Source organism: Mytilus galloprovincialis, chromosome 6 (genome assembly GCF_965363235.1).
Source record: "Mytilus galloprovincialis chromosome 6, xbMytGall1.hap1.1, whole genome shotgun sequence".
NCBI lineage: Eukaryota > Metazoa > Mollusca > Bivalvia > Mytilida > Mytilidae > Mytilus > Mytilus galloprovincialis.
The window spans coordinates 26,686,372-26,830,513 of NC_134843.1; the positions used below are offsets into that span (position 1 = coordinate 26,686,372).

The window sequence follows — 144,142 nt, forward strand, 5'->3', positions numbered from 1 at the left end:
GACAATGTTTTTGAAAAGGGGCACCAACTTTTAAGTTATATGAAAATGACCGAAATTAGGTGAAAAAATTTCCGGATCCTTGCTATTGAACCAAGAGTTCCAAATGGTGAAGTTGAAATCATCCTGTGGTAAATTTTACTGATGCTATCACAAGTTGGTTGACAGTTATATTCACAGATGATATTGGATATGTTCCTTACATCATAACTACAATCCCCTCCCCTTTTCATGAATTTGACCACCGAATTAGATATTACCATGTTTGTAATAATATGAGCAACACGATGGGTGCCACATGTGGAGCATGATCCACTCACCCTTCTGGAGCACTTGAGATCATCCCCAGATTTCGGTGAAGTTCGTGTTGCTTAGTCTTTAGTTTTCTATGTTGTGCCATGTGTACTATTATTTGTCTGTTTATCTTTTTCATTTTTAGCCATTTAGTTTTATTTTCGATCTAGGAGTTTGAGTATCCCTCTGTTATCTTTGGCCCCTCTTGAATTTGAGCACCTGCTATTATGGAATTGTCTGAGGAATTCTTTACAAATCCAGATTCTTTCAAATACTAGTATATAACAAGGACACTATCTATATATTTTTTCAGGTGGTACAATTCTAGTGTAGGATCAAAACATATCAAAAGGAAAACAATCTGTTTCCCTTACACCGTTTCAACTTCTGTAATCAATACAGAACCCTTTATCTATTCCTGTACAAAATTAAATTGAAAATCACACATTTATTTATCGAATTTTTAATTATTAATTGTCAACTACAAAATTGAAGAAAAAAATTCCTGCTTTCCCTTAAAAATGTTTTAGCTGACAAAATCAGAAAACATTTAAATGAAGGTCAAGGTACATTTTTGAGCTAATTGGCCCTGTAAATTTACCTAAAATAAACCATTACTTTGAATATTTCTTTCCTATTGAATAGATAAACATAAAATACACTTACTGTTTGAGTGACAGTATTATTTCAAAGCATGTGCAAGTCAAATATATTTGCATTATTCATTAATTTGACTCATAAATCATGAAAAGAGTATACTGTTCCTAAGACAATAGTCTACTTGCAGTCGACCCGAAACAAGACACAGCACAAAGGCAACAGAGAACTGAGGTCCAAATAGGGGTAATGAGAATAAAAATGTAATAATAGACTTCCAATAACTGGTCAATCTAAGAAATGGAAGATTAATCTAAAATGTTTCAAAAGAAAGTTATTGCTCTTACTTCATGAGTTATGAACTTTAAACTTGCCTCTTTGATAACATTGAATCTGCAGAGCTAGCAATAATAAGGACTGTTTAAGAGAGGTTAGTAGACTACTCTTTCAAAGGAACAAAACTATTCGACCATGGTTTCTTGAAAACTGAGAATTTGGATAAAAAAAGTCAAATTATCTTACAAAACTAATAAAGTTTTAGTTAGCTAAACTATTCTTGGCAAGGAGAGATGGATCATTCATAAGTGAAACTGAAAACTTGTCTGTCGAAAAGCACATGCAGGATATAGAAAATAGAGAGTGACTTATTTCCATCTTTCTTTGTCCTGTAGTCAAAACCAAATTGATTTCGATGATTCCATGCAAAAGGAGCACTGTAGAGTTTGAAGATTTGCACAAGCCTTGAAGGTGTCTTTGATCAACAAAGACAAAAATTGTTTTTCACAAAATATGAACACCCGAAACTAAACGAAATCTAGCTAATCTGTAATATTTGATGGACGACCAATAACCTTAAAGTTATATTGAAAAGAATGCAGGGAAATTTTTAGTCAAAAGAATGATGCAGGAGGAATAGATATTTTCTCTGACAAACGTCAATTGCAAGAACAGAGGATTTACGACTTTTTTTGTTAGTTCAACAGCACATGTTGAATGTTGGACTGCTCTCTCATACGCGTTAATGTCCGTTAAGCTTGTAGGAAGGCATCTGTGTTCAGAGTTTTGGATTTTTTTCGAATGAGAAGGCACATCTTTCAATAGATTCTTCCCCAGGAGCCACCTATGCAGATGAGGCAGCAGTCTGGGACAACAGATGAATGGCATCCTACATCTGAATTCTGGAACACTGGATTTCCGAACTGTGATGTACCACTGATATGAAAACGGTCAAGAGGAATAACATCCATAACAAAATCAGGCATCAGTTGTAAAACTAAGGTGCTGCTGATACCTTGAAAACACCTGCTTCAATATAGTGAATAGGGTTGAAATTTTCTCATCTGTTCAATAATGCTTCTTTAAAAATAACAATCTTTGCTTGGAACCAACTGACTTTTCTATTAAATGTGGAAATCCGGGTTACAAACCAAAACCGAGGGAAACACATCAACTATAAAAGGAAAACCAAGGAACAACAGGAACATCGAAGTGCAACAATAACAAACGTCAATACACATAGAAACCAACTACATGTATATGATAACAACTGCCATATTCCTGAATCTGTACAGGTCATTTTAAGAAAAAAAAATGTGGGTTGAACCTGGTTTAAGGGCATGCCAAACCTTCCACTTTATTTAGTCAGCACTTCGGTGCTGACATGAATATCAGTTATATATAAAAGCGAGATGTGGTATGATTGCCAATAAGACAACTATCCACAGGAGACGAGAGACCAAATGACACAGAAATTAACAACTTTAGGTCACCGCACGGCCTAAAAATTACTGTTTGCAAAAGTATGAATTATTCGAAAAACTAAGGATTGTTTTATCCCAGCCATAGATTCCCTTAGACGTATTTGGCCGAGGTTTTTTTTATTGGTATTTTGGGTCCTCAAAGCTTTTCAACTTTGTACTTGTTTGGCTTTCTAACCTTTTTGATCTGAGCGTCACCGGTGAGTCTTATGTAGATGAAACGCGCGTCTGGCGAATTAAATTATAAGCATGGTACCTTTGATAACTATTTACACCATTGGGTCGATGTCAATGTGGTGGGCATTCCATCCCCGCGGGTATCATCAGTCCAGAAGTCAGCACTTTGGTGTTGACATGAATATCAATTATATGGTCATTTTTATAAATTTACTGTTTGCAAAAGTATGAATTATTCGAAATACTAAGAATTTTCGTATCCCAGTTATACTTTCCCTTAATTAACCGTATTCGGCACAACCTCTTGGTATTTTGGGTCTGCAATGCTCTTCAACTTTGTACTTGTTAGGCTTTCTAACTTTTTGTTATCTGACTCAGTCTGGTGAGTCTTATATGTAGACGAAACGAGCGTCTGGCGTATTAAATTATAAGCCTTGGCTGGTACCTTTGATAACTATTATGATAATGTTAAATTGTGGTCATTTGAAAATAGATAACCTTACTTACAACTGTACAATGTATTCAGTGGTGTTGAAAATAAATAACTCGGCAGGTCTTTTGAGCCATTTTATAAATGATATTCGAAAGTATGAGATGGCATCAGATTCTTCATAAAATTCATCTTTTAAAAACATTTAGTCAGGAACCACTTCCCAAATCTCTTAATAATAAAAGTATTATAAATCTATACGATCCGTTCTTATGATTATTCAGATTGAGTTATTTGGGGAGAAAAACGACAAAATAGGTGTCCGGATATTGTTTCCGTTATCAGACTGACTTTTAGTCATAGATAAGACTTCCGGTTTTAAACATGCACAAGAACAACCAATCGTATGATAGATTACAAAAATGAAAAATAAATAAGCCAATCAGAGCGTTCTCAATATCATGGTTTTTAGATCGCAAGAACCACAACTATCATACCTCCTTAGAGACAATTATGTTTTCGCGTTTATCCACCTGTAAACTACGATTATACTACTATTATAATATACAGAGACTCTCTGTATTCTCTACTTTTTTTCTGAAATATTTACTATTTAAGGGGTCATACCAGTTGCATATATATATTGAAATAAGTAAAACATGTGGAAACAAGAAAGTGTCCATAGTATACGGATGCCACATCTGTACTATCATTTACTATGTTTAGTGGACCGTGAAATGGAGTAAAATCTCTAATTTGGCATTAAAATTAGAAAGATCATATCATAGGGAACATATTTACCAAGTTTCGAGTTGGTTGGACTTCAACTTCATCAAAAACTACCTCGACAAAAACTTTAACCCGAAGCGGGACAGACGGACGGACGAACGAACGAACGGACGAACAGACCAGAAAACATAATTCCCATAAATGGGGCATAAAAATTTATTGTTGAAAGTGAAAACTTTAACCTGAAGCCGGACAGAAGGACGGACGAATGAACGAACGGACGGACGAACAGACTAGAAAATTACATAATTCCCATAAACGGGGCATAAAAATTTGTTGTTGAAAGTGAAAGTATGTGGTTGGCCAAAATGAAAGTAGGGTAGAGATTAGAGGGAGGCAGGACTTATTCGGGACGTCGGGATCGGGTGTTTTTAAGCTCGGGATTTCGGGATTGATCGTTACGGGATACGGGAATATTTTTTTTTAATTTCGGGATGTCGGGATATGAATTTCGTTAAAGGGGCACTAGCTACGAGATATATAAAAAACTAAAGTAGGATTTTTTTTGTTCAATCAATAATGAAAGTGAAATAATGAAATAATAATTCGCTTTTAGCATCCAAAATGGTTCAATTTTGTCAAATTAAGCGAAGAAACATTGATAATTACTCATTCACTTGCAAGTGAATTAGTCGACCTCATTAAATCCGTATTCATGTGAACTTCAATTTAACCCCTTGCTAGAGATTGACAACGCATGCATTGTACGTGTACTGGTTATTTAAAGAAAAAGAATGTCAACAATGAAAGTGAAACTACGGTAAATCATTTGATTACTGATTCGATCCATATAAAATCATTCTTATACGGTTAAAAACAATGAGAAACATATATTTTTAATCTATAAAATAAACTCAAACAGACCTAAAAAAAAATCCAATTGCACGTGTTGGTTTAATCTATTTATATCTTTATTCATGTTTACATCGCTTATATGGTCATCTGAGGTCAAATCGATAGTTAATTAGATGGCGTCTGGACTAAAATACACACGAAACGAACCTTCATATTATCTACCCCATGCTCTGTAAACTGTTTATTTTAGACTTTTGGTAGTTAGGATAAATGTTTTAGATTATTATAAATCAAATATGAGAATTTGAGTCAAATCGGTGACCACGAATTTGACAGCTAGTGCCCCTTTAAAATACGCACCTCGGGATTTCATGTTTTTAAGCCCGGGATTTTGGGATCAGGGCCCCTCAGACCACCCTTCAAATGAGCCTTAGTCATTTATACGAGATTCAAATCCTACCATTGGCATGTTAATAGGGCTCTCAAAAGGAAAAGCACTGATGGATTGTCCTAGAAGCACATTTTATTAGAATAATAATGGTCTATAAGCAGTTTCATTTATTTCATGTTTGAAGCGGTGCACATTTTTAATTTAATTTGACTTTTACCAAAAAAATGCACTGTAGCAAACGGGAAGAATAATTGTGGTACTAGTATAAGGCCAGAAACACGAAAAATAATTGAATTTAACAGAAAGGAAACACATAACGGACTTCGGAAAAAGGGAGAAGGCTTTTGATACCTTATATGAAATTCTCCAGTCATAACATCTTTTACAAAAATTCATCCTACAACAGTTTACAAGTTGTATATGCCCGCGATTTCGTGGGTGTGTTCTAGTACATGTATTATTTAAATATACTTGAAATGGCTGAAATTAACTTTAGGTATATTGTCTCAGGAACACTTGCCTCACTTTTATTACAGGGCCATGAATGGTGGATGTACAAAAGTTAAATATCGAGACTAGCCGCACAGCAATGCAAATTCACATTCAGTATAACAGTAATATTATTAGACTTGCTACATGTCCCTTCCTAATTATGTTTCTTCTTTTTTTTTTCAATTTTGCCCCTTTAATAATTTTACTGCTATAACTAGGAGATTACAATTATACTGACATCTGCAGGAGGAAGGGTAATCAGTAGGCTGGCACTTATAGTAAACATATAAATTAGTAAGAGAGAAATAATAGAAAGGGAATTGTAGCAAGTCTATAATATTATATATGACTGTACTTTTATATTTCGCGCCAAATATTATTAGAGTTACCTCCCATAGACAATGGCAATGGCAGCAACTGGAACTGACGATCTAGAAAATGAACTCGTAAGATCGTATTTGACGTTGGAAGCTATTGACACTAATATATTCAGGTAGAAAATAGTTTCTTAATGTTGTTTATATAACATTTTTGTTTAAAGATCAAGATCAAGAGCCATATTATTTTAACATGAAATCATGCAACAACAAGAGTGACACAAGTCCCCCCTTTTTAGTATTCAAATCGGAATATATACAGATGTTTATCTATCTGTATGTGTCCCAGGTTGCAGAAATTTTCTTTTAAAAACTGTTTTACGGTAGAAAATTCTCTATATATATTTGTAAAAGCATTGAGTTATGAAATTTCTCAAAAGTAAAAGTTGCAATGTAATGCTAAGAGGGTGGTAAAAGGGGGTTGCTTGCATGGAAAAAACGTGAAATAAGACATCATTTCACGTTGAACGTGAAATAATTTTTGTCATGAACATTGCACGAAAAATAAAGACTTTGATTTGAATCTTTTGTGACTGAGTCGCTGTCCTCTTGTAGAGTGGGGTGCTCATTTTCGCCGTTTAAGGATTTTGAGGTGTAAAAACTTCAAAGGATGGCTGAAATGGAAGAAATGTACCTGTAAATTATATTTTTATAACAAATATAATATTTTTTTAAACTGAGACAAAATTGCGGCTCCTACCGAAAACGGACAACGATTTTCGGACAATTTCCTGAATAAAAAACACACGATTTCAAAGAAGTATTTCTAAGTAAGTATTTGACTGAATGCCCTAATTTTGAATTCTTCATACCTTTGAAATGTCTGCTATTCATCTATAATGCAATTGATTTGATAAAAATTGTTAAAAGCTGCGGTTACATGTATTTGGTTTTAAATAGATGTGTAAAAACGGCGAATATGTGTCCCCCATTGACAAAACATCCGGAAATTTCAAACACCCTTTAATCTAACTTTTCAGATGATTTTCTTAAAACAAACCGGTTTTCAAGCTTAAGTATATTTTGCATTTGAAGTTATCTTCATATAGAAATATCACTATACTTCAAAAACATTTAGACCTGAACATAAACTGTAGAAAACATGGAAAGATGTGGCGAAAATGAGCACCCCACTCTATATATAAACTCTCTGTTTTACATAATATTCCCTATTTAGTATACACATTTATGATATAAATGATTTACGGCTTTTAAAAAAAGTATTTAACAATCTTATGAACTTTTAAAATGCAAATAAAGGAACAACATCATAGGCCTTTCAGCCTTATCACAAAAACAAAATTCAATCAATTTTTTTTTCTTGACGATCCCTGCCTTGTGTTTGAACTTTATTTGAAAAATACCGAGCTCGTAAAATAAGCATTTGAAATCACGATGCACGTGAAATTAAATAAGCAGAACACGTTGAACGAGGCACCTGTCTTGCACGACTGAACGTCAAATAAAAAAGTAAAAACATGTTGAACGTGAAATAAAAAAACGGCGATCACGTTGCACTAAAATAACCCTTTACCACCCTCTGCTAATGCCAATGGTGGCCGGCCTTGCAACCACAAAGTCTCTTCCAGTCCTCATGAGTACAGTTTCTATCTCGAACTAAATGAACAATAGTTGAGTAGAAAGAGTATCTTAATAAAATTACTAAACAATAAGTTGCAAATTTAACAAAATCTGTCAACATATATAATCAGTGAATTATTGTAAAATAAATTTGCTGTACATTTTGACATTTTTTAAAAAAACAATAATTTAATCATTAATTTAAAACAATTTTTTAATTTTACAAGCCCACAAGGGAAATAATTCAGTTGAAGTATTATTGTAATCACAAATAGGCAGTCGGATATCCAGTGAATGAAACCGAAAGAAAATTCACCCTTTTATGATAGAATTAAGAAGGTCAATTTAGAAACAATACCTGTGTCGATACTGATCAAAAGTTATTTCTAAAAAATAATTGTAAATTTTAAATAATTTGAAAAATTCAAAATATTGAGGCCAATATTGGCCATTAGACTTGAGCACCTTCTCTTTTTCTATTTTGCAATAATTATCTATATATCAAATGTATGTTATTTATTTATACTTTCTGCAGATTTATTTTCCAGTTTTTGTATACTTAAGTTTCGTGGATGACTTTTACCCATTGAAATTAAGGTATACATGTTATAAACCCCATCGATTAATTATGAATCCATGTTCGTTTTTTTCCCCTTATAGTCATAAAACTGTAATTTATTATCATTATCAGGGCTTCACCAGTGAATCTTTGGCGCCCCCTTGCTGGAAGATTTGTTTATGGAGGACAGGTAATTGGTCAGGCACTGATAGCAGCCTGTCGTACTGTCAAAGAAGAACAGCATGTTCACAGCTTACATTGTTATTTTTTAATTGGAGGTAAGTTAGTTCTTAGACAAAAGAAATTCCAATATTTTCGTTTCGATTTGGTGCTGTTGGCAATGAAATTCTAACTCTAATTTCAATCAATTTTACCTTTGAGTAACTTGTTAATGGTAGTTTTTGCAGCGTCTTTAAGTGTAATTGTCATTTTGTATACAATTAGATTTCTTTTGGTTTTTAGCTCACCTGGCCCGAAGGGCCAAGTGAGCTTTTCCCATCACTTTGCGTCCGGTGTCCGGCGTCCGGCGTCGTCCGTCGTCGTTAACTTTTACAAAAATCTTCTCCTCTGAAACTACTGGGCCAAATTAAACCAAACTTGGCCACAATCATCATTGGGGTATCTAGTTTAAAAAATATGTGGCGTGACCCGGCCAACCAACCAAGATGGCCGCCATGGCTAAAAATAGAACATAGGGGTAAAATGCAGTTTTTGGGTTATAACGCAAAAACCAAAGCATTTAGAGCAAATCTGACAGGGGTAAAATTGTTTATCAGGTCAAGATCTATCTGCCCTGAAATTTTCAGATGAATCAGACAACCCTTTGTTGGGTTGCTGCCCCTGAATTCATAATTTTAAGGAAATTTTGGTGTTTTTGGTTATTATCTTGAATATTATTATAGATAGAGATAAACTGTTTACAGCAATATTGTTCAGCAAAGTGAGATTTACAAATACGTCAATGTGACCGAAATGGTCAGTTGACCACTTTAGGAGTTATTGCCCTTTTTAGTCCATTTTTAACCATTTTTCGTAAATCTTAGTTATCTTTTACAAAAATCTTCTCCTCTGAAACTACTGGGACAAATTAATCCAAACTTGGCCACAATCATCATTGGGGTATCTAGTTTAAAAAATGTGTGGCGTGACCCGGCCAACCAACCAAGATGGCCGCCATGGCTAAAAATAGAACATAGGGGTAAAATGCAGTTTTTGGCTTATAACTCAAAAACCAAAGTATTTAGAGCAAATCTGACAGGAGTAAAATTGTTCATCAGGTCAACATCTATCTGCCCTGAAATTTTCAGATGAATCGAACAACCCGTTGTTGGGCTACTGCCCCTGAAATGGTAATTTTATGGAAATTTTGCTGTTTTTGGTTATTATCTTGAATATTATTATAGATAGAGATAAACTGTAAACAGCAATAATGTTCAGCAAAGTAAGATCTACAAATAAGTCAACATGACCAAAATGGTCAGTTGGCCACTTTAGGAGTTATTGCCCTTTATAGTCAATTTTTAACCATTTTTCGTAAATCTTAGTAATCTTTTAGAAAAATCTTCTTCTCTGAAACTACTGGGCCAAATTTAACCAAACTTGGCCATAATCATCATTGGGGTATCTAGTTTAAAAAATGTGTCCGGTGACCCTGCCAACCAACCAAGATGGCCGCCATGGCTAAAAATAGAACATAGGGGTAAAATGCAGTTTTTGGCTTATAACTCAAAAACCAAAGCATTTAGAGCAAATCTGACATGGGTAAAATTGTTCATCAGGTCAAGATCTATCTGCCCTGAAATTTTCAGATGAATCAGACATTCTGTTGTTGGGTTACTGTCCCTGAAATGGTAATTTTAAGGAAATTTTGCTGTTTTTGGTTATTATCTTGAATATTATTATAGATAGAGATAAACTGTAAACAGCAATAATGTTCAGCAAAGTAAGATCTACAAATAAGTCAAACATGACCAAAATGGTCAGTTGACCACTTTAGGAGTTATTGCCCTTTATAGTCAATTTTTAACCATTTTTCGTAAATCTTAGTAATCTTTTAGAAAAATCTTCTCCTCTGAAACTACTGGGCCAAATTTAACCAAACTTAGCCATAATTGGGGTATCTAGTTAAAAAAATGTGTCCGGTAACTCGGCCAACAAACCAAGATGGCCGCCATGGCTAAAAATAGAACATGGGGGGTAAAATGCAGTTTTTGGCTTATAACTCAAAAACCAAAGCATTAAGAGCAAATCTGACAGGAAGTAAAATTGTTGATCAGGTCACGATCTATCTGCCCTGGAATTTTCAGATGAATGGGATAATCGGTTGTTAGGTTGCTGCCCCTGAATTGGTAATTTTGAGGAAATTTTGCTGTTTTTTTTGTTATCTTGAATATTATTAAAGATAGAGATAAACTGTAAACAGCAATAATGTACAGCAAAGTAAGAACTAAAAATAAGTCACTATGACCAAAATAGTCAATTGACCCCCTAAGGAGTTATTGCCCTTCATAGTCAATTTTTAACAATTTTCTTAAAATTTGAAGATTTTCAATAACATTTTCCACAGAAAGTACTGTTATAGATAGAGATAATTGTAAGCAGCAAGAATGTTGAGTAAAGTAAGATCTACAAACACATCACCTTCACCAAAACACAATTTTGTCATGAATCCATCCGTGTCCATTGTTTAATATTCACATAGACCAAGGTGAGCGACACAGGCTCTTTAGAGCCTCTAGTTTTCAGTGTTGTTGGGTAGCTGTCTAATTGGAGTATACCCTTTATCACCTTTTATGAATTTATATATATATATTTTTCGTTTTAAAAAACAATTTGAAAACCTCAAACAAAAAATTAACAAATCTAATAAATTGATAAGAAACTGATCATTGCCAAATTAGAAAATATAAATATATGTAGGATTATTTTTTGGTATTTATTTATGTAAACCTGGTACCCATTACATCATGCACATGTTGTTTGAAGAAACTTTTGATTCGTTTACCAGGAAATGCCAAGAAACATATCCTATACCATGTAGATAGAACTAGAGATGGATCTACATATAGTTCTAGAGCAATCAAAGCTACACAGGATAGTGTACCAATATTTACCATGCAGGCTTCATTTAAGATGGAAGAGTCTGATCCATTAAAACATCAGTATGTCATGCCTGTAGTCCCGGGACCAGAAGAATTAGTGGAAAGCTATGATTTCTTACAATCACAGTTAGAGTAAGTAATATAAGTACATGTACACGTAAGCACAGTTGCCTGAAGATTTCATATTTATTGCGAAAAAATTGGGGAATTAAAAAAAAAAATAGTAGGATTATATAGTTTATATTTTATTTCCCCCATTTTTTTCGCTATAATTATGAACTCTTCAGGTGACAGTGCTTATATGCTTACATGCTTTGTATAAGCTTGTCCCCTCCTGACAAAACTATATGTGGATAAAAGGAGATATGGGGTATGTCAATTAGACAGCAACCCAACTACAAAAAAACTTTAAAACATCTTTGATGTCAAAAATTATATCTTTAACAATATCGTCCAAAAAGATTGAATTTACACAGTTTTCATTATATTTTGAATATGAAATGTAGTTATTTCAGTGACATCCCAAGTTTTGAACTCATATACCGTGGATTCATTATTAGTTGATGGATACCAATTTTTGTTGATTTCATGGGTACAGAGGACCCACAAATTTAAATGTTCACTGACAACAAATTTTCAACAGGAAAATAAGGAGACTTAAGCAAAACTATGAAATCAAATATTAAAGAAAATGCAAGATTTCATCATTCCATGAAAATCAGTTCCAATGAAAATGACAGAACCAACAGTATTTGATTTATTGTGGAAAGTTTTAGTTAAATATAAACTTGATATTTTTCATAGAAATGAGGAAACAACTGAAGAAAGTAGAGACTTTATAAAGAGGATATTAGAAAGGAAAATGCACATAGAGAGACGACCTGTTGACCCTCATCTTTATCATGGTTTGACCCAGGGAGAACCAAGAAGATACATCTGGGTGAAAGCTAGTGGTCATATTGGTAAGTAGACAACTTGAACCTCATCTTTACCATGGTTAGACCCAGGGAGAGCCTAGACAGTACATATGGGTTAAAGCTAGTGGTCATATTGGTAAGTAAATAACTTGACCCTCATCTTTACCATGGTTTGACCCAGGGAGAACTTTGATGGTACATCTGGGTTAAAGCTAGTGGTCATATTGGTAAGTAGACGACTTGACCCTCATCACTTCGGCATTTTGAACCAGAAGATATTGAGCTAATTTTTTAGTTGTCTCACTAAGGAGGGACATGTATATTTTCAGTGGCAAAGGAGAGCTAGCAGAAGGAGGAAATTTATTTGTATGAAATGTGTGAAACCATTTAGTTTTTCAAATCTTTTAATCTTATTATTTTTTTGTTTAGCCATTACGAGGGTACCCATTTTGTATCCTCAAATCCTAAAAAAAAGCCCTCTTATTAAAATTTTTGGCAACTTACTTTACCATATAATGCTATTGTGCACTTCCTACTTAATTTTTGTATTCATTTAATTCTGGAGATTTCCCTTTGCAAATTGTGGACATTTGTTCTCCAACTTTGATTATAATCTGTTGTCAATGTGAAGCATGTTTTCTTGAGATTTTTCTAACTATTTTCAGGACCAGACATAAAGTTACAACAATGTATAGCAGGATTTATGTGTGATATGTTATTGTTGGGTGCAGCCTTACAACCTGCTTTACCAGGGACCAAAGTAGGCTACATGGCATCATTAGATCATAGTATGTGGTTCCATAATCCTTTCAGGGCAGACGAATGGATGTTGTATGAGATAGAATGTCCACAATGTGGTAAGTAGGCCACATGGCATCATTAGATCATAGTATGTGGTTCCATAATCCTTTCAGGGCAGACGAATGGATGTTGTACGAGATAGAATGTCCACAATGTGGTAGGTAGACAAAACTTTCAATTTTGTAATTCAAATTTGTTGGAGCTCTTCCTCTAATGCAGCCATATTTATTTTGAAGCCATATTTATTGTGCTTTAATATCAGTCAGTGAAATATTTTTTACTGGCATTGTAGCATTTTACAAAAATATAATTGACAGAAGATGAGGAAGAGACAAAAAATGTTCAGTTTATGATGAGGTCAGTTTAATGGTATCTCAAGGATATTTTGTATGTGGTTGTGTTACTTGTGTCAGCATTGGCACAACTGTTTTTCATGGAGATTATATGATTATACATCTTTAAAACCACTGTTCATGGACTTCAAAATGACCTTATCTGTTATCTTTCATCATAGCCTATTTTGATATATTTACTTTATATTTTTGTGATAAAAAATTATTTACCTACAGGGTCAGGGAAAGCGTTATGTACAGGGAGAATGTGGAGACAGGATGGTGTATTGGCTGTATCTATGGCCCAGGAAGGTGTTGTCAGATCTGCTCTATGATATAGTCTTCTCATAAAGTCAAGATTTGACCTAACTTACATTGTGCAAGGAATCCCAAGGATGGTGATATCAGACCTTTGTCATTTTTTTCAATATTTTTTTACAGGATACAGGATAGAAATGTTAAAAGTATTTTATGATCACTTCATAAAACTCATTTAAAAAAAGATGACTAAGGCATGTTTCTTGTACATGTATCATTATTTCTATAACTCTGTTACTTTTACCTATAAATATACAATGTATTTGTTAAATCTAAGAAAACAAAGGATACTTCAGAGTATCATTACAGCTGAGTGGTTGAGAATTATAATATTTTTGTAAAGGATGTATTAATGAAATAGATTAAATAAAAGAATATAATATGTTATAATTAGATATGTCAAAGAATAATGTGCATTTGTATATATTGATTGTACATCTGTGAAGACTTATTTTTATGTGTAAAATATATTTATTAGATTTTTTTTTTATATCAATGAGCTTATTGTAATTTTTTACTCTCCTTCTAAGCCAGTTTATCAGTATACTTTCCCGGAGGCCTAGACTTATTTTGTTATAATCAACAGGTGTATTTAACTTTGAAATTTTATTCTTGAGAAATTTCCTTCATTTCCAAATAATGGTACCATGCCAGATGAAGTCTCATAAAAAACAGCAAATCACTTAAAATAAATATTGATAAATTAATTGAAGATTGTCTACATATCATCTAAAAATCACCAGAGAAACAGATTCCACCACCTTATATTGTGCGATAAGATCTTTCTTCTCTTTGAGATTTTAATGTCAAGTATTTTACTATCAATGGGATAATTGAAGCACACTCCAAGCAGTTGTAGAACCTTTGTATTAGAAAGAAATCAGGTTTTTTTAAAAGTTTAAATAATTTAGAATTGTTATAAACTAACAATGATTTTTTTTAAATCAGATCTCAGAAATATATATCTTGTATTTTTTATAGAAAAATTTGACAAAATATATTAATTAGATGTCATAAATAGTAGAGAGCATATTATGAACAATAAGATAAAATGTGTGTTTAATACAGAGTTCATCAGACTCTTACTCATTTCAGGTAAATTTAAATTTTGTACTTTACTTTTTTGATAGTCCAAAAAATTTTAGCGAAATTAAAAAATAATTATGAATTTCCAAATTATTAAATAAATGTACTTCAAATACCAATCCTTAGATTTTTTATAAGAGAAATATTTTTTATTTATTTTGTTTTTTTTTAAATAATAATTCCTTTCAGTGTTATAATGAAACATTAAACATAAGATTCTTATCCTGTCTTAAGTTTTTAGATGAATCAATCATTTCTGCTTTTCTATACACTGTATTTTGTATCAAAACACTTTGAGGGAAACATCCTATTTATAGCATTTTGTGATTGGTTATTTAAATGAAATGAGACTTCATTATTTAGATGTGTTTTTTAAAATATTGTAATTACAAAGCGATTAATTGTATTAATTCAAATACTGAAGAAAAGAATGAATTTGTTGTTATTTATGAATATTTGATTTGTTATAATTTTGTTAATATTTTTTTTAAATAATAAAAATAATTTATACTGTGCATTTCATTTCTTTTATAAATCATAATAAAAACACAGGATATTCTGGTCTTATTTCCAAAGCTAGTTAAAACCTTATTTTGTATGGAACTTGTAAAAAGTCATTAAGTACCATGCAGGGGCTGTGTCATCAAAAGTGTCCTAAGATTTGTCTTAAGGATGTATTCTTCTGACGTTTCAGTCTCATTGAAATCTCGTTCTGTTATTATTTCCAAAACATGGGTCATAAGTGGAAAATAGCAATGAATTTGATAAAAAGCATAATTAAACTTAACTCTGTGAAAAAATTGGGTATTTTCAATGAGTAGTTTTTGAGTAATCAAATTTTTAAATTTTATTACCAATCAAGTAAGTCTTTTTAGCCAAAATCTTGTGAAAATGGGTGAGGGGTACAAAAAATGATTTTACCAGAAACATTTACATCCCACATCCCTTTTTTCTTTTCAAATTTTTTAGATATGAATTTTTTCAATCATTTATAACAAAGAAGTTGAAAAAATATGCAATTTATAATTAAAACTGAGAAAAATCACAAATTTATAAAATTAACAACATGGTAAATTTGACACAAAAAAGCATCAAAATATGATAAAAATTTCTTATATTAACACCTACCTATAGTTTTTTCAATTTAAATTTATTCAGATTAGTCCCCTTCATCTTTATTGAAAGTATGATGAAAATTTTAATTGTAGAATTGTGATTTTTTTTCATGATAATAGCCCAAAAATAGGTTAAAATTGATGAAAAATGGGAAATTCATCAAAATTGGGTACTTTAAAGGGGCCGTAGCAAAAAAAGAAGTGCACCACCATATGAATTTTACTTCACCAATTATTTTTTTACAGTCATATAAACCCAAAAATCAGGTTTAGAAAAAAAGTTTAATTCCAGAAACTTTTTACTCTTCAGAGGTGTACATCCTTAAAGTCATAAGAAACCTTAAATTAAAAAAATAATGCATATGTTTTTTATAACTCAATGGATAGTTTTCATTATAAAACTTATGTACATATACTTTTTTCTGAAGAAAATTCTTTAATATATTCATATTTAGAAGAAGTTTACTTCCAGGAAGCAATTCCTCTGACATATTTTCTGTATGCAAAGTGACCTCAGTGTGACCCATCTCGTAAAAATCTGGTGATCGCAATACGCATGGATGTCCTTAAAATAAACTATTATCTGAATTTACATGTTGAACACGTGCTCAATTTCCATGCTTTTTTGTTGATTTTTTGTTGATTGTTGACAAACAGGTGACAATCGTTAAACTTCGGCTTCAAAATACGAACTTTAATTACCTGCCATATTTTCACAACAACACTGACTGATTGAAAAAAAATTGACGATTATACGAAATTTATGCGAAAAAAATGATAAATTCGTGCAAAGAAGACTAAGTTTATGATGTTTGTATGCATTGGTTCAAGAATTGGAAGAACATTATTTTTCACCGGTCACTCGTTTCTTATGACTTTAAGGATGTACACCTCTGAGGAGCCAAAAATTTCTAGAATTAAACTTTTTTTCTTGACCTGATTTTGGGGTTTACAAAATGATTGGTGAAAAAAAAAATCATATGGTGGTGCACTTCTTTTTTTGCTACAGCCCTTTGAAAATGCCCAATTTTGATGATTTTCCCATTTTTCATCGATTTTTACCTATTTTTGGGCTATTATCATGTAAAAAATAACAGTTCCACAATTAAACTTTTTTCATACTCTCTATAAAGATGAAGTGGACCAATCTGAATAAATTTTACTTAAAAAAACTATAGGTAGGTGTTAATATAAGAAAGTTTTATCATATTTTGACGCTTTATGCGTCAATTTTGTATTTTTGTGATTTTTCTGTGTTTTAAGAACAAAATGCATATTATTTCAACTTTTTTGTTATTTAATGAATGGTTATTATCTATTTTGAATTTATTGAACCATAAAACTAATTTTTTACTCTTCACATTGAATAATCCGCGAAGCGGATTATGTAAAATGTGAAGAGTCAAAAATTAGTTTTATGGTTCAATAAAATCAAAATAAATTATTGCCATTCATTATAAATAAATTTCTATCAAAAATAAGGCTCAGTGAACTTTTTATATTATGTATATTAACAATAACAACGTACGCACATGTTGGCGTATGAATACACAACGTCAGAGTGGGCGTGTCGCCATCAAAATTGACAACATTGAAAATAAAACTAATAATTTTAACCAATCAGAAGACAGTAAAAACACCAAATTTATTTATAAATGATTGAAAAAATTTTGGCTAAAAATACTGACTTGATTGGTCGTAAAATTTGAAAAGTGGATTACTCAAAAACCATTCATTGTAAATACATAATTTTATCACGGAGTTATGTTAGATTATAATATTTTTGAAATTCATTGATATTTTCCACTTGTATCACATGTTTTGGAAATAATTCAAGAACGAGATTTCAACGAGACTGAACGAGACTGAAAAGTCAGAGGAATACATCCTTAAGATATATCTTAGGACAAATAATAGGACAGTTCTAGAACTGTCATATGATGTATCTCAGACTGTACATTGAAGGTATTATAAGATAATCTTTACAAAGCTGCATGTCCTATCGTAGTTCCAAGTGCTATTTTCTCATTGCTGTATAATGATGCAATTATTTTAACAAGAATATACAAAAATTCGTAGTGTTCCCCGGAACCCAGTGTCTCGCCTACTTTTGCTGTAAATCGCAGGCTCAACAAAAATGAGGAAAAAAAATCATTAAAGATATTGCTCTTGATACTATCTTTTGATTGTAGGAAGCTTCTGTCCAAGTTTGGTAAAAATTCAGGATAGTTTATGAATCCAATAAATGTTTTAAAAACTTTAACTGCAGACTGTATGTAATGTTAACTGGAAGAAAAACTAAGTCCATTTATAAGTAAAATACAGATACACAGGTACAAAATATTAACAAAATTTCCTTCTAGATACTAGCTTTTGATCATAAACAAGCTTCTGTCAAAGTTTGGTACAAATTTAAATAGTATAAGAAAGTTATTAATTTTTTTTTTGATTTAACCGCAGAGTGCATGTGTTGTTTCCTGGCAGAAAATCTGAGTCCATTTAAAAGTAAAATATGGAAAAAATGGATTTATTTTTTTACAAAGTTTACTTCTGGATACTGTCTTATGATCATAAACAAGCTTCTGTCCAAGTTTGGTACAAACCCAGGATAGTTTAAGAAAGTTATTCAAATTTTAAAAACTTTAACCACAGAGTGAATGTAATGTTTCCCCGCAGAAAAACTAAGTCCATTTATAAATAAAATACAGAAAAAATGGAATTTTATTTTTACAAAATTTACTTCTGGATACTATCTTATGATCATAAACAAGCTACTGTCCAAATTTGGTAGAAATCCAGTAGAGTTTAAGAAAGTTATTATTCAAAAACTTTAACCACAGAGTGAATATTTGTGGACGCCGCCGCTGGAATGTAGGATCGCTTAGTCTCGCTTTTTTTACCTAAGTCGAAGGCTTGACAAAAATAGAAGGATTTCTGTATGCTACAATAAGTTGGCAGTAAGGTGTGCATAGAATTATGAAAATGAAATATTCATATTTTTTCCATTCATTTATATAGTTTTGTTTAATAAATCTTTTAGAAGATTTTTCATGGACCGCCAAACACCAAAATATTCCCAATATCATTTTATACAGAAACCAAGATCAATAGATATAGGAAGATGTGGTGTGAGTGCCAATGAGACAACTCTCCATCCAAATAACAATTTATAAAAGTAAACCATTATAGGTCAATGTACAGCCTTCAACACGGAGTCTTGGCTCACACCGAACAAAAAGCTATAAAGGGCCCCAAAATTACTAGTGTAAAACCAAGACTTGATAATTTTCACCATTTGGCAAATTAAAGAAGTTTTATATTTCTTACCTTAGTTTGTGTTTTAAAATTTGATGCAATTTTCAAACTTCCAGATGTCAAGGCTTGACAATGTCTGGATTAGTGTCAGGTGGTAATTCAAATTGGTCTGATATATTATTTTACATGTTGTCCTTGCAAAATCTCATTCAAAAATGACAAGAAAATGAAAATTAAGAATACAATTATAACTAACAACAGCTCACTTATTTTTAATTTGCTGTATTAAAGTTTAGTTGGCCTAGGGGATAAAGTTATGGATCCTTGAAGCAAAGTTTTAAGGTCAAACTATCTATAATGATTTAATAATACAGTAATTATTTTATCTGTGACAATAATTTTATTCAATACTTTCATTGGTTTTTGTTAATGTTTTATTATTATTTTACTATTTTCTTCAATTTTATGTATTTTACCAATTTGTAAAGAAAAGAAATGTACAGTAATGGAGGCATTTCATTGATTTTTAACTAAAGTAATCATTACATTATATGTAATTGTAATGTAGAAATGTGCATACATAAAAAAAAAAATGTAATATAACAATGCATTACATTTACAAATTACCATTACCTCAGGCCTGTTTGGCACACATATTACTGTATATTCATTATTATTTGTGGGATACCAAATTTCATGGTTTTCGTTGGAACAGGTGATCCACAAATTTAAATGTTCAAATAATCACAAATTCAGTGGCGGATCCAGGGGGGGGGGGGGGGTTCCGGGGGTTGGAACCCCCCTTTTTTTTGGCAGATCAATGCATTTGAATGGGAGCATATAGTTGGAACCCCCCCCCTTTACTCTGGGTAGGGAACCCCCCCCCCCCCCCTTTTTAAAATGGCTGGATCCGCCACTGAAATTTGCTATAGAGTTGTATACTTCAACAAAACCATGAAATCAAATATCCTTGAAAATACAACATTTCCTCAATCCATGAAAATTGATACCCACAAAAATAAATGAATCCACAGTATACTTAAACCTAAATCTTATATTCAAAATATAAGTTTAAAATATATTTAATCAAGTAAAAGGAAGAAAATGCCATTTAAAATAAAACCATTTTAAACCCTTAAATTGTGTACACATGCATACACAGTAAAATATAAGTACAAAATATACATTTTAATATTGTATATTTAGTACATACAAAAATAGTCATAAATAATTAAATGAGACGAACTCAAAGTGCCAAATTGCTTAGATTTTTTAGTTCAAATGGGAATATCTTGTAATCTTGGTATAAAAACTCAGGACATAAATTAGCTATTTTGTATTGCTTGACCCTAACCCCACACAATGAGTTAGAAGAGAAGTCCAAATTTTACAGACACAGAAGTTCAAATTCTACCTAATAAAGTGTTTGTTTATATGCTAGGACATCATAATATTATCCTAAGAGTTGAAATGGTCTTAAGACTATCCTAAAACAGCTTATAAGTAGTCCTAAAGCTGGGACCAAAATAAGAACATATCCTTAGATAAGATCTTTTCGATAACACAGCTAAGAGCAAAAAATTCTCCTAAGATGATCTTAGAACATATCTTAGTCCTAAGACAGTTTCTATGAAACGGCCCCTGGAACCTCGAGAAAACCAGCCCAACTCTTGCAGACCTTAGATCGCAAGTAAGTTTGAGTAGCTGACCAACAATATGACTAATTGTATGTAGCTGAAATGTATCATTCATCAATCGAATAATATTTGGGGAAAAGTCAAACAACCAATAGGCTGTGTTCAAAGGATTTTTCAGATGGTTTATCACTAGAACATTTTATATATCCATGCAGGTCAATGGTGAAGAGAATGTGATGGCTTTTTCTTTTCTGATGAGAAATCTTGTTTTAGTAGCTCCTTGTTTCCCAGGCCATCTACTAATAGATTCTATGTTACCTTTCTTTCTTGTTTATGCATGGTAATAATCAAATTTTTATCTCACATGACTCAAAAATGATCAGCAAGTCGAATTATTAGAGCGTCACTTTTCTGCACTAAACAGAATAAATGATCAGCAATACAGGATCAACAAAACAGTTTATTTTGTCATGAATTCTATTCTCATCTACGATGTTTGAAAGTGTCCTTTGTTGAATATGCACAGACTATTGTGAGCAACACAGACTGTTAAGAGACTCTTGTTTTTATATTATAAGTGTATTTTGGTGCTTTTTATTTGTGAATTTAAGCTATACATGTATTAACAAATATATTTCCTCTATATTGCTGTTCTGGCCTCATTTGTTATCATAGTGATGTCATGTGTTTAACAGTATAACTGGCAAAATAAAACTTAGCTCAACAGCATTCTATTGTTGGTAAAGGGTGACTGAATGATTTTGCTGCAGATCTGATTCTGAATATGGACATATATAGATTATGAGTTGTTGAATTCTTATTTCAACTTGGTGAATTTAAGGATGACTTAAAGAGTACCCTCAACACAAGACGAAAACCAGTTCTACAGTAATGATTGCCATACAACTGTTTATTTTTTAGTGCATGTGCACCTTTGTAGTACTGACTAATTGCCTTGCATAAGGGTGTCTAATGAATCATCTTACAATTCAAGTTTAAAAACACTTTTGACAGCAATTAATTATAAGTGCATCTCTTAAACTATGACAAAATAACCTGATTCTGTGACCTAACTTTCTGATACTAAGAACCTAAATCAGAGACATAAAATTAAAATTGAAAATGTAAATAGGGAATGTGTAAAAGAGACAACAACTTGATCAAAGAGTTAAAAAAAAGCTAAACGCCACCAATGGGTCTTCACCACAGCAAGAAAATCCTGCACCTGAAGGCTTTCTTCAGCTGGCCCCTAAACAAAAATGTGTACTATAGTTCAGTGATAATGGAGGCCATACTTAACTCTAAAATATATAAATGAACTAAAGTTATAAATCATACAAGAGGCCAGAGGCTCTTGACTAGCGACAGGCGCAAGAATATGTTGAGGTTAACCTATTTTGTGAGATCTCAACTCCCGCTGTACCTCTAGCCAATGTAGAAAAAAAAACAAACACACAGCAATACATACAGTAACCATCTTTCCAATACTGAGAAACCTAGAATGTTTTAAGTATAACAGCCTCAGTTAAAGCAGGTTTATACTCTGAATAGCTTTTATGATTAAGTGATTTCGTGACCAGTTAAGTTAAATTCTACACAGCTACTTTTGCATAGGTACTATTTCTGTACTAAAAAAATGCAGTACTGGAAATTTACTTTTAATATTTAGTACTATTTCTTTACTTTAAAACTATTGTAATATTTAGGTACTTGTATTTTACAGTACTTGATTTGTACTAAATATTTTGGTACAGAAATAATACAATATTCCATGTTTGAAAATCATAACTTTAAGAGATTTAAAATAGAAAAACTTTAAAAATGCTGAAAATGTAACGGTAGTAACCAAAAATCTGTAGTACCTAAATTTCAAGTACAAATAAAGTACTGTAAAATACATGTACTTAAATATTACAATAATTTTAGAGTAACAGAATAGTACTGAATATTAAAAGTAAATTTCCAGTACTACATATTTTTAGTACAGAAATAGTACCTATGAAAAAGTAGCTGTGTATAAGATATCAGGTGTCACAATATTTTGGACAAGTTCAAAATCAAATGGGATTGATAATTAAAAAAAAATATGTTCTTGGAAATGTAAATAACATGAAAAATCAATATTGTTAGCACTCACAAGCCTCCATTTCTCATCAGAGGTTAAGAAATTGATGTCATGGCATTAAGTTTGCAATATCTTTGGAGTTTGAAAATCTGGGCTGATAAGCTTTTTTTAAAATGTAATTTGAGTGGTAAATTAACATTTCAAGCCTCATAACCACTAACCCCAACACTGGCTAAAGAAATCAATACTAGTGCTGTTCACAACCAGATCAAATAAGTCATCTTCACTAAACCATTATTTTAAAATATGCAAGAGAATCACAGCTGAAAGGATATCATATCTTTCATATCTTTAAAACACTAAAAACAAACAAGTAATTGTATTTCAGTCTCTATTTATTAAAAATATCTCTTTGATATCAAAAGTATTATAAAATATCACAGTAATTCAGCAATGTGACAGATGATTGTACATTTAATAGGTTTTTTTTTATGAAAATGCATAAAAAATATATTGCACAGAAGTAGGAATGATAAAAAACAAACAACCTGATACAACATATTTTACAAATCAATTTGTTCATCATACAACAAGAATTTGTTATTAAAGAGGTTTATGAAGAGACAAAAGGTTGAATATAAAATCTATTAATCTGATATAAACTGTTGTCAGACTAGAGAAAAGTTCTGGGTTGCATTTTGATAGTTGCCACTGTCAAATAACTTATATCTAATGTAAGAATGCAAATTAATTGATTTTTTTCATAAAAAAAAAGCTGTAAAAAGATCAATTGACAAATTCAAAGTTAATTTGCTAGTACGTGTTTAATTTAAATGAAAAAAGACATATGATTATTTTTAACAAGGGAATCATTGTCTCATCTTGCCAATGATTATTTCTAACAAGGGAATCATTGTCTCATCTTGCCAAAAATCATAAATTTTGAAAACTTTAAATTTATTGTAAATCAACCTTAAATCAACCTTTCTAATAAATGTGCTTTAAAGCATAGAACTTCATGGGAAGGAAATACAATTTCTTAAATTGACTAGTGATGAATGATATTATGCAAGACTCAACCATTGTACAATACTTTCTAATGTTTCAAAGATAACAAATAATTGATACTCTCCATGGTGTATATATACCCTGTAAACAAAATTCCATGGAAAATAAATATGCATTTTCAAAAAAACATTACAAATACAAATTATTTCTTTTATAAATAACATAACATATAAAAAAAAAAAATAAAAAAATGAATCAAAACTCTAAAATTGTTAGTCTAATTATAACTCAAAATGTTGAATAAAAATAAGATTATGTATAGTGTTTACAAATGATACATTTTTCCACAACAAAAATTGAAGTCAATCTCTGCCCATCATTAAGTAATTTATTATGAAATTCTAACAAGCTATTGACCTGTTTCTCCTCAGAAACTTCAGTTTCTTCACATATTGGATTTATATCATATAAATAGGATGGGGATATTATGTCACTTCATAAATTGTGATTTTTCATAAATCAAGTTTGGCTTCCATTGCCATATCTGATCACCGAATTACATAATTCCCTTTGGGAAAATACATACAGGTGGCTTTTTGTAACAGTATCCCTGACTAGAGTAATATGATGTATGGGTAATCATATGATAGTTTAAATAAAATTTGTTATTTGTGTGTGGACCTGAAATCAAACCTTGGCTTGGCACCTCAGAAATATAGTTTAAATACTTCCTTGTATTGGAAAAAAACATACAAGCAACTTCTTGCAAACAGCAGCACTGAATAGATTAAATGCAATAGTCACAAACTGTTTTGTAAATAAATCTTAACTGATGCTTTGAAACTACATCATAAATATAACTTATATTATGCTTAGTGAAGAATTTTATTGTCCTTCATAAAGTTTGTGCTTTCAGTGGCAATCTTAAGTCCAAGAGGAAGCAACCATGAAACATTATTTAAACAAAGGAATCTATGTGAAAAATGTATAAAGCTTCTTGTTATCAACTGTTGTAAAATTTTGCATAATGATATGACTTTATGATTTTGTCTTGAATTTAAAATCAGAATTTGTTGCTAACAGGGAACACATTTTTAATGTGCAATCTTATTGCTGGTACATGTAAATATGTTGATCTTGATTCAGAGTTGTGGTTCGAGACAACATAGAAGATTTATATCCTGACATATAAAAATAAACGTAAAAAGAGCTGACAATATAATTTCCATATATTCATGATTTTTGTTCAAATTTTGAGCTTTTTTGGTCTGTTGTTGCTTCTCATTAGATATCTAGCATCAGTTCATACTATACCAGTACTTTTATCTTCATGATATCTAGGTCATTAAATGAAAAAATGCTCTGAGTGATTACAAGGTGAGGTAATGAGAGAAAAATGATCTAACCTAAAATAAAAGTATAATCATTTCTTATGGTATGGATAATGCATTATATAAATATGAGTAATATGGAAAATGATAGTATAAATATGAAAATCATAATTCAAATAAAATTCAAAAAATTTAGAAATAAGGTCACATACAGAATAATGACAAATAATGCTAATTCAATAATTATCATATCAACAAATTACAGTCTCTTCTGATTGTCTCTGAGGTTATAGTTCATAAAAAATTATCATTTAACAAATACAATTGGAATGTCATTTGGAAGACAATAGTCAAACAAACATAGCATACTAGACTAGAATAGATGATACTGTTTTTTTCTTTCTCCACAGACATGCAGGATTATCTAAAATGCTGATAATGACTCACTCTTTACTATGTTTTATCCTAGGGAGAACTGAGACAGTTGTCAAAGCATGAGATAATACAAACAGTACCATAAGAAATATAATCATACACATCACTATAACATAATGACTAATACTGGTTCCAATCTCTAACCAACTACCATAGTCTCTAACCAGGAAGAAAAAATTCTGAAATAAAAATCACACTGAATTTATTTTTAATTCCAAGAAATTTTCTTTTAAATTAAGTTTTTTTTTCAAGAAGGAACTGCTTTTTACATGTTTAAAAGAACTTCTCAATCATTGTAATGTTGCTTTATCAACAAACAAAAAGCTAACTAGAGAACTTAATCTTTGTGTGATGTAAATGTACATGTACTAAGAAAGTTTGATTCCTGCAAAGTGAGCCTGGAGCATGACATCACAATGTAAAACTTTAGATATTTTTTTCTTTCTTCTTTCTGCATTTATGTAGGATTTGTCAAATTCTAAAACTAGAGTTGCGTTATATTTTCTTTTCAAGTGATCAATGAACCTAATGTAATTTGATTCTAATTGAAAAACTGTTTCCTCATGTCTAACAAATTCTAAAATGTCATTAACTGAGGGCCAAAACATTTCTAGATTTGACAAAAATGAAATTTCAGTTTTTAATTCAACCTAAGAGTTGTATTGCATAAACACATTCATAGGTAAAACTATATGCCCCATGCAAGTTAATAGCAAGGGCATAAATTATGTTTCTGCAGAGATATTTGACAAACTGTTTTAAATATACATGTAATCATTGTTGCTTTGGAATACTTACTAATGCCATGAAATCTGACATAATGAGCACTATCAGAAACAGAGCCTTGGTTGGAATGGCTGTCAGTACATGTATGGCATGGAAAACACAGCTAACCAAAACAAATGGTAGAACATTCTGAAATATCAAATTTGTGACTAAGAACAAAGCTTTGGTTGGAGCGGATATCAACACATGTTTGGCAAAAAAATATCACAAATTTAGTGTTGCCTCTACTTGGAATTGCTAATGTTTTCTTCTCCTTTTATGCAGCCTTTTTTTTAATTTAACAAATACGACATACTGTTTTGTCTTTAATTTGATTTTAAAAATTCTGGCCTAACTTTACTAGTTTTTCAGTCTCTATTATAATTTTATAATCTTAATTGACTTTTTTAAAAACTAAAGAGAGCTTGTTTTTATTTTGTTTGCAATGTATCAACAATAAACAAAAGTTTGATTTGATTTGATGATTTCTACTACTGTGGATTCATTATTATGTGGGATACCAATTTTCATGGTTTTTGTTGGTACAGGTGAACCACAAATTTAAATGCTCAACGAATCACATTTTACTATTGGGTTGTATACAGACTTTGACAAAACCACGAAATCAAATTTCCACAAAAATACAAGATTTCCTCAATCCACGAAAATTGATACCCACGAGTTTTCAAGGAGGTAACATACATAAATAATTTAAAAGTAGATCAGTAATGGCTTACCTTTAACATCATGAGAGATCCCATCATGAATGGATCAAACTTTGTAACAAAACAATACACAGAGGCTGGCTCAAAACTAAAAAATAATAGAAAGAAATATTAGGTCAGCCCATGATTTAAAGAGTGCATGTGAGGGTAAGGGATAAAAATACAACACAACCACCCAATTTTTGGAAATGTTAATAATATTTTGTTAGTTTTTGTTTTTATATATAATTTGAGTGTGTGATTATCATTATTCTAATAATCATTAATCTATGCAATGTCTATTATAGGATTCTTGGATATCAGTTAATAGGTTCTTAATATCATTTTATTTCTTCTTGGACGTGTCAACTAATATCAAATCATTAAAAAGCATTATTGAGAAAAGAATATCAAATGAAAAACAGTATAAATAATCAACGCAAAGCAAAATAGGACTATTTTCTGTGAAATATGAAATTAAATTATTCTTCAATATTCTACACAATTTACCTGTTTATACTTGCAATATTTCCTGTTCCAAAAAATGCTACTAGGATAAAAAATATCTGATAAAGGCTCAGGAAAATCAAATAAATTACTTTTAATAAACAGAAAGAGACTACAACTTCCAAAGTAAAAGCATAATCTGTCCATTGGACACAGATTCCTCCACTTGTAAATATATGGTAATTCAGCAATTTGTCTATTTATAAAGGGTCATAACTGGAGAAATGAGAAAACATAGGCGGATCCAGGGGGGCCCAGGCCCCTCCTTTTGTGGGAAATATTTGGTTGATTATATAGGGAATCATTGAAGCATGACTGGAGTGGGCCCCCCCTTAGGTCAGTCAGCGGGCCCCCTCTTAGGAAAAGTTCTGGATCCGCCACTGGAAAATGACCCAAACCACACTTAAATTTTCTCTGTATTTGGTGGAAAGATGCATGGTGTTTAGTTTTCATAGCATTTGGTTGAGGCAAAGTGAAGTTAGTGTGGAAATCACAATTTCATCAATTTTTCTTTTTATTAAGGGATGTAACTCAAGAATTGTTAAGATGAGGCCACTAAAATTAAAACTTGATCCGTGTATAGCGATAACAAATGAGGCCAACCAAATCCAAATTTGATCTGCATTTGGTGGAAAAATGCATTGTGTTTCATTTTCTGAATATTTGGTTGAGGCAAAGTAAAGAAAGTGTGACGAAATGCCAAATTCAGCAATTTTTCTATTTATAAAGGGACATCACTCAAAAAACTATTTAAAATTAAGATTTGACCTGTGTATAGTGATAGCAAGCTATGTGTTTTTTCTTAATATTTGGTGGAGGCAATTAATGTTACTATGAGGAAATGTCAAATAACTCAATTTTTCTGTTCATAAAAGGGACATAACTCAAGAAAACAGTGAAATTGATGTATCCAAATTCTAACATAAGCTGTGTTTGGTGATAATTTTTGGTTTCGGTAACTAAAGTTGCAGAAAAACAAAACCATGAATATGAAAGCACATAATATGGATAGATGTATGTACATACAGCAGCTCAGGGGTAGCCTTAAGACCCCTTTGCCTAGCAATGGCAATATTAAAACTAGCTGCATTTCATTAAAAAAAAAATCTTCTGTAGATAAAATATTCCAAATTTAACAAAAAAGGATACATAATAGAAAGCTCTTCTAATGTCTTCAGTGTTTATACTTCTGTGTTGCTGATTTTTACTTGATGCAACAAAATCACAATCTTCTAACTGAAAAATAAAATAATTAAACATATAAAGCACAACTTTTTAAATATAAAAGAATAGTTTTGTTACAAATTATTTGTTTCATTGACAGCAATGGTTAAATATTTTAATGTGGAATATGTTTTAAAGGTTTAAATCTTGGTTCAGTGAGAGAGTTTTTATAACAAATTGTAGAACTATCAGTGAGCTGAATATATTTAGTCAAAGTTTTAAAATAGAACTATTTTCATATCTTCTTTTACACCATCCTTTCAATAAAGTTATTCATCTCTTTGCTATCTCTAAGCTAGTTGCCATGAGAATCATCAGCCCAATAGTCAGTTTTTGGTAATGGCATGAAATTACGAATATATAGATTCTACCACTGAATCTGGTGCGATATGATATTTATCCACTAGAGTCAATAAATTTTCAAATTTAAAACATGAGGCTCGCCGTGATAGATTAATTTCAAATTTCAAAAATTTGTCATAAAGAGGTGAACACTTTAAACTCTATAATGTACCCAAGACTGCAAATTGCATCGTAAATGTAAGCAATTGGTTAAATGCCCCTTTGTGTTGTAGAGTAAATGATACTTACACTGACTTTTTTATCATTCAAATTTATCTCTAACTTCATCCAGAAATATAAAACTGCTGTCAAAGTTACAAAAAATAAATCTTCATATCTGTATTTTATGTAAGGATATATAACTTTCAATGAAGTGCCAACTAAACTAATAAAAAAATAGTTTCAAGCATTACACAATACATATTACATTTATAGACTTCACATACAAGATTATGTATGTAAGTAAGCATATGTTACGTAAAAGTTCAAAGTAAAATTTTGAAGGAAATTTTTTTTAAACAGTTTAATTGTGTTAAATAAAGTAGCTATCAATTAAGGGGGGGGGGGGGGGCAATACCTTTTTATGTTGACCTGTTTTGGCCCTATTTAAAGTGTTGTTAACTGTTATCTGAGATCAATTTAAGCATGTTTACTGTTTTCAACCCACTTTGTTAACTGTTATCAGCATTTTTGCATTTTTTGTTAACTGTTTTTTTCCAAAATCGAGGTGTTGTTAACATGTTAATGAACCCCCTATTGCCCCCCTCAATTAATAAACAATACCCCACATATACAATAAATTTGCATCACATGTAATGTACATGCTGTTATATACAAGATGAATCACAAGCTAGTTCTCAGTAATTGTATCCTGCTCAAAACTGTTGACTCAATTTTGTAGTAAAAGTACTATGAGCTATTTCTCAATCATTATATCACAGCTAAACACTGTTGACTCTATATCTTCCCTCAATCCACAAAAAAATCCATGAAATATAAACGAATCTTTCAAAATAAACAATATCTATTTGCCTATGTTCAAACAGTTACAATCAACTACTTACTATGATATATAAATATTTATATATAAAAATCAATTCCCAAGTTTGACAGTATGATGACTATTAAGGATACGATATACTCAGCAGTAAATATGGAGGAAATAATGCTAAGGTTATGGTAAGCAATCTGTGGGTTACTGATGTCCCTCCTAGGAATGGTGAAATCATTGAAAACACTGAAAAATATGAGAACAAAAATGTTTTCTTTCTCAATCTAACAACAAAATGAATCATAAAATATATCAATTACAATTTTCCCAGAAAATCTGCATTAAATCTGTTGATAGATTCAATAAATGTAACAAATACTGTAGCTGCAAAAACATAACTCTTAGGTCCTGATGATATTTTTTGACTATGGTCAGCCAATAGTTAAAAAAAATATCATAAGGACCTGAGTTACAAATACTGATGAAAATCAAAGGCAAATGGTTTTGAAATAAAAAATAGTGTTCATTTTGACAATGATTATAGTCATGGCTTTTTATCACAGAAAATTTCTAGTCCCTCTGAAGACAAATAACAGCAATTTAATCACTTCTGCAGGACAGTTTCAGATTTTCAATCTTTTTTTTCATGGAAATCATTGTTTATGTTTCAGTTCAAAGTTTTCTTTCAAACAAAATGAACTAGAGGCTCTCAAGAGCCTGTGTCGCTCACCTGTTACTGCGTTTACTGATGTCGGCCATCTTAGTTGGTAGGCGGGGTCATTAGACATTTTTTTTTTAAATAGATACCCTAGTAGTGATTGTGGCCAAGTTTGGTTGAATTTGGCCCATAGTTTTAGAAAAGAAGATTTTTGTACAAGTTAAAAAAAATGACAAAAGTTGTTCAATATTGACTATAAAGGGCAATAACTCCTTAAGGGGTCCTCTAACAATTTTGATCATGTTGACTTATTTGTAGATCTTACTTTGCTGAACATTATTGCTGTTTACAGTTTACTTCTATCTATAATAGTATTCAAGATAACAAAAAACTGCAAAATTTCCTTAAAATTACCAATTTTAGGGCAGCAACCCAACAACGGGTTGTCAGATTCATCTGAAAATTTGTGAGGGGATAGATCTTATTCTGATGGACATTTAAATGTAAACAGATTTGCCCTAAATGTCTTAGTTTTAAAGATATAAAGCAAAAACGACATTTTACCACTATGTTCTAATTTTAGCCATGTCGGCCATTTTGTTTGGTAGGCGGGGTCATCGGACACATTTTTTAAACTATATACCACAATGATAATTGTGGCCAAGTTTGGTTAAATTTGGCCCAGTAGTTTCAGAGAAGAAGATTTTTGTACAAGTTACAAAAAATGACGAAAAGTTGTTAAAAATTGGCTATAAAGGGCAATAACTCCTTAAGGGGTTGACTGACAATTTTGGTCACGTTGACTTATTTGTAGATTTTACTTTGCTGAACATTATTGCTGTTTACAGTTTATCTCTATCTATAATAGTATTCAAGATAATAACCAAAAACTGCAAAATTTCCTTAAAATAACCACTTCAGGGGCAGCAACCCAACAACAGGTTATCCGATTCGTCTGAAAATTTCAGGGCAGATAGATCTTGACCTGATCAACAAGTTTACTCCTGTCAGATTTGCTCTAAATCCTTTGGTTTCAAAGATATAAGCCAAAATATACATTTTGACCCTGTGTTCTATTTTTAGCCATTGTGGCCATCTTGGTTGGATGGCCAGGTCATCGGACACATTTTTTAAACTAGATACCCCAATCATGATTATGGCCAAGTTTGGTTAAGTTTGGCCCAGTAGTTTCAGAGGAGAAGATTTTTGTAAAAGTTTACAGACGACGGACGCCAAGTGATGAGAAAAGCTCACTTGACCTTTCAGGTCAGGTGAGCTAAAAATAAAGAAATGTGTTACCTAATATGACATAGCTTGTTAGTCGATTTATAAATGGAAGACCTTGACTCCTGGCTATACTACTGGAGACTGTCCATACATTATATGTGGCTAAACCAATAACTATCACCTGAAATGTAAATGTCAAACTTTCTATTATTGTTGATTGAGAGTTTGCTAAACTACATGTAAGATTAGAAACATTAAGATAAGGAATATTGATCAATTCTAAAGTCTTTTAGGGGTTTCCTTAGTTCAACATTAGCACTGCCAACAGTATGACATCAATAAAGTAATCAAATTCCTTTAAAACAAGAATTCCATACATATACAGTCCTGATACCTTTGCTGAACAAATTGGAGAACAAGCTTTGTTACTGCTATAGAAGTATCACAATGATTTTCTATTCTTTATTTTGATGCTTTGCTCTCACACAGTTCCATAATGTTTGTATTTAACTTTTAAGGATATGGTTTGCACTTCATGTTTGCAACTTTTTTCCCCCCAAATATTTATTCTGTATATAGAATTAAACAGTTTTTTTTTTACTATTACCAGTAATAGAGTTTTCATGCATTAAGTTATCTTGTTTGTTGTCTATTTTCTTCTGGTGAAAACTTAATATCCCTTGCTTAACAATACTTTTAAATAGTTTAAATACATGTTAGGAGCCTGTAATTTAGTGGTTGTCGTTTGTTTATGTGTTACATATTTGTTTTTCGTTTATTTTTTTATATAAATAAGGCCATTAGTTTTCTTGTTTGAATTGTTTTACATTGTCTTATCAGGGCCTTTTATAGCTGACTATGCGGTATGGGCTTTGCTCATTGTTGAAGGCCGTACGGTGACCTATAGTTGTTAATGTCTGTGTCATTTTGAACTCTTGTGGACACTTGTCTCATTGGCAATCATACCACATCTTCTTTTTTATATCATAAATACACAAATAACTACTCACATATTTATATATATAAGCTTCCCATTTACCTGAATAATGTTAACTATAAAAATATGCTGATGTCTGAATTTTCTTTCTTTTCTTGCTTCATGACTTCTCTTTAAACTAAAATATAAACTGATTGGTTTATTATAAAAGCTTAAACAAAACTAATACTTACATTGTCCTAGCCTTGACAATGTTTATAGAGGGTGGCAAAGGGTTATTTTCGTGCAACGTGTTTTGCCATTTTTATTTCATGTGCAGCCGGGAAAAAGGTTAATTATTCACTGTGTTTCATGGAATAGATAAATAGATCAACGTGCAAGAAATTTTTAATTGTTTGTTCATCTTGAATAGGCAATGTTATTTCACCTTCTTCCCTTTATGCCCCTCTTTATATAAAACTCAATGTGAAATAAATAAATAAGTAATCAATTCCACTCTGTGTAGTATTTCTATTTGTATCAACCTGACGAGTTGAGCCTTTTTCAACTGATTTTTATAGTTCATTCTTATGTTGTACTGTTACACCAATATCCCAGGTTAGGGGAGGGTTGGGATCCCGCTTACATGTTTAACCCCTCCACATTCTGTATGTATTTGCCTGTAATATAGTGGTTGTCGCTGTTGATGTGTTACATATTTGTTTTTCGTTCATTTTTTGTACATTAATTAGGCCGTTGAATTATTTTACATTTGTCATTTCAGGGCCTTTTATAGCTGACTATGCAATATGGGCTTTGCCCATTGTTGAAGGCTTACTATGACCTATAGTTGTTAATTTCTTTGTCATTTGGTAGAGAGCTGTCTCATTTGCAATCATACCGCATTTCCTTTTTTATATTTTAACAAATGATTGGTGACATAAGGTAGTTTAACCCATGTGGTGTGCACACATTGAAACATACTTACTCTATCAGTCCTGATGTTTTTAAATCTATGATGAATATCCATGCCTTTATTCCTGCACATTTTGTTTTGTCACCCTAACTGATCGTATGTTCATATTGCTTACTTGTTATCTATATGTAATTGTTTTGTTGTCATTTACTGTGGATTCATTTATTTTTCGTGGGTACCAATTTTAGTGGATTGAGGAAAACTTGCACTTTCATGAACATTTAATTTCTTTCAATTACAAACGAAAGTGAACCAACGCCTGGTGAGTCTGTAGTACGGTAGAGTCCATAAAGTGGATACCCGAGGGTATGCAGGGTCGTTATGATAAAAAACATAAAATGTAGAGAGTCTTATTTAATTTCTTTGTTTTGACAAAGTCTGCATAAATTCCTTTAGAAAATTTGTTACTCATTAAACGTTTTAAATCCCCTGTACCAACACATCCCATGAAAATTGGTATCCAACGAATATTAATGACTCCACAGTATGACACAAATTGACGAAGCAACCTCATATAGTTAGTTGTAATCACCAATGTACTGTTTACCCATGTAAATGTGTGAAGAAATTTAATATTTAGATCTCACAAAATCTGACAGATTTAAAAGTTATAATGCAAAAATCTACTCACCAGAAAATCAAATATGAAGCTGATAAGACAACTAAAACTCCACTTGTTATTCTGAAAATTAAAAAAAAATGTAAATTAATATTCACAGGATTATATTTTGAATACGATTTCATGTAAAGTCAATCTGTGGCAAAAATATTGTGAAGTTGTGTTAAATATAGATTCTTACATTGATACCAGTGGATTATCTGATTTATCCAATCAAGATATTTAAAATTTATAATTTAACTATCGAGATTGGATAAATCAGATAATTCACGAGTAACTATTTAAGAATCTCTTTCTCTAATGATTAAAACATAAATTTTCTTTTTTTGGTAAATAAAAATCCCCTTCAAGTGCCTTTCACATTCCACAAAGTTGTCAATTACATTAACACCTGTTAGCATATTTTGATTCGTCCAGTTAGCTAAAAAGGTTATAACCCTTAAAATCATCCAATGATCTTTTGTGATCACCGGCAACCACACGTTGATTAAATTTTTTTTATACAATGGGTTTGGAAAGGGATAAATTTCATGTTGTGCATGCTTTTTTGCAATAAAGAATAAAAATAAGGGGAAGAAACCCTTAGTCTTAATTTGGAACCAGTTTTTATGTTAAACCATGTTCCCTGCTAATGAATTTCGATTTTGGTATGAACAAGAATGTGTCCTTAGTACACGGATGCCACATTCGCACTATCATTTTCTATGTGCAGTGGACTGTGAAATTGTTGTCAAAACTTTAATTTGGCATTCAAATTAGAAAGAGCATATCATAGGGTGTGTACTAAGTTTCAAGTTGATTGGACTTCAACTTCATAAAAAACTACCTTGACCAAAAACTTTAACCTGAACTTTGCACTATCATTTTCTATGTTTAATGGGCCGTGAAATTGGGGTCAAAACTATAATTTGGCATTAAACTTAGTAAGATCATATCATGGGGAACATGTTTCATAAGTTTCAAGTTGATTGGACTTCAATTTCATCAAAAACTACCTTGACCAAAAACTTTAACCTGAAGCGGGACAGAAGGATGAACGAACGAACGGAGGGACGGACAGACAGACGCACAGACCAGAAAGCATAATACTCACTTCTTTCGTAAGTGGGGCATAAAAATTAAAAATTGATAGGATTTTCAGAGAATTTTGATATGTTTAACTCTTACAGTTGTTCTCCAATATTATTCACAAACATGAGTACTCTTATAAAATTTCAAAGGTTTTAGTTCCAGTAATTTTAGATAACATTTTATATACATGTATGTTTAGAATCAGCAGATATATAGATATCTAGTTATTTAGATAATTAAAACATCCTTACAGTGATTCTTGCTTAAGTAGTTCATTAAAATGATCTCTCTGAAAATGTTCAAAAGAAATGAAGATGTACAAAATATGGTTATTTTTTCACTTAATCAACTTACACATAAATATAATTAATTTGCCTTCCAACAACTGGAGCTAATGGAAACACAGAAAGCAACAGGCATGAGACAATCCAACCAGCTGCTGTTACCTGAAAAATATTTAGGGAGGGCAAATTGTTAACTGTAAAAATAAATAACAAAATATGTACTGTGGATTTATTTAATTTCCTGAGTACCAATTTTCGTTGATTAAGGAAAACTTACATGTTTGTGAATATTTAATTTTGTGGTTTTGTTAAAATCTCCATACAAGCTTATAGAAAGATTATCACTGGTTGAATATATAATTTCCTGGTTCACATGCACCCACCAAATACATGAAAATTGGTATCCAATGAATAATAGTGAATCCACAGTATCCCAAAACCAAATCTTTTTCAAAAGTTTTATTTACCGGGGTAATTGTTTGTTGTGTTGTCCTGAACTTTGATCTTAAGGGTTGTCTCTCTTTCCCTAAAATGTATTAATTTTATTTCATCTTGGTAAAAAAGATTAAAGCTCAAACTCAAAAGTAAAATCCCTGCAAATATTGCTGGAAAGATCCCAATATTTATGATGGGAATTTTTTTCAAATTTTACATGCATTACAAATTAAATAGCAAATTAGGCTTTAAAACTATTTCAGATAGTCATAGCTTTACTATGAAATTTCATTATGCTGCACAATGTATTCCTAATCTCCTTATTGCTCATAATAGAATATAAGAATGTTTGGCCTTTACAGTATAACTAAACACAAAACAGATCTCACTTGGTCAATGTTTCTTAAGGTTTAAGAGCTCTCTAGATTTTCTTCCTTGCTAAAAATAATACACTATCTATCTTACCTTATCTTTCCATAAACTTTTAGCTGTTATGAAAGGCCATACTGCTATCATAACTAAACCAACAGATAACAACTCTCTTCTGAAGAAACCCATCACCTGAAAACATATTTAAACAAGGAAAGAATAACACAAAGGAGTAGGTTCAGTAAGACCCCTTTTAGGCCCAAAAATTAAGCAGTTTTGCAAAATTGTGAAAATGTAATCTTTTAGATATTTTTTGGAAAGTAGAATGCTTCTGCTACATAAATATGTGCTGTTTTTGACAATACAATGTACATATATCGTGTACTAGCATCATAAAGTCATGCTTAATTACTGAAATCTTCACAATTATAGCATTTTAGTTAAATTTTAGACGGTTTCCGTCTTAAATGAAAGTGGCCGCATTCGTGTTCATTCATAATATTGAAATGTAAGTTGTATTTTGTGATAATACATAACATATATAAAGGTTGAGGATGAACACAGATGCGGCCACTTTCATTTTTGACGAAAACCATCTGAAAAGTGACGTTTTTTGGCATATTTGATAGATTTTTCATATTTAAGCTTCAATCGGAGCGTTTTTAATGACTGAATCAGTTAAAATATTTTACATAAACTAATCGAATCAATTGAAATAGACACTTAAGTGTTTAAAAAGTGTCCTAAATATCTCGTTAGATGAAACTGAAATTTGGGGCCAAAATCGGCCCTTACCGGACCTACTCCTTTTGCTATATAAAACTTGAAAAGGACTTTTCATACAATCTAATTAACAGACATATTCTGCAAATTTTTAACCATATTTTTGTAAAAATATAAATCCATTTTGATATCAAGTTAATTAGTTTTAAAAGAGCTTCTCTCTTTAGTACACACCCTTTATAAGACAACTTTGCAGTGATTTATTTTCTTTAAGAAAAAATCTCACTTTAACATATTGGAGACAATTTATATTTGCATTTTTATTATTGCCAAATTCTTACAGATTCTGGACGTCTTATTTTTTTTCCAAATTAAATTGTCAGTTGCAGCTTTCAAATTGCCAAGTATAGTGGAGAAGCAACAAATACCAATTTTTCAATGGTTTGAGATAAAATCCCAAGATTTCCCGCACTAATTCAGGTGACCATCAAGACAATCATAAATTTTAAGAAAAGTTAAGTAAACATACCAGTATTTCTAATCCTAGTACAGGTGGAACAACTGCTATGAATGTTGTCTTTATATTCTTGCCAAAATCTTTTTTTTTTAATAACTGCTGGAAAACAGTCAATCTGAAGGGAAAAAAAACATTATTCTGAATACAAATTACTGAGGTATTCTTTTAAATCACATGCAATTTCTTTATCCATGGATTACAAATGTCATGAACATTTAATATTAAGAGACCAATTTGTCTTTTTCTTTAAATCTGTATTAAGATTCTTAAAACCGGAAAAACTAACCGAAAAATATTATTCACAAATCTGGAACCATTCAAAGTGGATTTTTTTTTTATTCTAAATCTTTTTATTCAAAAATTTGCATAGTAGGCTAGATAACTCATTTCATTTATATCAACATACCTAAGAGCAACAAACATCCACAGAACTACTGGTATCAAACAATACATATAATTTGTAAATGGAAGTGACTGAACTGAAAATTTAAAAAATAAAACATACAATGATATAAATTTGAACATTTATAACATAAAAGTAATAAGAACTCCTTACTTTGTATATACCATTAAAGTTGCTTTTTTTTTTTAAAATTATTATCTATATGTACATCTGGTAAATCCAGAATGTATAAAAAAAGTTGTTGTGTAATTTTGACAAAAATAAATTGAGAATGTTTCCATAAGACACAGATGATGCCCCCACTTGCATATAATGTTACAAAGGAACATTACTCAAGAACAATAAAATTGACACCACCCAAATTCATTCTCCATCTGCTTTCCATTGTAATTAGCATTGTGTATAAGTTTCATAACTTTTGGTTAAGGCAAACTTTAGTTAGAGAATGGAAAAGAATCATTTAGCAATTTTACCATTTGTTAAGGAGCTTTACTATAAAACATTATAAGTGTTAGTTGTAATTGACTTCAAACTAGTTTTCAGGAACTGTGAGTACTATTATTTCATTGCATGATGTCTATTGTTTTTACGTTAGTTGTTTTTGTGCCTCATACCCATGTTTTAAGTTCAACTGAATGCTAATTGTTTGTTCCTATGTTGTACTGTAACATCACTGTCCAAGGTAAGGGTGGACGGTTGAGCACTCACAAACATGTTTAACTGCACCACATTCTTCATATGACTATCCCAAGTCATGAGACTAGTTCAGTGGTTGTCATTGGTTCATGTTTGTTATTTTATTTTTTGTGAATAACTGTGAAAGTCTTTTAATTCGTGGGTATCAATTTTCGTGGTACCATGTTACAAGTTACATGTTCGTGGGTTTTTAAATTCGTGGATTTTAGTTTTCTGAAGAAAAAACAAATCTAGTGAAGAATTGAAGCCATCAGAAAAGAAGATTATTTATAATAACCATATGTTGTTTAATAATGATTTGTGAACATTGCAAAATAAGGTGTTCATTTTCGCTTACTTATTCGTCTTTAAAAAGATGAAAACATTCAACAAATTTGAAATTAAATAATTGCTTTCGGAAATAGGCTGATTCAACTATGCTTATAAATTGTCTCGATTGCAGGAAAATTGCAAAGTAAACATTTTAATTGTTGCACACGTGTAATCAGAAGGGATGACACTAATTAACCTGAGATCGAGTAACAGATTAAAGACCATAAAAGGTGTTAATTGGGCCATAAAAGTGGCACTTAAAGAAAATAGTTAAATAAACAAGTGCTACAAATGTACCTTGAATTGTGAAATTAATTCGTATCAAAAGCAAGCCCAATAAAAATTATATTTTTCCGTTTGGGAAATATATATGATGACATAAAATGAACACTTCATCATAGCATATCATAACCGGAAATTTGACTTTAATCGATCAAAAGTATTTTTTATGAGAATTAACAGATTAAAAGTCGTACAGTTTATGTTTTTTGAAAGATTAGATGGATATAATTCAGCCTGCAACTGAAGTTTATAGTGAATTTGCCGATATCGATGTATTCTCTAGATTATATGGCATGCTGTATCCTTGTGGTCAAAACTACATGGGGATATGTCCATGTCTTGATTTGAACAACAGTTATAATATTTCGTTGGACACTTAAATTAGTGGATAAAGTTGTCCACGAATCCACGAAAATTGGTTACTCACGAATAAAAGTAATTTCACAGTATTTTGTAATAAATAGGCTGTTATTTTTCACATTTTTCAAGTCTGAACCTTTTATAGCCAACTACACTATAAGGGTTTTTCTCATTGTTGAAGGCATTTCTGTTGTCTATAATTATTTACCTCCACTTTTGTAAATTCTAGTAGTTATCAAATCATTTATGCAAATACCTTTTAAAAGAACAGTAACAGCTGCTCCAAATATAGCAAACACCAGTTTAATTGGCTTATCTTGTAACCATATTGGTTGTGACAACTTCTCAAGCTTTGTTATTACATTGACCAAACCAGAGTGATCCCTCACCACTAAGGTCAATGTGTAGATCATCCAACCAACCAATCCAAAAACAATACTTAGACTGTAAACAAATATACAGATTGAGTAAAAACAGTACACAGTCTTTTTTCTAATAATTGATCGTTTTATGACAATAATTTTGAGGTAAATTTATGTAGTTTGTGGGGAGTGGAATAACATTTTTAGAATAAAACATTAAATTTCTTTACTTTCAGTATAGATACTTTTTTAAATTCTTTAAATGTTTTAGAAGTAGAAATCTATTTAATAAGATTTTTTAATCAAGAGAAACTCAAAATTTGGCTAACAAAATCAAACTTTGTTTTATGATTAACGAATGGAGGAATTGTACATAACTGAAAATATAAATCATATAACTATTAAATTAGAACTTACCCCAAAAAGAATCTATCATACCCATGGTAGTAATTCAATCCTTCTAAACCAAGCTCTATTAATGTTTGAGATTCAGTAATCTAATATAAAAATAAATCAACAAAAGAACAGTGTTTACATGGTGTTCTTGATTGTACATATATAATATTTTCTTTGAAAAGGAGTGCTTAATTCATACCATACATATATGATCATAGCTTTTGGTAAACTACAGCATGAAACTGTGGTCATGCTTGAAGATATTTTAGAACCAGATGCTCCGCAGGGCACAGCTTTATACGACCGCAGAGGTCGAACCCTGAACAGTTGGGGCAAGTATGGACACAAAATTCAAGCTTGATACAGCTCTGAATTTGGAATGTCAAGATCTTACAAATCTATTAGGCAATACTGTTCAATTAAAGATTTTTCTTGAAACTTTTAAAAAAAATTAAATTTGAGAAATTTGAAAAAAAATTGAACCCATTAAAAAAATTGGATCCCCCCAAATTTTTTAACCCCAAACTCGATCCCAGCCTTTCCATTGTATATGGAACCTTGGTACAATTTCACTTAAACACAAGTTATTGTCTGGAAACTAGAAAAATGCTTGTTTTTAACCATTTTTTGGCCCCTAATTCCTGCATGAATGGGGCAATAACCCCCAAACTCAATCCCAGCCTTCCTTTTGTGATTTGAAACTTTGGTGTAAAATGTCAGAGAAATCCATACACTTACATACAAGTTATTGTCCAGAAACTACAAAAATGCTTGTTTTTGGTATTAAACATCGTGGTACCAGGGCTCACGCTAACAGGCGACTTGGGCGAAGAAGTCCCCTTCCCGACCGTCACTTCGCTTTCCCCGACCCCCAAAAGCGAAAACAAGTCGCCCTGTTCTTGACGATACTCGCTTTCAGTCGCTTCCGTCATCGGACATTTTCAATTTTTACCAAGTTGATGAAACATCAAATTTTTATTAATAATTAAAGAAATTCAGACATAAACGATTCATTATCTTTAGAAAAGAGGTTGAGGCATTGTCTTCGCAGTGTGTAGCAGGTTATTTGATAAAAATACAACTTTTTATCACTTCGTGCATTTCCGCAAGTTCCGGTGCTTGTTACTCGAAAACATACATCAACCTAAATTTCGGCGGCAAAATAAGTTTGTTACTTCATTTAAACGTGATAAAAGTTGCCTCCAGTAAATGTTTAATCCATTTATTGCATTAAAAACGTCATGTTCCTTTCCAAATAACTTGTCAAACATCGTTTATTTTTGTAAATTTTCTTGCATTCGTCCGCCTTTGACCGATTTCTAACTACGGATCTGAACCGGACCAGCTATGACCGAAATTCGTACTTTTACAATAATTACTACGGACGCACGGATGGAACAGCTGACAGAAGAATATTGATCCCAAAGGGAAAAATTACGCATTCCACACGCATTAAGAGACTTTTGGTTACATCCAATTGATTGGTGTATATAATTCCCTATATTTTTTATGGATTGTTTCAAACTATTGATTAAAGTTGCTTAACTCTGAGACTATTATTTTAATATCAATTGGCCCAGCTTAATAACTTTTATATTTTTTTATGAGAAACACTGAATTTCATACACAAGATAATTTTTATTTAAACTGTAATTGATATATTATAATTTCTTTACATTTTTTTAAATAATTTTTTTTTTTTTTTTTAGTGCTAGATATTTAGTTGGTAGTTTCTCATGGTAGTTTCTCGCAAGAACCTTAGTAAAACTTTAACAACTTTTAATTTCAAATGTTACTTTAATTGTAATTTTTTTACTCAGATATGAATTGAACAATATAAAAAAGAACATTATTTACATATGGCCCTTTATACTATTGTAAAATCCAAACATTGTAGCGCACCGCGCGAATGAGCACTTCTCTTTCAAATCTCACCACTTCTCCTTATCAGTTTCAAAAAGAGAAGTCACTTCTCCCTATAATTCTGAAGTAGTGTGAGCCCTGTGGTACAATTTCAGAGCAATTGAAATACTTGTACACAAGTTATTACCCTGAAAGTATAAAAATGCTTGTTTTGGGGCCCCTTTTTGGCCCTTAATTCCTAAACTGTTGGCACCATAACCCCTAAAATGAATGCAGACCTTCTACTTGTGGTATTAAACATTGTGGTACCATTTCAGAGCAATTAAGATACTTATACACAAGTTATTATCCAGAAAGTAGATAAATGCTTGATTTGGGCCGTTTTCGGGCCTCTAATTTTCAAATGGTTGGGACCAGCATCTGCAAAATCAATCTCAACTTTCCTTTTGTGGTATTGAATCTTCTTATTAAATTTCAAAGAGATCCATTCACGTAAACTAAAGTTATTTCCAGACACCAAATGTGTCTTCGGACAAGGCAGACAACTACGGCATCAGACGATCCCAAAATTTTTTACGGTCGTATAAAAACCACAAAAAAACGTAATGTCCATCATACTTCATCTAACAGCAACTGCTATATTTCTCTTTAAATTGGAAAAATAATTAGAAATATTCAACCTTTAAAATTTGAAGAGGATAAAAATCATTCCTTACCAGATGCTATAGTAAAATCTTTATTCAAACTTACAGCTAATTGATATTGTCCACTACTGATTAAGTTTCTGATGTTTCTTATTCTGTCTTTCTGTAAAAAAATAACAGTGTTATTATCTAGGAATCAAATTAACTGCTTTGAAACCATTTAAACATCATAAAACAATATATGATAAAGAAACAATTGACATTCAATTCACTGACCATAACTTGGTATAGATTCAATAAATCAGATTTGGCACATGGGGTCAATAGAATTATCAAATTTTTTTTTTTCAAGTTTTCTATAGATGTTTTTCATTCAAGATATGAATAAACAGCTGCGCCATGAGCGCATGATACGCCCGACGTCTTGTGTGGAAGTTTTATGCAATAATCATAAATAGTTTCTGAGAAAGTTTTAAGCAATAACCATATATTGTTTTTGAGACACGGTTGGACATGTGAAACCCCCAACCCTGGTTTTTTTTCTACAAAAAACTAAATATTACTAAAATAAAATTTTGAATCAAAACCAAAAAGTATACAGATCTTTAGATTTATATAACAAAAAAGTGTGTTAAGTTTTAAGCAATAATCATAAATTATTTTTGAGATACAGCGCGACATGTAAAAAAAACATCCCCTGTTTAACAAAATACTCAATAACTCCAAAATAAAGTTTTGAATCATCACCAAAAAGTATACAGATCTTTAGATTAATATAACAAAGACATGTGTAAAGTTTTAAGCAATAATCATAAATTGTTTTTGAGATACGGCACAACATGTTAAAAAAACCTCCCCCTTTTTTTACAAAATACTCAATAACTCAAAAATGAAATTTTGAATCATCACCAAAAAGTATACAGATCTTTAGATTAATATAACAAAGACATGTGTAAAGTTTTAAGCAATAATCATAAATCGTTTTTGAGATATGGTGCGACATGTAAAAAAAAACCTCCCCCTTTTTTACAAAATACTCAATAACTCAAAAACAAAATTTTGAATCATCACCAAAAAGTATACAGATATGGAGATTAATATAACTAAGAAGTGTTTAAAGTTTTAAGCCATAATCAAGAATCGTTTTTGAGATACGATGCGACATGTGAAAAAAACACACCCCTGTTTTAGTTACAAAGTGCCGTAACTCAAAAAGTTTTAATCTTATTTTCACCAAAAAGTATACAGATCATTTGACCATCATAAGAAACAACTATGTTAAGTTTCATGAAATTTGGATAAGTCGTTCTCAAGTTACGGTGCGACATGTTTACGCCGGACAGACAGACGGACGGACACCGGACATTTGTATACCATAATATGTCCCGTCAAAATTTTGACGGGCGTATAAAAAAGGGTCAATATTTCATCAGAGGCATTTAAAACATGAATTCAAGGAATAATTGTTTATTTTCAAAAACTAAATGAAATATATAGGAAAATACTTGTAACTTAGCAACTTCTATTTGCATGGCAAGCAACTACTTTTGTCACTGAGGCTCTACTTACCCTTCAGGAGCACCTAAGATCACCCCCAGTTTTTGGTGGGTTTGTGTTGCTCAGTTTTTAATTTTCTTTGTTGTGTTTTGTGAACTGTTGTTTGTATTTTTCTTTTTTAGTCATGGTGTTTATTTTCTACTTATAAGTTTGAATGCCCCTTTTGTATATTTTACCTCTTGAGGAAAAGGGTATTTGTTTTAAGGATATCTGATTTTGTACTTTAAAGAAATTAGCTACGATCAAAACAACTGAAATTAGGAATTTTGTCAAGGTCTTAACTTCAGGCAACATTTGATTATTATAGCTTAGTTATCAAAATGCTTAGAAGTAACTTTTAACCACAGCTCACTAATCTGAATAGAAATAAATCACTTATAACTACAACTTACTTACCTGAATACTTGGCAGTAGTTTACTGAAAAGGTAGAAGAAATAATAATCATTACCTAAATATCTAGCGACTTTTTTCTATTTTTTTTTTTTGTTTATTTATCACTTAAATTCAAACGACTGTGCTTAAGGTAAAAACTATTACAAATATAGGATTTTGATACACTAGTCATAGGGATATTGTCACCAGTCCTTACAACCCCAAAAAGGCCTGCCATCGCCTGGTATTCTACACCTCCACAAACGACAGAGGCAAGCGCAGTAGGATCGACTTCAATGAAGGGTTTGACATCAACGACCCAGACCTACTGTGCACACCACCACACACATCGCCCGTCATCAACCCAGATTCCAAAGAGGCAATACAAACAGCCATGCTAGCAGCAACACCAATGCAGTCGGAGTAAAATGAAGGCCAAAAGACAAAGAGACACTGGTCTGTAAAATAGGTTTTTCCAGTCCGCAATATCCACAGGATAGCCGGACGTGAAACATCCACATATCATCATCACTAATCATTTATATATTTAATGTCAATGAAAGAGGTAAAGATGTTCTTGTGTGGCTTTGCACAAAGCACACCCAGTTTCTCAACCTTACAGTACACTAAATCCTGGTTAAGCCTTTATGCAGCAAAATCTGTACATATTTAGTGGAATAAATGTTATCTTATCTGATAAATATTACACTTGGAGAGTAGATACAGTCTTTATGTACTAAAACAATTACCTAAATGGCCTGAATGCAACTGATAAAGTTGTTGACTTTTTCTGGTCCATTTTAACCTGTAATCAAAATTATTATAATTCAAATATGACTTTGCACTATATATTATTCTACTTGACATATTGATTACTTTTAAAAGCCATCAGTGAAAAGATTTATTGTAGAAGTTATATTTTTTTCAATTTTCAAAACAATTATCCAAAGCAAAATATCTATTTTTTACAAGTAGTAGAAATTTTACTCAAGCAAACATATTTTTGACATCAGGTGGCTGTCTCATTGCAGTGTAATCAACATTTTATCAGAAATGACAGTAACATCAGGTGCTTCAGTAGTGTAAACATATAAACAATATACAAATGTATAAGCAAATACAATATAAAATCTGACCTGATATTGCTCCAAAATCTGTTGTGCATTTGCAAATATGCTTTCAGCTTTCTCAAAATCTGAACTGTTGAGGAAACTTAATGGAAGTGTACCCTAAAATAAAAGGGTACTTCAAATGAGGCATATATTTATATATTTATTTAATAATGAGATGAAAACATTTAGTGCAAAAATGTCAACATGATGAACTAAAAAGGTAAAATTTACATAGGACATTTTTTTCATCTATATAAAATATGCAAGATAAAACTCTAAAACTTTAGTGCTTATATGTTCATTTGAAAATTTGAAGATATTTTTTGATAGATTTATAATTTATAATTACTGTGGATTCATTAACATTCGTTGGATGCCAATTTTCGTTGATTTCATGGGTACATGGAAACAACAAATTTAAATGTTCAACGAAATGCATGTTTTCTAAAAGAAATGCATGTGAACTTTGACAAAACCATGAATTTAAATATCCACGAATATGCAAGTTTTCCTCTGTACACGAAAATAAATGAATCTATAGTATAAATACGTTTTTCATTGATGAATTTCAAGGACTAAAAATATCTCTTTTAATAAAAAGTCTTGACTACTACTTACAACAGAGTTCATAGGATAAGGTACTCCTACAAGTGATGACATCAAAGGGGCTATATCTGCCTGTTAAAAAAGTAAATTAAATATTTAGATAATTATCTTATGAATTTTGGAAACCTTGAAATAATATACTGTATGCCCTTTTCTTCTTTTTAATATCTCAATATCTAGCCAGGTATTTTCTAGTACCGTAGGTACTCACTTATAAGTCGGAAATTTGGGAGTAAAATTCAGAATCCAGAGAGGGGTACCGACTTATAAGCGAGATCCCGAGACCAGAGGAAAAATCCAAGCTCAAGAAATGTGGTCAGATGTGAATTTCCTAACCAAAACTACGTTTGTGATAGCCAAACCTACATTAATCTCTAAATAAATAGATTTTGTTGAAAATAAATGACTACAATACTGTCTTTGTGTTTTATTTGTTCACTGTTAACATTTGTGTTGAATTTCCCACTGTTTCCGTTTTGTATATTGATTTTTCAAGGTCACATGGTTTTTGTATCATCCCAAAGGAAGAGCAAAGAACCAGAAATCAGAAGAAGATAATAATGTACTAAATATATAAAAAGAATGTATCTAACCGACTGATTGTGTTATTATTGTTTTATTAAAAATTACAACATTGATTGACAATCCAATATAATCCATGAATAGGTGTGAAAAATATCAGTGACAGGTTAATAAGTTAATTAGTTAGTGTCCATTGATTTCTATAACTCATGAATTGATGGTGTCTATCCTATGTCTCAATATATTTATCACTATGACTGGTCTGTTATGAATGATTAACTGGATTAATTTATTTTTTTCGTTTGACTTTTATTTTGTTCAGGTTCATGTTGGTTTATACTCTTTTTTTTCTCAAACAATAGGTGTTTGGTCATACACAAAATCATTGATGCATTACGTAAACAATATGAGGCAAAACAGTGAATAAAAACAAGAAACAAGAAATGAATACATCTTATTATTATCAACAGAATAAATTATCAGGATGAACATCAATTTTATGTACTTTTAAAAAGTAAACAAACATTCATTCAATACATGAATCTCAATTTAATTTCTTCATTTTGCCGATGATCAGTTACTTTCTGCTGTAAAAAAAAGTCCCAATTTAAACCGACTTATAGCAGGGTCAAGACTAAATCCTTAGATTTTAAAGCTGAAAAGGGCATCCGACTTATAAGCGGATCAACTTATACTCGAGTATCTACGGTAATAAATGTTTGTATTGCTACTGTATGAACATTTATATTTCATTCAAAACAAAGGGAAGCTTACCCATTTAAAGGTTTAGCATTTCAAAACTGTGTTCATTTACTCTTTCTGACACAAAACTACTGAATAAATTTAAATATTTTTATCTTTCACTCTAAAACAATACATGTATTGGTAATGACCATTAACAGACTTGAATTTCAAACTTAGTTAATGATCCTCAAACATTTTTACCTGGTTAAGGTCAGTTCTCTTTATATCTTGTAATTTCCATTCTGCAAGTAAATACTTGATACTGTTTACAAACTGTTAGAACAATTTTCCAATAATTCTATTTTATTGACTGTTTTAAAATGTAGAACAATCTGGTTAATATAAGTAAATATTGTGAATTCTGGGTAATATAAGTAAATATTGTGAGTTCCTTTCATTTTTCCAAATGATTGGTGTTAGACTAATGACTTTAAATGTACATAAATTAGTTGTCTTCCTAAAAAATGCTTAGAATGGAAAAATGGCTTGAAATACGATTTTATTTTTCTATGAAAAGTATTATGTGTTATATATTGAAAAGATTGATGTCTTCTTTTTTTCTGGTTTTTGTAAATTAGACAACCATCTGAAGATTGTTATTGTTAATGTTTTTTTTAGTTTTATCTCTTCTCGCTTCTTTTTATCATACTAGACTTGTTATTTCTCAGTCATCGATCTAATATCTTCTTTATAAAATTATCAATGTACCCATTTTCAGTTTTTTGTACTTGTATTTTCACATTGCCTGTTGAATTTTATTGATTATGTCTTATTTCAACACTGACCAGCAGATTTTAATTTGATTTATAAAACAATTAAAAATGAAAATAATAACTTAATTGATGACATGCCTTCAGAATATGAATCAGGGTAGATATCTTGATTTGAGGATTCTTGAGGTCCTCTGATACCAGCTCCCCAAGCTACGACAGGAGTTAATGTTTCATGAGGATTCCCTGCTCCATGTGATCCTGTAAAGAATTGAAGATGCACCATTTCATTTCTAACATTTATATCCACAACACATGATCAAATGATAAGAAAGCATAGTATGTTTTTACAGGTAATAATAATTCTATGAAATAGTGTGTCCATGATTTTTTTATTCCTAAAATTTTTAACAGCAATGTTCAATGTCCTTATCTACCCCTTATTATTTTAATGCAAAGTTAAGACCCTATGGCATATGCTGTACTTCAGAACAGTACTTCTACTATATAATGACCGCCTTCAACACGTTGAAGTTTACGTCACTTGTACTGTTCATTGCTTTGTGAAGATATATATACAGTGAAATATAACAAATTTGTGATAGTAAACAAAAAAACAAAAAATTTTTACATAGTGGTAGTGCATATTTTTAATTTATTATTTTTAAATATTAAGATAAAAACTATTTACACATGATGAATTTACGGGCTGTAGGTGTAGTTTGAGACAGCTACTTTGAACGACTCTATAGAGTCGCTCATCACAATACTCGGGGGAAGGCTGTTCCAGATTTTAATTGTGCGTGGGAAAAATTATTGTTGTCTTATTTGTGTTCGGCAGGATGGAATTTGGTATGAGAGTGTGTGCATGTTCCTGGACTGTCTGAGCGGTTGAATTAATCTGTCTGTTTTTGTGATAGCAATGAGGTGATATGAAATTTTATAGAACATGACCAGGCGTGCATCGGTTCTTCTGTGTGCCAGGTCTCTCCATTTTAAATGATCTAGCATGTCACTAACGCTTGAGGTGTTTCTGTGTCGGTTAGTGACATATCTAGCAGCCCTTCTTTGTACTTTTTCTATCTTGTTAATATCCTCAGTAAAGTAAGGGTCCCAAACTGAACAGGCATATTCTAGCGATGGTCTGACTAAAGATTTATATGCCTGTTCCTTTACTGAGGTGGAACTGATGTTAAGATTCCTTCGAAGAAAACCTAGTGTGCTGTTGGCTTTATTACAGATGTTGTTTATGTGACTGTGCTATTTCAAGTCTGATTGAATTGTCACACCTAGGTATTTTGCCTTATCGACATGTTCAAGAATGTGGCCATGTAAAGTGTAATTATATACGAATGGATTTTTATTTCGGCTGATGGACATGACATTACACTTGTCAGGATGGAAAGCCATTTTCCATGTATTTTCCCAAATGCCTAGTGTGTTGAGGTCTTTTTGAAGGGTTTCACAATCACTGTTTGATTTTATTACCAGATATGCAATGGTGTCGTCTGCAAATAGGCGTATGGTGGAATTTAGCCCAACTGGTATGTCGTTTATGTAAAATAAAAACAGACTTGGGCCCAGAACAGATCCTTGAGGCACTCCGGACTTTACAGGGACATAGCCTATATGTATTAACTTCTTTATACATATTTATCTTTATTGATAACCATTTAGCACCTGTCAGTCTTATTTATTGAATTATAACATATAGAAGTACAAATAAGCACAGGAAACATGATTTTCGAGTTGGAGAACTTTACAAGACTCAAGTAGGAAATAACTAATGTTATTTCATTTTCCTCTATTTACACAGTCATGGCAGTATATACATCATAGTATAATTTTTTAGCAAAGTTTATTAAACACACTGTCTGACAACATTATATCAATTTTCTATTTTATAGCACTCTTTGTTTTATTCATATCTTATAGTATTTACCCCAATTTGTCATGCCATGGTCTGATGACATTATATATGTAGTTTTACCATCCCTGTCATAAAAATCATCAAACAACTTCACCATTTCTTTTATTCCTGTATCAACAAGCTCTATATTCTTTAAATACACCCTGAAATAAAATATAAATCTATTTATGCAAGTATAGATTGTAATTAATTTTGTTAGATTTTTCTATTCTTTGAGTACCAAAATAACAAACCGGCCACCATTGTTGATCGCATTTACTTCTACCTATTGTGTATAATTGGCCAAAAGAGAGGAAAATCATTATTTGTCAACTTAACATAATTGCATAAAAAATGTCCACCAAAAGGAAATAATTGTTCCTACACATTATTCCACTACAAAGTACTAAATAGCATAAATAAGGGTCTGGATGGGAATAAGAAACCTTTTGACAACACATTAAATATTACCTATAATATATTCATTCTTTAGTAACACATGAAAAAATCAAAATGATTTGGTGTACAGTATTCTAAATATATGTATATATGTGATAATACATGTAACTTGGATTCATTCCTATGTATAACAAATATTAGTTTTACGGGGCCAGTTTTACATGCTGTCTCATTGACCCATACCATGCAATGTTATTTTTATTCATAAAAAATAATTGTTAATATTTTTTTTCATTATTTTCATATAAAATAATACTGTTTAAACTTGAAAATTTAACCACAGATTGCTGCCCTATTTGTCTGATCTATGGATTATATTTTCTACCTTATGTCCAACACTAGAGCAAGCCAAAAAAGGCATATAGAAACACCTATGAGTGACAAGTATTAACTTTATATTCTAGATCATCAGACTTACTCAGAATGTGGTTTGTGTGAGTGTCCATTAGTGTCTATGCCAAGCAGATGGAGGAAGAATACAATTTTGTCTTTCTGTAATTTCTCATACAAATCTCTGTCTGATTTAGCTCCTTCAAAAAAGGCCTGGAAGAGAAAATATACATACCTATATCAACAGTATTCTACCCAATAATTCACAATAATACACAATGTTAACAGTTTTTCTATAACTTAGATTGCTGTTTCTTAGTTCTTCTTGTATTCTTTAAAGGTTACAATCATTTTTAACAAGAATATTTTGATAAAAACAATTGATCTTAATACAAAAAAATGTATAACTGAATATTTTTATCCAAGGTTTTGAAAGCCATTCACATTCTTATGATGTGTGAAGACTTATTTGCTGATAACATTATCAGTTTTTAAGAAGTAGTTTTAATTTTGCAATTTATTTGGAAATTGGCTAATTTTGTTTTTAATACTATACAATCAACCATGAAATTCATACAACATTATAAATGAATCTATTGAAGAATTTTAATTTATATGCAACAAGAATGTGTCCAAAGTACACGGATGCCCCACTCACACTATCATTTTCCATGTTCAATGGAGCATGAAATTGGATAAAAAATATAATTAGGCATTAAAATTAGAAAGATAATATCATAGGGAACATGTGTACTAAGTTTCAAGTTGATTGGACTTCAACTTCATCAAAAACTACCTTGACCAAAAACTTTAACCTGAAACATGCACTTTCATTTTCTATGTTCAGTGGACCGTGAAATTGGGGTCAAAAGTTTAATTTGGCTTTAAAATTAGAAAGATCATATCATAAGGAACATGTGTACTAAGTTTCAAGTTGATTGGACTTCAACTTCATCAAAAACTACCTTGACCAAAAACTTTAACCTGAAAAACTTTAACCTGAAACATGCACTTTCATTTTCTATGTTCAGTGGACCGTGAAATTGGGGTCAAAAGTTTAATTTGGCTTTAAAATTAGAAAGATCATATCATAAGGAACATGTGTACTAAGTTTCAAGTTGATTGGACTTCAACTTCATCAAAAACTACCTTGACCAAAAACTTTAACCTGAAAAACTTTAACCTGAAACATGCACTTTCATTTTCTATGTTCAGTGGACCGTGAAATTGGGGTCAAAAGTTTAATTTGGCTTTAAAATTAGAAAGATCATATCATAGGGAACATGTGTACCAAGTTTGAAGTCGATTGGACTTCAACTTCATCAAAAACTACCTCGACCAAAAACTTTAACCTGAAGCGGGACAGACGGACGAACGGACGAACGAACGGACGAACGAACGGACGAACGGACGCACAGACCAGAAAACATAATGCCCCTATGTGGGGCATAAAAAAAATTGCATGGACATTTATAACTTTGATTTTATCAAATACATGTGTCAAGGTTTCAAGGTTAAACTATTCTTACCTTAACCTTATCAAATACCCAAATGTCAAGGTCAGAAGCATGTGATGCTGCAAAATCTTCCTCATCAGATGTATACATCTCTGTAAATACATGGTCACCACTGGCTCCTATGAATTAAAGAAAATACATATACAAAGTTAAATATGTCAGAAGCACATACACATGTAATGACATGATACAAAATATGTTAAATATGAGAAAAGATAGCTTAGTAATCAACAAAGGAGGGTAAAGATGTGACTTTCTTTTTCAATTTTTAGTTTACAAATTTTATGTTAACCAGAAAAGTTATCATAAATAATGTTGTGTCAGAGAGCTGAATTTGATATTGACTCCTTGGAAAAAGAAAAGTTATAGTGGTATCAGCACATATTAAATGGCAAACAACTGTATTTCAATATTCATCAGTATCTTTATATTATTTATGAAGTAATCTTACCTTTTGCAAACATTGGTAAGATATCAGGGCTACCCCAAGACCAAGTGTTTCTACTTTGGTTAAAAACAGAATCAAATTCTACTGGATTTTCTTTCCAACCTGCAATGAGTAATCAATAAATCTGGGTTATAACTCTACTTTAGAAGTTGTTTTTAAACCTTCATAACAAATATGAGAAGTTTCAGGCTGATGTGACCACACTTAACATCCCTAGTTTCCTAGTTTACAAATTTATCCTTAACTTTAATCTGGAATGACACAGACAAAAAGAAGGATGATATTCCAGAAATATAATACCCCTACTATCATGACTAGATATATATAAAAGGTGGGGAATAAAAGGGTAAAACATTTACATATCATTTAATGAAACAAATGGATAAGACTCACACGAAAAACTTTTTAAAAACACATTCACTTGTCCAACAGATAAAACTAGGCAAAAGAAACTCTTTCACACATTGTTGTCAATATATTGGAATTTTATTCCACTGTCATACAATTGAGGGATTTAGGTAGCTATAACACCAGGTTTAATCAACCATTTTCTACATAAGAAAATGCCTGTACCAAGTCAGGAATATGACAGTTGTTATCCATTCATTTGATGTATTTGAGCTTTTGATTTTGTCATTTGATTAGGAACTTCCTTTTAGAATTTTCCTCAGAGTTTAATATTCTTGTTTTTTTTCCCTTTTTTTATATATAGCCCAGACAATTTTAACCTATTTAGTAATTGGATATATCATTTAGCATACCCATGTTTTTGAAATGTTTATCCTGTTTATTTACATTTTTATTCAATCCCATTAAGTTGATCTTTTTATAAACATTTCTATAAGTATAAGGATGTCAATTTTCTTCATACCTTTGGCAACAGCGCTTACATCTTCATAAAACCCAGCAATAAGTGCTACATGGCCAGGTCTGGATTCTGTAGGTACTCTTGTGTGAGAAACACCCCAGGCACCATGTGTGTGTATTATATCCCTGAAAATATAAAGCCCAACAGTAAGTGATACATCCTGTAAGCCCTAAAGTGCTAGAAAAATCCACTGCAAAATTTTTGATAATCATTTTCTTAAACATGTTAAAAATTCAAAACCCAGCATGTAACAAAAATAAAGTATTTCAATATTTATTTAGTCTTCTATATACATATTTCTGTTCAATTTGATTCTTCAAAGTAGATATCTTTAAATTTTTTATCGTTAAACTCAAGATGAAAGTAAAATGTAAGCCCATCATTTAAACTGATATATTAAAAGATGAAACTGGAACCAAAAATTAATGACTTTTATCTCATTTGGTCTTTAACTTGTCTGCATTGTATAACTTGCAAATCTTTAACCAAAGGCAAAAAATGTATAGAGCAAATATAATTTAATATACCGGTACAATGCATAATCATTACCTAAGGAAAGGTGCTCTTGATTGTCCATTTTCATCCAGTCCAAAAAACTTATCAGCTCTTAAACCATCAGCAGAAAACAGTACAAGACGGTTGGCAGCAGGTTTCAGAGGGGATACATGTGGAGTCATTCCATGAACCAGAGGTGATGTGAAGTAAATATCAAATATCGAGTAAAAAAACACCAAGTGGGTAAACAACCCAGCCAGTACCAAACATATTGTATCCGTGTTCATCCTAAAAATATACAGACACACTATTAATCACATGCTGTTAATACATTCATCCTACATGTACATGTCCCTATTCATGATTGTGACCTTTAGAATAATTCTTTTTTTAATCCGATCAACTTTTTTTGCCAAAAAATATATTTTTTTACTTCTTTTGTTAGATTTACATAAAGGCAGTTCTGGGCCTACCCGCATGCGGGGATGTGTAGCCAAATTGGCCTTTGAAGGCTACACGTACCCGCAACTGATTTTATAAACTGCCATATGATCGGTTATTTCAGGATTTTGTGAATTCAGTGAAGAAAATGGCAATTATATTTTCAAAATATTTAATGTATTAGTAAGAAAAAATAGAAAATGCTCATTAAAATATAAAAATTATACTGAATTTGAATAAATATATATGTTAAAAACACTCTTTATTTTTTTAATAAAATTCAAAACAGAAACAAAAAATCTAAAATATCTAAAACTACTAAAAAATAAAATTTGAATGTATACACTATTTAATGTAATAAGATATAATTCTATATGTCTAAAACTAGATGCTTTCTATAATTAAATATCCATTCAGAACTCTGGATTTATTGCTACTTATATTGTTGCACCTGAATTATGATAAAATATTTCAGGTGTTCATATATACATGTACATGTAGGTTAAAATGAATAATATGGGGACAAAGTCCCCAATAACAGTAGAAAAATCAATAAAAAAAAAAAAAAAAAATCGGGAAAATTTTCATTGTACTAATGAACTCAAAATCGTTCAATTTTTGTGTTGTCATGTTTTGAATTCCCGCATCTGTGCAGAAATCTACAATGTACTTCCTTTTTCCAGTCTCGTTTGTATGAAACTTTGAGTAAAAATATATATTTATCAGTCTTGTATAAAATAGGAAGGTACGAAATACCAATTTCATTTTTAATAATTCCTCGATATGAAAAAACGTTACCTGATGACAGCGTTTCTTTGTTTACATTGCATATGACGTCATAACTTAAATAACGTCACAACTAAAATCCCTAACAACAGAACCAAAATCGGAAACGTTACAGTATTTCTGTTTCTTTTTTTTAACAAATATTTAAGTTACAAAAAAATAATTCATACAGACTTCGTCCCCATTTACAGGTAATGCCTGCCTCATATTAAATAAATTAATCTGAACTAATAATGTGTGATACATGTATATGAATAGATAATCTATTTTATTTATATATTTATGATCATTTATTGTAAGAACTTAAACTGTTCTTATTTCGTTTGTAATGCCTTTTTAATTAGATTATCTTCTAAAACAAATATCATATATTTTATTTTTGTACGACTATAAAAATCCTTGGTATCTTACAAAAATATTTGTTTTGAACTTTGGTCCAAATTTTTCTTCGTGTCTGTTGGCATTTCTACATTGTTTTCTGCTACAAAATGCGGCCTTTGACGACCATCTTTCTTTTTTCCGTTCATAGTAATAGAGTGATCATGTCAATCTACTTGAGTACTTCACTACTTGAGAAAACTTTTAGTGCAAATTAACAGTGCCGGTATTTACCTCCCTTGCTTTGTTTACTTTAAGTCTCGTTTTAAGACGCCGACTTTCATTGGTCGTAGTTATATTGCTGCCCAATCAGCAACGCTGGTATAAACTTCGCTCTGGAATATTAATTTACTTCCGGGATTGGATATTGAAAGTAGAAAGTAGGAAGTCAAAGTAGGCAATATGACTTCTGGAGTGAAAATGGGGCAGATAGAATGGGCGATGTGGGCAAATGAACAAGCCATCGTCAGTTCTTCTAGTAAGAATAATTTAATTTTATATAAACACACAGTAATTCAGGATAATTCTTTCTTTTTGAATGATTTTTACTTTACATGACATCCTGGTTGAAATTGAGGGCAATTTTGGGCATTAATATATTTACTGCCCTCAGTTTTTACTTTCCCAACAATACTCATCTGTGGTCAATACTGATCTGTTGACATTTCCAAAGTGGTCAGTTAATTAGGTTCATCATAAGGAATTTGAAAATATGGCTGTGTTTACCCTTCAAAATTTATTATGAGTACAGAGAACTGGTACACCTAGGAAAGTTTTAAGGCATGGCAGGAACTAGATATATAAAAGTTATATGAAGTACACGTTTCAGAAAATTAAAAACTTACCTGGATTTTGATGTCCAGTTTTTTTCCCAGTCTGCAGAAGATAGCAAAATAAACAAACACCTGAGTTTCATTTGATATGGTCCACTCATTTACACAGTTTAAATCACCTACATGTATTGTCTGCAGATATCAATTGTCCATCTATTGTCCATTTAAATCAATACTACTCACAACATGTATTATATGAGGGGAGATTCTCAAACCTCTTTCCCGACTTAGTTTATTTTGACACCTTCTGCAGGAACGAAAAAAACTGGAAAGCAAAATCTAGTAAAGTTTATAATTTTCCAAAACATAAAATGCAGTTACAATTTATATATCTAGTTCCTGCCATCCCTTAAAACTTTTGCAGGTGAATAGGTTTGTGTTTGTCTGTACTCAGAGTAAAATTTGTGTTGTAAATACGGCCATATTAGCCAAAAGGTTATGATGAACCTTAATTACCCTTGCCGAATATCATGAAGGGGTCTCAAAGGGGGTTTACAAAAATGTAAAAATACAGGGACAAAATTAGATCCTCTCCCTGGTAATTTTTTTTTGGAATAACAAAGCAATTGATTGCTATACTACAAACATTCAAAGCTCACCTGTAAAACAACGACTAGATGCATTTGTAAGTGATAGACAGATCGATTCTAATTCAGCTGTTGAAAAATTTAACGATATTTTATGTGATACAGCACTTTTATCCACTAAATTTGTTCAAAAGAAAATCATGAATAGGCCTATTAAGAAAAATAAAAAACATGGTTCTCGGACACTTGTCATGACCTCCATACTACAGTTGAAAAATATTGTTTACACTTGTAAATAAGTTTCCAGACAATGGATCCTATAGAAAATCATTTTACGCATTCAAATCTAAGTTAAGAATAAGGTGTAAACAAGAAGAAAGAAGTTACAAAAGTCAAATTTGTGACCAAATTTCACTAAATATGAAAAAAGACCCAAAGACATTTTGGAATTTACTTAACAAATTAAATTCTCTATCAGAAATAAAAGACCAAAACCATTTTGATCAAGAATCTTTAAAAAAAAAATGAACAGTACAGTCGACTCTCGTTATGTCGAAGTCAGCCGGACCAGAGAAATATTTCGAGATACACGTAGTTCGACTCAAACGAACACCGGAAGTTCGACAATCTAAGGGACACAACTCTTGCCTAGCTTGGTAAAGCTAAAATAAATCCGGGTGAATATGGCAAGGGGATCGATATTCTAGTATCAGATCGATGTATTTGTATGTCACAGTCTTTTATTATTATAATGACATTACTTTTACTTATTCGATTGTCTCAATTAAAAAAAAATCCTATGGCTTTTCCAAGAGTGTAAATTCCAATCGATAGTTTCGTTATTCAGGTCAGTTATAGCTGACAAAATTGTTTATTCTCGGATACAAAAGATTTAAGAAAATTTTGATTTCTATTCATTTTGTTTTATCTCACTCTTTCTTTTCAAAAGAAAATATAACAAGATCAAAGACGCCGTTTGAGTAGTTTTTAGGTGATTATCAACGGAAGCCATAATCCTCACTTTTTACACACCCAAGCTCATTAGTGTAAATCACAAATTAATTGTTTTGTAAACATTTTAAATACTTTTTCATGAACATTAACAATGTATCACTAATTATTTATCAAAATTCTATAAAAGATAATCTTAGGTAAACACTCATGGAAATAGCATGTCATAAATCAATACAGTGGTCAATGACCGGAAATTTAATTACACGTGTATTGTCAGATTAACTCTTCAATCCATTTAAATCCCGGAGGTCATGTTTTGACATATGTGTATTAGTTCGAGATAAAAAAATGAATTTTGAATGCTTTTGTTAACCTTGGGACCGTAGATTTAGTTCGACTCAACCGAAATTTCGACTCATCCAATTTCGACTCATCAGGAGTCGAATTACATACTTTTGTATGGAATAAAGTTCGGGACCACGTGATAACTTCGACTCATCCGAAATTTCGAGTCAACCGAGTTCGAGACAACAAGAGTTAACTGTATTCTAATATCCAAAACAATAAATTCCTTGACATAACTATTGAAAAATTAACAGCCTTAAAAAAGACACTATATATACATATGCAACTCTGACAATGAATTTAATAAACAAATTCAGCCAGTTGAAATTTTAAATGTAGTTAAAACACTTAAAAATGGTAAATCATCAGCTGAGGACTTAATTTCTAATGAAATGATTAAATGCGGTATGCCAGTATTATTAGAACCCCTACCTAAACTTTTCAACCTAGTATTTATGAAAGGCAGCACCCAAAATTATGGAACAAAAGTCTGATTACTTTAATTCATCAAAAGGGGAACAAATCTGACCCCTCTAATTATAGAGGTATCTCATTGACTTCTAATTTGGGAAAATTATTCAATAAAATTATACCCACTAGACTTATGAAGTTTATTAACACCAATAATTTGATAAGTGAAAATCAGATTGGCTTCAAAGAAAAAGCTAGAACAGCAGATCATATCTTCTCATTAAAGTCAATTGTATATAAGGCTAAAAAAAAGAAAGTTTTTGCAGCATTTATAGATCTGCGAAAAGCCTTTGATACTGTCTGGAGGGAGGGTTTATTCTACATCCTACTCCAAAACAGACTTCCAGGCAAGCTTTTTAATGTCATCCAATCAATGTATAATAAAAACAAATGCAGAATTAAATTTCAAAATGGTATTAGCCATGAATTTATATCAAATTGCGGAGTAAAACAAGGGGATGTACTTAGCCCCACTTTGTTTAATATTTATATAAATGGCCTTGTGAATGACCTTGATCATGCAAACACTCAACCAATTATTATAGGAGATGTTAAACTAACATCATTGTTATATGCAGATGACACTATTGTCTGAAACCCAAGAAGGGCTACAAAATGCACTTAATGAGTTAACTAAATTTTGTTCCCTATGGAAACTTGATGTAAATGAACAAAAGTCAAAAATTATAATATTTAATTCTAATGGAAAATCTCATTGTAATTTTTTTAAAGTAGAAAACAAACATCTTGAGACTGTTAAATCTTATTGTTAACTTGGAATAAATATAAATTGTTCAGGAAGTTTAAGTCATTCAAAAAAAATTCTTATGGAAAAAGGAAGAAAGGCTTGGTTTAAAATTAAAAAAAGAGTCTCTTTAGATAATTTCTGCAGTATGCTTGAAAAATTATTTGATATTTTAGTTGTTCCAATAACTGTTTATGGAAGTGAAGTTTAGGGTGTAAGCCAAGTGTTCAAAGATTCAGATCCATTTGAACATTTACATATAAAATTTATTAAAGAAATTTTAGGAGTACAGTGCAAAACAACAAATGTAGCCTGTTAAGCTGAGACAAACAGAACCCCTTTGTACTTTAAAATTCAGCTTTTAGCTATAAAATTTCTAAACCACATTGTGAACTCGCCTAACACTTTAGTCCATAAAATATATAATAATGTAGAGAAAACAAGTAAATGGGTTAACATTGTAAAAGACTGGTTAAATAAGTTAGGTTTTGGTCATTTCACTTTTGATACTATTAATTTAAAATATCACATAAATACTATCCAACAAAGAATCTTTGACCAGGCTTATCAAATTATGAATTGTTCTATCAATAAATGTGAAAAATTAAATTTCTTTTGTCATACTAAAAGAATTAGAAAATGCCCCCCATATATTGATATATGTAAACTCAAAACTGACCGATCAGTTTTCAGTAAATTTTCAGTAAAAGTGCCCATTCCCTAGCAATTGAAAGAAGGCATTATACCAACATTGAAAGAAGTAAACGCATTTGCTTATCCTGTAACAGACAAGAAATTGAGGATGATTACCATTTCTTCTCAATCTGTCCATGGTATACAACATTGAGGGATACCTATATACAAAATATTAATAAAAATCTTAATTTCAATTTTATTAAATTGCAGTCCGCTATAACACTGAAGCATTTGACTGCACTTTTAAATAGCAGTCTACCAAATTCTAGACAGTTCGGCACCCAGACAAATCGGTACCCGGACAAATCGGCACCTACCATAGACAAATCGGCACCCGTGAAAGACAAATCGGCACCCAGACAAATCGGCACCTAACATAGACAAATTGGCACCTTATAAATTATTTATCTTTGATCTATATATAGTGAACCAAAAATTAAAATTGCACTGTTTATGTATGAGGGCATGAACTCAATTTTTGGTTCAGTGTTAATAGACAGCAATTATGTTTGAGTGTTATTTATTTGTCTCCTGCACTATTTATTGTCAATATTGTACATTGTTTCTTCGAATATGTATCTTATTAAGTGGTTTATTCCTTTTAGTTATTTGTTCGGCACCCAGACAAATCTTTGAATATATATCTTATTAAGTGGTTTATTACTTTTAGTTATTTGTTTGTGCACAAGACTGTACTGCAGCTTAGTCATTTTGATAGGTGTATTATTTGTGTGAATTCTTTTTCCTGAAACAATGAACATTCTGACTTTATAGATTTCACCACACATGTACTTGGAATGTGCATGTACTAGTTTTAATGTAATCCATAATTCTGTTACCATTGTATCCAAAATCAATAAAACACATGTAGAATATTAATAATATTTATTTATTATATCTATTATATATTATATTCAACAGTTTATGCATACATATAATAAATGTAATAAATAATAAATAGTAATAAATAATAATAAATAAGCTTTATTTACAGTCGGCAAAGTATTTTTTAACCGACAAACAAAACATTTATAACAATACAACACATAATACACAGCACAAAATGAAGCACTAAAAGCATGGTTCATGGTTGTAATAAGCATGATAAACTAGGTCAAAAGCATACTATAGGTATGAACACAAAGGTTAAATACTGAAATCACAACATAACATATATATATACAAGCACTATAATTAAGTCTTAACACTCAAAGTCACTTTGGTGGTGGTCCGTAAACACTGGCACACTCCTTAAGGAGTCTAGACGCGGAGATGCTGTTGTTGCAGTACTCGTCCCACAAAGCAAAAAGACGGCCCTGGGTCTGTCTACTCTGTTTGCGCTGGTACACATTATATACATAAATAAGAATTAATATAAAATTAATATAAAAATATAATGTTAAAACATATATTTGTAATTATTATGAAAAAAGGTTTACCTCAGTGCATGTGACACACTTCCATTCTAGTTGAGCATGGTCTTTTACAGCCTGTCTGTACTGATCTCTTGGAACACCTAAAACACAAAATCATCGTCAATCAAACTACATATTTTATATATGTTCCGGACCATATGAGTATTTGGACCATACGCGTATGGTCATGACCATATAGGTATATACTCATATGGTCCGACCATACGCGTATGGTCCGACCGTACGCATATGGTCCGACCATACGCGTATGGTCCGACCGTACGCGTATGGTCGGGGTAGTTAACACTCTGTTACAGTTTACTTTTAATACTTCTAAACTCTTCATATGGTATGACCGTTCATTAAAAAGACGCTATCATATAAGTAATTTTATTATTGTATTATAATAAAAAGATAAGCTAAATAAAAATAAGAAGATTCACATAGTTAATTTTACTTAATTGTCAAATTTATAGTAAACACATTTTATTCCAATGGTCATTACCGATGGTCATTACCGATTTGTTATTACGAGTGAATGGCAATATGTCGACTAAAAAAATAAATTTTATTTAAGTTGTCTTGTGAATATGGTGTATTGCAGCCATTTTACGAATGTCACCTAAGCCTACATGCAAGAATGTCACTAGTGATGAAAACTAACTATGGCATCAATATTTAATTTTTACGTAGCTTTTGGATTATAAAATTAATAAATTGTCATGTAATCATCACTTGTTTTTAGATAAAGTTTTTGTTTTGTTGAAACGTTTATAATGCAATTTGAAGAAAATACCTACAATGTATATGGTCCAAATACTCATATGGTCCGGCCCATTAATAACCAAACGAGTATTATACTCATATGGTCCGACCATATGAGTATACGCATATGGTCATGACCATACGCGTATGGTCCAAATACTCATATGGTCCGGAACATATATATTGTAAATTGTACTTTATTTCATATCGTTATATGTATTAAATTCAGAGTTAAAAAATACCAATCTGTTAAAAATTCCCAATCAGGTTAATTCAATTATCTGGCTACTAATCCAATTAATTATTATATGTTAATTAGCTCGTTCTGGCTCGTGGCAATAGATAACTGTCAATACACAGGAACTATATAATATATTATACTTTAAGTTTAATGCAAAAAGTGACACACTGAGGGATACATGTAAATTGCAAACACAATATACAAAAGTCACAAAACACTAACAATACTCGAAAAAGGTGTTAAACAAGTCCGGTTGATATTAATAATATATCATAAGAATATATTATACGTATATAGATAAATGACCATTGTGGACCTTATTTTTTTCTATTTCATCGATTGTTTTATATTTCTATTGGGATCTAGAACAGTTTTAATTTTAAAGCTTTAGTCAAGCAGGTTAGAATATGGATAATGGGTTTTAATTGCATTTATAAGGGTATTTCTAATATTACTATTTATTTGGCAGGTTTCCCTTTACTCCATAAGTACAAATGCTATTAGCTCTATCAGAGATTGGCTACAGTAGTATGGAAATGAAAAGTATGCAAGGAGAATTTCAGTTATGATAATCTATAATAATTAAAAATATTTAAAAGCCACTTACCACTGTTGCATGTTCTATGTTGCCACTTTTGACAGCCATCACATTGCAAAGCTTCTTGTCTAGGGCGCACAACATTTTGGCACTGTATACAACTGTCGTCTGACATTGTGTAAGAAAGAGTATCCCAGAAGTGTTGACCTTTATATACGTTTCTAGGTATTTACTCATTATGGCTTGCACACGCTGTTATGTTTATGGCTTTTAATATTAAAACAATAAAATATTGTTTTCAAGTATTGTGTTGTCTTAACAGATGTAAGGATCAAACGAGAACACAATCTGCAAACACAAGCTATACACTTTTGATCTCTATTGAGGAATTGTTAGATTTAAACAAAAAATACTGATTAATGCATAACTACAATTAATTATGATTTAATTATGATTCAATTTAATAATGTTTATTCCAACAACAACGATCAACAACATATTTAACAATCAATTATGATTTAAGTAAATTGTGTTTATTCGTACATAATCATTAAGAGTTTAATTAAATGATGATTATTCTTTTTGTAATGCATATTTTATATACAAATTATAATATCTTTGCAACAATTCTTTAATTTTTGATAATAAATTTATTTTTAAAAACGAGGTGCCGGATTGTCTTGGTGCCGATTTGTGCCGAAATGTCCAAAATGGGTGCCGAAATGTCTATGGACTTGGGTGCCGATTTGTCTGGGTGCCGATATGTCTTGTTACCCAGTCTACCAGTCATTATAAAAATCACCATAAAGTATATTAATGATTGTTTTTTATTGAGAACATCTGTATAACTTGTATTTCTTTTAATATGCAACCTAATTTTTGTCTGTGTTCTTTTTTTAATTGTTCATGAACATTAATAATGTGTTAACTGTTGATATTTATAGTCTCTTTTTTCTTCGCGAAATACTGCTTATTTCTATGTAAAATGTAATAGAACTTTTTAATGTATTAATTACTTATTAGTGTGTTTAAGTTATATTCTTAGACATTTATACTGATCTATTTTTACAACTTATACATTATGTATCAGTATTGTTAAAACTTTTAACACAGAGGAAGGCCATTTGTTGAGCCGAAACATTTGCAATTATTGTATAATTTACAAAATGTATATCATCTGTTCAGTTTTTCCATCTTTGTGCAATGATATTCAACTCTTTTTAGTGTTTTGTTTTCCATCTATTTATAGGTATTGTTACACAACCTTTTAAACTCAAATATATTTGTTTCAGCAGTTTTTATATCATTTCTTGAGATGGTCTCCTTATAGTCTCTAAGTTGTTAAATTTATTAAAACAGATGATTTGTTTCAGAAGTTTTAATATCATTCCTTTTATTTATTCTGTTATTTATCTTTTTCAGTCATAATATTAGGAGGAATACTTGGAGTGGCTGGATTTTTTAAAGGATGGGAAATTGGAATTTATGCCATGTATCCTTGTCTGTAATGTGAATTGTACACATTTTTGCACACACATAGAATTTTAACAATAGTTCTGGTGTAGTTGTTAGTGCATCAGACTACTAACACAAATGTTCCTGGTTCGATCCCCGTTCTGGGATAAAATTTCAGGGACTGAATTTTCAGCTCTCGCTTGACACCATTTGCTAGTATGGTCTTGAGAAACAATGATAGTCCATCAGAAGGGGACGATAAATTGCTGAACCGTATTAAAGCCATATTTCTTGCACATAAAACACCCTTGTAGATTTCGAAAAAGAGCAGGCTTATGCCGCTACAAGGCAGCACTTGCACCCACAAAGTGGAAAGGGATTATAATAAGTTTCAATAACTTGTATCCCAATCCACTATAAATAAAGATGTTTAAATTAGTAATAGTCCTGAAACTGTCATGACTGTATGTACATGTATATGCACATACAATGTAACCAATACCTGTTATTATCATACTACATATACATCAACTTAGATCACCATACTCCTCTGAAAAAGTCAGACCTCTAAACAAAGACAAAACAATTACATAATAAAACTTTGGCCCTGCATAAAATGTGGTTGTCCATTAGATTTTGCTGTAAATTACTTAATAAAATTGTGGTAATTCATACATGTATGCCTTCAGATTATCCTAAATACCTTTTTAGAATTGAAAAACTTGTAATATAATAGTATCAGTATAAGAGGTCTTACAACATTTTGATCTTTTTTATTAATAGCTTCAGATACAAATGTACAATTACACCATCCAGTCCAGTAAAACCTGGTTTTGATTCTGTAATGATCAATAAGATTGTTTTTAGAATAGATTTATTAATATTTTTTATGATAATGAATATGAAACAATGAGTTTGTTTGGTTCAATCACACTTTACTAAAACAGAATCACCCAAGTTTTAAACGAATTTTATTTTGTTACTTCAATGTATTAAACTAAACATTGCTTAAGGGGGTTCGCGGGTCTAAATCATTTATATAGGATTTGTCTACATTTTTCTATAAATAAACTTTATCTTATAGTTAATAGAAAAATAAAATAAAAAAGTGGGGTCACCGTTCATTTGCGCTCACAATCTGCCTCCTAATTAAATAAAAATGAACCTGTCTATGAACTTTCTTAACTGATGCTAAGTGTAGCTGGTGTACTGGTATTTATATTTGAATATCCAAGAGGTAAAAGGTTAAAAGGAAGAACTCAAGAGAGAATGTAAGTACTATACCAGTATATAGTTATATTTTTATGTTTTGGTATATGCTATAAACAGGACTATGAAACTTTGTTAATTCTTACTAATTAGTGATGATATGCATTTGCAATTGTCACTTAAGTTTGACATCTAATTGGAAGAAAATGAAAAACAAAATATATTTGACAATTAAAATACAGTCAAACACTCTAGGATATTTATTATACAACCGCAAAAATTGAAAATTTTTTGGTCGTATATTGGTATTGTGTTGGCGTCGTCGTCAGCATCGTCGTCAGCATCGTCGTCGTCGTTGTCGTACGAATACTTTTAGTTTTCGCACTCTAACTTTAGTAAAAGTAAATAGAAATCTATGAAATTTTAAAACAAGGTTTATGACCACAAAAGGAAGGTTAAGATTGATTTTGGGAGTTTTGGTCCCAACATTTTAGGAATAAGTGGCCAAAAAGGGCCCAAATAAGCATTTTCTTGGTTTTTCACACTATAACTTTAGTTTAAGCAAATAGAAATCTATGAAATTTTGACACAAGGTTTATAACCACAAAAGGAAGGTTGGGATTGATTTTGGGAGTTTTGGTTCCAACAGTTTAGGAATTAGGGGCCAAAAAAGGTCCCAAATAAGCATTATTCTTGGTTTTCGCACAATAACTTTAGTATAAGTAAAAAGAAATCAATGAAATTTAAACACAAGGTTTATGACCACAAAAGGAAGGTTGGGATTGATTTTGGTATTTGAGGTCCCAACAGTTTAGGAATTAGGGGCCAAAAAGGGCCCAAATAAGCATTATTCTTGGTTTTCGCACCATAACTTTAGTATAAGTAAATAGAAATCTATGAAATTTAAACACAAGGTTTATGACCATAAAAAGAAGGTTGGGTATGATTTTGGGAGTTTTGGTCCCAACAGTTTAGGAATAACGGGCCCAAAGGGTCCAAAATTGAACTTGGTTTGATTTCATCAAAAATTGAATAATTGGGGTTCTTTGATATGCCAAATCTAACTGTGTATGTAGATTCTTAATTTTTGGTCCTGTTTTCAAATTGGTCTACATAGTCCAAAGGGTCCAAAATTAAACTAAATTTGATTTTAATTAATTAACAAAAATTGAATTCTAGGGCTTTTTTTATATGCTGAATCTAAACATGTACTTAGATTTTTGATTATGGGCCCAGTTTTCAAGTTGATTCAAATCAGGATCCAAAATTATTATATTAAGTATTGTGCAATAGCAAGAAATTTTCAATTGCACAGTATTGCACAATAGCAAGAAATCTTCAATTGCACCGTATTGTGTAATAGCAAATATTTTCAATTGCACAGTATTGCGCAATAGCAAGAAATATCTAATTGCACAATATTGTGCAATAGCAAGAAATTTTCAATTGGAGTTATCTTTCTTTGTCCAGAATAGTAGTTGAATCAACTTAAATCATTGTTTTATACAATATACAATGTATATTCACTTTTACTACCAACTGATAAATTAAAACATCTTTATTTTACATTTTAATATTTTATGATGTATTTAAATGAGTAGTTATTGTTGCAAACTCCATTAGAAATTTGAATTGAGATCAGTTTTGGAAAAAGGGAAAGGGGGATGTGAAAAAAAATTGGGGGGGGGGGGGGGGGTAAACTTGTCTCATTTCAGATTTCATAAAAAAAAAAGAAAATTTCTTCAAACATTTATTTGAGAGGATTAATATTCAACTGCATAGTGAATTGCTCAAAGGCAAAAAAAATATTTTTAGTTCATTAGACCACATTCATTCTGTGTCAGAAACCTATGCTGTGTCAACTATTTAATCACAATCCAAATTTAGAGCTGAATCCAGCTTGAATGTTGTGTCCATACTTGCCCCAACCGTTCAGGGTTCAACCTCTGCGGTCGTATAAAGCTGCGCCCTGCGGAGCATCTGGTTCTTTGTTGCAGAAGTATACTACATCTCAGTCAAATGTTTTTTTTTACCCTCTAAAATCAAACCTCAAAATGTTAATCTGTAGTTAACAATTAATGCATTCTTCTAAAATAAACATAAATCATGATAAAACAGGACAGTTCATTCCATGTAATGATTCTGGTCAGTAAACAGAGTTTTTAATATTAAGTTCTTATTATTTCCCCTTGTGCAAAATTTACAGGTGAAAAGACAAATATTTGTGTTTTTTTTTTACTGACATTGTTTTTCATTTACATAGTTTTTCTTGAATACAAATGAAGTGATATAAATATGTTATACATGTATCTTATAATCAGATATACTTTCAGGTATTTATAATGATAATGTTTAAGTGATTACATTGTATATTTTAGGTTTCAAAAATACTTTACTAAACTTTTGAGTTGCTGTGGGCCAGTTTCCAGGAATTACTTTGTAAGATTCATCATGCATTTAATGTAAGCATAAGATATGAAATAAACAATGGTGGACATCAACATTTAAACCAACTAACATTTTGTTAAAGATTTTGAATCACATGTGCAGTTAATAAAAAAAAAAACACATGTATTGTGTACATTCTTTATGTGGCATGTATATGTTGTGTACATGTTGTTATTTTGTACAGGTTATTTCTTGTACAAAAAATGTATACAAGTAATTACTTGTATGAAGCCATCATACAGGTTATTACTTGTACAAATACAATTGTACAAGTAATTACTAGTACAATTGTACTCAGAAAAAGATAATAACTTGTACAAATCATTATTCTACTATGACATATTTGATGTTAACATGACATTGTTTCCCTTTAAAGAAATAATTTATTACTTAGCCTAAGGGTGTTGATCTGTTACATCACTCTCCCAGGTTAGCAAAGTAAGATCTACAAATAAATCAACATGACCAGAATGGTCAATTGACCCCTTAAGGAGTTATTGTCCTTTATAGTAAAAGTTGTAATCTTACAAAAATCTTCTCCTCTGAAACTACAGAGACAAATTTAGCCAAACTTGGGCGCAATCATTATAAGGGTATCTTTTTAAAAAAAATGTTCGATGAAAGCACCTGCCAACTAACATGGCAGACATAGCTAAAAATAGAACATAGTCGTAAAATGCAGTTTTTGACTAATATCTCTGAAACTTAAGCATTTACAGCAATTTTGAAGTTGATAAAAATGTTTATCGAGTTAGATATATTTGTCCTGAAATTTTCAGACAAATCGGACAAACTGTTTTAGGTTGCTGTTCCTGAATTAGTAATGTAAAGGAAATTTTGTTGCTTTTGGTTATTATTTTGAATATTATTATAGATAGATATAATTTGTAAACAGCAATAATGTTCAGCAAGGTAAGATCAACAAATAAGTCAACATGACCAAAATGGTCAATTGACCCAATAAGGACTTATTTCCCTTTAAAGTCAAATTTACAAAAATTTACGAAAATTTTTTGTAAATTTTTACAAAAGTCTTCTCCTGAAATAACTGAGCTCCTTGGAGCCTCTAGTTAATAATTATCAATATGTTTAATTTCTTGATTGACAACTAATTTGTTACTTTCGGTGGACGTGTTTTTCAACAAACTATCAGCATTTCGATGAGTACAAACTGTGGCCATCTTCCTGCCTACTTGTTACTTTATTCTTCTGAGGCTGACTTCTTAAGGGAACTTCTTAAGAAGAAAGAAAAGAAGTTAGCAGTATCCTGTAACTTTGCTTTCCACTATATAGATAATGTTCTCTCACTAAATAATTGAAGTTAACATCAGGAAAGCAGTACAATTGCAATAGCAAATGGTGGCCAAGGTCATGTTCACCGCAGCTGTTGGGGTGGCTGTAAAACAGGCAAATGTATATCTTTTTGGCTAAATTTGCCCAAGCTGTCATGTTAGCTTATGTTATTATTGCATTCGTATGACATCTTCTAGCATTTCAAAATCAACACAAACACACACTTGAAAGAAAAAAAAAATTCAAAAATTTCAAAATACATACACAGAGTGATATCTACTAAGAAAAAATAAACAAACATGAAATAAAAACCTTGACAAATGACAAAAATATCCCAAACTAACAAAGCCAAAAAAAAGGAGTGTTTGAATAAAACATTTGAAACAGAAGAAGTTACAAATACAACTCAAAGATAGTGAGTTGTACAAGTTATTGTCTTTTTCTTCACAAAAAATGTACAAGTAATTACTTGTATAGTAATATTTATACATGTTATGACTTGTATGATAGCATCATACAAGTTATTACTTGTACAAAAACTTTGTACAAGTAATAATCGTACAAAATAATGATAGGTACACGACATATATATATTTATTTATTTAGTGAATGGTAAATGTTAGATTTCAATATTATTTATAATGAGGTTCATGGTTATCACTAATCAAGCCACATTTCAAGAAAATGACACCCATGAAGCAATTTCCATTTACAGTATGAAATAGCCACTACAAGCTTTGAGGAGAGAATTATTCTGTAACAATGGATAACCACTACCCTTTAGTTTAATGGTTTATCCTAGGTATTCCAGAAAGAGTGCAATAACGGACAGCATCTTCCAGAAACATTAATTTTAAACAAATTACTGAATATTTTGCAGACCATGAATGAGAGAAAATACTTATTTAATTTTCTTATCTTCCTTAAACATCCTCTTAAGTCAGGAGCCTGTAATTTAGTGGTTGTCGTTTGTTTTATGTCTTACATATTTGTTTTTTCATTTTTTTATATAAATAAGGCCATTAGTTTTCTTGTTTGAATTGTTTTACATTGTCTTATCAGGGTCTTTTATAGCTGACTATGCGGTATGGGCTTTGCTCATTGTTGAAGGCTGTACGGTGACCTATAGTTGTGAATGTATGTGTCATGTTGGTCTCTTGTGGACAGTTGTCTCATTGGCAATCATACCACATCTTCTTTTTTATATCTCCATAGTGAAATTATCTCCCTTAAACATGTAACATCCTCTCCATTGTAAAATTATCTCCCTTAAACATTAAAATCCTCTCCATAGTGAAATTATCTCCCTTAAACATCTAACATTCTCTCCATTGTAAAATTACTCTCTAAAACATCTTAAATCCTCTCCATAGTGAAATTATCTCCCCTTAACATCTAACATTCTCTCCATTGTGAAATTATCTCCCTAAAACATCTTAAATCCTCTCCATAGTGAAATTATCTCCCCTAAACATCTAACATTCTCTCCATAGTGAAATTATCTCCCTTAAACATCTAACATTCTTTCCATAGTGAAGTTATCTCTTCTGTACTGATAGGATTTAATTTCAAATTTTTGAGAAACTCCGTTAAAAAGTATTTTTATGTTATCCACAATAAAAGAAGTTAGCTTCTTTTGGTGGCCTAATTTTATATTTTTTTGGGACTGCCTTACATGATTCACAATAACAAAAGTGACTTCTCTTGAATTATTGATATTATTTTTTTCAGACTGTGTTTTATTTTAGGCAACAACAATATTAATATAAGTAACTTCTTTAATCTACTTATATTATATTTTTCAGTTTATATATATGCACCTGTTTTTCTAACAATTAAAGGTAATTTCCATTTAATGATTTTATTTTCAGACCATGAATTTGAATCCACATTAACTGCAGTTACCTCCCTTTAATAATTTGATATTTTTCAGACTGTGTATACCAATGTGTTTTATACTAGCTACAATAATGGGAGGAATCTCTTTATTTACCACAGCAATGATTTATTTAGTGGTAGGTGATCAACTACAATGTATTTAATGTCAGATTATTAAGTTAACACCACTGGACGTTAAACAACCAACAATCAATTAAATTAAAATATGATATGATATTTTTGTTTACTTATTGTCTGTTTCATGAATATGGAAAAACAATCCCCTCCCCCTTTTACTATTGAAAGTGCAGTAAAGAGATGCATTGTTCTTTTAAATTTTTGATTGATTTTAGTGGTAAATGCATTGTTAAATGAAATGATAACATTTTTTTCATGTAAAAAAAAAAATTAGTAAAGGTCATACACTAAGTTAACTTAAAAAAAATATTTATCCTGAAATAACTTCTGTAATAAAGAAAATATTCTCAAGAATAAAGAGGAACATTTTAAAAGAATGATTGTGTGGATTTTTTTATAGGCAGCTTTTAAAGGAGAAGAATGGAAACCAGTAGGTTTAGAGGAAAAGACAGAGAGTACAGCCAAACTAGATGCTAAATCATTCCGTCAACCAAAGATGCCCCCTCCCAGAGCTCCTCCTTCAGCCAACCAAATCTAATCTCAAAGATTGTAAGGATTTAAACCAAGGGTATTTTGGGACATAGTTTCTCCACAAAGCAATAGACATTTGCAATTAATGGTATAAATTAACCATTCTCAATTTTAAAAGTAAAAAAAGTGTTAACTTTATACATTTTGTATATTACTGTATACAGAATTTTTTCATGAGATATTTTTACATTCACTTCAGAAAATTTTGCAATATATATCATGTATGTTCAATCTGATTTAAATACAGATCCTATGTATGTTTTGCTTACAAGAATCTGACAATATCTCAATTCACCGTTTCAGAATCTAATGCATTCTGGGTAATATTTCCAAAAGTGTAAACCAAAATGTTGTGATTGGTTTAAATTGTGATAAACAATAGAAATTCATAATTGTATAAATAAACCAATTTTTCAAGACATTTCGGCCATTGGCCTTCTTCAGTTCTTTATTTTTCCTCTAAACTACATGGCTGACATTTCTTTTTCAATCATTGATTTATCTATAACATCTTTTCAATGATTGAAAAAGAAATGTCAGCCATGTAGTTTAGAGAAAAAATAAAGAACTGAAGAAGGCCAATGGCCGAAACGTCTTGAAAAATTGGTTTATTTATACAATTATGAAAAGTATGTTCCCTATTGGAATTTTGAAAACAAGGAATAGAAATTCAACCAATGATGTAATGTTATTTTTATCTCGGTGTACGAACAATGAGATTACCCATAGTCCTTTAGATTCCGAAAAGGCAAATTGAATTTGTTCTGGTAACTATTTCATCAGCCAATGAAATTTTAGGCTTTAAATTTTTTATGGTTTGTATTAATCTGACAAAACCAGATGATCAGTTTTAAATCCGATTGATGTAGTTTTTTCACAACTGATTAATAGTTTTACATCAATCTTTTTGTTATCCTAGATAGAAGTTTAAAAGTGAAAAGGACAATTTATGACTTATTCATTTATGCTTTTACTATTAAAAGCATGATTTTGTTTTAAGACTTAATTTTAATTTTATACTTTTTAGAATATCATATACACATTTTTATGCATTTTTCATAATCTGAGGACATTTTGTGCAATAAATCTTCCTTTTTATTATCAAAGGTATTATATTAATACTGCTATTTTAATAAGAATCAAACAGTGTGGACCCATAAGTGAACAAATGTCTAGTTATAAAGTTAAAGTTGAACATCTCATTCTCATCGTGTGTAGCGGGGAAATTAAGTGGGATTTGAAAAACAAAAAGTGGTTGAAATTAGATGTATAAGTAATAGTTTATTGTCAGTGTCAAACAATAGGTACATCCAAAATCATTTGAATAAAACTATCAATCTTAGCTGAGCAGTCAGTATCAGCATGTCACTATAACTTGTAAATTGGTTGAAAAAACATGATATTAAATTTTGCATGATTTGCTACCTCTGATGCGATTAAGAAAATCCAAATCACCATTGGTCATTAAAAGTCACTCAGTTTTTTAAATGTTATCTACCTTACAATAAATAAATCAATCTGAATGGGATGCATTTTTCTAACTGTAAATCAGTTCATTTATTTCATATCACCTGTTTTTGGAAGCATTTAACCGTTAAAATTGACAATTTTTGTTTTATTTAGTAATTAGGTCTTTCCACTTTTCTGTGGAAAGACCTATTGTATTTCTTCTGATTATTATTTTTTTTTTTTCCCGCCACATTTTGAAATTTTTGTTTCGCAATATGTCGCTTAGATATTTCTTATATTGTATCATACAGTTTATGCGTTTTAAATTTCAACCTGCTAAGACGAACAATTTTCTTTGTAAGAATTATCTCCCTGTTCACTGTTCAGGCCCGTAGCCAGGAATTTCCAAAGGGGGGTTATTTGGCCTCAAAAACTCGACTTTAACAGTCACAATTCGTAACAGAACGTTGACTTTAACAGTCATTATTTGTTTTCAAGGGGGGGTTTGTCCGAACCCCCCGAACCCCTCCTGGCTACGGGTATGCTGTTTACTAGATGTGTGCATCTTCTTCTTAACAAAAATGATATCGACAAATTTCTTTTTCTAACTTGTTCGCTATATCCTCTGGAATATTTGGCTAATTTGAATCAAAGCGATTCAATGAAATTTTATAGGAGTTATGTACCTTTACCCAATAAATTTGTCGATATGTTTTTTTAACTCATAAACCATTAACCGCATAACCCTGGAATGTTTTTATTTGAGGCCCCTGGGTCCTAACTTAGAAAATGAAGTCAAGGTCAAAGGTCAAGGTCAAGTTCTCAATGTTGACTTTTCCTTGTTTTGGCATTTTCTCCAACACCTTTAAAGAATTATATAAAAGAACAAGTGCAAAATGTTTGCTTAATTGTAATGAAGATATGTTATTCTTGGTCTGAAAAATCTAATGGCATCTTATAGGAGCTAGTGCCCCTGAAATGTCTTATTATCAGGTTTATTGATTATTACTTCAACTTGGTTCATTATATAGCCATATGACCTTTAACAAAATGTTGGATGACATATGACCTTGAAAAATGACAACCGGAAGTAGCCATTTTTGCACTTTTTTCATGAAAAAGTACTCAGAAACCATATATTTTGTAATTCAAATACATTAACTTATCACTAAAGACTATTAGTGACTTTCAATAAACAGGAAGTGGCCAATTATCTCCTTATTTACAGGCAAAAATATATAAAAACTATATATTTTTGAAATCAGTGTGACAGAAGCTATCATATGAAACAGGAAGTGAATTTCCTTCACCTAAAGTAGCACATTATATCCCGTATTTTACTCAAAAGTATATAGAAAATTTATTGTATCAGTATGAAGAAACTTATGATTGGGTGCCAGTTTTAACTTTGAGCAAACCGGAACTAGCTACTTTTCAATGACTTTGAACATTGATGTGGAGTTCTCTGAACAATTGATTTTTATTTTATTTTTTTTTTTTCCGCCTAATCTTGTACTTGCGATAAATATTTGTTTCGCTATATGTCGCTTAGATATTTGGTATATGATATCAAACAGTTTATGCGCCTTTGAAATTTACCCTGCCTAACGGAATACTTTTCTTTGTAGGAGTTATCTCCCCAAACACTGTTTTCCTTGTGTCCACTACTTCTTCGCAACCGTAAAAGATTACGACAAATTTATTTTATATGATTTGTTGTATTTTGACCAAAGCGATATGAACACTCCATATGAGAGTTATTTCCCCTTATGCATTTGATATAAGTGATATGCATTTCTATCTTGTAAACCATAAGTGATAGAGACCTAGGATCTTTTGATTGGAGGTCCTTGGTCCAAAAAAATGAATTTTAGGTCAAGGTCAAAGGTCAAGGTCAAATTCTTATTTTTTAATTTGGCTTATTTTCACTTATTCCCAAAAACCGTATAAGATATCAACAAATTATTTTTTCTAAATTGTAAGTTGCGACATGTCGTAACACGTAAATTTTGATTGCAAGTGTACGTTGAACGTAAAAGGGAGTTTTCTCCCCTCTTGTATTAAAAAAAAAACGTGTATGGTGATAAAACTCATTAACCAAATATAATTAAGACCTATGGTCTTTTGATTTGAGGTCCTTGGTTTATGACCTTGAAATTGATCTCAAGGTCATAGCTTAATTTGACGTTCTAGATCTTGACCTTTGCTTTTACCTCATATTAAAGCCATGAGACTTTTGGCAAAAGGTATCAAACCATTTACCCTTGAAAAAAAACAACCGGAAGTGACCTTGTGTAAACCGGAAGTAGCTATTTGTTGTACTTTATTAATATAAAAGTATATAGAACCAGATATTTTTGGAATCAGTGTCATGTAAATATTCAAATATTATTGGAAGTAACATTTTTCAAACTGGAAGTAACAAATTATCTCCCTTATTTAAAAAAATATTGTATAGAAACCATATTTTTTTGGAATAAGCGTACAATAAGCGATCAGTTGAAGATTGAAATGACATTTTAAACTTAATTTTACAACTTTCATATTAAAATACATGTTTTTTGGTGGAAAGACCTTCAATTGTTCTCTGAACAATTGGTTTTTAATTATTATATTCTTTGTTTCATGACATTTTTTAATGCTGTTATAGGATCATTGATATTTTTATGCAATATATGTATTTGTAATGTCTATTTTTATATGTTTTATAGAGAAAATATTAGAACAAAACAATGTTTGTTGTTATTTTTGTCTCAAGTATGCTAGACATAGCCTATTAGGGATATAACTATCTGGCAGCAGCAATGTAAACTATTTGTATAGATCTTTACCTGGATGCTTCATACCTTGTATGCAGATACCTTATGTTACAAAGTTTCCATTTGTCAATTGTCCTTGACCTCATTTTCATGGTCTGTAAGTACTATAAGCATAATGTCACCTATTTTTGGAATGATTGTAAGGTGTACAGTTCTGTCTGGCAGGTATAATCCTTGACCTCAATTCCATGGTTCCTAAGTCAATGTTAATTTCAACAATGTTTATATTATTGAAATTCTAGTTTCAAATTAACATTTATAAGAATTGTATGTAAATAGCTTCTACCAGCACTAGATAAAAGAGGGGCCATGGGAACTAATATAATAATCAGCACAGGGGCGGATCCAGCCATTTTAAAAAGGGGGGTTCTCAACCCAGGACAAAGGGGTTCCAACTATATGTCCCCATTCAAATGCATTGATTGTCCAATAAAAAAGGGGGTTCCAACCCCCGGAACCCTCCCCCTGGATCCGCCACTGCGCAGCAATACAAGAAAAAAACCTATATACATTATTATATAAAGGTATATAGATTTTTTTACTCTTGAGACAAGTGCCCGTTTACAAGATCTATGATTGTCTATGTCTATGATTGATACCTATTACTGGCATCTTGTCTTGTATGATCTGACATAAGGTATTTCTATACTTCTCAAAAGATGAAAGGGCCCTCAACAGTTATTTTCTTTCTATCAAATTTTACATTTTTGTTTGTACAATCCCTTTGATAACTGTTATAGGTAAGTTTAAACTATATTCAGCAGAAATTGACCCCTTATTGGAGTAATTGACTTTAATGCCAACTTTTGTCCAATTTTACCTATGGAGAGTATTATCTTGAAAACTGAATAGGTAGAAAGAAACTTAATACCTAATATGATCATCAGGGCAAGACAGATGAATAGTCACATGGCTGAAACAGTTAATTGGAGTCATAGCCTTTTATAACAGATAGCAGATACTATAAGCAATAGGTCATCTATATTTGGAGTATATGGAATTATTTTAAGTTGTACATGTCTGTCAGGCAGGTTTCATTTGACCTGTTACTAGCTGTTAGTGTCTAGTTTTGTTATTATGTTTGCTTTGCATACACTGTAAACAAATTATGTCAAATATATCTTGTGTATAGAAGGATTGTTTGGTGTACATGTTTGTCTGGTAGAGTTTTCATGGTTTATTGGTCAACATATTCCTGTTTTATATAAATCCACTACTTAAGATTCTTTAAGCAATAGAAGTATATGTAATGATTGTAAGGAGTTTACATTAGTTTGGCAAGGTTCTACTGACATTGACCTCATTACTATATATATATTAAGTTTTCTTGGTTGATTATATTTCTTAGAAACTTTTGTGTCCTGCAGGTTTCATCCAAACTTGTCCTAACTTTTATGGTTCATTCAATGGTCAATGTGTCATTTTTGCTAACATCAATCAAACCTGGTGCTCTATAGTATAGATAACTGTAATTAATCAACAGTGTTGGTTCATTTAGATTAAAATTAATGTATCAGCAGATCTTTCCAAAAGCGTAAGTTATGCTTTATGTTCACCTCATTGTATGTGTCCTTGGTATTCCGTGTATTTAACAGCTTCTAAGGGGAAAAAACTAGTTAAAAGAGAAAAAAAAGTAAGATTCAATGTTCACGTATCGAAGAATTTCACATAAAATAATTAATTTCGCTAATACCTTGTCTGTAAACATAGATTCGTCTTATGCTGTGACCAATCAAAACTTCATTTTTGATTAAGCAGGGAAGCCCCAAATTATTAATAGAAGGAAGCAGTGTTGGTAACATATTTCAAATTTAAGTCTTTTGATATCAGAGATCACTAAACGGGTTTAAAACAGGATTAGTGATTTTGATGCTGATAGAACTATTGTCTTACTGTCATGGTAATCAACCGTCAATAATGTACTAAGAGTACTCACAGGGTTATAATACTTTCATGGGTTAAAATATTATCAGAACTCATTAGAGGATTTTAGAAAATGTTTAACTTGGACAAAAAGAAAAACGGGAATATGCATATTTTTTTTTGTTTTTTTTTTTTGCTTTTTATAAGGAAGGAAACCACCTTATATTCTTCATTATAATACTCATAACAGATTGAAACAATTTGGTTTCATGCACACAATTTATCAAACAAAAGTCAGCTTTTTTAATTTTTAATTATATCGTCTTTTAATAAATCTTGTTGCATTTTTATTTGCTGCAACTCGCATAAAGCAGTTTCTCTAACGAGAAAAATAAATATTCTAGAAGTACTTACTGGGGGTGAGATGAGATGATTCATGTACAAAATTTTCTCCTTGACAACATATATGGACGTTTCAGCTAGTTTATCGACAGATTAGATCTTGATTTCCGTCATGAACATGTATGAAATATTTGCCACTGGACATTTAGACATACAGCAATCATCAATCAGCTAAATTTTATTCTTTTAATTTTTTTCCTTCTTATCCCCCTTAATTGTACACCGCTATTACAGCACTTCGGTATTAACATGAATATCAATTACATGGAAGTTTTATAAATTTACTCGTTTTGCAAAAGAATGAATTATTCAAAATACGTACTTTAGATTTTCTTAGCCCAGGCATAGATTACTTTAGCCGTATTTGACACAACTTTTTGGAATTTTGGGTCCTAAATGCTCTTCAACTTTATACTTGTTTGGCATTCTAACTATTTTGATCTAAGCGTCAGTGGTGAGTCTTATGTAGACGAAACGCGCGTCTGACGAATCAAATTATAAGCCTGGTATCTTTGAGCGAGCGACACATTATATTTTGATGTAAACTGAGTTTTAAAACAAAAGAATATTTACTAAGAAGCTGGTATTTGGTTAAATGCCATGACACGAATTCATTTCAAAATCTGCAACACGGAAAACTAGGGAGACGGGTGTTTGAGCAAACAGGGTACTGAAAACGTTTGCATAGATCTACTTGTTGGAGATCGATCATGTTATGGTCCCTTCCGTGCAATACCTTATCTGGTACAAACAAAATTTTCTAAAAAAAGAAATATTGATACTTTAACTTACCTTGATCGTTTTTCTCCGATTCAAAACCTTCACCCCGTGCCAAACTTAGAAGCCGACACCCCGCATGTGGCGATCTACATGATGCCGCACTTTACAGCCGATTTCATTGAGTGTGAAGCCAAATGTAATATCTTTGGTTAGCTTGTTTAATGTTAGCGCTGAAATAATTGTTAGGTCAGGTAAACGGTACCCTCCTTTAAGATTAGACTAGTCCAGCAGATAACAAATCTATCTGTCTGTCGGACTATGCTACTTCGAAAGAAGGGTAGTATACCTGACCATATAATGACTTCACGGTTCAGCTAACAAGTAACCTAACCAACGATTTTACTTTTGCATGGCTACACACTCAATGAAATCGGCTGTAACAGTTTTATATTGTGGTAAATTTCTTGTAAATAATTACCTCAATTTATACCTATTTTTAAAAAAATCATTTTGTTCTGTAGCTTTTAGAAATATTAAATATATATAGAAGATCACAGAAGTAGCAATTGCTCCTCAAAACTAGAGTTATCATGGGTACGTAGCGCAAGATCTTTCCAGATATTTCATAAAAATGACAAAAAAGCACTTTAACTAATTATACATTTAGATGGACAAATGAAGATGTTCACGGAGAGAAAGTAAACATTTTGTTTACTAAGTTATCTTATCTAATCCTACATTGAATCAATATATATCATTTATCGCTATTTTGAGCATGTTTTCCTTTGATCTTTTTTTTGTGATAATTTTTCTTATCATGCTACTCGCTTGAGATGGAAAATTATCGCTAGAAACTAAGGAGGCACGTGGCGTTGCTAATGAAATTGACATGAAATTGACAACTTCGTCATAGGTAAAATAGCGATAAACAGATTATCGTCCCGGCTTAAGCGAGAAAATCAATCTCGTTGAGATGATCAACGATAATCTATAAGTTAGTATATGTTCCTGATTGCATAAGTTGTGGCTTATAAAACACAGGCATTCGTCTCAGAAAAAAATTCCTATATATCTTTATATTATAAAGAGATTTTATTTCTGAGACAAGTGCCTGTGTTATAAAACTATGATAGTAATATAGTAGTCTCAGGTTGTGGATACTTCAATATGAATATACATGCTATTTATCTCTGATGTTAGCAACATATAATACGATCTCAGAGCACAACAACTGTACTTTTATAGATCGATAACTTAAACTTAAGTCTCCTCTCAATTTCGACTGAGGAAGAACTTTATGGAACCTCATAACAGATTACATAACCATACATGATATCTGAAATTTAAACACAAGGTTTATGACCACAAAAGGAAGGTTGGGATTGATTTTGGAAGTTTTGGTCCCAACAGTTTAGGAATTAGGGGCCAAAAAAACGGCCCAAATAAGCATTTTGTAGGTTTTCGCATTATAACTTTAGTTTAAGTAAATAGAAATCAATTATATTTTGACACAAAGTTTATGACCACAAAAGGAAGGTTGGGATTGATTTTTGGTGTTTTGGTTCCATCTGTTTAGGAATTAGGGGCCAAAAAAGGGCTCAAATAAGCATTATTCTTGGTTTTTGCACAATAACTTTAGTATAAGTAAATAGAAATCATTGAAATTTAAACACAAGGTTTATCAACACAAAAGGAAGGTTGGGATTGATTTTGGGAATTGAGGTTCCAACAGTTTAGAAATTAGGGACCAAAAAGGGGCCCAAATAAGCATTTTATTTCTGAGACAAGTGCCTGTGTTATAAAACTATGATAGTAATATAGTAGTCTCAGGTTGTGGATACTTCAATATGAATATACATGCTATTTATCTCTGATGTTAGCAACATATAATACGATCTCAGAGCACAACAACTGTACTTTTATAGATCGATAACTTAAACTTAAGTCTCCTCTCAATTTCGACTGAGGAACAACTTTATGGAGCCTCATAACAGATTACATAACCATACATGATATCTGAAATTTAAACACAAGGTTTATGACCACAAAAGGAAGGTTGGGATTGATTTTGGAAGTTTTGGTCCCAACAGTTTAGGAATTAGGGGCCAAAAAAACGGCCCAAATAAGCATTTTGTAGGTTTTCGCATTATAACTTTAGTTTAAGTAAATAGAAATCAATTATATTTTGACACAAAGTTTATGACCACAAAAGGAAGGTTGGGATTGATTTTGGGTGTTTTGGTTCCATCTGTTTAGGAATTAGGGGCCAAAAAAGGGCTCAAATAAGCATTATTCTTGGTTTTTGCACAATAACTTTAGTATAAGTAAATAGAAATCATTGAAATTTAAACACAAGGTTTATCAACACAAAAGGAAGGTTGGGATTGATTTTGGGAATTGAGGTTCCAACAGTTTAGGAATTAGGGACCAAAAAGGGGCCCAAATAAGCATTTTATTTCTGAGACAAGTGCCTGTGTTATAAAACTATGATAGTAATATAGTAGTCTCAGGTTGTGGATACTTCAATATGAATATACATGCTATTTATCTCTGATGTTAGCAACATATAATACGATCTCAGAGCACAACAACTGTACTTTTATAGATCGATAACTTAAACTTAAGTCTCCTCTCAATTTCGACTGAGGAACAACTTTATGGAGCCTCATAACAGATTACATAACCATACATGATATCTGAAATTTAAACACAAGGTTTATGACCACAAAAGGAAGGTTGGGATTGATTTTGGAAGTTTTGGTCCCAACAGTTTAGGAATTAGGGGCCAAAAACGGCCCAAATAAGCATTTTGTAGGTTTTCGCACTATAACTTTAGTTTAAGTAAATAGAAAACAATAATATTTTGACACAAAGTTTATGATCACAAAAGGAAGGTCGGGATTGATTTTGGGTGTTTTGGTTCCATCTGTTTAGGAATTAGGGGCCAAAAAAGGGCTCAAATAAGCATTATTCTTGGTTTTTGCACAATAACTTTAGTATAAGTATATAGAAATCATTGAAATTTAAACACAAGGTTTATCAACACAAAAGGAAGGTTGGGATTGATTTTGGGAATTGAGGTTCCAACAGTTTAGGAATTAGGGACCAAAAAGGGGCCCAAATAAGCATTTTATTTCTGAGACAAGTGCCTGTGTTATAAAACTATGATAGTAATATAGTAGTCTCAGGTTGTGGATACTTCAATATGAATATACATGCTATTTATCTCTGATGTTAGCAACATATAATACGATCTCAGAGCACAACAACTGTACTTTTATAGATCGATAACTTAAACGTAAGTCTCCTCTCAATTTCGACTGAGGAACAACTTTATGGAGCCTCATAACAGATTACATAACCATACATGATATCTGAAATTTAAACACAAGGTTTATGACCACAAAAGGAAGGTTGGGATTGATTTTGGAAGTTTTGGTCCCAACAGTTTAGGAATTAGGGGCCAAAAACGGCCCAAATAAGCATTTTGTAGGTTTTCGCACTATAACTTTAGTTTAAGTAAATAGAAATCAATAATATTTTGACACAAAGTTTATGACCACAAAAGGAAGGTCGGGATTGATTTTGGGTGTTTTGGTTCCATCTGTTTAGGAATTAGGGGCCAAAAAAGGGCTCAAATAAGCATTATTCTTGGTTTTTGCACAATAACTTTAGTATAAGTATATAGAAATCATTGAAATTTAAACACAAGGTTTATCACCACAAAAGGAAGGTTGGGATTAATTTTGGGAATTGAGGTTCCAACAGTTTAGGAATTAGGAACCAAAAAGGGGCCCAAATAAGCATTTTATTTCTGAGACAAGTGCCTGTGTTATAAAACTATGATAGTAATATAGTAGTCTCAGGTTGTGGATACTTCAATATGAATATACATGCTATTTATCTCTGATGTTAGCAACATATAATACGATCTCAGAGCACAACAACTGTACTTTTATAGATCGATAACTTAAACTTAAGTCTCCTCTCAATTTCGACTGAGGAAAAACTTTATGGAGCCTCATAACAGATTACATAACCATACATGATATCTGAAATTTAAACACAAGGTTTATGACCACAAAAGGAAGGTTGGGATTGATTTTGGAAGTTTTGGTCCCAACAGTTTAGGAATTAGGGGCCAAAAACGGCCCAAATAAGCATTTTGTAGGTTTTCGCACTATAACTTTAGTTTAAGTAAATAGAAATCAATAATATTTTGACACAAAGTTTATGACCACAAAAAGAAGGTTGGGATTGATTTTGGGTGTTTTGGTTCCATCTGTTTAGGAATTAGGGGCCAAAAAGGGCTCAAATAAGCATTATTCTTGGTTTTTGCACAATAACTTTAGTATAAGTAAATAGAAATCATTGAAATTTAAACACAAGGTTTATCAACACAAAAGGAAGGTTGGGATTGATTTTGGGAATTGAGGTTTCAAACAGTTTAGGAATTAGGGACCAAAAAGGGGCCCAAATAAGCATTTTTCTTGGTTTTCGCACTATAACTTTAGTATAAGTAAATAGAAATCTATGAAATTTAAACACAAGGTTTATGACCATAAAAGGAAGGTTGGGATTGATCTTGGGAGTTTTGGTCCCAACAGTTTAGGAATAAGGGACCCAAAGGGTCCAAAATTAAACTTTGTTTGATTTCATTAAAAATTGAATAATTGGGGTTCTTTGATATGCCAAATCTAACTGTGTATGTAGATTCTTAATTTTTGGTCCCGTTTTCAAATTGGTCTACATTAAGGTCCAAAGGGTCCAAAATTAAACTAAGTTTGATTTTAACAAAAATTGAATTCTTGGGCTTCTTTGATATGCTGAATCTAAACATGTACTTAGATTTTTGATTATGGGCCCAGTTTTCAAGTTGGTCCAAATCAGGATCAAAAATTATTATATTAAGTATTGTGCAATAGCAAGAAATTTTCAATTGCACAGTATTCAGCGATAGCAAGAAATCTTCAATTGCACAGTATTGTGCAATAGCAAGTATTTTCAATTGCACAGTATTGCGCAATAGAAAGAAATATCTAATTGCACAATATTGTGCAATAGCATGAAATTTTCAATTGGAGTTATCTTTTTTTGTCCAGAATAGTAGTTGAATCAACTTAAATCATTGTTTTATACAATATATAATGTATATTCACTTTTACTACCAACTGATAAATTAAAACAATCTTTACCATTCAGTGATAACGAGCACTCATTTTACATTTTAATATTTAATGATGTATTTAAATGAGTAGTTATTGTTGCAAACTCCATTAGAAATTTGAATTGAGATCAGTTTTGGAATAAGGGAAAGGGGCATGTGAAAAATAATTGGATGGGGGGTTCAATTTTTCTCATTTCAGATTTCATAAATAAAAAGAAAATTTCTTCAAACATTTTTTTTGAGAGGATTAATTTTCAACAGCATAGTGAATTGCTCAAATGCAAAAAAAAGTTTTAAGTTCATTAGACCACATTCATTCTGTGTCAGAAACCTATGCTGTGTCAACTATTTAATCACAATCCAAATTTAGAGCTGAATCCAGCTTGAATGTTGTGTCCATACTTGCCCCAACCGTTCAGGGTTCAACCTCTGCGTTCGTATAAAACTGCGCACTGCGGAGCATCTGGTTGTATGGTGAATATGTTTGTCAGGCAGGTATCATCTGACCTGTCAATGTCTAGTTTAGTTGTTATGTTTGCTTTTCATACACTGTAAGCAAATTAGGTCAAATATATCTGGTGTTTTGAAAGATTGTTAGGTGTACATGTCTGTCTGGTAGAGTTTTCATGGTTTATTGGTCAACATATTAGTGTTTTATATAAATCCACTTCTCAGAATCTTAAAGCAATAGAACTATATTGGGTGTATGGAATGATTATAAGGAGTTCAAGTTGGTTTGGCAGGGTTTTTCTGATATTTGCCTCATTATCATGGGTCATTGGTCAATATTAAGTTTTCTTGGTTGATTATATTTCTTAAGAAACTTTTGTGTCTGGCAGATTTTATATGAACTTGTCCTAAGTTTTTTTATGGTTCATTCAATGGTAAATGTGTCATTTTGCTAACATCAATCAAACCTGGTGCTCTAAAATTAAAATTGAGAATGGAAATGGGGAAAGTGTCCAAAGAGACAACAACTCGACCATAGAAAAGACAACAGCAGAAGGTCACCAACAGGTCTTCAATGTAGCGAGAAATTCCCGCACCCGGAGGCGTCTTTCAGCTGACCCCTAAACAAATATATACTAGTTCAGTGATAACGAACGCCATACTAAACTCCAAATTGTAAACAAGAAACTAAAATTAAAAATAATACAAGACTAACAAAGGCCAGAGGCTCCTGACTTGGGACAGGCTCATAAATTTGGCGGGGTTAAACATGTTTATGAGATCTCAACCCTCCCCCTATACCTCTAGCCAATGTAGAAAAGTAAACGCATAACATTACGCACATTAAAATTAAGTTCAAGAGAAGTCTGAGTCTGATTTCAGCTAGTATAGATAACTGTAATTAATGAACAGTCTAGATTCATTTAGATGACAATTAATCTATCAGAAGATCGCTTTACAGTATTCAAAATTGAATTACTATAAACTCTAACTTGTTTTATTTATTTAAAAAGCTTATACCATTAATCTGATTCCACAAAGATCTTTCCAAAAGCATAAGTTATGCTTTATGTTCACCTCATTGAATGTCTCCTTGGTATTCCGTGTATTTGACAGCTTCTAAGAAAAAAAAACTAGTCAAAAGAGAAAAAAAGTTAGATTCAATGTTCACCGATCGAAGAATTTCACATATAATAATTGATTTCGCTATTACCTTGGCTGTAAACATAGATTCGTCTTATGCTGTGACTAATCAAAACTTCATTTTTGATTAAGCAGGGAAGCCCCAAATTATTAATAGAAGGAAGCAGTGTTGGTAAAATATTTCAAATTTAAGTCTTTTGATATCAGAGATCACTAAACGGGTTTAAAACAGGATTAGTGATTTTGATACTGATAGAACTATTGTCTTACTGTCATGGTAATCAACCGTCAATAATGTACTAAGAGTACTCACAGGGTTATAATACTTTCATGGGTTAAAATATTATCAGAACTCATTAGAGGATTTTAGAAAATGTTTAACTTGGACAAAAAGAAAAACGGGAATATGCATATTATTTTTTTTTTGCTTTTTATAAGGAAGGAAACCACCTTATATTCTTCATTATAATAGTCATAACATATTGAAACAATTTGGTTTCATGCACACAATTTATCAAACAAAAGTCAGCATTTTTTTTTTTTAATTATATCGTCTTTTAATAAATCTTGTTGCATTTTTATTTGCTGCAACTCACATAAAGCAGTTTCTCTAACGAGAAAGATAAATATTCTAGAAGTACTTACTGGGGGTGAGATTAGATGATTCATGTACAAAATTTTCTCCTTGACAACATAATTTTATATGGACGTTTCAGCAAGTTTATCGACAGATTATATCTTGATTTCCGTCATGAACATGTATGAAATATTTGCCACTGGACATTTAGACATACAGCAATCATCAATCAGCTTAATTTTATTCATTTTATTTTTTACCTTCTTATCCCCATTAATTGTACATCGCTATTACAGTACTTCGGTATTAACATGAATATCAATAACATGGAAGTTTTATAAATTTACTCGATTTGCAAGGATGAATTATTCAAAATACGTACTTTAGATTTTCTTAGCCCAGGCATAGACTAGGGACGACATCAAAAGATCGATGTAGGATAAAAAAAAACTTAAATCAAATGGTTTGGGGGTTGGGGGTAAAATTCTACAAGTTTTGTATATCTAAAATCGATTTTTACATATATATCCCTATCGGTAAATCAATTTTTCCCAAATTAAGTTAAGAGGGGGTTCGGGGTGTCAGTGAAAAAACTATGTGAATTAAGTTTTTTATCCTACATTGAACTTTTGATGTCGTCCCTTACCTAAGCCGTATTTGGCACAACTTTTTTGAATTTTGGGCCCTAGATGCTGTTCAACTTTATACTTGTTTGGCATTCTAACTATTTTGATCTAAGCATCAGTGGTGAGTCTTATGTAGACGAAACGCGCGTCTGACGAATCAAATTATAAGCCTGGTATCTTTGAGCGAGCGACACATTATATTTTGATGTAAACTGAGTTTTAAAACAAAAGAATTTTTACCAAGAAGCTAGTATTTGGTTAAATGCCATGATATGAATTCATTTCTATATAAATCATACGGGGAAAAAATGTCAAAAGTAATTTTTTATCCTGAAACTTGCATATGAAGCCTCAAAATCTGCAACACGGAAAACTAAGGAGAGGTGTTTGAGCAAACAGGGTACTGAAAACGTTTGCATAGATATGATTGATGGAGATCGATCATGTTATGGTTCCTTCCGTGCAATACCTTATTTGGTACAAACAATTCTAAAAAAAGAAATACTGATACTTTAACTTACCTTGATCGTTTTTCTCCGCTTCAAAACCTTCACCCCGTGCCAAACATAGTAGACGATACCCCGCATGTGGCGATCTACATGATGCCGCACTTTACAGCCGATTTCATTGAGTGTGAAGCCAAATGTAATATCTTTGGTTAGCTTGCTTAATGTAAGCACTGAAAGCATTGTTAGGCCAGGTAAACGGTACCCTCCTTTAAGATTAGACTAGTCCAGCAGATAACAAATCTATCTGTCTGTCGGACTATGCTACTTCGAAAGAAGGGTAGTATACCTGACCTTATATAATTGACTTCACGGTTCAGCTAACAAGTAACCTAACCAACGATATTACTTTTGCATGGATACACACTCAATGAAATCGGCTGTAACAGTTTTATATTGTGGTAAACTCCTTGTAAATAATTACCTCAATTGATACCGATTTTTAAAAAAAATCATTTTGTTCTGTAGCTTGTAGAATATTAAATATATATAAAAGATCACAGAAGTAGCAATTGTTAAGCGACAAATCCCATCTAGGAAAAGGGCGATATATCATACTAATGAGAAAAAAATGACTAGTCCTCAAAACTAGAGTTATCATGGGTACGTAGCGCAAGAGCTTTCCAGATCTTTCATAAAAATGACAAAAAAAGCACTTTAACTAATTATACATTTAGATGGACAAATGAAGATGTTCACGGAGAGAAAGTAAACATTTTTTTTTTTATTATCATTCTTATCCAATCCTACATTGAATCAATATGTATCATTTATCGCTATTTTGAGCATTTTTCCTTTGATCTTTTTTTGTGATAATTTTTCATATCATGCTGCTCGCTTGAGAGGGAAAATTATCGCTAGAAACTAAGGAGACACGTGGCGTTGCTAATGAAATTGATTATCGTCCCGGCTTAAGCTAGAAAATCAATCTCGTTGAGATGATCAACGATAATCTATAAGTTAGTATATATTCCTGATTGCATAAGTTGTGGCTTATAAAACACAGGCACTCGTCTCAGAAAAAAATTCCTATATATTTTTATATATATTATATAGGGATTTTATTTCTGAGACAAGTGTCTGTGTTATAAAACTATGATCAGTAATATAGTAGTCTCAGGTTGTGGATACTTCAATATGAATATACATGTAATATATCTCTGATGTTATATAATACGATCTCAGAGCACGACTACTTTTATAGATCGATAACTAAAACTTGAGTCTCCTCTCAATTTCGACTGAGGAAAAACTGTATGGAGCCTCATAACAGATTACATAACCATACACATATTACATACAGACGATATTACAACACAAGTATAAATCGGTTACATGTCACTTAATAAATCAGGTATTCAGATATACATGTACTAGTATGCGACTTTTAATAGATGATAAGAAAGTTTGAGGACCGGAAATTTCACAGGAATAGGACCGGATACTATAATCAAAGGTCAAGAAAAGGGGACAAACATCATGGAGAAATATTTGGTGGTGCACAATTTTGTTGTTTTATGCATTTTGTTATCAATGCCACATACTGTCAGTGCAGGAACAATTGAAATAAAACCTCATGTTCACACTTATGCAATTTTTGACGACGAAGTGAAAATATTTATCTTTAATGTGAGCTTACTCCTAGAATCTCATGAGCAAGGTTCTGTTGGTGTTAAAATCATCTCTACAAACACAGAGGTAGCAACGGTGACCGACGAAATATTTATCATTCCGGAAAATAAACAAAGTAATATCACAGTAACCATTTATGGTAGTTTCTTGGGCGAAACTGCTCTTAAATTTTTAGTCAACAAATCTTTAAATGGGACAATAAGGGGAGATAATGTGGATTGGTATGATTACACAGGAACCTACAAACTTGTGGTGAAAAGAGACAGCAGACCTATTGACACTGCCTTTACTGTATCTATTATCATACTAGTATGTCTTGCTAATATTGCTATGGGATGTAAGACTGATTTGGCTGTAGTGAAGTCTACATTAAAGAGGCCAATAGCACCACTGACTGGATTAGCTTCACAGTTTGTGCTCATGCCTTTGGTCAGTATTTTAACCATTTATTATTTACAATGATAAAGATGTCATAACCTTTGTAGAAGCCAAAACCATTATTTATCTGAGACATTTCATTCAAATCTAACTGTAAAAGCAAATTACAATAATGCATGTACCTTTGGCTTTAACTAAATAAGCATGATTTATATGTGTTCACACAGTTGTATCAGAAACAAAGCTATATGTCTTTTTGTCAAGTTGTTTGTGATGACAGTCAATGTACAAATTAACCAGTTCACAGAAAACAAAAATAGTTGTCACAACGATGACATAATAATGTGTGTTACATATAAACATGATATACATGTATGTCTATGTGTCAAAAAAGCTACATGTACCAGTGACCATTCTTTAATTTTTTAGGGGAGTGTTTTCTTGGAACAAATACTTTGTAAAAAAAAATAATGAAAAAAAAACATCAAATTGCATGAAGATTTTTTTAAAATTATTATTTTTAATAGAAAATTCTGTAACAAAATATAAACATATTTCAAGAAATTCTGATCTCATGTTACAATGTGTTAATTTTGGTAAATTGAACTAAATACAATGTAGAAGAAAAGGTTTTCATGTGTAAGTTGAAGCGTATTCTCCTCATGATTTATCAGGACCTTTACTTACCAACTTCAATGGAATTATTGTCGTCTTGTCTTTCAATTACAACTGAGTATAGTCTACATGTACATGCATTTAAGAAACACAGATGTCATTGGCGGATCTAGGGGGGGGGGGGGGGGTTCCAGGTGTTGGAACTCCCCTTTTTTTGGCCGATCAATGCATTTGAATGGGGACATATAGTTGGAACCCCTCCCCCCCTTTGTCCTGGGTTAGGAACCCCCCTTTTTAAAATGGCTGGATCTGCCCCTGGATGTCATGATGATTTTCTTATACAAATACAAATGTATTCCATCATTACATGTAAAAAAAAATATTATGTTTCTGTGTAAAAATGTTTAATCATGCATTTGAGTGGAACATGTTTAAATTACTTTAAATTGTAATTTTGTTTTATTTCAGATAGCTTTCAGTCTTGGTCTAGCTTTTAAACTAGATGCACCTTTAGCATTTGGTTTGTTTGCCATGGGTTGTTCACCAGGGGGAGCTGCCAGTAATATCTACACACATTTATTGGACGGTGATGTTTCACTTAGTGTTACAATGACTTTTGTCAGCACAGTAGCAAGTTTGGGTAAATAAGTATATTTTTTGAATTTGTTCATATATGTTCATACATTTTTTTTCAACAGGAAACTTGGAAAAATGATATGCAAAATCATATAGAACCAATTAAATTACATCACAAGTTGGGTTTGTAAAATCTACATGTACATACATAATTATGTAAAAGCACTCAGATTTTATCAAGCAATGCATAAACTTGTTTGATATTTTGATATCAAAAAGTAAGTGTGATGTACTAGTCAATGTGACAACAGAGTTACTTTTGATCTCTGTTTATGAATTGTTAAACACTGGCACCAAATGAGATCTATTCAGAACATATTATAATCTTTTTCATTAAAGAACTAAAAAAATAGTCGCTCAAGACTTATAGCCTTCAAAATTGAGCATAACCCAACAAAAACATAAACCTTAAAGGTTTTATTTAAGAATTAAATGCTTCTTTTTGTAACTTCATTGGGGTGTAAAAGCGTTGACCAAAGTACATTTTGTATGAAGCGCGGAAGCGCTTCATACTAAAAATGTGCGCACGGTCAACGCTTTTACAACCCTATGAAGTTACAAAAAGAAGCATTCAATACTTATTATTACATTTTTTAGCTATGATCATGAAAACTCGAATTTTATGATTGTTTTATTTAATTCACCTGTGCACTTTATTGTGGGACCACGTGTTATCATGAATGAAAAGTTTTATTGAGCAATGCAATTGCTTACAGAATAACACGAGATGTGCAGTTAGCCAATCAGATTAAAGTATCATAATGAAACATACATTTCTTTAAGAACTTAAATAGTTCTCGTTTAACTTTTTTTTTTTTTTTTTATCTCATTGTTTGTATTGTATTATAAAAAAATTATTGATGTTGTAATGTTTATGCCCTTTGGGGCCCATAATTGGAAATAAAAATATCTTATCTTATCTTATCTTATCTTATCTAATGTAATTATTTGACATCACAAAAGAAACATCTAGCAGCCAAAGTTCTGTAATATATAATCTGCATGATGTGATAAACAAAAAACATCTAGATACTTGCATGCAAAACTTTGTGAGGACTTATTTCTTGTTATTAATGGCTAAGCAAGGCAGATATACAGTGTACTAGTTTCAACCAAACTTCAATGAAAAAGGTTATGGGTCAGGTTAAGCGTATAGAAAAATGAAGACAAACTTAAGAATAGAAAATAATGTGTGCTAAAATATATAAAGAATAGAGAAAAAATGCTCTAAAAATTATAGAAATCAGAAGTTAAGACCCCTCCCAGATCCTCATGAATACATTGCACACTCAAAACATGCAAATTCAGAATTAAGTTAAGTACAAATATATTGGAAAATTGATATCATTAGCATTTATTACATCTAAAAAAAAATAAGTTATTGATTACATACATTATGTATAATGTTTATACAAATGAAAATTAATTCAGGTAATGTATATTATTTTTACAGAATTAAGTAAAATAATGAAGTTTACTTAAAGGGAATTACAAAAGGCCTTTTATTTGTCAAAAGGTTTATACTCCTAGTGGAAAATATGTTGTTATTGCTGACAGCACTGATTTTATTATTTCAGGTTTTATTCCTATGTGGTTATATTCCTTGGGAATAAATTATATCTACAAAGGAGCAGGTTCCATTAAAATTCCTTATCAAAACATTATCACCTCTTTACTTGGCCTACTCGTTCCTGTTGGGATTGGAATCCTAATCCAGAAAAAGAAACCAAACTGGGCAAAGAACATAGTGAAATGTGTCCCTTACATCACAGCTCTGTTTCTCGTCTTTGTCTTTACCGTTGGAGTGTATGCCAACTTGTATATATTTAGAGTGATGACTCCTGTTGTGCTGTTATCAGGAGCTCTAGCGCCTTATTTAGGCTTTGCTTTTGGTGCTTTGGTAGCTTTCATTGCAAGACAATCAAAGAAAAACATACTCACCATCGCCATAGAAACGGGAATACAAAACACTGGTATTGCTATCGTTTTGCTAAAAGTGTCATTACCTCCACCTGATTCTGACATTAGTATCACACCACCCATTACAAGTGCCATTTTCACACCTATTCCAATGGTCATTGCTATTATAATTCATATGATTAGGAAAAGAATGCAGAAGAAAACATTACACCAACCTGAAACTAATGTTACCATGTTAGATGACACTTATCCAGACAATATGGATAAAAATGTGGTAGAAATGAAGTTTGAGGAGGTTCCTATTACAGATAAAGGTGATGACGACAAAAGCAAAGGAGACCACCTTTAAGTATTCAATAATCTGTTGAAAGTCTGTATGAGAAATTTCTCCATTTCAGAATCATCAAAAGTTGTGGTATGCCAGATGTGTGATGTTTTATTGAGGAAAGCTGTTTCAAGTTTATACACATTTTGTATATATATATATGATATCAAAATGGTAAATAATGAGTCAAGTTGAGTCAAGTTGCACATACATTATGTATTCATGTATATCATGGTATATGTAGGACAAGAACAAATTAAAAGTAACTTAAGTAAGTAGATTCTGAAAAGTAATTTGTCAAGGATGAAAGGACTGTTAAATAAACAGCTGTGCCATGAGCGCATGATACGCCCGACGTCTTGTGTGGAAGTTTTATGCAATAATCATCAATAGTTTCTGAGAAAGTTTTAAGCAATAACCATTTATTGTTTTTGAGACACGGCGGGACATGCGAAACCCCCATGTTTTTTTTAAAAAAAACCAACTAAATATCACTAAAATAAAATTTTGAATCAAACCAAAAAGTACACAGATCTTTAGATTAATATAACAAAGAAGTGTGTACAGATTCAAGCAATAATCATAAATTGTTTTTGAGATACGGCGCGACATGTAAAAATAATAACCATCCCCCTTTTTTACAAAATACTTAATAACTCAAAAAGAAAATTTTGAGTCTTCACCAAAAAGTATACAGATCTTTAGATTAATATAACAAAGAAGTGTGTAAAGTTTTAAGCAATAATCGTAAATCGTTTTTGAGATACGGCATGACATGTAAAAACACCCTCCCCCTTTTTTACAAAATACTCAATAACTCAAAAACGAAATTTTGAATCATCACCAAAAAGTATACAGATCTTTAGATTAATATAAAAAAGAAGTGTGTAAAGTTTTAAGCAATAATCATAAATCATTTTTGAGATACAGCGCGACATGTAAAAAAACCTTCCCCCTTTTTTACAAAATACTCAATAACTCAAAAATGAAATTTGTAATCATCACCAAAAAGTATACAGATATTAAGATTAATATAACTAAGAAGTGTGTAAAGTTTTAAGCAATAATCAACAATTGTTTTTGTGATACGGTGCGACATGTGAAAAAAAAACACACCCCTGTTTTAGTTACAAAGTGCTGTAACTCAAAAAGTTTAAATCTTATTTTCACCAAAAAGTATACAGATCATTTGACCATTATAAGAAACAACTATATTAAGTTTCATGAAATTTGGATAAGTCATTCTCAAGTTACGGTGCGACATGTTTACGCCGGACGGACAGACGGATGGACACCAGACATTTGTATACCATAATATGTTCCGTCAAAATCCCGTCAAAATTTTGATGGGCGTATAAAAAATATTAAGAAATATGCATGAATCCCAACAAAAAGAACATGAGTGAAAGCAGACAAAACTTGTGAATGATGAAAAAATAGGTAAGACTGTCCAAGAGGAATTGAATTTGTTCAACTGGCATTTAAAGAAAAGAAGAAAATCTGTAGTTAAATAATGATGAACCAAAATCAATAACATATAGAATCTGAAAGGCAGGAATTTGTAAAGACATAGGGATAATTATATGTGAAATTACAATGTCAAGATTAGCAACTTGGTAAAATATTTTTTATATCTAAATACAGTGCTAAAGGCATATTGTTATACATGTATATAGGAATATAATTTTTATGTCAAGCTTCAACACATCTAAAGCAAAACCTGTGTATCTAGAAAACTTAAAGATTTGTGAACATGGACTAGTATTTGAAATGATTTGTATGATTTTGATAGATCTTAAAACATATATATGGTTGCCATAGTTTAATGTTGTAAATGTTTTATATATTTGTTTATCTTTGTTAAATTTTTTAAGTTGGTGCTGATACTTTTTTTATTGCTTTTGTTTATTTTTTAAAATATAAAATTAAGAAGATGTATGAATGCAAATGATATTACTCTGAGTCTCCACAAGAGACCAATTAAAATGGAATATGTAGACAGCTCTCTCACATGCAAAAAAACTGCAATTTGTAAGGCAGCAACCATTTGATTTTCTGGGGGGGAGGGGGGGCTATGGTTTTTTTTTCTGTACAAACTTTTTTTTTCGTCTGCGGCGAAAAACAATCTATTTTTTTCGTGACAAGTCGAAAACAATTTTTTTCTTTCAATTTTAGCATTACATATAGTGGCAGCTGAGGGTGTAACAAACAATTTTTTTTTTCAGAATTCAAAACAAATTATTTTTTTCTCCAAAAACTGAAAACAAACTTTTTTTTCAAAAAAAAAACCATAGCCCCCCCCCCCAGAAAATCAAATGGTTGCTGCCTAAGACTGTATTTTGCTGAAACAAAAGTTGATGCATATAATTTTGAAAAGATAAGCAAAATAATTTTAATAGAAAGTAACATTATGCTGAACTATAATTTATACTGTTTCATTCATTTAACTTCTTGTTACACACATAAAATTGAGAATGGAAATGGGGAAAGAGACAACAACCCGACCATAGAAAAAACAACAGCAGAAGGTCACCAACAGGTCTTCAGTGTAGCGTCCCTCAGCTGGCCCCTAAACAAATATGTACTAGTTCAGTGATAATGAACACCATACTAATTTCCAAATTGTACACAAAAAACTAAAATTAAAATAATACAAGACTAACAAAGGCCAGAGGCTCCTGACTTGGGACAGGCACAAAAATGCGACAGGGTTTAACATGTTTATGAGATCTCAACCCTCCCCTATACCTCTAGCCAATGTAGAAAGTAAACGCATAACAATACGCACATTTAAAATTCAGTTCAAGAGAAGTCTGAGTCTAATGTATGGCTATTTGAATTATTTGCACTATTGGATGCTTCTTAATATATTTAATGTTTGTACACATAAATATTGGCTATTATCAGTAATTAACTAATTTGTATCATTATAGGCTTTCATGATGTGACTGTGTGGATAATGCAATAGATCATAATATTGTATTTAGAATATTACATTATGTAAAATAATAATAATAATTTATTTTATTAAAGTGTCACAATATACTTGTCTATAGATTTTTATACAGATTATATAATATACATTGCACAATATTAAAATAAGACAAATACCCAGCAAAGATAGGCTTATTAGACACTATATATACAAATATTTAACTATTTAACAAATACAAATTGTAAAACATCAGTAAAATGTCAAAAATGTTTAAAAATATCCGAATTTTTCACATAATAAAAAAAAAAGATAATTAATTAAAAAAAAACCCATTATTTTTGAAAATGGAAATTTATTACGTATTATATGTTCAATGTATGAACTGTAATTAAAAATGAACCCACCTATAAATATTTTTATTTTTATGCTGTAATCTATAAGAAATGCAATAATTTGTTGTTAAAGATTGATCACCATTTTTCCTACTTAAATGAAAGTTCATTCTGAAAATGAAATGATCTGGTTTCTTATAAATACAATACAATATAATAGAATAAATTCTTATCAAGTTAGATGAAAATCATCATAATCAATGGATATTTTTTTATTATCCCTTTAATGGAGTTAGAGTGTCATATGTTACACAGAGGTTTCATTCTCATAAAAAACCTCATGGTTAGAAAAGAACAAATATCTGCAGATATACAATGTACATTATATTTTTTTTCACAAAACAATTTAGTATAGATGTATTTAGAAATATTTTTATTTGAAAAAAATAATCAAACCTTATAAATTATACCCCAATGAGTGAATGATATTAATGCTGTATTATGTTATTGTTTGTTTCTAGTTGTACATTGTTATGCACATACATGTTTATGTTTAATGTAATCAAATTTTATCAGCTTTTTAAAAAAAATTACTTAATGTTACAATTTATAGAAAGATATTTTTATTGGAAAGTTATATTTTGAGTTATAAGCATGATTTAAGATTTATAGTTTATGTGTTTTAAATATTAGCTGAAACAATATATATATATATATCATATACTTTGAATTGACATGATAGCTTTTGCATATGTGTAATGAGCGGAAGTACACAAGCCATAATTTCCCACCCGGCCTGATAACCCATATCAGGGGCGTCTCGTGCAAAAACCCATAACAGTGCTTCTCGTGCAAGTTACTTCCGGTGTTTGTGGTATCGATTGTTTACTTTTCCATTGTGACGTCAGATATTTTTTATGATGACGTCAAAATTTACGGGAACTTTTGTCCCCAGTTTAGTACTTGCTAACAAATGCCCTTGACAATTAAGAATCATTTTATAGTACAATAAACATGGAGTAATAATGATCATAAAACTCTTCCAAATTTTCAATGTTTCAAAATGCCTCTATAGGAAATGTTACCATACATATATATGAAGGTAGTGATGCTGTTGTTGGACAATTATAGTCTATTTGATTCATAATTTAACTTCTTTATAAATTTTTGACTGTTTTAGTTATTGCATTTGTTTATTTGCCTTATTTAGTCCTGGTATCTATGATGAGTTTATTTACATAAAACTATTGTCGGAAGTATATGATAAAGCGATTCGTCTCGGGCTGATATGGGGGTCTCGGGATGATACCCAGGCTGATATGGAAAAGGCCATATATTAATCTCTATATATTATATATGTTTATTGTTATTAAAAATGTAGATAAGTTATAAGCTAATAGTTGCTGAAACAGTATATACATATTTTATATATTAATTGTTGCTCAAAGTTTAATATTTTATATGTAAATAGAGGCTGAAAGCGTAAATATTTTATATGTTGCTTAAACAGTAATTTATGCTGTTACTGTGTGTATTTGATGTGTGTTTGTTTAATCTACACTGACTAGTCACTAGATGCATTAGTGGGAAGGGTTGATATCTCACAAAACAAGTTTAACCCCACCAAATTTTGGTTCATATATATGTTTCAGAGTTAAGTGTGACATCCTTATTTGCTAAACTATTTTTTATTTTTGATAAGGGCCCAGCTTTAACTGGCATCAGAGTGTTGGATTATCTCACTGTGTTGAAACCCTGAGGTTGTTGTCTATTTGACTTATTTAACATTTCCAATTTTCCATTTTATTTTTTTAATTGAAATGATTTTGAAAAAAAGTATTTAACAGTTTCTTAATCTGTATTTCATCTTTCAAACACAATCCCTTGGTATATATTGAAAATTAATCTTTTTTTCTAAACTTAGTGTCACATAAATAGCTGTATGTAATACTGGTATTATTAGATTTGACGATTATTAATTATAATTTTTTTTAACAAGAAATATCATTATATATGGTTATTAATTTATAAGGTCTTAACAGCAGATATGTGCATTGAGCCATATTTATATAATTACACAAATTTAGACTCTGATGACATCATAGTTCTTTAACTTTTTTAGGCATTGCAAGATTATCCGTGATAAATCAAAATGTTGTAATTGAACAATCTCAAATATATATTTTTTCTATCAATTTTAACTTTATTTTTTACATGTATGAATTGAATGTTTTAAAGAATTCAATAATATTTTATTTGAGCATTGAAATAGATTTTATGGCCTGCTTACATATTAGTAGGGAAAATTATTTTTCTGGTCTTTGTGTCTTTCTGTTTGTCAGTCAGTCCGTTTGTTCTGTATCAGATTATATTTTCATGTTGTTTACCAAGATATTGTGGAAAATTCAAATTAAGACACAGTACACAGATTCATTATGATCTGAAATTTTATAGATATATTGCTTCATTTGGGGTTTTTACCAAAATTTATGATGCTCACCAAACATGTAAGTGCCTAAATGCAACCATGACATGGTGTCATATGGACACATATTCTTGTTAATTGGAATTTATGCGACTGACATACAAGTGAGAGGTTTAGCTAGCTATAAAACCAGGTTTAATCCACCATTTTCTACTTTAGAAAATGGATGTACCAAGTCAGGAATATGACAGTTGTTGTCCATTCGTTTGATGTGTTTGAGCTTTTAATTTTGCCATTTGATTAGGTACTTTCCTTTTGAACTTTCTTGGGAGTTCATAATTTTGGTGATTATACTTTTTGTTGATATTTTTTGTATTGATTGTACAGGGACAAATCTAAATTGATTATTATATTTGTTTACATTGTTAAAACTTAAAAAAGTTAATCTAAACAGTTGCCCAATTGTAAGCATGAAAGATTGGTCACTTACAATGTTTAAACCACTTTTTAACTGAAAACACAGTAAATTTTGAAAGGATGGAGAACATCCTGTTATAGATATGATCATGTGTGAAAACATTATTTATGAAGTTTTTGTTTTATTTTGTAATATTTAGTTATTTATTATTACCAGATGACTTAATCATTACTATTGCAATAGTTACAACTTCATACTATTTTATTTCATATTACAATGTATTCTCCTATTGCACTGAAAGTTCTCAGTATTTTTTTGGTCTGTTGTATTTGATACCTTCTAGCAATAAGTTGTGGTTTCATTCAATATAAATATTTGCCAAAGATTGGTTACTTATCTTGCACATTCAACACATTCAACTTAATTTTCTGGCAGCTATAAAATTGTAATAATATACAGCATTAAACTAATCAAACAAAAATATCAAAATAGAATAGTACAAATATAATATCTAATGACTGAATTTTTAATTTTTTATATGTGTATTGCTTTTTTCAAATTTTCTTTGGTTTAGACTTTAGTTTAAATAGGAAAATAATACAAGCTATTGAAGAACAAAGAAAAATTTTAATCCCCATAAAGACATACAATTTTTTTCTCATTTTTAAAAGAAAATTCATACATATGTTCTGAACTAGAAAATAGAAAGAGAATTTCAGTTAAAGAGAAAAACTTATTCTTTAAAACATTACCAGGTTAATAAAAAAAGTTAATATCTGAGATAATAATCGTTTAAATAACATAAATTTAGCAAATCTTTTTGTTGCAGATCTGAAATACTACTGATCTTGATGATTGAAATAGGCATATTAGATGTGATAAGTTCTGAATCTCAAGATTAAAACAGCATATGAACTGCTCAATTAAATTTTTGTTCAACTCTGGTCATTGAAGTAATTTGTAACTCAAATTTGTTTACTCTGAATCAATTTACGACTTGAACAGAGGTATACTATTGTCGCTTTATTGACCTTTCTTTCGGTAAAAATATTTGGGAAATGAAGTGTTGCATTATAGATATGTTTTATATATCAGTCCATAAATATTTAAAGTCATGAACGGATAAAATTTGATCTGAAATTATATTCTGCTCCTTACTTATGTAATATACCAGTTAGATATATATTATATGATTTATATAATATATTCAGTGATTCTGATAATTGTTAAAGGCCCTGTTTTGCTTAAGAAAATATAATTGAGATATTTGTTTATTTCGTTCTTAGCCAAACACAGAAAATACATTAACATCATGTTTGTGTATTTCCCCCTGACACCAAACACAGGTAGTTGTTTGGATGTTATAATTTTCAGTTAACCTAAGTATTTTGTGCCTATGGAAGTTTCTGATTTGACATGGTATTGTTGTTTGTTTTTTGTTGCACTGTAGTGTTTCTGTTGTTTGTTGTTTTCCTCTTAAAGGACGATGTTGGTTTTACTTTGTAACACGGATTTGTTTTCACTTAATTGATTTATGACAAAAATATTTTCATTAAAAATGACATGAGCCTGATAAGGAATGATTGGTGCATGGAAAGAGTTATAAAAATAGGTTAAACTACACATGTACAATCATGGACAAAGGAAGATAACGCCAACTCAAATTGCTAATATGCCTTTCTGTTTTATTTTAAATTCACAATAAAAGCATCTGTACTAGTAGTCAGTGCTCACACTCAAGTTGATTACAAGATTAGTGTTGCTTTGTTCTTTAATTTTTGTCGAGCCTGCAACTTTTGTCTAGGAAAACTCAACATAGGGATAGTTACCTGGAAGCATCGGCGACGGCAACGGGTCTACCATATTGGGTGAATGGAATGGGTGTAAGGTGTAAATTTGTTACTAGCGGGTTTCATCTCACCTTGACCTCATTTTCACGGTTCAGTGGTTAAAGTTAAGTTTAGTTTTTGTCGAGCCTTCGACTTTAGTCGAAAAAGCGAGACTAAGCGATCCTACATTCCGTCGTCGTCGGCGTCGTCGGCGGCGTCCACAAATATTCACTCTGTGGTTAAAGTTTTTGAAATTTTAATAACTTTCTGAAACTATATTGAATTTCTACCAAACTTGGACAGAAGCTTGTTTATAATCATAAGAAAGTATCCAAAAGTAAATTTTGTAAAAATAAAATTCCATTTTTTCCGTATTTTACTTATAAATGGACTTAGTTTTTCTGCGAGGAAACATTACATTCACTCTATGGTTAAAGTTTTTAAAATTTTAATAACGTTCATAAACTATCCTTGATTTGTACCAAACTTAGACAGAAGCTTGTTTATGATCATAAGATAGTATCAAGAAGAAAATTTTGTAAAAATAAATTTCCACTTTTCCGTATTTTACTTATAAATGGACTTAGTTTTTCTGCGAGGAAACATTACATCCACTCTGTGGTTAAAGTTTTTAAACTTTTAATAACTTTCATAAACTATCCTTGATTTGTACTAAACTTGGACAGAAGCCTGTTTATGATCATAAGATAGTATCAAGAAGAAAATTTTGTAAAATTAATTTCCGCTTTTCCGTATTTTACTTATAAATGGACTTAGTTTTTTTGCCAGAAACAAAACATTCACTCTGTGGTTTAAGTTTTTAAAATTTTTATAATGTTCTTAAACTATCCTGGATTTCTACCAAACTTAGACAAAATCTTGTTTCTGATCATAAGATGTTATTCAGAAGTAAATTTTGTAAAAAAAAAAATTCACTTTTTCCGTATTTTACTTATAAATGGACTTAGTTTTTCTTCCAGTTAACATTACATACAGTCTGCAGTTAAAGTTTATAAAACATTTATTAGATTCATAAACTATCCTGTATTTTTTTTACCAAACTTGGAAGCTTCTTTCAATCAAAAGACAGTATTGAGAGGGAAATTTTTATTGATGTTTTTCCTCATTTTTGTTGAGTCTGCGATTAACAGCAAAAGTAGGCGAGACACTGGGTTCCGTGGAACCCTTACGAATTTTTTGTTGTTTGTTTAACTTATAATTTATTGCAATAGGTAATCTTTATTTGGTACATGTATATGGAAATATTTTTTGCAATGTACATGTCAGCCTGGCAGATTTTATTTGACCTTGAACTCATTTTCACGGTTCGTTGCTCAATATTACTTTTTTTGTTTTGGTCCATTTTTTTTAAACAATAGGTCAACTATATTCAGTGTATGATATGATTGATAGGTTTTTATGATTGTCTGGCAGGTATCATTTGACTTTGACCTCATTTTCATGGTTCATTGCTCAATGTAAAGTAGTTTTTTTGGGTTTTTTTTTTGTCCCTTTTCCTTTTCTGTAAGCAATGGGTCAACTATGTTTGGTGTATGAAATGCCGGATTGTAAGGTTTATATGCCTGTCTGGCAGTTATATTTTTGTTCAACTCTGGTCATTGAAGTAATTTGTAACTCAGATTTGTTTACTCTCAATCGATTTATGACTTGAACAGAAGTATACTATTGTCGCTTTATTTACTTTTCTTTCAGTAAAAATATTTGGGAAATGAAGTGTTGCATTATAGATATGTTTTATATATCAGTCCATAAATATTTAAAGTCATGAACAGATAAAACTTGATCTGAAATTATATTCTGCTCCTAACGCACGTAATATACCAGTTAGATATATATTATATGATTTATATAATATATTCAGTGATTCTGATAATTGTTAAAGGCCCTGTTTTGCTTAAGAAAATATAATTGAGATATTTGTTTTTTTCTTTCTTAGCCAAACACAGAAAATACTTTAACATCATGTTTGTGTATTTCCCCCTGACACCAAACACAGGTAGTTGTTTGGATGTTATAATTTTCAGTTAACCTAAGTATTTTGTGCCTATGGAAGTTTCTGATTTGACATGGTATTGTTGTTTGTTTTTTTGTTGCACTGTAGTGTTTCTGTTGTTTGTTGTTTTCCTCTTAAAGGACGATGTTGGTTTTAGTTTGTAACACGGATTTGTTTGCACTTAATTGATTTATGACTTTCTAACAGATGTATAGTACTGTTGCATTTATTGAATTATTTATATAGTCATAGTTTAAGTTACTAACCTAGCCCAAAGGTCTAGTATTATATATTACCATCCCTATAGACGTTGTTGTTGTTCTTTAAAGTTTTGTAGTTGTTTTTGTCTTTGTTGATTATAATCAGGGGCGGATCCAGCCATTTAAAAAAGGGGGTTCCCAACCCAGAGTAAAAAGGGGGGCAACTATATGCTCCCATTCAAATGCATTGATCGTCCAATAAAAAGGGGGGTTCCAACCCCCAGAATCCCCCCTGGATCTGCCATTGATAATGTTCAGATGACAAATTTCTTTAAAATAATAAACCAGAAAGAATACTGGACGTAAATCTGTGTTGGACCGTTTGTGGAATATATCTGTCACAATCTCCTGTCCTCTTTTTCTAGATTATTACATCACAGAATGAGAATGAATATATACTGAATTTGGCACTTTTTGAATGAGCAACACGACTGGTGAAACATATGGAGCAAATCAATTCCAGACCCCATTATAACTTTTCCGATTTTTGGGGGGTATAGATTCACAGGCACTTAATTTTGTCTCTGAAAAAATACCTTTATACTGTGGTATATTGAAGAGCAATTGTAAGAGGAGGGAAGTGGATCGTAACCCTTGGCTAGCGAAGATGATTGGAGAGGAGGGAAGTGGATCGTAACCCTTGGCTAGCGAAGATGATTGGAGAGAAAGGAAATGGATCGTAACCCTTGGCAGCGAAGATGATTGGAGAGGAAGGAAGTGGATCGTAACCCTTGGCTAGCGAAGATGATTGGAGAGGAGGGAAGTGGATCGTAACCCTTGGCTAGCAAAGATGATTGGAGAGGAGGGAAGTGGATCGTAACCCTTGTCTAGCGAAGATGATTTGAGAGGATGGAAGTGGATCGTAACCCTTGGCTAGCGAAGATGATTGGAGAGGAGGGAAGTGGATCGTAACCCTTGGCTAGCGAAGATGATTCGAGGTGTGCTATACTTGAGATATTTTTTTCTAAAGTTACAATATGTTGTGTATTTGAATTGTCATACTTGACAAAAATATTTCCAGTAAAAATGACATGAGCCTGATAAGGAATGATTGGTGCATGGAAAGAGTTATACAAATTGGTTAAACTACACATTTTCAATCATGGACAAAGGAAGATAACTCCAATTCAAATTGCTAATTTGCCTTTCTATTTTATTTTAAATTCACAATAAAAGCAGTCTGTACTAGTATTCAGTGCTCACAATCACGTTGATTACGAGATTAGTGTTGCTTTGTTCTTTAATTTTTGTCGAGCCTGCGACTTCTGTCTAGGAAAGCTCAACATAGGAATAGTTACCTGGAAGCATCGGCGACGGCAACGGGTCTATCATATTGGGGGAATGGAATGGTTGTTAGGTGTACATTTGTTACTAGCGGGTTTCATCTCACCTTGACCTCATTTTCACGGTTCAGTTGTTACAGTTAAGTTTAGTTTTTTTTTGCTTGTTTAAATTATAATATATTGCAATAGGTAAGCTTTATTTGGTATATGGAAATATTTTTTGCAATGTTCATGTCAGCCTGGCAGATTTTATTTGACCTCGAACTTATTTTCACGGTTCATTGCTCAATATTAGGTTTTTGTGTTTTGATCCATTTTTCTTAAACAATAGGTCAACTATATTCAGCGTATGATATGATTCTAGGTTTTTATGATTGTCTGGCAGGTATCATTTGACTTTGACCTCATTTACATGGTTCATTGCTCAATGTAAAGTAGTTTTTTGGGGTTTTGTTTTTTTTGTCCCTTTTCCTTTTCTGTAAGCAATGGGTCAACTATGTTTTGTGTATGAAATGCCGGATTGTAAGGTTTATATGCCTGTCTGGCAGTTATCATCATTCTGACCTTGACCTCTAATAAAGGTCATTGGTCAATGTTAAGTTTTCCTGGTGCAGTTTCAGATACTATATTTGATATTTCAACAATATTTGATCCATGGAATGTATTTCAAGTGTACATGTCTAGCTGGTATGGTTAATTTGTCCTTGACCTCATATTTAGGGTTCATGATACATTGTTAAATATAAAGTTTTCGTGGTTTGATCTATTGTATACTGTGAGCAATAAATCAACTATATTCAATATATGGAATGCTTGTAAGGTGTACACGTATTTTTGGCATGGTTTATTAGACCTTGACCTAATTTCTTGGATCACGTTAAGTTACTGTGAAACTTTATATGAAGGGAAATCAAAATAAAACCAATGGTAGTAAGTAGGCGAGACATTTCAGCAAGTGTACTCTTGTATAAATGGTGTTCGTCTTTTCGAGATGTTTCGCTTTTTGCCATGATTTTGTCAGCCTCTTTTAGGAGTTTTGATTCACCTACAGGGCTTTCTGCTCATATCTGCCGACTCGGTGTTTCATAAAGCCTTTAAATCTGTCATACCTTAAACGGAAAATATGTTTTTTTTTAATTTCATGGAAATATTCCAGTACCAATATTTGTATATTCATGATCATTCATATTTGGTCCTGATTTCTATGATAGTATAATAATACGTTCTGCATATGAAGCCGAATATAACTAAAATATTATTATCCTAGTTCATTTATGATGTTGCTGATCCTTATATATTCCTGGCTCTATTGGTTATATCATGTGCAGCTCGTGATTGTACTATCGTCAAGGTGTTTTTTCTGATACGGGTCCATTTTTCAGGTTGAATAGTTATCAAAGGTACCAGGATTATAATTAAGTACGCCAGACGCGCGTTTCGTCTACATAAGACTCATCAGTGACGCTCATATCAAAATATTTATAAAGCCAAACAAGTAAAAAATTGAAGAGCATTTAGGATCCAAAATTCCAAAAAGTTGTGCCAAATACGGCTAAGGTAATCTATGCCTGGGATAAGAAAATCCTTAGTGTTTTGATAAATTCAAAGTTTTGTAAACAGGAAATTTATAAAAATGACCACATTTATGATATTCATGTCAACACAGAAACGCCTTTTTCATTTTTTTCCAAATTTGCCAGTCTGTGCAGGGTTTCTTTTAGTTAATGGCAATCGTATGTGCGATGATGTCAAATAGACTACAGCACTGTCCACAAATTGGGAGAGCCGTGGTGATGTGGTTAAGGGCATACGATACAGTTTTTATCCCGTATTTAAAGTTTGATGAAAATTTCCATATAGGCTATTTTTTGCCTAATTAAATTAAATATGTAATAAAAAATATACCTTCATGTGCTACTTTTTGAGTTATATGAGGTCGAAATTTTGTATATTTACTCAAAATTCGGATTTGTGGCCGTATTTTTCCTGTCGAAAGAAAGCCATAACTTTTTTTTGTTTTAAAAGATAAACAAATTGTTTTTTGTTAAATAATTATTAATTTCTGTATTTTATAAGTATCCTAAAACTTTATGCATTTTTATTCAGAAATAACTCATATTAATCAAATGGTCATGAATTGAGAAAAAAACGTAATTTTTTGCTGTATATTTATCAAAATTAAAAATATTCCACTATTTACAGGTTTATAAAATTTTGTCCACATAATCTCCCTGCAAAATGAAACTAAATGTCGTTTTAAAAAATAGGGGTCGATGCACTCGTTTTCAAATTAAATCAGTTTGAATGATAAAAATCAGTCGAAAATGCATCTTTTCCATATATGTCACAGTTTGACGTCGCGAAAATAACATTTCGGCTCTTCCTTGACACCATTTGCGGGTATGGTCTTGAGAAACGATGATAGTCCGTCGGAAGGGGATGATAAATGACTGACCCTTGTTAAAAGAGAGCCATATATATTGCACGTAATAGATATCCTTGTAGATTTCGAAAAGGAGTAGGCTAATGCCGATACAAGGTAGCACTCGCATTCGCAAACTGGAAAGGGATTAATATAAGTTGCAATAACTTGTTTCCCAATCGACTAAAAATACATATGTGTAAACTAAACAGCCTCATTGTTGAGTGGCGGTTTTATTGTAGTTCATAATATTTATGAAAATGAAAGTCTGGGTTTTAAACTGACTTGCTGTACTCCAGGACACAAGATTTGATAAGCAGTCAGTGGACTTATTGAAATAAGTGATGTGTCAATTCTAGTGTTCTATTGTGGGAAATGTCTTTACCTGTTTGTTTGTCACACTTCTAAGTTCGGAATTTTTGTTATATATCTTTTTTCTAATCAAAAAATGATTTATGAATAACATGTGGGACAAATTACGAAAAAAACGTTGGAAAAGTGTTTTATAAGCAGATCTGATTGTTTTCCGTTTTTGTCCGAATGAGAGGTATCATCACTTTGTGGCCTCTTTTGCATGGTTAATTTCGCAATGTTGAGTTTCAGTAGTTAGGCCTTCTTCTTCTAAAAGCAATATGTCAACTACATTTGGTAATTTGAATGATTATAAGGGGTACATGACTGGTTTGGTTATTTGACCTTGACTTCATTTCTTATAACCTGCATGTAGTAAAAACTTCAGGTCTTTAGGACTATCATCATAAAATCAACCATGGTTTGTGAGGTGAGACATTTCAGCTTGATTGTGCATTCTTGTTTATATTGTTTGTGATAATGTCAATCATTCAATGAGCAGTGTTTCATATGATCTTTTACTTCTGTGCCATGTCGGAAAGAGTAAAGAGTTTTATTTGCCTCTGTATGATTTGTGATGTTTCTTTTAACGATATTTCACATAAGTTTAAAACAGATGCACGCTAGTGATATTTGTTTGCTACTTGCTGGAATGTATTTCTGCCCATCTTTGTATGCCAGTGTAAAAATTACGGTTTACAAGATATCGGATATCTTTCCTTTCCCCATTGAAAAATTGCAAATGATGGTCAGGATCGGAACAATTTCACGAAAGAAAAAGAATTACTTTTTTAGATCAGTTCTTTTTTTTTCTTTACGTTTCTCACATCTGAACTTGTCTGCAGTCGTTTTCAGAGTCCATTTTCTCAAATGTACAAAATGTCTACATGGGTATGCGTTCAGGCTTGGAATAGTATATTAACTAAATTATATATTATGTCACATGTTCAGAGTTTTGTTTGTGTAAGAGTATTAAAGGAATCTTTGAGGAGCAAGAGAAAGACGAAGTTTACTTTAGAACTATTTTGGAAATGTGTCCATATTCAAGTGGTTATCACTTAAGAACAGTATGACCATTATACTACATGTATATAGCTTACTGTTAGATTAAAAGGTCCACAATCTGATCCATTTTTTTTTTAAGAGGATGGGTCCCCAAGCTAGACAACTCTTTGAGTGGAACAGGTTAAACGTCTATATTAATCATTGATGTGGTTCTGCATCCCTGACCCCTGGCCAAATAATTAGAAAATTGCTTTTCGATACTTTCATTGTTAAATTGCTGAATATGACTGTGAGTATGAATTTGCATTTCTTAAACTACCTGTCTCGGTATTTTATACATCAAACATTCATGTATTTATTTTTGATGTTTCTGTTATGTTTTTAGTTGGATTGTCAGTTATGTCTTATCGTTTGTAGCTAAATAATTATAAAATTGTCTTCCCATAACATCATTGTCATGAACATTTTTGGGCGATCATTGTGAAATAATAGTATAAAGTTCGAGATTGCATGTTAGCTACGATATCCTGTGGTGTTTGTTGTTGATTGAATATGTTCGTTGTTGTTCTGCGGTTTGCATGTTGTTTCGACTATTTTATTAATTGTTTGTGCGTTTCTCTGTGATGAATGTTCTTGTGTGTGTTTGTGCTGTGTTTATATCACGCAGTGTTGTCATTTTATCGATGTTTTTTTAACATTGTCGTACTGCGGGAGATTTGGTTAGCCATTTAATCAAATTCAAGCCACCATATTTTTTTTTATTAAAATGTCCTGTACCAAGTCAGGAATATGGCAGTTATTATCAAATAGTTCGTTTCTATATATGTTGTTGTTTGATTTTGTTGCACTTCAGCGTTCCTGTTGTTCCATTGTTTCCTCTTATAGTTAATGTGTTTCCCCGGTTTTAGTTTGTAACCCGGATTAGTTTTCTCTCAATCGATTTATCACTTTTGAACACCGGTATACTACTGCTGCCTTTATTTAACAGATGACTCTGACATTGAACATAATTTTTCAGGTGACACAAAATCACAGGCACTTGTCTCAGATTTTTTCCCCCTATATGCCTTAATATAACAATATGCCTGTGCACAAAATTTGTAAAAGATATGCCATTTCGAAAGAATAAGATGTTCTACACGACAAGACAGATCTAATGGAATATAGAGACAGCCCCTAGTTGTCACCCCCAATCTTTCCATTTGAGAATTTTCATATATCTTGAGAATGAATGAAATTCTAATCCGTTAAACCTTAAAGTTTTTTTTCTTGTTATCATTATCAAGATTAATTGATTGATAGATATATAAGTTAATTCTCCCAAGGCTCATCCTTGTATCCGTGGTGAGTTTATTCCCAACCCCTGCGGACTAAAAATATTCAACTTTCCCGTAAATACTTGTGATCCCCACCTGTTATGTAATGTAAATATGTATTAATGTTTATCGGTTAAGTGTAAAGCGGTAAATTTTTATAACGTTTGGTTTGTCAGTGTTTATGGACTTTCACTTTTTGGATTTATCTTGGAGTTCGTTATTTTCGTTGTGCTTTTTATGGGTTATAAGTTTAAGAGACTTCGTAACAGCATCATTGAAAGCCAAGACTGTTACATATATATAAAAAAGTTGTATGATCTTGTATCACCAAAAGGGATCTTAAAATGAATAGCAAAATTTTCTTAGGTAAGATATGCATTATGGAGTTCGAACTTTAGTATCTTGATAATTTCTTAATTTATCAATGTTGAATTTAAGATAAGTTTGATAAAAGTCACTTCATTATCGAAACACTTGCTTCCGAGTTGATAATACCCTCGGGGACTAACAGTCATCCAACAGCGGTATTCTTCCAGAGCTAGTAAATTAAAATAACACTTTCTTTATTTCGTGCATCCGAAAGCACCTTTCTGGGCTGACCTTCATGAGGAACGTTGAAATCAGAAAGCCAAGGAAGTATAAGACCTATATAAATACACGAGGAACTAATCTCTTTATATCAATAGCATGGTTTGAGATCTTCTTTTTTTCGGGGTTTCGTCGTTTCTCAACATTGTTTTTTTAAACATTTCCTGTGCTATTTAGAGTTTATTAAAATTGTCCCCGTTCTTGCATAATTTCCACTAGACTCTTCTTGAATCATATACTATAGTATTCAAGTAGGGTATGTATGTATCACCATATTCAGGCATTCGTGGTTTGTTTTATCTATCCTATTTAAATTCTTCTATAAAGTTGGGGTTTTCTTGTTTTTTGTTGTTGTTTGTAAACGGATTTGTGAACATATTACAGCTTACACGATATCGTCATTATCATGGTCTGAAATTCCAGGGTTGAGTTCAATATCGTAGCAGCTACGTAGTGCTACGTAGAATTTTACCATTGAACGTGAAGCTATATACTAGTTGCTACATAGATATTGATAGCAGCTACGTAGCCGCTACGATATTGAACTCAACCCTGATTTAACATCTATTTGTCTTGAACGGTTGTTAATATAAATCAAGGCGGCAATAGTTAACCGATGTTCAAATAATTGAAAAGAGACAAATTAGGGTAAAAACAAAACTGAAGAAATGGCATGTACTCCAAAGTAATCCAAACTTGGGGCGTTGACATAGTAAATAACTCGTCATAAATACCAGAATTAAAATTGTCTACGCCAGACGCGCATCATGTAACGACCATTTAACTTAAAATGGGGAGGGTTATGGTTAAAAAATATTTCAAAAACCTAAACCCCCTTTTTTAAAGTTAAATTGTTGCTCCCTTACGTCTACAAAATACTCGACATTGACGCTCGATTTAAAAATTTAAAAAGGCCTAATAAAGTACAAAGTTGGAAAAGATCTATAGTCTTCGAATACATGTCTTAAGTGGGCATCAGAGATATCGACATTTCTAATTCACAATAGAAGATGTGGTATAAGTACCAACGATCGAGACAACTCTCCATGCAAGTAACAATTTGTAAAAGTAAACCATTATAGGTAAAAATGTGATCTTCAACACGGGGCTCACACCGAAAAGCAAGCTTCATCCTTACCTGAAACAGTAGTGTAGCATCACAACATAGAAAGACGCACTGTAAAATATCAATTGAAATGGCTTACTCAATCAAAGGACATAAATATATTAACCCAAACAAGTGCACATACGCTGAACAAATAAATTTGATCTACGACACAATATTAATACAAAATCAAGATAATAAGAGGTGAATTCTGTTTGAGAAGTTTCTGTGTATTAAGGAGTACCTCTTATAGCTGTTAGTGAAATCCATACAGTGTGAACATACACGAGCAAGTCGTATTAACTGGAATATCAAAAAACCAGACGATTGAGCAGAGGTTATGTTACTGCTGATAAATGGGGAGTTGACAGTTGGAAAGTTGCAATCAACACATTTTTCGTCTATTTTTTTTTCTAAAGTCGTCAAACTGTGCCAATATTGAAAAATTACCAAAATATGAAGTTGGGGCCATGAAAACCTATCTTAACTTTAATTTAAGAGAAAACTTACGAACACCCGACGAGAACGTTACCTCCATTTACGGTAGTATTCTTAATTTCTAAGTTCACCGGAATATATGTAATTTCTGGCTGCACTCGTTGAAGTGTGGCTTATTAAATGACATGCGTAAATCATCATCAATATATCTGAAAATGACAAGTTGAATTGTGCAAGATGCTACATAAGTTCCATTTTGTCTTTATGATGGGTCTGTTCAAATTCGGTTTCATATACGAGTACACAAACGAAGCAGCATTTGTCGTGCACAGATAGTACCCATTTGGATTATCGATTGTTTGCTGGAATATCGACAAGCAAATTCAACAAATATGTTGTCGATAAAAAAAGTCTATCATTTTGATGATACCATCTTCGTTTGTTGTGGAAAAAAACAATATTGTTCGAACATCAACATAGTTGCCATGCGCAAACATCCACAACCTCGAGCTTCTTGAAACGTTCAGAAATCTGTATGCTCATTGTGCTTTTGAATGCATGACAGAACAGCTTTGATTCATTCAATTACATTAAGTGTTTAATTTTATTTTCCATCTATTAGTAACCTGAATTTCTTCTTCCATATAATAGGCCTTGCCATGAAACAATTTTAAGCCTTATCATCCACAACTCACCAAGTTGTTTTCCATTTATGGTGCCAATGTCTCCAGTTATAACATGACCAGGTGACTATACTGGTAAGGGGAGGTGCAAACAAGAAAACAGGAGGTTTTGACTTTCCTTACCTGAGGATAAAAGTCCTATTTCAGGTTTAAACTCTTAGAAAAAAATAATTGATATGAGAGGTTTTAGTGTGCTTTTATTTCTATAGTTGGATGTGATATTAGTGTATTTAATCAATTGTCATTAAAAATACATGAAAGTAAGTACAAGATATGTTGCTTGTTGTGTTCCTTGGCGTAGAGTTGATGAATGGACCAATGTTATCCTGTGAGTTTAAATTCCTGATTATCCAACTATTGATACAAATATTGAAATAAGAAGAAAGGGGACAATTAATAAAGGGCTGGTGAGAACATGTTCCCCATTCAGTTGAGCACACATAATTTAGCGAAGCTCTTCAGTTTACAACTGTTTCAAAATCATAGAGGCTCTCTTAATTGGATGTTTAATGGTAATGGTGTGACCATGTCAATGGATCTATGCATGGTATATCAGTATCCTGTTGAGCGAGTATTTGCCAAGTTCTCGTCCTTCGGCACTTAAGGACTTAAGAACTATAAGGACTGTAACGCCCATTTTTTTTCCTTTTCACTGTCCTTAAAGTAGATGTTATACTCTGGGGATTTGTAGTTTATATTTGTTTCCATATTTTCATTATCATTACATCTGACTTTTGTGTTTCTTGCTTGTTTTGCAGCTGATGTTTCGTGCTTTTGAGTTTTCATTTTTTTGTTGGGGCGCTGTAATAATGTCAAGTGAAGTTTCTAGTAGTGAGATAAAACTATTATCAGTTTGATAAGCTGTTGAACCATAACTTACGGAATTGTGGTATGAATGGGTTGACACAACTGAAACAATTCCTCCTTACATATATAGATGTTCCCATCATACTCGACACCCTGTATGTCTTGGTAGTTGATAAAAGAAACCATAGGTCACAAATATCGAATCCTAGAATCCTAGACTCTGTCGTTTAATTAAGGTTACACACAGGTCAGACGTTCTGGATCCGCATTCTGTGGTGGATCCAGAACGTTGTGAAAACGGAAGGGGGGGGGGGGGGGTCCCGCTCCAGTTATGCTTCAGTTATTCCCTTTACAATTCATAAGCAACCAAATTTTCCCTACAAAAGTATACATGGTCAATATGGAAAAAAATATAAAAACCTGAATTCCACCAAGGGCAAACTTTGCTTGGGTGAGTAAGAGTTCGGAAATTTTTTTTCGGCCTGCATGGAGGTCCATGGCTTAAATCTTCATTATTCATTCTATAGCAAAATACCATGTTGGGTACGTCTTTTACAAAATTTGGGTGGAAAATTCTTCGAATCACCACTTCTCGCGAAGTCTGGTGAAATATCACGTACCTGAGCCTTAGTCCCTGAATTTCTAAATGTATCAACGGACAATATACCGAAAAGAATGTAATAAATGTCCAAGTATAGAAGGACTGACTCAGTGTTATGAGTTGGCAATACACTCGGGGACTTGCCAGGTGTGGTCATCGATTAAGTGCCAGCCTAAAAGAAAATAAATGAAAATGACACTGGATTTACAAGGCTTCATTAGGAACGATAAAAAAACAACAAAACTTAAAATCAAAGGATTTTTTATATAAGTATTGCAACACTTGCAGACTGCTTTATGACTAAAACTGGCATATAAATCATAGCCAAATACATTTGAATTATTTGTCTGGTGAAGTTAGAAATTAGTTTCTTGACAATTTCTATCAAGAAAAAAAATAAGAAATGTATTTTACAATTCAGATCAATACCGATCACTGACTACTGAGTTGGTGACACCATTGGGGTCTATAATAGTCAACCAGCAGCGATTTCAATTCAGTGCTATAAAAAATGAAAATGTAAACATATCGGTGTTTGCTTTTCGGTGTGGGCCATTAAGGCTACATGTTGAAGACCGTACACTGACCTATAATGGTTAATTTTATAAATTGTGACTTAGATGGAGAGTTGTCATTGGCAATCATACAACATCTTAATTCCTATATCTATAGTATCCCCCATTTCAATAAGGTCAAATAAAATAGCGGTGTGGTTGCATCTAAAAAAATGTTAAAAGTAGGAAGGTAGGTAGGTAGGGATATTTTCTTTACATTGAGTCTTTGGGCCAGGCAACATTTTGACCTTAAGGCAGCGCTGAATGTAATTTTTTTTGTTTTACTGACTGTATATAGGGTAGCCTGCTATTATTTAGGGCTACAAGTAGGGTTGGTAGGGTAACTGGAATTAAGCACATATACATTTTATTTGGTCTAATTTATTATTTCTAGTATCACCAGCAGATGCCAAATTAGGCAAAATGCAAATTCACAAAGAAAATTACAATAGAATATTTGTTTCAACTTGTATGCCAACTAGAGTACATAAACCTCAGATAACCAGGTCAGGCCGGGGTGGCATCCGTCCGTTCCAACCATATGACCCTTGGGATTATTATACTTACATAATAGTCCCAGATGTCCCCATTCAAAAGCAATGATCGTAAATTAACGAGGTTAACACCCTGGACCCCCTCCCCCTTATGGATCCGCCATTGGACCTCTAAATTTTGTTTTTACCTATCATGAAGGATGGGAATCGAAATTTTGAGGTGAAAAAACTTTCTGAATTAAAATGTTTGTTTATTAATCTAAATTTCAATTTCCAATTCAATTTTCAAGTTGCAAAAACACGAAAAATAAAATCTTTCCTCATTAATATTTGTTCATGTCGACAAAAATATCCTTTTTGTGCCTCCTGTTAACGTCATACGTCAACTGTCTCGTGTTGCATATTTTACGAGTACGGAAAGTGCCGAACAAGATTATTCTGTCGTGTGATTGGTTAAAAATTGTATTCTCGTGATATCACGAAGATTCACGGCCATGTTCTCGCCCGTCATTGTAGATCACCCATTGGAAACCAAATTTGCATTAACATTGTGCTATCGATTAACAAATCGGGTTGAATAATAGTGGAAATAGAACCCTTTAACTAATTTAAATGTGCCCATATATTCTTCATTGAATTTTGATGGAAAAAGACATATGTAATAAGTGAATACTGGACTTAAAAGTGAATATAAACCTTCGTTTATCTTGATTTCCTTGGAATATTTACGAGCGCCATTTGGGAGATGTGACTGACAGGCTACATCAAAGAATATCAGTTTTAATGACTTTTAATCCTTCTAGATCATGAGTGGACGTCCCAGAACAACGTCCTTTGCTGAAGGAAATAAAGCCGGATCGACTGCACCTTACGGCGGAATGAGAACAATAAGTAGGTATCCTCCATCAGTTGCAGTACCGAATTGGGTCATCACACAATCAACATGGCGACCAAGAAATTGCTAATGATTTCCATTTACAGCTACATAAATTTAAGTTTCTGCATTTAACGTGTTACCCATACGATTTCCCTTTCATTCTACACATTGGTTTGAAACCACGTTGTCAACAGCCAAGTCTGAACAACTGCACATCGCATGACTAACTGATATAACATGAAAAAGTGATTCACAATATAAAAATTGCATCCAAGGCACTGACCTACCCCAATAATAACCTATATACATTTTGTACATGTGCTGCAAGATGAAAAGTATTAAAGTAAAAGAATTTGCAGCTTTCAGTGGTGTGCCAAACAATTATTTTATGCTGTAATAAATCAATATAAGACAAGTGTAAAAGATACTATGGGGGCGAATAAACAAGGAGAAAATTATTCACTGACTTGTCAAAATCATTATCCAATCCTTGCTACAAATTATAAAATGAAAAAAATGCCTCCAAAAGATATCATATTTGTTTCCATTTTGACTTAACGTGATTGTCTTGCAAATGGTATTCAGGGCTGACACGGTCCTTCTTGTTGACTGGGGCAATGACATTGTTTTCCTTCCATTGCACTTTCTTTCTGGATCCACAAAAGTGATATACATGTATAATTGCCGGGTTGTTCATCACGGATCACAACCAACAGTTGCTCAGCTCTCATCATCTGGATTTTTTCATTAGAGTTAATTTATCCCAAAAATAACAGGCTTTTCACAAAAAATATCAAGTACATTTAACTCAATTGTTTTACAGCACAATATATATGTTGTTTTATCTAGAACTTAATAAGGGCATGGTAATTTATTTATCAAAAGGGCACTTGCGCGTTGCTTACATGTATGCCAAAAAGGGCACATACATAAACTAGTAAGTTACACATACTCAGTGTTTCTCATTAAAAAAGATATATAAATTTAACAAAGTTAAGCTGGTTCATAATGTAACGGTATATGAATAGTAGACCAAGAGTTGAGCAACATTAATAAAAAAATTGAAACAATGCATATACATATATTGAAATACATGCATTCATCAAGTAGATCTAACCAAAAGTAAGTTAATGCATGTGAATTGTGTAATTTTTCTTTTCCGGATCATTAATCTTCTGTCATGAGTCTGAAGTCATTATTGTATGAATCTGATTTTCATAACTGGTCCGCTTTCCAACTTCAATCCCTAATACGTTCAAATATTTCAATGGTGGCCAAAGAAAATTTACAAAAATGAATGATGTTTGGCACACAATTTGGAAAGGAATGTGACTATTTTAATGCAATAAATGGATTACAAATTTACTTCAGGCAACTTTCAACATGTTCTAATGAAGTAACACACATTCTGACAAAAGTAAAGAATGATTTGATGTATACTGTTGAGTCTCACAGAAGTAATAAATGTTGTCTTCATAAAATAACATGCAACCAACTTAGGTCAATGCTTGTCACCCTTAGATCAGCAAACAAACCCAAAACGCAACCCAATCTCTATCCAGATGACACTAAAGGGCACATGGTGTCAAATTTTTCTGAAGAAAAGGGCATTGCGTCAGAAAAAAGTGCAAGGCTCACTAGTGTACTATATATATATAATAAATTATTTATACAATAAATTTCAAATGTGCCATGAGTCCTGAAACACATATACATGAGCCCCCTTTATCTAGGTAACATTCTTACCAATCAAAATAAAGAATAATGAGAATAATTTCTTCTAAGTAGTAAGCGAACTGTGAACCTTGTGGTAAATTGTAATTATCAATAAAATTCACTTTCATGAATGGTGATTTTTCATTTATATTAAGTAAAGTAATTGAAACATTTGACACATGCGAAAGCATTGACTTTCTAGACTGGTAATAACAATAGACAATACAATAAAAGAGGGGCAAAAGACACCATTAGAAAATTCAAACTCAGATTGAAAATAAACTGACACAACACTATGGCTAAAACAGAAAAAGACAAACAGACAAATAATAATTTAGTACACAAAACAAAACACAGAAAACTAAAGACTAATCAACATGAACCCCACCATAAACTGGTGGTGACCTCAGGTGCTCCAATGGATAAACAGATCCTGCTCAACATGTGGCACCAGTCATATTGCTCATTTTATTTCAAACCCTGTAAATAGTCTTAATTGATAGGTCACTTTCGTGAAAATGGAACAGGATTGCAGTTTCCTCATAAGGAACATATCGAATATCATCTGTGAAAAGGATATTCCAGAACGATCAACCAAATCGTGATGGCATCCTTAAAATTTCTGGAGGGATGATTTAAACTTCATCATTTGGAACTCTTTGTTTGATATCTTCCTAGTCACTGTAACAGCAACCCTCTATCAAGGAAATCATGATAGGAAAAACAAGCCTGGGAATATCGTATCAATTGGAAGATATATACTCCGTATAAAGCAGGCACTGCTGGAATGTTGCTACATAAAGTTTACAATTGCAAGTTGAACTCATGTCTTTTGTCATTTGAGTTTTGTTTTCTACTGGCCAGCTGCTATGTTCTCTTACTACTAGAACTACCAGTCTGCACGGTTAGCCACTAGTCTGATGCCCCAGACAGGTAAAATTTCATTCGGACTAGTAAGTTTTTGCAAAACTTTGTTTGGCCAAATAAAAAAATGTCAGAATATTGGTCTTCGGACTAGTAGTTGAAAAAGTTTTTTGTGCAGACTGTAACTACATTAACAGAGCTGAGCTTAAAGATGGCAGAGCTCACGCCTTTCTGACTCTAAATATTGACAACATTCAATAATTCATGTATAAACTTTCTAAATCCAAAATGAAAAAAAAATCATTTTTTGGGAAGAAGTTATTCCATTTTCCATGAATTTGTGCTATTTTAAGGAAAAAGACTCAGTTAAGAAAATAAATACTTTCAAAAGAATACTTCTATGGGGACTGGTTTCCAATTTGACGGGTTGTCCCCAACCTGTTTTAGATGCTACAGCCAAGTCATTTATAAATATCAAAATGGTAGAATGTAGTACAGGATGAGAAAAATGTAACTGTTTTACTTAAAATGACAATTTATGACATAAAATGAGGCTACTGTCATGACTGTTAAGATATTCTTTGTCATGAAATTAATTGAACTGAACATTACAAAATAAGAACTTAAATTCATTGTACATGTAAGATACTGTTGGCCAGATACATATGTAAATTTATCTTTGTAAAAACCAAATATTATAGTGCAGCATGCCAACAAGCACTTCTCCTTGAGATTTTGAAGGATGAGTCCTGTAACTATGCCAGTTCACTGACATTTATGGTACATATAAATATAAAATAGAGAATGGAAAATAGGAATGTGTCAAAGAGACAACAAACTGACCAAAGCAGAAAACATCAAAAGCCCACCATGTTTATAAATCCAACAGAAAAAATTCTGATTATTATAACTACAAAAGTACATAGACTATCAAAAAGATTTTTTTATGCAACTGTCAATTCAAATTAATCTCATATTGTATGAGATTCAAAATGTCTTCTACATGTACATGTATGCAACTAAAATATATGGTAGAAAATTAAGAATACTAAACATGACAATTGCAAATGGACAGAATCAACTGGTATACATGTATGTTTGTTCCTTATATTCATAGTGAAATTAGAATATGCATGAATATATTCAAAAGTAATATATACATGTATATCTTTATTCTGCTGAAGAATATTACTGAATATATGAAGAAAAAAAGTTGTACCACAACAGGACAAAAGTATACAAATGAGAAAGCATATTGTTATGTTGGTCGAGGAACTTTAAACATCTGTAGACAAATGTAAAAAGTTTTCCCAATCAGATTTATAAATTGCTTTTTCGACTTAATTGGTAAAACTATACATGCTATAGGTTAACATTTGATTTTTTTTTCTTGATTTGTTATACATTATAATATATGATTATATAATTAATATTAAAGGTAAACAATTATTTACATCAAATGAAAATGACAAAACAGACATTTTGTCATTGTTCATTACACAATATTGTTTCTTTTACATGTATGTACCAGGGTTCTCGCTAAGGATTTCTGAAGGCGAGTCCAGGGACTCATCATTTTTAGGTATGATGAGTCCAACAGCAAGAAGAAAATATTTTATTGCAATATAAAGTAATATTTTAGTCTCCATTTCCTATCAGAGCAATGAAATGAAATCAAATTCAGATCACTTTTAAACTTTTGCTATAAAATGATGATATTTGTGTTTAACTGTGTTCAGTTTATACAAAATATTTCAATCTTGATGCATCTGTGGACTCACCAGTTTTGAAAATGGTGAGTCCAGACAGATTTTGATGAGTCCAGGACTCATGGACTCGCCTTAGTGAGAACCCTGATGTACATCACTAATTGATAAGTAATTAGGAAGATTATAACATAGATTAGTTTATATTTCATTAATTAGTCTTTCATCTTTAGAAATGTTGATGACCTATTTCCCTAGGGTGTTTATTTATAAGAGATATGATTGTAAAGCAATTACAATTTCAAATTCACTTAAGGTGGTACCCAACACCTTGACTAAAATTAATTTGGCTCGTTTAATTTTCATAAAATTTTGACAAAGTATTTACTTTAACCCTTTGACAAAATATAAAAATTTCAAAAAATTTGAACCAACCATTTTATCAGAAAAATTACACTGGTTACATAGCAGTTTGACAAAGACTAGTTTTGATCAATGAGAAGCTTTTATATTCCCTAAACAACACAACGTGAATAAAACGTTTAGCTGATATTACAGAGTTATCTCCCTGTAGTGTTAGGTACCACCTTAACATGTACATCATGAAGTTTTTTCAAACCTTGGATTGATTCAAACAAAACTGGGAAATAAATTAGACAGAAAAATGTGCAATTGACAAAACTTATTTGTATTCCAGCTGTAGAATTTAAAAAGAAAATGAAAAATTGAATTATTTTATCCTTTAAGGACTCTCATTGCTTTTCTTTTCCAAATGTAAATATTTATTATTAAAACTATGAAACTACAATATTTCTTTACTTTTAAGTGTAAAACAAGCCCAGTATTACCCATTTCTGCAAGTACATGTATTTCCCAACTCAAAAAGAAATCTGTGTTATCCCACCTTTTGCTAATCCTGTTGTCCAATGGAGGTTATTAAGTTACATATATATATATATAGATATATTGATATGTACATAAAACCTCCTTTCATTCATAAGTAGGGGTCTCATACGACCTGAGACAGACAAGGGTCCATGTCATACATGTATAGCAGTACTTATTTACACTGGGTATTCATGCCTGCTGAATATAAGGGGTATGGTCCATAGGGGTATATGTTGTTTTTCTAAAACACAAATTGACAACGTTAACAATACTTTCATTCCTATTTCAGGTAAAGACGGTAGTAAAGTGACAACTGTTTTAGCCACTGCTGGAACAGGATCAGATAGAACACAAGAAGTGTCATATACTGATGCAAAAGTTATAGGAAATGGTTCTTTTGGGGTAGTTTATCAAGCCAAGCTAGTCGAAACCAATGAACTTGTTGCTATCAAAAAAGTCTTACAAGACAAAAGATTCAAGGTCAGTATTAATCATATGAATTTCATAGAATTGAAAGGGAGATTAATCTGTTTTTTTTACCGAAACAAATGTATTCCACTGTTAAAACGTCTGTATAGTGTTTTGTAAAGGTATTGCAAACATTTGTACGAACAAAATGTACATTTATATATACAGTCTATAAAATCATTTGTATGAACAAAATGTACATTTATATATTTACAGTCTATAAAATCGGTCTAAATATGTTTTTTCTGACAGAACTCAGGTTATTTTGTTGGTTGTACAAGGTGCTTGCTGGTCCATATGTTTCAGTGCAAATGCCTTTCAACAAATGATCTTTAAATTAATTGTTGCTTTTGATGAAAAAATTAAGGCTGTGGTTATATATTTAATGTTTTGTTTTAACATGTTTAAAGGAGAAACGGAAAGAACAAGGGGAAACCAAAATTTTTGCTTTTTGAGATTTTGTTCATCTATTCAAATTGTTTTCCAGATTAATTTTGTGGTTTCTGTTTGCAGCAAATCATGGACTAGGGGATTATTTTGGTCCCTAAGGGTAATTAGAAACCCCTTTGGAGAATTTATTGATACTTCTTTAAACTATACCAGCTAACATGACTAAAGCCCTGGGTGCACCTCTTTTTAACCAATTTAGTATTGTGCTTTCCCTAGGAAATCATAGATGTTGTCATTGCTTTATATCATATTTATGTGAGGACCTGCAGCTCATTCTGTAAGCTTTCCTTGCAGTTTGTCTCATATATTCAATGTCAGATATGTCATTGTCATGTTAATAATGTACTGTTTTATTTATATTTTTAGAACAGAGAATTGCAAATAATGAGGAAACTTGAACATTCAAATATTGTGAAATTAAAATATTTCTTCTACTCAGCCGGAGAAAAGGTAATTATTATTCCTTTGTCTAGATATCAAGTGTCAAAATATAAGATATGTATGTACATTTGTACGTTGTATATTAACTATTTATTTTATCTGTAATTCTTTTTGTTTGTTAATTGACATGTAGCTCCCCTGAAACTAATTGATATCAAAATGATTGGTTGTCCAGGTGTAGTTATATTATTTTATTTTTTTAACAGAAAGTTTGTTACATAATAATGCTGTAATACAGTTATGTAACATGTACATCTATTCAGAATATTCATGGCTGAAATTAAAAATATCATTTTCATAAATGATGGCTTTTCCAATAGACAATTTACATGTATAGAATATCAAAATTATGGAAAAATAATCTTAAGTCCATGGTCTTCCTGTTGAAACAAGCATCTAAAAATAGAAGAACTTTTTGCTTTAAAAAAGTATACAAATTTCTTATCTGAAAAGTATGAGTGAGAATAAATGACCAACTGTATGATACTTATACATATATACACATGTAAATATGAAATAAGAGTTACAAAAAATAAAACCAAAAAAACGCTGGTGTCTATGAAATGTATATGTAGACAAAATCAAGAGAGTTATTTAATGATGTGGAAAATTTTATTAGTAGACATAGTATGATAGTAAACATTCTTTTAAAGCTTAAACCATAACAAAGACAATATGACAGAGTTGTAATAGTTATTGATAAGTAAACTTCATCATTTTGTTTAGTGTGTGCTATTAGAATTGCATTTAAACAGTTTTGCAAAAAAAGGGAAATTGATTTTGACATCAGCGCTTACACATGGATGAGGATAAGTAAAAAATGATGTAACTGTATACATTATTACATAACAATTAAAAATCAGCATGAAAAATTCATATGCGATATTGGACAATCAATAAAAGCATTTCAAACAATCAGGAATCATATTTACTTATTAATTTACTTGCATCCAACATTCACAGATATCCCTGATTACCACATAGAATAAATCAGTTGACTATACAACTTATCATTTTTTCCTGTGTTTACTTCATTTCTTATTAATCATATTTAATGTACCTATATGTTGTTTTATTTTATAGAAAGACGAAGTGTTCCTAAATTTAGTCCTAGAATATGTTCCTGAGACTGTTTACAGAGTAGCTCGACACTATAGTAAATCCAAGCAGACAATTCCTGTTTTATATATCAAGGTAAGATGTTACAGAAAATACAGTATGTTTTTTTTGTTACAGGAAAAAACTATACACAGAAACCTTGCAACCATATGATTGTCAACATCCATATCAGCATTACGTTTTGTTTTAGTTCATTTATATTCTATTACATGGCACAAGAACATCTTGTTTAAATGGCCCATGCAAACAATGTCATCATTTTAAGACATTTTGCTGTTGTTGTCTTGTCTACTAGGTAGACCATAAAATCTGAGCATTCAAAAAAATCTCATCCTCTGATACCAGATTTTTTTAAAACCAGACCTGTCAAAAAATCATTCCTAGCATACAACTTGGCCACTGCTACAGTTAAATACAACATATGTGTAAAATAGACAATATGGAAGTTTTTTAAAACAGTTTTTGGGGAAAGACGGCTTCAAGCCGTCAATCCCCTATGGGGTTGACCAGAGTGACATTCCCTCACGTCATTCATTTTGTTTGTATAGTGTGGAAAACCCCCCAACAAATCTTACTGAGATTGGTGAGAAGGAGACACACAAATGAATAGATTGAGTTTAAACACTTTTTTACACATTTCCCTACTGTTTCTGGCGAAATTATCGTATCTTGAGCTCTCCTTTACACTATTTACGTTTCTTTTACAATCCGGAAAAGTCAGTATGACGAGATATTCTAAATATATCCAACCTACATTATATTTAAAAGTGACGTCATTGTTGGAATGCCACACTACGCAGAAGCAGGGATATCCATAATCCTTCACTGGCTATTTAAATCATTCTCAGAGATGGTGCACTAATTTAAAATTGCTATTTGTTAAATTTAAACATAATTATGTTTGCTGTTGATGATTCAAACAGGCAATACTTTAATTTGTAGGTCAACAACTTTCAAAATAAACAAAGATCGTGGGGATACATGAGATTGGGGAAAGAAACGAATTTATTCATTGTTTCTGTATAATTCTGTTTTGAGAATCTTCCTCCAATTCAGGAGCACCTCAGTTGATGAGTAATTATCCACTAAAATGAAAGTTAATGTATCTGAACACTTAAAATGTAGCATTTAGTATATGATTAGTAGTCTTCCATTAAAACTAAATTTTTTGTACCAACATAATCATTGTAATGGTAAAAAAAAAATTAAATTAAAAATGTTGCATTTTGTAGTTTTAATAAACCTATATATTCATGAAATTTACAAATATTTCAAAATGAAGGATTATATTGTTTTTTATTAGGACCTGTATCCCTGTGATGAGAGTTGTAACTGGGAACTTTATCAATAGACATTTAAAACTGAATAGATTTTTCAGTCCTAACTTTCTTAAGAAAATTTAGAAATCTTACAGTACTGGCTCAAAAAATGGAAAATGACCATAGCCTGCAGTTCAGTGGTACAAATTTAAGATTTCAAAAAATAGTGCAGTTGTTTTTAAATGACAGAATTCAGTTGAATTTTAGATAATTTACTATCAACTTTAATTGAATGTTTAGATTTAGAAGATGCAGATCTCTTCCATGGTCCAAATTGAATCCTAAACTAAAGAAACGAAATTACATTAAACAACAATTGATTTCAATATTGTCAACCTTTCTACATGTTCTAGCTGTTCTTTTTTCATTCTTTATATGAAGACTATTAAAAGATACCCCCCCCCCCCCCAAAAAAAAAAATTAATTAAAACAAGGGCCTTCTTTCCCCTCAGAGCTATTCAGCTCTTTGATTGTAATTAATTTTTTTAAAGATATTTTTTGCAGATAGACATAAATACATATATGTTAAAAGTTATGGTATACTAAATATTTTTGTTTCAATTGCAGTTGTACATGTACCAGTTATTTCGAAGTTTAGCATATATTCATTCACAAGGAGTTTGTCATAGAGATATAAAACCGCAGAATTTATTATTAGACCCGGAAACAGGTGTACTCAAGTTGTGTGACTTTGGCAGGTAAGATAGATTGATAAAAAAATTGTATTCATGCAACAAAACCTTGTATGGCTAGCTTTATAGTTATTAGTTTTCAAAGTTCTTTTGAGATCATCAAAAATATTGTATATTGAACACATAATAATTAGCAAGTTATATAGTTATAAAAAGATGTGGTATGAGTCTGGGTGCCAATAAGACAAATATCCATCCAAGTCACAATTAGTAAAAAGTAAACCATTATAGGTTAACACGGAGCCTTGGCTCACACCAAACAGATATAAAGGGCCCCAAAAATGACAAGTGTAAAACTATTCTAACAGGAAAACCAATAGTCTAATCTTATATAAAAAATAAGAAACACTTGTGTACCACATCAACAAAAGACAATCACTGAACAACAGATGCCTTACCTAGGACAAGTGCAAACATAAGTCGGTTGAAATGTTTTAATAGGTGCCAACCTCCACCCTAACCAGATGTAGTGATAAAACGTTAAAATATAGAAAGGCATGCTTATAACATATCAATTGAAATGACTTAACTTCTTATCTACCACAGGCGATCATACAGTTCACTACTACACACAGCTTATTAGTTAGCTACTGCAGCTGATTTGTAGGTTAACTACCAGAGATATTTTGCAGTGTGATAATTTTTACGGCGGTGCAATTAAATATGAAATTATTAAGCAATTACTGTATAGAAATAAAAAATAAAAAATGCATTTAATTCACAATTGTTTGAATTTTTATATTTCTGATTTTGATCCAATTATGTACACTAATTAAGTCAATAAACTATGTTGAAAAACAAATTATTTGTCCAAACTCGTTATCCAACTCCGGTTCCTCGCTTATTATTTCCGATTAACTGATATCACTGCCGATACTTTTAACTTCACTTTCGTCTATAGCAGACTGCTTAAAACCCTCAAACTCTTCATCTTCTCCCTCCAATTCGAAGAATGAAGCCCATTTAACGGCCATTGTTTCAATCGCATTTCGCAAACAAAAACACGTGTTAAAAACAATGTATTTTAATGTAAACATATTACCTTTCAATGGAAAGGAATATACGAGTTGAAAGCTTATTCATTTGTAAAACTGAATTTGATTGGTTCATTTCGGGATTCCCCCTAGGTATTGTCCAATCTAAAGAGTTTTAACAGTGGTATATTTTACGGGAATATCCGTCAACACGACTGCGCATGCATTGTTTACAGCGGATAGATCAGTCACTGCGAATACACAGGTGATCTGGCAAGCGGATTTATCAGTCACTACGAACTAAACGGTGTTAATTACCGCGTATATATCCGTCAGTGGTAGATAAAGAGTTAACTAAATCAAAAACAAAACACATATTAACAAAAACAAGTAAACATACACTGAATGAATAAATTGGATCTACGTGTATGACACATATCAATTGATATGGCTTAAAACTCAATCAAAAACATATATTAGCAAAAACAAGTAAACATACACTGAACAAATCAATTGGATCTATGACAATATAAATTCTACATAAATAAGAAAGTTTGTAATGTGTGTTGTATCATCATTTTAAATTTGGAGTTATCTTCCTTTGTCTTAAATTAAAGTTGAACCATGATCTATTCTTAAAATTGCTTCACAGTGCTTTGATGAGAACAATTCAATATTTAATTTATAGTTGTCAATGCAAGATGAACCGATTTTTTTTATCAGTGCCTACAAGTTATAAGCTGGCTTTTATATTTTCTTTTGAGAAAATAAAGATTCAGTGGTTTAGGCTGAACTGTTTATTGTTATGATGTTAAATTATATAATAGTAAGTATAATTGTGTTTTTGTCAATAAACTTCTATCTGTCAAAAGGACAAACTTTAACATGTTAGATTTGTGTTTATAAAATGTCCATGTCTTCATTTCAGTGCCAAGGTTTTAGTAAGGGGAGAACCCAACGTTTCATACATTTGTTCAAGATATTACAGAGCTCCAGAGCTAATATTTGGTGCTACAGACTATACATGTCAAATAGGTATTTAACCTTTCATAACTAACTACATGCAGCAATATCATGAAATTTTAAATATTAAAATGATTTTGGTCATTTTCAAAAGCTTGTCATTGGGAAGGTTAAAAACATTTTCAATGATAATGCTATTTTGTCACAGTTTTCAAATTCTGTAGGATTTTACCATCCTTGTGATACATTGTGCTAGTACCATAAAAATAGTGTCATACTCACAGTGAACAACTGATGTACCCTATTTTTGACATTATGTCTGCTTGTTTTGTTCACTTTGTTCAATTGTTGTCAATATCATGGAATTTTATATGACTGTCATGAAGTGAGAGTTTAAGCTAGCTGTAAAACCAAGTTGAACTCTCTATTTATCTAAAAAAAAGAAATGCCTTCTTCAATTCAGGAATATGAGATTTGTTTTCTAATTGTTTGATGTGTTTGACCTGTTGGACTTTCTATTTTGAATTTTCCTGCAGTATTTTTGTTATTTTACTATTTTAGTGGTTAACAGGAAGAAGTATTCATTGATTTATATAAACAGTGAAATATTGATTTTTACATAATTTTGAATTTAAGTTTAGGCATTTAAATGTCAAGTTATGGATCAATTGAATGTCAAATTTTACGTCTGAATATGGAGGTGTAAATAAACACAAGCCCATCAAATTCCAAAGTTTCATCTCCAAAGTAACTATTTTCACACTTATCATTCTTTTGAGTATTGCTGATGTAGCATAATTTGCTGGTAACCTTAATCTCATTACAAGTCAGAAATATATCTTGAATCTTTTCATGACAAAATAGTATTATCTAAATATCAAAATTACCCATTTTGGAAATTCTGACAGTAGGTTGGTTTATTTCTGAATATTTATTTCAGTCAATTTAACTAAAGATGTTTTTATTGCAAATATGACCATTTTGGAACTGTAGACTGTTTGATACATTATATGTTTTACATCAATTAAAGTTATACTACTGATTTACTTTGATTTGTAGATGCTAGTTTCATCTTTTCAGATTTAAGAAATTCTATTGATACACAAGACAGCTGACTTTGATTTTGCCAATTTGAGTTACGTTTTATGAGACAGAAACTATATAAACAAATGTAGAATTGATATGGTTGAAGCTTTCCTATTAAAATCAAACTGCAATGAATTATTATCTAAATCTACAGAACTTCAAAATATTTTGTTCCCAACATTTCCCACTGATTCAGACTTGTTTGGTTTGAATTCTTAAATTTTCTTTTTACTTATTTAATGTATATGACCATGATGACTATGGTTGCAATGTTTGAATTATTCTGTCCTTATCTTCAGATGTGTGGTCTGCAGGGTGTGTACTGGCCGAATTACTTCTAGGCCAGCCTATATTTCCTGGGGACAGTGGTGTTGATCAACTGGTAGAAATAATAAAAGTCCTAGGCACCCCAAACAGAGACCAAATAAAAGAAATGAATCCTAATTACACGGAATTTAAATTTCCACAGATAAAAACACATCCGTGGAACAAGGTTTGATATTAAAAAATATTATTATACATCATACGAGTGAACTATTATGTGATTCTGTGTCAAAACATAGGTAAAGTTTGACCTCAAGTATTTGTTAATTTTACAGATAAAAATGTCTTTGCCTTTATAGCTATTTGATTGTCATTTTGCGTTTGAAGGAATAAACATAGGCAAAAAACCCCAATTTTGAAACTGACTAAAAGCATAAAAAAACACAAAGATAACTTTTAACCGACAGTGAAAAGCTAAAGCAAACTTGGACAAAAGATATAATGTAACCATCAGTGAGATGGCAATTCAGTGATACAAGAAATTTAAAAGACATCTTGATGTCAACATATTTTTTCAACTTTTGGAAAAGTGTCCAAACAATTTGACAAAAAAAGTGACTATCAATGAGATGCAATCAACACAAAGTGTCATAAACTGCAAAATCAGTATGAAACAAAAAAGACCACTAATCATCTTTTTAATGTCAATTATTGTGAGAATAAAACAAGATGGACAGAAAAGAAAATACAATAAAAAATTAAAAGAAAAGCAATTCAAATTTGTAAACAGGAACAGAAGTTATAAAAACAACATAAAAAGGTCATGCTGTTCTTGTAGTAGATTTTGTAAATCTATTTACTACACAAAATATATCAATAAAGACAGAACTACAATTTCACATTTTATAGCATTTTCACAATTTACATGTGATGTCTTCAGATTTCCTCTGAAGACATCACACATTATAATATGAGGACACTCTTTAATAGTAGTTTGAATATCCCTTAAAAAAAAAAACTTATTTACAACACTTGCCATTGCAAATTATCTTGTTGACTGAGGCTGTCATTTTATAAAATTATGTAAATATGTGACATGGCCTGTTTACTGTACCTTGGCAACAGTAACTTAAGATAATGAAGAAACTCCCGCTATCTGGATGTTACATTTTTGTGCACTTTTACCTTTGAATATACAATGTATTATGGGAAAGAAATTATCTTGAAGTATTATATATTAAAAGAACTCATTTGTATTGTAGGTTTTTAGACCAAGAACACCACAAGAGGCTATACAGGTTGTCAGTCGGTTATTAGAATATATTCCGTCAGCTAGAATATCTCCTCTTGAAGCATGTGCTCATTGTTTTTTTGACGAATTGAGAGAACCATCTACAAGGTTACCCAATGGTAGAGAATTGCCACCCTTATTTAATTTCACCCCTCAAGGTAAGTACATACATGACATAAATTCACATCTTTATTTTTATTTTCTAAGTTTTTCATGTCATGTTAAAAATGGAATTGAAAAAAATCTTTACTTCTGGACTTGCATTAGAATTATCCAATATGTGGAGATCCAGTTAAATTGGATGGTTTAGAACTTAGTTTCTTTTAAATAACAAGAAACCAACAGCTTGAAGAACTGTAACTTTTAAATCATTATAAGTCATAGTTGGGCACTTTTGATACATTAGGTGTTAATTTTATCTTTTCATCAATCCTCTTTTTGTTTCCCTTGACATAATTTAGTGTTCATCATTAGTGTCCAGTGGCTATATTCTGGAGTATAACTTCTATGCAAACTGATATGGGTTTTCTTTTTGTTAAGACTTTGTACCCCATATGAACAAGGCTATTGCAATCACCTTGTCCATTTATTCATACACCTAATAAATACTTTTGTCACACATTTCTTATCAACTGAATGACTATTTAGGACTAACAGCTTGTAAGTGATGAGTGATCACATCTGTCAGACTCCATCAGGGTATTATTTGCAAGCTAACATTTGCATTCTTGTGAAACTTTGTGTGTACCTGGTGAACATGGTGAACTTAATGATGAAATGCTTTTCCTGCAAATACATAATCTTTACTATGATTTTTAAGCAGTACAGTAGCAATATACCTTATAATTCAAAAATGTTTATAGATAAGAATAGTATTATTTATAATTACTAGTGGAATGAAAAATTAAATTAACCTGTTACTTATATTTCAGAATTATCAATACAGCCTAATCTCAACCCTAAACTTATACCTCCACACATTCGTGCCATTGTAAATGACGGGCCACAAAGCTCATCTCAGGACACTACAACCAACCCAGACGCCCAGGGTACAACAGCCACTGGAGGCACAGCTTAGAGATATAGTACAATTTTAGTGAATCTACAGCAGGGATGTCACCAATGAATAGTTTTACAATGATGTGATATGATAAAATTCGTTGATTGGAGATTGGCATGTTTTAATTTTGATCATCCTCTTACTGCAAGTAAAACATTGGGATGATGATGATGATGATGATAAATTGTTGACGGATATTGTTGAAGCTTGTGATTATAGAAAACAATTTTTATCTGAAATAATCAATGGCATTTTTATCCACGATTTTATTAGTTATATTCATACAGAGTATGAAATTTTTAATAATGATTGTTCAGCGGATGCCAAATAGACTCCAATCATACTGCCGAACATTTGTTTGACGGACAGAGTTTGCATGAGTGTGTAAATGAATGAATGAATTGTTGTGAATGTTACTTGTTATAGCAGTACAGAATACCAGTATACAAAAGAAAGCATTGTAGACATTACCTTTTTTCAGGCTGACTACAATGCTTACTTTCCAAGGTTAGAAAGCATTTTTAGTAAAGTGCTTTCTTGCCTATAAGTTATGATGATAGTCCACTAACTTCGATGTCTCCTTATTACTTAATCTGCATTCTATTGATTTGGTTTTATACATGTATAACAAAGAAATTGATAGAATGTAGTATGTGATTCATATTTTTATTTATTTGAGCAGAACTTACTTTTGAAAGTGAAGAAATTGTTTTTTATAAACAAGAGTACAGCTACATATGGATTACATTAAGAGAGAGAAAAAAATACTGATAGTATGTAATATATTTATTGTTGGGGCTATTCAAGAAAATGTCCTGTGGTCCTTTCATGGCATTAATATTTAATTTTTTGAGGACGATAGGGCAAGGTGAATTTATTTCAGTGAATTAAAATAAATAATATGTTGATGTTAGGAATCAGAAAAATGTTCCTTAAAAGAACTCAATAGAATGTATTTGGGAACGTCCAGATTTTTAGATATTTTCCATGAAAAAAGCTAACTGAATTTCATGCCAATATTGGCACAAATTTTTCCTGTGATTTTTTATGCTCTTTTGAGATTTGTTTTCGTGTTTCCTTCTCTTATGCTCAATAATTTAAAAGATAGATAGAACAGCTTTGGTTATGTAAGAAACTATGATATGCATGATGTAGCAAGTTTTTTTTAAGTCCAGAGTATGTAAATATTGAATTCAGGACATGGATTTTTTTGCAGCTAAATTCTACAATAAGGAGTAAATAAATACAGCTAGCTTAGGATTTAAAAATGCATCTGAATTTTACACATATTCAGTTATAATAATCATAGTAAATGACGCAAATGGTTCTTCCTCTAGATTTTGTTTTAGAAAGAATCCAAAAGCTGACTTATTCAAAAGTGATTTATAGTTTTATTTTTACACATTACCATAAACCAATCTTACAATCAACTGTTTTTACACGTTTTATTAGACCTTTCACTATTTTAAATGAGATGAATGTTATTTTACTGCAGTTTAACAGCCATTTTGGCATACTGATACTTCAACATCACATGCAGATTTTTGGGTTTAAAAAAAATCTTAAACCAAAAAATATGCCTTCTACTTTCAGTATAAAAGAATACTATTGTTTCACATAGTAATCAGAAACAAATAAGAAAAGGGAGCTTCTAATTAAAAGAGAAGTTTTCCCATTATATGTTCTAATAGTATTTATTGATTATGTGATTTTATGAACATAATGAAAGCGTGGACACAGTATGCATGAATTCTTGGAACAAGAGGTCACTACAATGTTGTAAAATTTTCCTTGACATCTATTTATTTGCATTAGCAAAGACACTATTTCTTATCTTCCATTCATGTTATTTATTATTTTCTATATTGTAACATTTTTTTTCTATTGAAAATATTAGTGGAATATAATACAAATGAATTCAGTCTCCAAATAAAAGGAAAAGTGTTTTGTTACTAGTCAGGAGTGGGTTTCACAAAAAAAACTTGTAACTAAGATTGGTCTTAAGTCATAAACAATACAGTATACTTACGATCAATCTTAGTCATAATATTTTTGTGTGAAACCCACTCCAGAGGCCTTTTCTGTCTAAGACATTTGATCAAGAGTTTTGGGGATTGGTTTAAATATCATTATTTGTACCTTTTATCTTAAAAAAAAAAATTGACATGAAAGAGAATTTTACAGACTTTCAATTGATAAAACTGATAAGAATAAATCCTGAAAATACTAAAAATTTGTTGCTAATGTGTTATTGTTATTTTTTCTTTGTGGTAAAGAATTTAAAATAGAATAAATAATTTGTCTGATTTTGTCTACTTATTTTTATATTATTCTAATAAATTATTAATGACTTGATTATGAAAATGAAAATAGAAAAATATAAATGTTACACCAAAAAGTTCTTCTGAAATTGTAAAGTCTCTTCTATGCCAATGCCATGTTCTTAACATGTTTTTTGAAGTATTGTACAATGAAAGTTTATAGTAAAACTTTTCAATTCAATGTCTTGTGATATGTTTAAATCAGACTGGAATCTTCAATGACAAGTCTTAAATTGAATTAGGATTCTATAAAACTGTTTCCAGCCATTTACATTTCATTACATCATTATAATGGTATAAAAATTGAAATCTTAAATTTGAATCAGTTACAATTTATTTTATCTATAATATTTCTTTAAGGCATTTCACTTTTTTTTCTTTCTTGAAATTTGTACACACCATGGAAAAATTGATTGAATTACAAATCCTTAGTGAAAAACTATTTTTAAGGAAGAAATCTGAAAAAGAAGAAGGCATTTTTACACGAGACATTTTAAATTCAGATTCTGCAAGAAAGACATTGTTTTCATTACATAACCAGTATTATAATCACAGTAATCGATCACATACAGTGACATATTTCTTAACTGAGATGGAAAACATGTCAGCACTGTATTCTAGTTGACACAGTGAATGATATTTAGTAAATTCTGTGTAATTTAATCATAATGATCAGTGAGGAAAGGTGTTTGTTTTAGACACATTTCACTGTAGTTACAATGAATACGTGCATTTTAGGTGACCACATCTGTTCAGTTGTGTATGATGTAAAATGTTGGTAAATAAAAATTAAAGATGACAATAAATCTACGTCTTTTTATGTCTTTAGAAAACAGTTCCAAATTTATTCATAACCAGGTTTTTACAGACTTCAACAGTGAGCAAGTTCTTGAAGTGAAATATGGTGCTTTGTTATAGCTTGAGAACCATTTTACCTACCGGTATTCTTCCAAATTTAAATTTAGTGTTTTGGTTAGCAAATTTGGTGTTGTTTGATTTTGACAATTTCTGCATATTCTGTTCAGGAGTCATGGCACATGATTACTATTAAGTGTAAGATTAAAACAGTTGCGTCATTTTTACAGCATCTTGTATTCAATTATAAGAAAAGGCAGGGGATCAGATACAATTTTTGGAATAACAGGAACTTCAATGTTTTAGAAATCATCTCTTTGCCATATTTCATGTCTTTGTGGTAACAGACGGGCCTTTAAGTTTTACCCTTGTCTGTCTACGTCCAAAAATTCCAGTTATTTTCCATTTTAAATTGGAAATTTTCTAAACTTGTCGCTTCCGCATACTTACTTTAGGTTTGCCTCAACCAAATCTTAGTTATACACAAATTTTAGTCACAATGCTATTACCACCTAACACAGATCAAGTTCAACTTTCACTGTCATGAAGTTGTGTCCCTTAAAAGATAGAAAATTGATGAATTTGCCATATATTCATTTGCAGGGACATCTGTCCCATGGACACATTCTACTTCTAATTTTAAATCTTTAATATTTATTGAACTTTGGGAAATGATCATGATATGCCAAATTACAGTTGCCTAAGTAGTTCTCAGTGGCCACTCCTGCTTCTACCAAGAAATAGCCAATACTGGAAGTGGCATTTTAACTACAAATATCAATCAATCTGTTCAATATTGTGTAAGAATATATCACTTGGATTGAGCAGATCACCTTCTAGTTCTCTTAAATTAAGCTGTGGGTCAACAATATAATTTGGTGTAAGAGCACACTTATCAGGTATGAAGTGACCTACAATCATTACAATTGGTCTAGAAGGGGACTTACCTCTTACCAAGAGTCTACCACTAACTTTCAATTTCCAAGCTTGTTGAATTTCCTTGAAAACCTTTTTGGAAAAACACATCAATATCAACCATATTGACATCTGTCTATAGATTTGAAAAGATTACAATGTTGACTGAAGTACATCAGGAAGACATGCAAGACCCTTCATTTGTTACAAAAGTACCTAGCAACCATAGTTTTCTGGAATCAACAGAATAGCAGCTTTTTGATTTTGACAGACTGCTTAGCATGCGAGTTCCATTTGCATTTTAATGACTACTCAGTCAAAGAAATTGCCCCATATCAATCAATATAAATGAATAGTGGTATCTTATCCTTGGTAATCTCTTGAATTTATTCCATAAGAACTATTAAGATCAATAAACAGCTGCGCATGATAGGCCCTTCCCATTTTCAAAGAATAAAGTTCAATTACTTATCAATGTCATATTTATTATTAGAAATTATGAAAATCAAAAGGGAGCTTACATCAATAGATATTAACAAAGCATTTTTGAGTTATTGTCCAAAAACTGAACCCCCCCCCCCCCCCCCTTTTTAAATGAATACAACCCCATAACTCAGAGATGTGATATATAAAATTTATAAAATTCTAAAAGGAGCTCACATTAATAGATTCACCTAAGTTTTGTGCAATTTTTTTTTAGGTAATTGTTGAAGACAGAGGGACAGACGGACAACATTAGACCATAATACGTCCTGTAATCGGGCGTATAAACACACATTAATTTTAAAAGTAACATGTGAGCTCCATGTCGGTTATTGTTGTTATCTGTTAACTTTCATGTTTTCATCTTCTCTGGTACTGTTAACTGTTTTCAACCCATTGTGTTAAGTGTTATCAGCATTTTGGAATTTGTTGTTTACTGTTTGTGCCAAAATCAAGGTGTTGTCAACATGTTGCCTATTGCCCCCCCTCCATCATTTGATTGTCTCCTTTGTGATGTTCTTACTATTGTTTATTATCTATTCAGAGGTTTCAAAGTTGTTGTGAATGACAATAACTACACCTATCAACCGGTTATATGGATATTGCAAAATCTATGTTTTGTTACATAACCCACAAACATCATTCTGATCAGTCTATAGTAATTGTATACAAATAAAAGAGCTGGGGGTATTGTGAGACAGGAGCTCAAAGACACATACAACCAACCTTTAAAGGGTCTCCTAGAATTTTTTAATGGTGTTTTAACATCAATTTCAGCTTTATTGCCTACATTGTGGAGGCCAGTTTTTTGGTGGAGAATCAACGTTAGCCAAAAAACTGGAAATCCAAGTCCAGTATGAATATTTAAGTTAACTAGGATATACAGATGGAAGACGATACAGAGGGAAATTCATTACATTTGGGTAGGCAACACAAAGATCAATATCAATGATACTGGTATGCAGACAAACTTTGTTATTGGCATCTACAAATGTACCATGAAATAAAGCAGAGAGAGAGAGAGAGAGAGAAAGGAGAGAGAGAGAGAGATAATCGTAATTATGAACCAAATGCTGTGAAAAAAGAAAACAAACAATAATATAATGGTATTTTATTTAATATTGTAAAAGGTAAACATACATATCATAACATGTAAAATCAAATATTCCAAATTAACTTTCCATTAAAAAAAACCTAATGGAATATTGTAATCGAATCAAAATCTGTAGTCAAAAGTTTTATAAAGAAAACATGAAAGTTAACAGTTTTAATAGCTGTGGTTCAACTCTTTTTTTCTCCAAAAATAGGACTGTCATACAAAAAGTTATTGAATGATGACGAAAAACAAAGAACAAAATTATTACAACAACCATTTAAAGAGGATATGTACTTGTGTTCTGTAATATTATTTGTGTAAACTACTGTACATTTCCCAATCAGTAGCTATTGGCTATTATTAGATTTTAATTTTTACAACAGGTTTGATGTGTAATAAATCTTATTACACGTGTAATAATTCTTATTACACAGTCCAGTCAATTGCAAAGTTTAATGCTAGTTGATAGATAATTTAATCATATTTTTATAGTGATAGCGATTATTTTAAGCTGGGGGGAATAAAAGAAGTAATGAAAGCATAACTATAACTTAGCTTTTCTAAAAAGCGAAAACAAATTATGTGTTTCTTTTACCCAAAAATTTAAAAAAGCCTTGCCATTGTTATATAAAAGTTAATTTTATCATTGAATAAACAAATATTTCATATAGCAGAGTACAAATGGAGAATCAAAGTACAATTGACTTAAATCAAAATGATAAAATAAATAAATGACAATGGCAATGTTGAAAGACTGGATATGTTGTTGCGAATAAATCTATCAATTACCGCAAAACAAATATGAATATGAAATTTAGTGAATATTTAGATGTTTTCATCATTGGGATGGGAGTAGGAGTAGGTTTTGCAATAATACATTAATGGAAACTAATATTTTAAAATTTGGTAGCATTCTTTGTATGAGCATTTCCTGGAATCACAAAAACTAGAGGCTCTAAAGAGCCTGTGTCGCTCACCTTGGTCTATGTGAATATTAAACAAAGGAAGCAGATTGAAAATTGACTACAAAGGTCAATAACTCCTACAGGGGTCAATTGACCATTTCGTTCATGTTGACTTATTTGTAGATCTTACTTTGCTGAACATTATTATTGTTTACAGTTTACCTATATCTATAATAATATTCAATATAATAACCAAAAACAGCAAAATTTCCTTAAAATTACCAATTCAGGGGCCGCAACCCAAAAACAGGTTGTCCAATTCATCTGAAAATTTCAGGGCAGATAGATCTTGACCTGATTAACAATTTTACTTCATGTCAGATTTTCTCTAAATTATTTGGTTTTTGAGTTATAAGCCAAAAACTGCATTTTACCCCTATGTTCTATTTTTAGCCCTGGCGGCCATCTTGGTTTGATGGCCAGGTCACCGGACACATTTTTTAAACAAGAAACCCCAAAGATGATTGTGGCCAAGTTTGGATCAATTTGGCACAGCAGTTTCAGAGAAGAAGATTTTAGTAAAAGATATATAAAATTTACGAAAAATGGTTAAAAATTGACTTTAAAGGGCAATAACTCCTAAAGAGGTCAACTGACCATTTTGGTCATGTTGACTTATTTGTAAATCTGACCTTGCTGAACATTATTGCTGTTTACAGTTTACCTATATCTATAATAATATTCAATATAATAACCAAAAACAGCAAAATTTCCTTAAAATTACCAATTCAGGGGCCGCAACCCAAAAACAGGTTGTCCAATTCATCTGAAAATTTCAGGGCAGATAGATCTTAGCCTGATTAACAATATTACCCAATGTCAGATTTGCTCTAAATGCTTTGGTTTTTGAGTTATAAGCCAAAAACTGCATTTTACCCCTATGTTCTATTTATAGCCATGGCGGTCATCTTGGTTAGTTGGCGGGGTCACCGGACACAATTTTTAAACTAGATACTCCAATGATGATTGTGGCCAAGTTTCAAATAATTTGGCCCAGCAGTTTCAGAGGAGAAGATTTTTCTAAAAGATTACTAAGATTTACGAAAAATGGTTAAAAATTGACTATAAAGGGCAATAACTCCTAAAGTGGTCAACTGATCACTTTGGTCATGTTGACTTATTTGTAGATCTTACTTTGCTGAACATTATTGCTTTTTACAGTTTATCTCTATCTAAAATAATATTCAAGATAATAACCAAAAACAACAAAATTTCCTTAAAATTACCAATTCAGGGGCAGCAACCTAACAACGGAATGTCAGATTCATCTGAAAATTTCAGGGCAGATAGATCTTTACCTGATTAACAATATTACTTCATGTCAGATTTGCCCTAAATGCTTTGGTTTTTGAGTTATAAGCCAAAAACTGCATTTTACCCCTATGTTCTATTTATAGCCCTGGCGGCCATCTTGGTTAGTTGGCGGGGTCACCGGACACAATTTTTAAACTAGATACCCCAATGATGATTGTGGCCAAGTTTGGTTAAATTTGGCCCAGTAGTTTCAGAGGAGAAGATTTTTGTAAAAGTTAACGCCGGACGCAGGACGACGACGGACGACGACGACGACGGACGCCGGACGCCAAGTGATGAGAAAAGCTCACTTGGCCCTTCGGGCCAGGTGAGCTAATGAGTCTCACATTATTTTATCAATGCATTTGATCAACAACTGCAAGAATAATTGCACACACATTTTTGACTTACAGTACATAGAAATGAAAACAAAATTATAACTGATAAATTGGTAAAAAAAAACTCAAAGATTTTTTCAACAATTACCATTGTATTAAATATTTGAGACCTTCGTATACCAAGACTAGTTATAAACAAAATGAATAGCAAATATGATATGACTTATACCAATATTTTATTTAACTACCAATTTAAAAAAAAAGACAAATAAATAATTGTTGGTACAATAAGGTAAATATCAATGCAACACAAAAATAAATAAACATCTTGAGGACTAGAGGTCAACATAAGGTTTCCAACAATAGACAATGCCTAAAGGCATGTTTACCTCTAACTGCTTTTATCACACACAGTAAAAAAGTGAATAACTTTATTTTCAACTTGTATAAACTTGGGCAATATAGAGTTAATAAAAAATCGTGTAGACACATGTCTATTGCTGAATGTTGATTTCAAGATGTATTTTGGTTTCTTATGATGCTATGTTGCTGTCTCATTGACATATACTCTACTTTAAAATCTTTTTATTCCTATTATAACTATCAATACATTGAAACATGTTCAAAAAAATTCATACACAATAAATCTGTTAGAACAATGATGAATCTAGAAAGTGTACATGTGTACATGAATATCATTCTTCACTTTTATAAAATAGACTTCATCTTTTAACATGTTCAAATTCCTCCTGATTACTTAGAATTTCTCTATATCGAAACAAAACAGAAGCATCTTGTACACATCATGGTGAGTGTTTTATGTAAAATGAAGAACTTGAAAGTCTGAGAACCAGTTCTTACAGACAAATAGGCTAACAAATTATAATAGTTTCTTTTATCTAATCTCTTGTGATCTAATAACTTGTCTTTTACTGCTGAGATATGTCTCTCATAAATAAAGAATAATTCTGAGCTCTATTTCAATCAGATTAATTTTCAATTTATAATAAAATGTAGCACTTCACATATATTTTAAATAAATGTTTTAATAAATATATCAATGTGGATACATTGTGTATAAATGGTTTAGAGGACAGAGTGCCAAAAGTTTTAGGTGCACTTCGAAAGAAAATACACTCTTTAAAAATAGCCTCAAGGGTTCGTTGTTAATATGCTAAATCTTCTTTTGGCATTGAGAATCACAACAAAAAACCTACAAAGAATCTCATTAGCCCAGTCATAGTCTCTTGATCATGGCCATCAACCCAACAATACTTTCTTCAGCTTGGCTCTAGCTGTATCCTCGTCATCTGTGTCCGTGTCACTGTTCGGTACATATGGCGATGTTCGACACTGTGGTGAGCACAAATACTGAAGTAACGGCAGTCTGTACTTTCCACAGAAGTCAACAAATTTCACATTTTCCACTCGTGAAGCAAAATATACACCTAAAGGAAAAAGATAACAATATATAATATTAAAACTTAAAAGCAAATGATAATGTATCAAATAATTTATATGAAAAAATTAAGTAAACACATGTCCTTGTATTAACATGTATATATGTTTCACATGACCTATCAAGGTTTAACTGTGGTTAGTTGCTCCCAAGAAATAATTTTAAGACTCAAAATGATTTAAATGTTGTCATACATGTATTATGGTATGGAGTCAGGACACTTGTCTCGTCGTTGAATAATGTACATGTGTGTTGACCAATAGATGTTCATTTTGATTGTTGTGTTGCTGTCTTCTTGATATTCATCCAATATTTATCAAATTAATTAAACGTATCACGATAATTTCTGACTTTACAGTATTATAAACGAATCCTTAAATAAAATTTTGTTGTATAAATTCTTTACCTTTGCATTCAAGATTAACACATCTCCGACAGGAATCAAGATAATTGAGTAGGTTTTTTGGCAGATCTTCCTGGTCATATTTTACTTTTTCAATCTTAACAACTCTAGCAGAAAGTTCTAGCAGAGAAGGCACTTCATAGGTTAAATCTTGAACGAATTTAACAACCAATGGATTGTTTCTTAGACTTAATTCTATTAAATTAAGTGCTACAATTTCTGAAGGAAGGGTAGATAATTTGTTGTTGTGAAGACTCAAAGACTTCAAACGATGAAGGTTGACTAAGGTAGGTGGAAGACTTTGGAGTTGGTTATCACACAGGACTAGTGATGTCAGGTTATATAGTTGTCCTATCTCAGCTGGAATGTCTGTAAGTCTGTTTCCACCCATATAAAGGATTTCTAACCTGAAAAATAAATAAGTTTGGACATTTGGATACAAGACAATACACTGGTTGTTCAAACAATTTTGTTTCAGTTATGCAAGGCACAATTGAAAACTTTCATGTCAAAACTATACAAAATACAATGCATATTTAAAATATAAATTGATGTAGATGTACATGTGCTTGAATAGTTTAAGTGTATACATGTACATATATTTTGTTGTCAGGGTTGATTTTAAAATTACAATCTTTAGCACTTCTTTCCTAGTTGATAAATCCACAGAATGAGACTTCTTATATATTTTTTTTACCATGTTAACTTGCAATCCACCAATTACCATTTTTGTATGGTACTTTGTATAAAACTGTCATGGACTATCATGACTATTGTAAAGTGGTCCTTTTTAAAAATTCACAATTTGTAAGGCCAAATTCCTTGTTCTCATTAAGATTTACAGTTGTATTTTCCTGTGCCTAAATCTGATGTTCTTAAAAGATTTCAAATTTAAGTACTTGTAAGAGTTAGACATGTAAGAAGATTTTTCCTGATAATTTTTAAACCAAAATTATGCAAAATTAATTCCCTTAAAAAAAATATCCCACTTAATAACAGTATACTGTAGCTACATGTAAATGAACATGTACAACTTTATAATCTATACATACATGACATACATGCATGACATAAGCAACAAGATACATGTAAGTGTAACTAATCATGCATGACAATGGAAAAATGTGTTAGGGTGCACGTGATCAACTGCATGTATTTATCAATCTTTATAATTTGTGTAGTCTTACAAAATTTATGTGTTCCACTTTTTCTTTTGATTATGGGAGTCATGTCATAATTATATATATATAACGTGTCTGTTGTCTTTCATTTGTCTTTGGGTTATTGTTTTTTTTTTATTGAACTTTGATTATCTGCTTAAGTCCCCTTTAACTTACTAAGTAAGAAGTAATTTAGGATTTGTTAATATTGAACATTAAACTTTTGAATTTGATTGCTTTCTTGACATGCCTGAGCCCCTGTTGTGGTCTTGAGAAAAAACTACTTGAAAACTTATTTCTTTAAAAAAAAAAGAAAACATGTAATAAAAGTTAAAACTGGAAAAACTGGAAAGTTTTCTTTTCCACCAAGTCTTATTCATTTTGACATTTCTAATGAGATCTCTTAGTCCAGATTTCCAATGAGTTCTCTTAGTCCATGTAGTCCAGATTTTTAATGCGATTTCTTAGTCAAGATTACACTTGTATGTTGTCATAGGTATAGGTACATGTAGGTGGTAATTACAAAAGAAATATACATGTACACCTAACATGCCTAATACATCTCATG

General features: G+C 31.4%; 6 protein-coding genes across 6 annotated transcripts in view; 4 read left to right on the forward strand and 2 right to left on the reverse strand.

Moving 5' to 3' along the window:
- Positions 1–6,091: 6,091 nt before the first annotated feature.
- On the forward strand, positions 6,092–15,306 carry LOC143079268 (acyl-coenzyme A thioesterase 8-like). The gene is made up of 6 exons (XM_076254510.1): positions 6,092–6,212; positions 8,369–8,514; positions 11,244–11,469; positions 12,142–12,299; positions 12,920–13,111; positions 13,625–15,306. Exons 1-6 carry the CDS (start codon positions 6,121–6,123, stop codon positions 13,720–13,722), a joined length of 912 nt encoding a protein of 303 aa, XP_076110625.1. The 5' UTR covers positions 6,092–6,120; the 3' UTR covers positions 13,723–15,306.
- Positions 15,307–23,237: 7,931 nt separating this feature from the next.
- LOC143079273 (GPI ethanolamine phosphate transferase 1-like) lies at positions 23,238–56,799 on the reverse strand. Its single transcript, XM_076254518.1, has 30 exons — positions 56,572–56,799; positions 54,988–55,221; positions 54,442–54,563; positions 53,574–53,672; positions 53,135–53,241; positions 51,694–51,818; positions 50,850–50,980; positions 49,049–49,168; positions 48,399–48,439; positions 46,944–47,003; positions 46,350–46,442; positions 45,963–46,018; positions 45,237–45,258; positions 43,390–43,446; positions 40,798–40,877; positions 40,275–40,462; positions 38,372–38,444; positions 37,978–38,080; positions 36,822–36,917; positions 35,992–36,083; positions 34,579–34,629; positions 33,095–33,170; positions 32,128–32,236; positions 30,314–30,416; positions 29,429–29,516; positions 28,763–28,849; positions 27,617–27,672; positions 27,140–27,215; positions 26,436–26,552; positions 23,238–25,816 (listed from the first exon to the last, which is right to left on the reverse strand). Exons 1-30 carry the CDS (start codon positions 56,685–56,687, stop codon positions 25,646–25,648), a joined length of 2,949 nt encoding a protein of 982 aa, XP_076110633.1. The 5' UTR covers positions 56,688–56,799; the 3' UTR covers positions 23,238–25,645.
- A 67-nt stretch (positions 56,800–56,866) lies between these two features.
- LOC143079272 (cytochrome b-245 light chain-like) lies at positions 56,867–77,199 on the forward strand. The gene is made up of 6 exons (XM_076254517.1): positions 56,867–57,016; positions 65,491–65,560; positions 66,720–66,794; positions 69,111–69,194; positions 72,407–72,488; positions 72,890–77,199. Exons 1-6 carry the CDS (start codon positions 56,941–56,943, stop codon positions 73,025–73,027), a joined length of 525 nt encoding a protein of 174 aa, XP_076110632.1. The 5' UTR covers positions 56,867–56,940; the 3' UTR covers positions 73,028–77,199.
- Positions 77,200–90,091: 12,892 nt separating this feature from the next.
- LOC143079274 (ileal sodium/bile acid cotransporter-like) lies at positions 90,092–96,310 on the forward strand. The gene is made up of 3 exons (XM_076254519.1): positions 90,092–90,803; positions 91,836–92,007; positions 93,581–96,310. Exons 1-3 carry the CDS (start codon positions 90,222–90,224, stop codon positions 94,270–94,272), a joined length of 1,446 nt encoding a protein of 481 aa, XP_076110634.1. The 5' UTR covers positions 90,092–90,221; the 3' UTR covers positions 94,273–96,310.
- A 20,226-nt stretch (positions 96,311–116,536) lies between these two features.
- Positions 116,537–132,443, forward strand: LOC143079276 (glycogen synthase kinase-3 beta-like). The gene is made up of 9 exons (XM_076254520.1): positions 116,537–116,999; positions 122,449–122,639; positions 123,444–123,527; positions 124,602–124,712; positions 126,524–126,654; positions 128,551–128,657; positions 129,971–130,164; positions 131,198–131,384; positions 132,159–132,443. Exons 1-9 carry the CDS (start codon positions 116,915–116,917, stop codon positions 132,302–132,304), a joined length of 1,236 nt encoding a protein of 411 aa, XP_076110635.1. The 5' UTR covers positions 116,537–116,914; the 3' UTR covers positions 132,305–132,443.
- Positions 132,444–141,580: 9,137 nt separating this feature from the next.
- The window catches only part of LOC143079277 (leucine-rich repeat-containing protein 58-like), a 3,898-nt gene continuing 1,336 nt past the window's right edge, over positions 141,581–144,142 (reverse strand). The window contains exons 2-3 of the mRNA XM_076254521.1: positions 142,418–142,821; positions 141,581–142,000 (exon numbers count right to left, since the gene is read on the reverse strand). Of these exons, the coding sequence (XP_076110636.1) occupies positions 141,813–142,000; positions 142,418–142,821 (592 nt within the window). The 3' untranslated portion in view covers positions 141,581–141,812. The remainder of the gene's footprint in view (positions 142,001–142,417; positions 142,822–144,142) is intronic.

What these genes read in the sequence shown, in the direction of transcription:
- LOC143079268 (XM_076254510.1), top strand. Translation starts at nt 6,121, where the DNA reads ATGGCAATGGCAGCAACTGGAACTGACGATCTAGAAAATGAACTCGTA. An exon ending in ATTGACACTAATATATTCAG is followed by an intron (nt 6,213 to 8,368) that starts GTAGAAAATAGT and finishes TATCATTATCAG; the next exon opens with GGCTTCACCAGTGAATCTTT. An exon ending in TTGTTATTTTTTAATTGGAG is followed by an intron (nt 8,515 to 11,243) that starts GTAAGTTAGTTC and finishes TTCGTTTACCAG; the next exon opens with GAAATGCCAAGAAACATATC.
- LOC143079273 (XM_076254518.1), bottom strand. Translation starts at nt 56,687, where the DNA reads ATGAACGGAAAAAAGAAAGATGGTCGTCAAAGGCCGCATTTTGTAGCA. An exon ending in TGGATGTTTGTTGCTCTTAG is followed by an intron (nt 38,081 to 38,371) that starts GTATGTTGATAT and finishes TTTTCCCTTCAG; the next exon opens with ATTGACTGTTTTCCAGCAGT. An exon ending in TGTCAGATTTCATGGCATTA is followed by an intron (nt 25,817 to 26,435) that starts GTAAGTATTCCA and finishes TTTTTATTTCAG; the next exon opens with AATTTTTTCTTCCTGGTTAG.
- LOC143079272 (XM_076254517.1), top strand. Translation starts at nt 56,941, where the DNA reads ATGACTTCTGGAGTGAAAATGGGGCAGATAGAATGGGCGATGTGGGCA. An exon ending in AGCCATCGTCAGTTCTTCTA is followed by an intron (nt 57,017 to 65,490) that starts GTAAGAATAATT and finishes TATCTTTTTCAG; the next exon opens with TCATAATATTAGGAGGAATA. An exon ending in GAAATTGGAATTTATGCCAT is followed by an intron (nt 65,561 to 66,719) that starts GTATCCTTGTCT and finishes ACTGATGCTAAG; the next exon opens with TGTAGCTGGTGTACTGGTAT.
- LOC143079274 (XM_076254519.1), top strand. Translation starts at nt 90,222, where the DNA reads ATGGAGAAATATTTGGTGGTGCACAATTTTGTTGTTTTATGCATTTTG. An exon ending in AGTTTGTGCTCATGCCTTTG is followed by an intron (nt 90,804 to 91,835) that starts GTCAGTATTTTA and finishes GTTTTATTTCAG; the next exon opens with ATAGCTTTCAGTCTTGGTCT. An exon ending in CAGCACAGTAGCAAGTTTGG is followed by an intron (nt 92,008 to 93,580) that starts GTAAATAAGTAT and finishes TTATTATTTCAG; the next exon opens with GTTTTATTCCTATGTGGTTA.
- LOC143079276 (XM_076254520.1), top strand. Translation starts at nt 116,915, where the DNA reads ATGAGTGGACGTCCCAGAACAACGTCCTTTGCTGAAGGAAATAAAGCC. An exon ending in CGGCGGAATGAGAACAATAA is followed by an intron (nt 117,000 to 122,448) that starts GTAGGTATCCTC and finishes TTCCTATTTCAG; the next exon opens with GTAAAGACGGTAGTAAAGTG. An exon ending in ATTTAATTTCACCCCTCAAG is followed by an intron (nt 131,385 to 132,158) that starts GTAAGTACATAC and finishes CTTATATTTCAG; the next exon opens with AATTATCAATACAGCCTAAT.